This window comes from Somniosus microcephalus, chromosome 25 (genome assembly GCF_052327205.1).
Source record: "Somniosus microcephalus isolate GS21.2 chromosome 25, FLI_Smic_1.0, whole genome shotgun sequence".
NCBI classification, from domain to species: Eukaryota; Metazoa; Chordata; class Chondrichthyes; order Squaliformes; family Somniosidae; genus Somniosus; species Somniosus microcephalus.
Window position 1 is genome coordinate 24,046,852 of NC_141011.1, and position 121,896 is coordinate 24,168,747.

At 45.9% G+C, this 121,896-nt stretch overlaps 2 protein-coding genes across 7 annotated transcripts; one reads left to right on the plus strand and one right to left on the minus strand.

Annotated features, from left to right (window-relative positions):
- Nucleotides 1-37,241: 37,241 nt before the first annotated feature.
- On the plus strand, nucleotides 37,242-93,650 carry LOC147100541 (N-acetyllactosaminide alpha-1,3-galactosyltransferase-like). 6 transcript variants are annotated; one of them, XM_085966895.1, is made up of 5 exons: nucleotides 37,242-37,273; nucleotides 65,644-65,724; nucleotides 83,055-83,150; nucleotides 88,684-88,821; nucleotides 91,342-93,650. In XM_085966895.1, exons 1-5 carry the CDS (start codon nucleotides 37,257-37,259, stop codon nucleotides 92,036-92,038), a joined length of 1,029 nt encoding a protein of 342 aa, XP_085823021.1. In that variant the 5' UTR covers nucleotides 37,242-37,256; the 3' UTR covers nucleotides 92,039-93,650. The 6 variants fall into 6 exon arrangements, with proteins under 6 accessions (XP_085823021.1, XP_085823019.1, XP_085823018.1 ...); XM_085966893.1 differs by lacking the exon at nucleotides 37,242-37,273 and adding an exon at nucleotides 38,124-38,202; XM_085966892.1 differs by lacking the exon at nucleotides 37,242-37,273 and adding an exon at nucleotides 40,284-40,478.
- Nucleotides 93,651-99,510: 5,860 nt separating this feature from the next.
- Nucleotides 99,511-118,740, minus strand: LOC147100542 (chymotrypsin-like elastase family member 2A). Its single transcript, XM_085966898.1, has 6 exons — nucleotides 118,645-118,740; nucleotides 117,804-117,932; nucleotides 114,551-114,687; nucleotides 102,903-103,048; nucleotides 102,659-102,808; nucleotides 99,511-99,590 (listed from the first exon to the last, which is right to left on the minus strand). The coding sequence occupies exons 1-6, from the start codon at nucleotides 118,665-118,667 to the stop codon at nucleotides 99,573-99,575; spliced, it is 603 nt and encodes a 200-aa protein (XP_085823024.1). The 5' UTR covers nucleotides 118,668-118,740; the 3' UTR covers nucleotides 99,511-99,572.
- Nucleotides 118,741-121,896: the final 3,156 nt, after the last annotated feature.

Sequence of the window (121,896 nt, forward strand, 5' to 3'; positions counted from 1 at the left end):
TATGAATTTCCCCATGTAGTTGATCATTCCATTAAACCTCTGCACGTCCTTTTTGCATTGTGGCTTTGGCATATTCTCAATGGCGGACACCTTTCTGGGATCTGGTCTGATGCCCTCACTGCTAAGGATATCTCCCACGAATGTCAGTTCTGTCACCCCGAGCTGGCATTTCTCTCTATTCAGCTTCAGGTTTGTTTTCCTTGTTGCTTCCAGCACTTTTTTCAGTCTCTCGTCATGCTCAGTTCTCGTGGTTCCCCATACTATGATGTCATCCATTGATGTATCAACTCCCTCCAGGTGCTCATAGGTCATATGGATAGTCTTGTGATACACTTCAGGAGCTGAGGCAATGCCAAATGGTAACCTTAGGAATCTGTATCTGCCAAATGGACTGTTGAACGTGCACAGTCTTGAACTTGCTTCGTCCAGCTTCATCTGCCAAAATCCTGATGATGCATCTAACTTGCTGAAATATTTTGCATTTGCAAACTGTGCCATGATTTCCTCACGTGTAGGAAGCTTGAAGTGCTCTCTCTTTATTGCTCTGTTTAGATCTCTTGGATCCAGGCAAATTCTGAGCTTTCCATTCTTTTTGTCCACTACGACGAGGGAACTCACCCACTCAGTTGGCTCATCTATCTTCTGAATCACATTCAGGCTTTCCATCCTGTCCAACTCTGCCTTCAGTTGCTTTTGAAGAGCAAACGGAACTTTTCTGCATGGATGTATGACCGGTGTCATACTTTTATCTACTCTGATCGTGTGTTCTCCTGGAATGCAGCCTAAACCCTTGAATAGGTCGTTGTACTCTTTCATGAGTTCATCATAGACTGTCTCTCCTTCGCTTTCCACAACGAGGACTCTCTTTACCAGGTTCAGTCTCTCACAGGCTTTTAAACCTAGTATGGCTTGCACATCCTTTGGCACCACAATTAATGCTAGCGTGTGCTCTCTGTCCTTGTGTGTTACTTTGACAATGCATCTTCCTTTCACTGGTATATCAGTACCTGAGTATCCTGTCACTTTCACTTTTATTCCATGTATCTTTGGTCTGGGTCTAATTTTCTTAAAATCAGTCTCTGATATCACATTAACTTGCGCTCCAGTATCCAATTTAAATGGAATGTGTATGTCATTCACTTTTAGTGTCAACATCCAGTCTCTTTCTTCTTTTTTGTTTTCAGACACAACATCTACATAGAACTCCTCTATCTCGCTTTCATCTACTGTATGGACCTTGCTTTGTTGCGCTTGGTTCTTACAGCAACGGGCATAATGGTTGTTCTTGTTGCAACTATTGCATGTTTTACCATATGCTGGACACTTTTTTGGTGGATGCTGTGTACCGCATCGACTACATGACTTTCGATTGTCCCTTTCATTTTTGTTCGCTGGCCACGCCTCTTTTTTCACATTGGCGCTCTTTTTGATAAACGGTTTGTGTCCATTCATTCTCACTGCATCCACGTTGCAGCTTTTGTCACTGAACAGCTCCTTTGCCTGCAACTTCACAGTCTCTGTAGCCCTACACAGTGCTATGGCTTTTCCCAGGTCTAGATCTTGCTCTCTTAGCAGTCTTTCCCTTAGACCATTATCTGGAATACCACACACCAGTCTGTCTTTTATCAGCGAGTCTGTCAGTCCCCCAAATTCACATGATTTGCTTCTGTTTCTCAGTTCAGTCACATACTGATCAATAGTCTCACCCGTTTTCTGTACACATGTGAAAAATCTGTGCCTCTCAAACGTCACGTTATGTTTAGGTATGCAGTAGGCCTCAAACTTTTCCATTATTTTATCTAGTTTCATTTCGTCTCCATTAGCAGCGAATGTGAAGTTATTATACACCTCCAGCACTTCATCACCCACGACATGTAAGAACAGTGACGATTTCCTTATATTACTTTTCTCGTCAGCTCCGATTGCCGCTAAATACAACTCCACACGTTGTTTGAATCTCCTCCAATTTTCAGCCACATTACCTGTCAACTGAAGCGTCGCCGGTGGGAGTAAACCTTCCATTTTTCACTTCGTTAGCTATTCTCCAATGGTAAGCAACGATGTTCTCTTTTGGCTTGCTAATTTGTGGAGAGCTGATTTAACTTCAAATTTTTTCTCTTCATCTCTTTCAGCCACTTCTGACACCATGTATTGATTTCTTTGTGGGTTCAATGATGAGACATTTATGAAAGAGAATGAGTTTTAATCTAAAGTCTGTTCAACTTTTTTATACAGCATTCAGGAGACACCATTATGCTAGTGATGCATCTAGAACGAAACCGAAACTAAACTGATTGCCTTGCTTCTCTCGGTCACATGCCCTCTGCTGGTCAGGCACAAGCAATCAATACATGCAATCATGCTATTAAGGCATCATAATCGAACAGGCAAATACCATCTCTATTTGCTGATATCATTACATTCACAACCTCCGGACTTCCCAAAGTGCTTTACAGCCAATGAAGTACAGTCAACGAAAGGGCCAGTGTGGTGCACGTAAGCCACTCTCCTAAGGCAAAAATAAAAACAAGCTGTAAATCTTTTACTATATATATAGCCAGGCGAGCCATAAGGTGTAACAGAATTCCTTGCATTTCTTTCACCCCACCTTTTTTCCCCTCTCTCATGATGTCTCTGAGAATTGTATTTGCATACCAGGGAATTACAGGCCAGTGAGCCTGTAGGGAAATTATTAGAAAAAATTCTGAGGGACAGAATTAGTCTCCACTTGGAGAGGCAAGGATTAATCAAGGATAGTCTGCATGGCTTTGTCAGGGGGAGATCATGTCTAACCAATTTGATTGAATTTTTCGAGGGGGTGACTAGGTGTGTGGATGAGGGTAGTGCAGTTGATGTGGTCTACATGGACTTCAGTAAGGCTTTTGGCAAAGTCGTGCATGGGAGACTGGTCAAGAAGATAAGAGCCCATGGGATCCAGGGCAATTTGGCACATTGGATCCAAAATTGGCTTAGTGGCAGGAGGCAGAGGGTGATGGTCGAAGGTTGTTTTTGTGACTGGAAGCCTGTGTCCAGTGGTGTACCGCAGGGATCGGTGCTGGGTCCTTTGCTGTTTGTAGTGTACATTAATGATTTAGATATGAATGTAGGAGGTATGATCAGTAAGTGCGCAGATGACACGAAAATTGGTGGAGTGGTAAATAGCGAAGAGGGAAGCCTCAGGCTACAGGACGATATAGACAGGTTGGTCAGATGGGCAGAACAGAGGCAAGTGGAATTTAACCCTGAAAAGTGTGAGGTGATGCATTTTTGGAGGACTAACAAGGCAAGGGAATACACAATGAATGGCAGGACCCTAGAAAGGACAGAGGATCAGAGGGACCTTGGTGTGCATGTAGATAGATCCCTGAAGGCAGCAGGACAGGTAGATAAGGGGGATGGGATACAGAGTGGAGCTATAGTAGGGGGTGATTTACAGCCAAATACAGAGGAAGAAACAAGTCAGCTGGGAAGGCAGAGAAAATATGTGAGGGCAAAAGGGAATATGGCAGGGCTGGAAGGCATTTATTTTAGTGCAAGGAGTCTTGCAAATAAGGTGGATGAACTGAAGTTGTTGTTGAACACATGGGAGTACGATATTGTTGCTATCACGGAGACATGGCTGAGGGAGGGTCAGGACTGGTGGCTCAATATTCCGGGGTATAGAATCTTCAGGAGAGACAGAGGGGGGTGTAAAAGGGGAGGGGGTGTTGCAATATTAATTAAGGAGTTGATTACTGCTGTAAGGAGGGATGATATATTAGCGGGTTCCTCTAATGAGGCCATATGGGTAGAACTTAAAAACAAAAAGGGGGCAAGCACTTTGCTGGGAGTGTACTATAGGCCCCCAAACAGTCAGGGGGAGATAGAGGAACAGATATGTAGGCAAATCTCAGAGAAGTGCGAAAATAATAGGGTAATAATAGTGGGGGATTTCAACTTCCCCAATATTAATTGGGATAGTCAGAGTGTGAAAGGCTTAGAGGGTGCAGAATTCTTAAAGTGCATCCAGGAGAGCTTTTTGAGCCAACATGTAGAAAGTCCTACAAGAGAGGGGGCGGTACTGGACCTAATTCTAGGGAATGTAGCCGGGCAAGTGGTGGAAGTGTTAGTAGGAGAGCATTTTGGCGACAGTGACCATAATTCGGTGAGATTTAAGGTGGTCATGGAAAAAGACAATGATGGCCCGGAAATAAGGGTTCTAAATTGGGGGATGGCCGATTTTAATATGATAAGGCAGGATCTGGCCAAAGTGGACTGGGAGCAGCTACTTATAGGAAAATCCACATCAAAGCAGTGGGAGGCTTTCAGAAGGGAAATAGAGAGAGTACAACGCCAACATGTTCCTGTAAAGGTCAAGGGTGGGACCAACAAGCAAAGGGAACCTTGGATGACAAGGGATATACAAAAATGCATTGGGGAAAAAAGGGGGGCTTTTGGCAGTTACAAAAGACTAAAGACGGAGGAAGCCCTAGAGGAGTATAAAAAGTGCAGGGGCATACTTAAAAAAGAAATTAGGAGGGCGAGGAGGGGCCATGAAATAACACTGGCGAGCAAAATAAAGGAAAATCCTAAGATGTTTTATAAGTATATTAAGGGCAAGAGGATAACCAGGGAAAGTGTAGGGCCCATTAGGGACCAAAGTGGCAATCTGTGTGTAGAGCCAGATGATGTAGGCGGGGTTTTAAATGAATTTTTTGCATCTGTGTTCACTATGGAGAAAGATGATGTAGACATAGAAATCGGGCAAGGGGTCTGTGACATACTTGAACATATTAGCATTGAGAGGGAGGAGGTACTAGCAGTTTTAGCAGGCCAAAAAGTGGATAAATCCCCAGGCCCGGACGAGATGTATCCCAGGCTGTTGTGCGAGGCAGGGGAGGAGATTGCAGGGGCTCTGACACAAATTTTCAGAACCTCTCTGGCCACAGGGGATGTACCAGAGGACTGGAGAACAGCTAACGTAGTACCATTATTCAAGAAGGGTAGCAGGGATAAACCAGGGAATTACAGGCCAGTGAGCCTAACATCTGTGGTAGGGAAATTATTGGAAAAAATTCTGAGGGACAAAATTAGTCTCCACTTGGAGAGGCAAGGATTAATCGGGGATAGTCAGCATGGCTTTGTCAAGGGTAAATCATGTCTGACAAATCTGATTGAATTTTTCGAGGGGGTGACTAGGTGTGTGGATGAGGGAAATGCTGTGGATGTGGTTTACATGGACTTCAGTAAAGCTTTTGACAAAGTCCCGCACAGGAGGCTGGTCAAGAAGGTAAGAGCCCATGGGATCCAGGGTGCCTTGGCGCGTTGGATCCTAAACTGGCTGAGTGGCAGGAGGCAGAGGGTGATGGTCGAAGGTTGCTTTTGTGACTGGAAGCCTGTGTCTAGTGGGGTACCTCAGGGATCGGTGCTGGGTCCCTTGCTGTTTGTGATCTACATAAATGATTTGGATGAGAATGTAAAAGGTATGATCAGCAAGTTTGCAGATGACACGAAAATTGGTGGGGTGGTAAATTGTGAGGAGGAAAGCCTCAGGCTACAGGAAGATATAAACGAGTTGGTCAGATGGGCAGAAAAGTGGCAAATGGAATTTAACACTGAAAAGTGCGAGGTGATGCATTTTGGACGGACAAATAGGGCAAGGGAGTACACAATGAGTGGTAGGACCCTAGGAACTACAGAGGGTCAGAGGGACCTTGGTGTGCATGTACATAGATCCCTGAAGGCAGTGGAACAGGTAGATAAGGTGGTTAAAAAGGCATATGGGATATTTGCCTTCATTAGCCGAGGCATAGAATATAAGAGCAGGGAGGTTATGATGGAGCTGTACAAAACGCTGGTGAGGCCACAGCTGGAGTACTGTGTGCAGTTCTGGTCGCCTCACTATAGGAAGGATGTGATTGCTTTAGAGAGGGTGCAGAGAAGATTCACCAGGATGTTACCTGGGATGGAGCGCCTCAGCTATGAAGAAAGACTAAACAGGCTGGGGTTGTTTTTGTAAAGTCTGTGGGTTGTGCAGTAAATAAATACACAGACTTTTGAAGTACAAACAAACAGGTCTTTACTATTCAGAGGTCAGGGTGAATCTGCCCCAGTTATCCTGTCACAACACTTATATACTGGTGTGGTCACTGTCGGTATTACAGTATACCGAAGCCAAACAAGTAGTGCCACACTTAAAGTAGTTCCCTTAAAGGTGAACGGTTACATACAATAATTTCCTTAAGGGTAGACGGGTACATACACTACAGTTTTCATTGGAGCAAAGAAGGCTGAGGGGGGACCTGATTGAGGTGTACAAAATGATGAGGGGCATAGATAGGGTAGATAAAGAGGAACTTTTCCCCTTAGTAGGGGGGTCAATAACAAGGGGGCATAGATTCAAGGTAAGGGGCAGGAGATTTAGAGGGGATTTGAGGAGGAACTTTTTCACCCAGAGGGTGGTTGGAATCTGGAACTCTCTGCCTGAAAGGGTGGTAGAGGCAGGAACCCTCACAACATTCAAGAAGCATTTGGATGAGCACTTGAAATGCCATTGCATACAAGGCTATGGACCAAATGCTGGAAAATGGGATTAGACTGGGCAGGGATTGATGGACGGCGCAGACACGATGGGCCGAAGGGCCTCTTTCTGTGCTGTAAAACTCTATCGGCTGAAAATTCAGTAGCCTTAGCGCCTCATTTGAGGCGCTAGAGGGCCTTGCGCCGGAGTTATGGCCAGTAGTGAAATTCCCTGGGGCCCTAAATCGGCGTTGCTCCGGTAGCGCTGCGCCGGCACCGATGACGTCATCGGTGTGCGCAGTGTCCCGGTTGCCGTGGTAACCCGCCCGAACTCCGAAATTGAGTTGCGGCCGCCTCGCCCGTGGCAGCCGCAACCAGCGTTTTGTCAGAGGTGCCTTACTGCAGTTAGCGCCGGCGCATTAAAGGCCCCGCGGCGGCCGGCCGCTTTCCCGCCGGCCGCCTGCCCGCAGCTCCCTCCCCGGACTTCTCTCCCCCCCCCCCCCCGGAACAAATGCAAGCCCGGCACTTGTCCGAGGTGCCGGGCTCATTTTTAAGCAGATTTGCGCGGGCCGCGGCCGGGTGCAGGCAGCTCCTCCTTAATGGAAGGAGGAGGCCTGCACTTCCCCAGCCTGCCGCACCGCATCGGGTGCCGCAGCGCCGGAATTGCGGCGCGAAATGGCAGTTAGCGCCCTTTTCCAGGCGCTAAGACCCTTCAGTAGCGCCGGCAGCCGTTTGGGCGCGGCGCCATTGAATTTTTGGCGCGCGCAGGGGACTTAGCACCGGCACTAATTTCCGGCGCTAAAGCCCTGGCTAAGCCAAAACCCAATTTCTAGGCCTATGACTCTATGACTCTATGATAAGGTGGTTAAAAAGGCATATAGGATACTTGCCTTCATTAGCCGAGGCATAGAATATAAGAGCAGGGAGATTATGATGGAGCTGTACAAAGCGCTAGTTAGGCCACAGCTGGAATACTGCGTGCAATTCTGGTCGCCACACTATAGGAAGGATGTGATTGCATTGGAGAGGGTGCAGAGGAGATTCACCAGGATGTTACCTGGGCTGGAGCGCTTCAGCTATGAAGAGAGACTGGACAGGCTGATGTTGTTTTCCTTAGAGCAGAGAAGGCTGAGGGGGGACCTGATTGAGGTGTACAAAATTATGAGGGGCATAGATAGGGTAGATAGAAAGGAACTTTTCCTCTTAGTAGAGGGGTCAATAACCAGGGGGCATAGTTTCAAGGTAAGGGGCAGGAGGTTTAGAGGGGATTTGAGGAAAAACTTTTTCACCCAGAGGATGGTTGGAATCTGGAACTCACTGCCTGAAAGGGTGGTAGAGGCAGGAACCCTCACAACATTCAAGAAGCATTTAGATGAGCACTTGAAACACCATAGCATACAAGGCTACGGGCCAAGTGCTGGAAAATGGGATTAGAATAGACAGGGCTTGATGGCCGGCATGGACATGATGGGCCAAAGGGCCTCTTTCTGTGCTGTATAAATCTATGACTCTATCTATGACTCTATGACCACACCTACATGACAAACATTTTTTTGAAAAAGAAAGACTTGCATTTATACAGCGCCTTTCACATCCTCAGGTGTCTCAAAGTGCTTCACAGCCAATGAAGTACTTTTGATATGTTTAAGAGAATTTGACTTAATAAAGGTTACTCCCTGCACAAAGGTATTTGGCAATTCTTTTACTTGAGGAGGGAATAAGAAGCAGAGAAAACAAATAGGCCAACTGACAAAAGCTGACCAACACCTTCAGAGATGGCTAATCTGGTCATTATCACATTGCTGTTTGTGGGAGCTTACTGTGCACAAACTGGCTGCTGTGTTTTCTACATTACAGCAGTGACTACAATTTAAAAGTACTTCATTGGCTGTAAAGCGCTTTGGGACGTCCTGAGGTCGTGAAAGGCGCTATCTCAATGCAAGTCTTTCTTTTTTTATTTCTAATCCTTGAACTTGCCTGCCAATCTCTCCATACCCACGCACCTTCCTACCTCTACCACCTTCTCCATTGCCTCCCGTACCCTTTGATCCTCCAGCTCTGGTCTCCCGTGCTTGCTGGAATGAACGTGTCCCTGGCTGCTACATGTTATGGGCAGGAATTCCTGTTCTCACAAGAATTCTTGCCTACAGTATTCAGCGGCTGGGTCACTTCTATTTGTAGCTCGTCTCCAGGAGAAACAGTAATCCACAGCTACTTTTGTAAGCAAATAATGACACACAGGCTGGGCCTCCAAAACACTGCTGTCAGCAGAAAATGCTGCTGGTTGACATGCAAAGCACCTCACATTTCTGAAGTGCACATCTCGAGAAGAATAAATGAATTAAAACACCCAGGCCTAGAAATTTAGTTGTTTGCGCCAGCCGCTAGCGCCTTAGGAGGAGGAGATGTTGGGCGCTAGGCGGCTAGCGGCCGGGCGCAGCGCGATCTGCGCCTCTCCCCAACTTCAATAAAGATTTAGCGGCGGCGCAAAGCCTTTGCGCGCGCTCCGCTGCGCGCGCAGATCCTGACGTCATTTCATCGTGCAACGCCCTTTGTGCGCCCCAAACCGGAAATTCAGTGGCGCCGGCCTATTGTGCGCCTGGCACCCCTAGCGACTGGTAGAGGGGAACGGTTCTCAGTCGCTGCGGGGCGCGGGGTGCGCAAATTAAAGGGTACTCCTCCTGCAGTAGAAAAGGCAGCCATTTTGCAACACTCCTTCTTTGTGAGAGACGGATCTTTGCAGAGAGACAAAGGTAGAGAGCTTTCTGCTTTGGCTCAACACTCACACAGGTACTTGTGGCTTCAGGCCACAGCTTTCCACTTGTCTTTAACTTCAGTGTCATATCATTGATTGCAAACATATAATGGGGGCTGCAATGGGTGCAAACGTTGGCCTTCTCCATTGCATTCAAAGGGCTCACAGACGCCGTGAGAGAGTGGCAGTCATGGCCAGACGGAGAGGGGGCAACAGGCGTCGGCAAAGGAGGCCTTACCCACCCAGGGTATACCGCCAGCAGTTCTCATATCTGAACATGTCTGACGAGCAGTGTGTTCGGAGGCTGCGATTCCAAAGGGCGGTGGTCACTGAGATCTGCCACCTGCTTCGCGGAGATCTGCAGCCACATCTGAGGAGCAGGACGTCTCTGTCGGTGGCAGTGAAGGTGATGGTGTCTCTCAACTTCTATGCCACCGGCTCCTTCCAATCCGCTACTGGGGACATTTCCAACATCTCCCAGTTTGCCGTGCATTGCTGCATCCGCCAGGTGACCAATGCCCTTTTCAGAAGGAGACGTCAGTTCATCTCCTTCTCCATGGCCCTTGTCAAGCAGCAACAGCGTGCAATGGGCTTTGCAGCATTAGCGGGCTTCCCCATGGTGCAGGGCGCCATTGACTGCACGCATGTGGCTTTGCGGGCACCTCTGGAGAATGCCGAGGATTACCGCAACCGGAAGGGCTACCATTCGCTCAATGTGCAGTTGGTGTGTGACCACAGGCAGCTCATCCTAGCTGTCAATGCCCGCTTTCCAGGCAGCAGCCACGATGCCTTCATCCTGCGCCAGACTTCTGTGGCAGACATGTTCCAGGCCCAGCCTCACCCACGAGGATGGCTTCTCGGGGACAAAGGCTATCCTTTGTGCACCTGGCTGATGACCCCGCTCCGTGCGCCCAGCACCTGTAAGGGGTCGTTTTAACGAGCTTATGGTGTGCTAAATCGGTTTTGATTTTCGCACTACTCGTGAGCGGTTTCGAAGCGCTCCCCCCTCACGGTTCTAGACACTGGGCTTATTGCCAGACAACCTTTGTGTGTTGGCCCAACTCGTGACTCGGAAGACAAATGGTCAGATGAGACAGATTGAGTTTTAAATCAAAACGATCTTTATTTTGGAAAGAGAATGTACACAGAGAAAATGGCAAGAATAAATGCAGACGAAAAATAACGTTTCTCACAGAGGACTAAATTATACACTGAGAAAAAATAACTTTAAAGCATATAAACAGTTCTAAAATAGCGATAAGCTAAAAGCGGGGGTGAGGGAAGCACACAGACACATCGAGGGATAAATCACACTCCTGACTTACAAATACCCTTAACGTTACAAACCCTCCCGTTACTGAATATACCTCAATTATGTCAGTTAGGTAGAGTTGGGCCTTTATGCTCACCAGAATTTCAAAACCCTTCTGGACCTTGGTACTTCTTGTTACGTCTGGAATTTCCGATCTTCCTTATGGGACCGGCTCCTGGACCCTGTTACTTGGTGTCGTCCGGGACCTCCGACCTTCCTTATGGGACCGGCTCCTGGACTCACTCTCCTGTACAAACTTTGGAAGTCCTCCGAAATCCTCGAGCCGTTTTCTGTTCCGCACGGTCCTCGAACTCCTGATAGTAACTGGACTTGGACTTCACGGTGTGAACCGTCTCCGGAGGAGTCTTCCTTACTCTGGTCGAATCTTAGACTGCCTTGCTGACGATTTACCTGAACGGTTATACTCTTTTCTGGCCCTAATCTTGGCGCCAAATCAACCGCTTTCCTTTGTTAAGGTTGCTTTAACAAAAGCAAGCACATTAATTTTAACTGCTCGCAAATCGAACTAATGGGAATCCGATTAGTGTCCCTTCGTTTGTGTGTGCTCAGCAGTTTCTGAGATCGGTTACCGCTTTGCCATAATGGGAATCCGTTTAGTGTCCCTCCGTTTGTGTGTGCTCAGCGGTTTCTGAGATCGGTTACCGCTCTGCCAGCGATTAGCGCACCTCCAGGTGCTAATAGTTTTGTTTACTGCTATAACCACATTACAATATCAAAAACAGTAAGGTTCTGAATTCTTCTAATCGATGATGACTCAGACTGCTGTTAGGTACTGTGTGTGTGTCCTTTTGAACTGGGCCATGAGAACTGCCAACTCCATTCTGTGTTCTCACAATGTGGCCACTTCAGGGGCCCTACCCGTATACTGTATTTCATGGATTTTTGCGAATCCTACACACCCCTGCTGAAGAGGGATACAATGACAGCCATCAAGCAACCAGGAACATCATTGAGCAAACAATCGGCGTCCTGAAGCAACGGTTCCGCTGTCTGGATCGTTCCGGAGGAGCCCTACAATATTCGCCTGAGCGAGTCTCCCATTTCGTGGTCGTGTGCTGCATGTTGCACAACCTGGCTATCCGCAGGACTCAGCCACTGCCATCAGAGGTTGGAGGACCACCTGAGGAGGAGGAGGAGGAGCAGCACAGGAGGGAGGCAGAAAGTGCAAGGGCCGCCCGTCGGCGGCTTATTGAACGTCGGTTCTAGGCCCCCTCTCAGGGAATGGCTTGTGCCAATGTCACCAGATGAATGTAGCCGCTCCACAAGCCCTCAGCCGAGCAGGGCAACCAGGACTTGCAAAATAAAGCATGGACAGTGCGATTTAAGAACATTTATTACTTGGAAACCTCTGCCCTTCCCACATTACAAACTAATGGAGAGAAGCCCCCTCAAAAAACACAAATCGACCAGTCTCGGCCTTTCAAAAAACACAAATCGACCAGTCTCGGCCTTTCAAAAAACACAAAACGAACAGTCTTGGCCTTTCAAAAAACACAAAACGAACAGTCTCGGCCTTTGCATGTGAAACAAAACATTTGGCCACACTTTCTACTTTTTGGCCTGCGAGGGTGATGCCTTTCGCATCCATGACTGGCCCCTGCCCGCCCTGCAGCTCCTCCTCAATGGGACCCCAGTGGCTGCAGCAAGGCTGGGGGAAGGCTTCTGAGGGTCACATGGCGAGACGGCAGATGCCCTTGGGGGTCGGCCTGGACCAGGTCTGGCCCTGGAGGGGCCGGCTGCTGACTGGTGCAACTCTGCTTGTGCAGCAGCACTCTGTCCAGCGGCTGGTGGCAGCTGCAACGGAGGAGTGGCAGTGTCGGCTGCAGGAATGCTGCCAACCTGACAGATCACAGGTACTCCCTGGTCGCCTGAGACAGTGGCACTCGCACGGGCCAGCACTGCAGCATGCGCAGCAATCTGCTGAAGCACAGACTGCTGGGCTGCTGCGGCGTGGCGAGTGCCCTGGCGATGCCTGGCCGATCCAGCGAGGGTGGCAGCAGTTAGTGCCCGTGTGGCCCTGGTCTGTGTCCGCATGACACCAGCCAGTGAATGGACGGCACGACTGAGCACTTGGCTAGAAGCCGCCTGTGCTGCCCCGAATTCCTGCACACTCCTTGACAGTGACTCTATGGAGTCAGGCATCCTTGCCACTGCAGCCATGAGCTCAGTGTGCCTGCACTCAGCCTGGGCGGCCATTTCCTCTGGGAGCCGCACCTCCTCTGCGCTCACCGTCGCAGGACTGGAGGCCGCACTCACCCTCCGGGGAGAAGTCTGCCGAGCTTCCCCACCCCTCCCGCGTTGCTGCAGGCCGCTGGGCCCCGGAGCTTCACTCTCCTCCGACCCTTCCCCCCGGCTCCCCTCCAGGGAAGACGTGTCCCCATCATCGCCATGGGCTGCCTTGGCTGAGGGTGGCACTGATGGGCCGGCTTCCTCTTCCTCCTCCTCGAATTCTGAATCACTGACAGTGGCAGCTTGAGGGCCCGCCTCCTCATCTGGCGATTCACCATCTGAAAGCAGAGAGGCACAAGAGTTGCTTTAGAGTGAGGACAGGGCGGCAGCGAGGGAGGCATGAGTGCTGCCATGCTCTGCATTGGTCGGACAGTGGCAAAGGATGCTGTTCTGAGGCGCAAGTGGAAAGAGAGAGGTCAAAAAGGTGATGCCCTTACCATTGGGACCCAGAACAGGGTCGGCATCTCCACTGGCGACGGGGCCAATCAGCCGGCCTGCCATAATGCGCTCCACACGCTGGTCGAGGTTGGAGAGCTCTTTGAGGTCAGGACGGCCTCCCCCGGTCTCACGCTGCTTCCTCCGGTTGTGCGCCACCTTGGCCTGCAAGAGAAAGGACGGCCTCTAAGTACAGTGTGAAGCCCTGATCTTGTCTGCACTGCCTCCCATGGTGGACTAGCCCTGACTGTGTGAAGCCCTGATCTTGGCTGTACTGCCTCCCATGGTCGAATAGCTTGTACAGTGTGTAAAGTGCTGAATGTGCAAGTGATTTTCCTGACAGTCCCATAGCTGCTGGATGAGGGCTGGCCATTAGGGCTTTCAGGTCCCTTTGCCCATAAACTGAGGTGCACATGCAGGGATGAGGAGGACACTGGAAAGGGTACTCACCCTGACAACCCGAGTGAGGTCGTTGAACTTTTTCCGGCATTGCACAGGGGTCCTGGCAACCACGCTGTTGGAGGTCACCCTGTTTGACACCTCCCTCCAGGCTTTCCGATAGGCGCTGGGCAGCAGCCTCCTGCCACCTTCAGGGAACAGAACATGGTGCCTGCACTCCACTGCGCCAACCAGCACCCTCAGGTCACCGTCGCTGAAGCGCTGCGCTCTCTCCCTGGCCTTCTCCATAGTCCTGGGCGTTGCACAGATGAAGCAGAAGTGGTCAGGCCTTGCTTCAGGGCTGCAGTGTGCAGGGCGTGGCAGGCAAACAAATCCACCCTCCCCCTTTAAGAGCTGACCGGCGCCAGAGTGTCTGCCGTCAATCAGCAACTCGCCGCACCTGCGCTGCGCCCGCCCTCGGGGTATCGCCCCGGGCCGCCGGCTTAGCGCCTAATGATAGTCGTGCATCGCCTGTTTTAGCGCAGCAGCAACCTCTTGGGGCGATGCCACTGAATATCGGCGAAGGTGGCGCGAACTTGCGCCGGGCGCAAACTTTAGCGGCCGCCCGGCTGTAGCGCCCCAAACGTGGCTATACTGAATTTCTAGGCCCCAAACTCTTCTGACTCAGAGACAAGACTGCTACTCGTGTGCCGAGGCTGACGCCCGAGAAAGTGACGTAGCCCAGCTCCAATGAAACCCAAGGTACTTCCACAGGCTAGGAAATAGCTGTGTGAAATTATAGCTATGCTGTGTGCATATTTCTGGGTTTTTTTATGTAACGGGTTATGAAAAAAAACTAAAACTGGGGATTCATCATCATGAATGAATTCATCATGTTACAGCTCAGCTACAGCCCTGTTGACCTGACTCAAGAATGCAGCAAAAATGTGAAATGGTACATTTGGGGGAAAATGGGAGTGAGAGGAAATAAACTCCAAATTGGAAGGCTCTTAACAGAGTGTGAGAACCGAGTGAGAGCTAGGGATGCAGATACATAGAGCTTCAAAGATTGGAGTGCAGGTAGATAAAGCTTCTGGATTTTACACAAAGGGGCTCTGAATATAAAAGTTACCAACTGATGTTGAATTTGTACGAACTAGTGGTAACCTAGATTATGTGCTTAAGTCTCTGGGGTGGGGCTTTTCAGTTCCATTCGCAATTCCTAAAATAATGAAGCATTCCGTGCTCACATGCAGCAAGACCTGGACGACATTCAAGCTTGGGCTGATAAGTGGCAAGTAACAACTGTGCCACACAAGTGCCAGGCAATGACCATCTCCAACAAGAGAGCACCTAACCACCTCCCCTTGACATTCAATGGCATTACCATCGCCGAATCCCCCACCATCAATAACCTGGGAGTCACCATTGACCAGAAACTTAACTGGACCAGCCACATAAATACTGTGGCCACAAGAGCCGGTCAGAGGCTGGGTATTCTGCGGCGAGTGACTCACCACCTGACTCACCAAAGTCTTCCACCAGCTAAGAAGCGTAAGTCAGGAGTGTGTTGGAATACTCTCCACTTGCCTGGATGAGTGCAGCTCCAACAACACTCAGGAAGCTCGACACCATCCAGGTCAAAGCAGTCCACTTGATTGGCACCTCATCCACCACCTTAAACATTCACTCCCTCCACCACCGGCGTACCGTGGCTGCAGCGTGTACCATCTACGAGATGCACTGCAGCAACTTGCCAAGACTTCTTCGGCAGCACCTCCCAAACCCGCGACCTCTACCACCTAGAAGGGCAAGGGCAGCAGGTGCATGGGAACACCATCACCTCCAGGTTCCTCTCAAAGTGACACACCATCCTGACTTGGAAATATATCGTCATTCCTTCATCGGCGGCGCTGGGTCAAAATCCTGGCACTGCCTCCCTAACAGCACTGTGGGGGCACCTTCACCACACGGACTGCAGCAGTTCAAGAAGGCGGCTCACCACCACCTTCTCAAGGGCAACTAGGGATGAGCAATCAATACTGGCCTTGCCAGCGATGCCCACATCCCGAGAATGAATAAATAAATTTAAAAACCTCAACCTTCTGACTCAGAGGAATGCTACTCTAGTGCCAAGGCCGACACCAAAGAGAGTGACGTAGTCCAGATCGAGTGAAACCAAAGGTACTTCCATGGGAATAGGCAATAGCTGTGTGGAATTACAGCTATGCTGTGTGCATAATTCTGTTAATTTTTTTTAATGTAATGGGTTATGAAAAAGAACCAATACTGGGGACTCATCATCATGAATGAATTCATCATGTTACAGCTCAGCTACAGCCCTGCTGACCTGGCTCAAGAATGCAGCAAAAATGTGAAATGGTACATTTTGGGGAAAATGGGAGTGAGAGGAAGTAAACTCCAAATTGTGAGGCTCTTAACAGAGTGTGAGAACCGAGTGAGAGCCAGGGATGCAGAACTTCAAAGATGGGAGTGCAGGTAGATAAAACTTCTGGGTTTTACACAAAGGGGCTCTGAATATAAAAGTTACCAAGTGATGTTGAACTTGTACAAAATATTAGTTAGGCCACAGTTGGAGTATTGCAGTTCTAGGCATCCCATTATAGGAAGGATATTAAAGAGCCATGGAAAGGATACAGTAACGATATACTCAGTTGATACTAGAAATGAGAGCTTACATTGATAAAGAAAGGCTCAAATGTTTTGGGTAAGAGAGGACCACATAGATGTTTTTAAAATTATGAAAGGTTTGGAGAGGGCAAAAGGGTAATAATGAAAGACTGTTTCCGCTCGTTGGTATGCCTGGTGAGAGGGAATAGGATGATTGCCTAGGAGTGAAAGAGACTAAAATGACATGATCAGAGATGGAACATTCTAGTTGCTCTGTGCATAAGTTATTCCTAGATCATAAGAACATAAGAAATAGGAGCAGGAATAGGCCACTTGGCCCCTCGAGCCTGCTCCGCCATTCAATAAGATCATGGCCGATCTTGGGCTCAAAGCCACTTCCCTGCCCGCTCCCCATAACCCTTCACTCCCTTATCTTGCAAAAATCTGTCTATCTCCACCTTAAATGTATTTAATGACCCAGCCTCCACGGCGCTCTGGGGCAGAGAATTCCACAGATTTACGACCCTCTGAGAGAAGAAATTCCTCCTCATCTCAGTTCTAAAAGGGCGACCCTTTATTTTGAAACTGTGCCCCCGAGTTCTAGATTTCCCCACAAGAGGAAACATCCTTTCTGCATCTACCTTGTCGAGCCCCCTCAGTATCTTATATGTTTCAATAAGATCACCTGAGTGAAATATACTCTAAAACTGGCCCTTTAAGTGGTAAATCCCTCCTGTTAGAATGTATACAGATTACTTGTGTTTTACCTGAGCTTTGCTGGCATTTCTTGGTGGCCTCTCCCCTGCTTTTCCTGTGCCACCGAGCCCTGGAAACCATATGACGAGACAATGGATGCCCATGAGAATCTGACTCAGGACATGGGGAAGCTCAAGCAGAGACAGGACTCGTCGAGTTAGAATGGGGGAACCTCGATGCTGATGTTCGACGGCAATTGTAGGCAAAGCAAACATTAGGCCCAAACACTGACAGTTCGCAGAACATAAGAACATAAGAAATAGGAGCAGGAGTTGGCCATTTGGCCCCTCGAGCCTGCTCCGCCATTCAATAAGATCATGGCTGATCTTCTACCCCATCTCCACTTTCCTGCCCGATCCCCATATCCATTGATTCCCTTAATATTCAAAAATCTATCGATCTCTGTCCTGAATATACTCAACGACTGAGCCTCGACAGCCCTCTGGGGCAGAGAATTCCAAAGATTCACCACCCTCTGAAGAAATTTCTCCTCATCTCAGTCCTAAATGGACGACCCCTTATTCTGAGACTGCGACCCCTGGTTCTAGACTCCCCAGCCAGGGGAAACATCCTCCTTGCATCTACGCTGTCAAGCCCTGTAAGAATTTTGTATGTTTGTTTATGGTGGACAATGGCCCATATGAAAGAGCGCTTCATTATCTGGCGACCCTGAGCCGGAAAGTGTTTAAGTGTGGATGCTGGGCAAAGCCCCTAGCGCCCGGGCGTGGCGCTGCTAACGCCTCCCGCGAAATTCAGCGGGAGGTTAGTGGCGGCAGTAACCGGTAGCGCCCCACGGCGCCGCGCCTCCAGCGATGACGTCATTGCCGTGCGCAGCGCCCCGCTCGCAAACTTCGGCTGCGCCCCCTGACCTATCGCTGGACAATATGTCCGACAGAATCAGGGTGGCATTTGTGCAGTCGCGGTGGTGGTATTTAAAGGAACAGGTGTCGGGCAGCCATTTTTTTCCTGGCCACCTGCCAGCACATGCCACCTTTCCCTCTTTCATTCGGGGTGCCGGCCGCGATCGCTCAGCCCGGCGCTCCTCTTGAGTGCCGGGCTGCTTTCCCGACACCCCGCTCCCCGGCGGTCCAGCAGGACCGCAGTGCACGCAGCGCTTGGCCCCTCCTCTTTAATCAGGGAAGGGAGGCCTGCAATACCGCGGTGCTACGTGCTGACGCGCGTGGCACTTGTAGTGTATGTACCTTTAAGAGAGAACTACTTTTACAGCTCCTGTATACTGTAGAACCGGCAGTGACCACACCTGTATATAAGCCTTGAGCATGCCTCTGTACCCCCAGTCTTGAGACTACCCTACTCCAGTAAACACCTGTTGATTGTTAAGTTACAGCATCCGTGTAGTTATTGGAAAACATCATACTCTCAGAATCACGGATCTAACAGCACTGTTGCACGTAGCACCGCGATATTCACTGGTAGCGTCCCAGGAAGGAGGGGGAGCGCTTCCAGTAGCGCCCCACCTTCTGCTTGGGGCGCTACCACTGAATTTACAGCAGAGGGGTGAAGTTAGCATTCCAAAGGGGCGCCACCGAATTTTTCCCCTAGAGATTTATCAAAGCTTCAACTTTGAAGAAGAGCTGGTGCTGGATGTAACAATTAATACGTTTGCAGCCCTAACAGAACGATTTATCATGGGAGAAGCCACTGATAAATCTATAACTGAATTACAACAACAACAAGTTGTATTTATTTGGCATCTTCAACGTAGTAAAGCGTCCCAAGGTGCTTCACAGGAGCGATTATCAGACAAAATTTGACACCGAGCCACATAAGGAGATATTAGGACAGGTGACTTGGTCAAGGAGGTAGGTTTTAAGGAGCGTCTTCAAGGAGGAGAGAGAGGTAGAGAGGCAGAGAGGTTTAGGGAGGGAATTCCAGAGCTTGGGGCCCAGGCAGCTGAAGGCACGACCGTCACTGGTGGAGCAATTAAAATTTGGAATGCACAAGAGGCCAGAATTAGAGGAGTGCAGAGATCTCGGAGGGTTGTAGGGCTGGAGGAGATTACAGAGATAGGGAGGGGCGAGGATTTGAAAACAAGGATGAGAATTTTTAAATCAAAACCTTATTAACAATGTTGTATCACCCAAAGCTTATTAACCCTATGTTTGCTCCAAGCTGCTTTCTAAAATGTAGTTCTACCATTTACCTGACTTCCTTATAGCGATCTTGATTAACCGCTCATCTGAAAGGAGGCAACTCCAACAGTGCAGCACTTCCTCAATACTGCACTGAAGTGTCAGCCTGGATTATCTGCTTAAGTCTCTGAAGTGGGGCTTGAACCCACAACCTTCTAACTCAGAGGTGAGAGTGTTACTGCTGAGACAAGGCCGACGCCTAAAAGATAACGTGCATGCTGTGATCACACATTGGAAAATTGTGGCCTTCAATATTCTACGGCAAGTTTGTGGTATGCGTGGAATCCCACCAAAACAAGGACTAAGAAAATCTACCCAATGAGATAGAAAGACTTAGAGATGTAAGGCTAAGGCTTTCAAATACAACTATATAGAGATTATTAGTTACACGAGAGAACGGATGTGAATGACAAAGTAAGGCATTAAAGAGCAATGAATAAAATGTAAAATTCTGAAATATACAGGGAAGAAACAGGATAGGAAGAACTCCAGAATCGATCAGAAGAACACCAAGAAATGGATCTGAGATTCAAAGAGGGAGCTTAAGAGGAATGTAGCAACAACTATAAAGGACAATTACAAAAGACTGATACCTGGGATAGCAGGAATGACGTATGAGGAGAGATTGGGTCGATTGGGCTTACACTCGCTGGAGTTTAGAAGAATGAGAGGGGATCTCATTGAAACTTATAAAATTCTAACAAGACTGGACAGACTAGATGCAGGAAGGATGTTCCCAATGGCGGGGGAGTCCAGAACCAGGGGTCACAGTCTAAGGATAAGGGGTAGGCCATTTAGGACAGAGATGAGGAGGAATTTCTTCACCCAGAGAGTGGTGAACCTGTGGAATTCTCTACCACAGAAGGCAGTTGAGGCCAATTCATTAAATATATTCAAAAAGGAGTTAGATATATTTCTTAAGGCTAAAGGGATCAAGTGATATGGGGAGAAAGCAGGGACAGGGTACTGAATTTGGATAATCAGCCATGATCTCATTGAATGGCGGAGCAGGCTCGAGGGGCCGAATGGCCTACTCCTGCTCCTATCTTCTATCTATGTTTCTATGTTTCTAAAATATCATTTCCATATATAAGAGCAAAAGAATTGTGTGGTGGGGTTTTTGGATACTGGTGGTATCTGAGGACAAGGAAATGCCAGAATTGCTAAGTGATCATTTTGTAACTATTCCTAACACTGAAAGGGAGAATAATTTAAGAAGCCCGTTTAAGAAAGAGCAGACAGGAGAACCTTCGTATCACCAGGGAAGGTAATTACAACATTAAGAAAACTTACCGTAAACAAGACTCCAAGCTCTGACAATTTCCAGCCAAGGGTACTGGTGGGGTTGGCTGAGGAGATTGGAAATTCCTTCATTGCTGGAAGGAAAACCTGATTTACATAATTCATGTATTAGAACATGGAAGAAACCATAGCAGCTCACCCAGATATCTTGTGGTTACTCCCATAAGACCCTTAACTAGGGCACAAAGGAGAACAACACCCCACCCGAAAAAATTATAAAATGAAAAACTACTGGATCTCCTGTGACATGGCACATGGTAAGTCCGAGAATATCGTCTCTTTTCCCCCGCTTTTATCTTTGTGTTGCTGTCTTTCATTTCATCTGCTTTTGCTTCTTTTTCTATGTTTCTCTTCTCTTTGCCTAATTCTTCCTTTTTGCTTTTCTCTTTGTCTTCTATTGTTTATTTTTCTCTTTTCCTTTTCTTTTGTGTGGACAGCATGGTGCGGTGCGATGTGATGTGGTGCGATGTGATGTGCTGGGGAATGGAACTATCGACGACTGCAGGCGACATTTTCTGATTGGTTATGCAGGGATCTGCCCTCAGCAGTTACCTCCCATCTCCTTCAAATTTGTTTCTTCCACCCTTTGCTCCCATCATGACCTTTACCCGTTGATTTGCAAATACCTGCTCCACTTCATTCCATCCATCACACCCATCACTATCCCTATCTCTTCTCCTCTGAATTCCCTGCTTAAACTCTACCTGCACCCCTCCCCCTCATTCCACTTTCACTAACCTCATCCATAACTCTCCATTCATTGCCCTCACTCCCACTTTTTCCCATCATGGAAGGTGACAAGAACCCAAAGGCTCCCTCTCCCTGTTTCTTCCTACCCTCCCATCCCCTCTTATACATTTCCCTCAAATAAGTTTTATTGGCTTTCAAAGTTCAACTTACTTTTTTTTAATAATTCAAATTAGGATAAGGAAAGACGCTCTTTCTGTCTTTTTCTATCTACCACTCTCTTCTGAGTGTGTTTTTCTCTCTCTCTCAGGTATTAGTAAGTAGATTGTTTATTTTGTCTAACTGTCAACAAAATACAAGCAACAGAGACTTTAGGCTGAATTTTGCTGGCACTCAAAGGGCGGGTTTGGGGGCAGGTCAGTTGTCAAAATAGCAAAGATTGACAGTGGGTAGGGGACCCACTGTCACCCCGCCTCCATGTGAGTCTCCCAGGTGTTGGGCCTGTCGGTGTTGGATAGACCCGATACCAAGCGGTGGGGGAGGCAATTCACATCATTAAATGGGTCATTAACATCCAATTAACTGTTATTTTAAGCCTACATTTCAATTTTACGTGCTCCCCCACGGGTTACCCGCTGCTCGGGGAACACGTCAGCTCAGCATGTCGTGAGTGACTTCAACATTGAATTATCTCATGAGCTGACAGCTGCCAAAGTTATATAAAAGATCCCATGTTACAGCTGTTCACTTTCAAAGCTCAGAAACTGTTGGTTATTGCATTTGGAAGACATATTGAGCTTTCTGCAGCTTGCAAGTGTTTGAAGCCAACTCTCTATCCAGTGCCACCCGATTGGAACAACTTCTCTCACCATTGACAGATCGCTTCTGTCATCTCAACCTCACCTGCCATTTATTCCATCAGCATTGTTGCCCTTGAAAATATCTCACCTTGGCCCACAGAATCCCACCACGATCAGCCCCAACACCAGCATCACCAAGCACACAAGCAGCACCAACAACAACACCAGCCTTCTCCGCAATCAACTGATGCTGCACAGGACACAGGGCATCAGCACCCGACCACATTGCTGCCCGTGAGGCCAGGGATGGCCTTACCATGGCCAGATTTACTTCACTTGACGCTGTACACCCTGGATGCCTCATGATGCACCAGGTTGGCACCACCCCACACCAACACCATAAAGCATCCCTACAATGCCCAAGCCACTCCTTTCACACTCGTCACCATTGCAGGTTGGGGCAGGGGAGGGGTTACCCTTATGTCTCACCATTCACTAGAACTCACTTTTCTTCTTCTTAAGCAGTCCCTTGGAACCGAGGATGACTTGCTTCCACACTAAAAATTAGTTCTCAGGTGAGTGATGAGTCCAATGTGGGACCTACAGTCTCTGTCACAGGTGGGGCAGATGGTGGTTGAAGGGGTGGGTGGGTGGGGTGCTTGCATTGATATGCACTCCTTCCGCTGTTAAAACTCACTAAGCCACTTCCAAAGGTGCACACAAATCTATCCAAGAGTGCAAAGTGCTGAAAATAAAGATTTCAATGTTTGACAGGACATTACTAGAAACTTCACATGAACATTGGCTAAATCACCCAAGTGCCTACCCTTGTGTGTTGTTAGTTGGTATGCTTGCAGTAGATGAGGGTGAGTGTGAGGGGTGGCTAGTGAAATGGGGAAGTGATAATGTAGATAGCGAGGGATCGGTGGAGGCGCAAGGTAAGTTGGTGTGAGTAAGGATGTGCAGAAGTAGGGTAAGGAAGGCAGAGTGATGTGGATGTGATGAGTGGCACATGTGATGAGGTTGAGTGTGGCTTGGCAGTAACGTTTCGTGATCGACTGAGATCATTGAAAGGTTTGCACCACTGCAGCCTGGTCCTCCTGACAACATCCCTGCTCCTGCCCTCCTGTGCAATGTGCAATCAGGCTGCGTTGATCTCCTGGGGAGGTCTCTTCCGCCCATGGGAAGGGAAGAGAACCTCCCTGCATGCTGTGACATATGCTTATGGAGGGAGTCATGGGAGAGCCTGGGTGCAGCCATGCGCCTTTGTGCAGTGTCAGTATTTGCAGCACCTGAATGCTGTAGAACACTCACTGCACAACTGTCAAGATCAATTTGGACATGGCCCCTTTAAGGAAACCGGCTGATGACTTGTCATCAGAACACTCACAGCACACCTGTCAAGATCAATTTGGACATGGCCCCTTTAAGGAAACCGGCTGATGACGTGTCATCAGACCCGCTTCCTATTAATTGGCCGGGAACCTCGCAGGGCGGGCTTAACAAGCCCTATTAATGTAAAATCACTTGGAGAGTGTGGGCTGCAGTAGGCAGCGGGCTAGGACCGCAACACTGACCCCGGCCGCCCCGGTCAGCGAAATTGCGGCCCTTCTGTTTCCTTCAAAATTCAGCTAAATTTTTAATTAACTCAAATTAGGATATGGAAAGGCACTTTCTCTCAGCATAATATGCTTTCTGAAGTTTATAGAACATAAAACAAAAGTTGTGTGTGGTTTCAGCATAGAACATAAAGCAAAGGCTATACACAAGTTTCAGCTACCGTAAAAATGGCAGCCGACAATATTTTGGAAAGCATTTTGAATGATTTTCTGGGAAAAGATAATACAGCACCATATGATGGTGTTACAGGGAGTGTTAACAGGTAAATATAGCAGGTAAGTGTGAACATTTTTAGATTGGATTTCCCACAGGAAATGTTTTAAAAGGTTTCTAAAGGATTGCATGACTCATGTAAGAAGTTTAATAGGTATCTTTATAATATATTACAATTCTTACATGGGCAGTAAGCTGCAGTGAAGAATGTTAAATAAACATTTTCTACAGAATTCCAATGTAAAAATGTGCGCACATGTTTTACATTCCCATGTGCAGTCTGAGTACGTGCAGCAAGTCAATTTTCCAGGATGCATCAGTACTGTTCAGTCAGCTGACCCGCTGAAACACTTTACTTTACACTGCCAGCATTTTATAAGTTGCTTTTCACCATTATTTGAAGAAAAACGAAAAGACAAATTTCAAAACGTCATTGAGGTAATGTTTACATTGAGTGTTTCTCTGAACAGAGAAGTTGTGTATGTGGGTGGATGGAAAATGACAGAGTGTATTGAACATACCTGCTGCAGCTTTTACTTTGTGTTGTTTAACCTTCAGGAAACACTGTACCCAACAAATAAGTAGGGAAATTAGGGATGGGCAATAAATGCTGGCCTTGCCAGCGATGTCTACATCCCATAAACTAATTTTTAAAAAGTTAGTCTTTAAGCATGCATGAATAGTGAGAAAGTTCACATCTATCAGTGTTATAATCAGTGTTTAACTTCTGTGAAAACTGCCTTGCCAGCAAAGTTCTGCAAGCTTTTAACCTTTGGGGCTTAATACAAAATGGATTCCACTCTTACAAAATGGATTCCTCACTTGCTCTCAATCCCGTTACACCTCCTCTCACCTGAAAGCAAAGAAGGAAAAAAAAAGCAAAGAGAGAAGCAAAAACGGTTTTGGAGAGAGAAGCAGAAGGGATGAGAAGGTAGAAAGTCAGGCGCAGAAGACAAGAGACGGTGAGAAATCATATTCTCGGTCTTACTGTGTGAAATGCCATGTGAGTTTCACTTGTATGCATAGAAACATCTTATATAGAATTACAAAGAATGTACAACACAGAAACAGGCCATTTGGCCCAACCGGTCCAAGCTGGCGTTTATGCTCCACTCGAACCTTCTCCCATCCTTCCTCATCTAACTCTATCAGCATAACCCTTTTGCATCCTTTTTTTTATTCCTTGATGGGATGTGGGCATCGCTGGCAAGGCCAGCATTTATTGCCCATCCCTAGTTGCCCTTGAGCATGTGTCAATCACAATCCAGGCCTCACACTTTTGTACGGAGGGAAAACAATCTTACAAAAAAGCAAGCCAGTCTTTGGAGCCTGAAATTTTACAAGCAGTTACAACTGCCCTCAGATTTACCTCAGCAGTTTCTAAGTTGCTACCATCACATTATTTGGCCTTAAAAGCACAAGCAGGTTAGCAGCCAAACAGAACAGTGCTGCAGATCTGAGTCTTTCTGTGAGCAATGCCATGGAAACTCCAATTCGTTTTTTATCTCGCCATTTATTGATGGAGCGCTGGCTGGTTTTTCCTCTACTCATCTCAGGGCCACTGTGGCCAATTGTAACAGCTCTACTGCCATTGCAGCTGAGGTCAGCTAATTCAGTAGATTTGGTTAGAGCTAAGGAACAAAAAAGGAACTGTTACATTGCTGGTGTTTACTATAGATGCCCAAATAGTGAGATGGAGATAGAGGAGCAAATCTCTAGGCAAATTTCAGGGAAATGTAAAAATAATAAAGCGGTAATAGTAGGGGACTTCAATTACCCTAATATAGACTGGGGGAAAGAAAGAGTTAAGGGCAAGGAGGGTGAAGAATTCTTAAAATGTGTACAGGAGAACTTTCTTAATCAGTATGTTTCTAGCCAAACAAGAAAGGAAGCAGTGCTGGATCTAGTTCTGGGGGATGAAGTAGGGCAAGAGGAGTGTGATTCAGTGGGAGAGCATCTCGGTAATAGTGATCATAATATAAAAAGGTTAAAAGTAGTTATGGAAAAGGACAAAGAAAAATCAAAGGTGAAAATACTTAATTGGAAGAAAGCCAATTTCAGTGATTTGAGAAGGGATCTAGCTACGGGTGAACTGGAAACAAAGATTGGCCAGAAAAACAGTAAATGAGCAATGGCTGGCCTTCAAGGTGGAGATAGTTCGGGTACAAACCAAGCATATTCCCAGAAGGAGGAAAGATTGGGCATCCAAAGCTCGATCTCCCTGGATGACAAAGGAAATAGAGGTTAAAATAGGAAAAGGAAGTTTATGACAAATGTCAGGTACAGAATGAAAAACAGGCAGAATACAGAGTGTGCAGGGGGAAACTGAAAAAGGATATAAGAAGGGCAAAGAGAGAGTATGAGAAAAGATTAGTGGGTAAGACTAAAGGGAACCCAAAAATCTTTTATAAACATATAAAAAGTAAAAGGATAGTTAAAGGAATGGTGGAGCCGATTAGGGACAAAAAGGGAAATCTTCTTGTGGAGGCAGAGGACATGACTGAGGTCCTGAATGAGTATTTTTCATCTATCTTCACAAAAGGAGAGGGTGAAGTTAATGTCGCAGTAGAGGAGGGGGAGTAGAGATATTGTATAGGATAAAAATAGATAGAAAGGAGGTGTTAAATAGGTTGGCATCACTCAAAGTTAACAGGACACATGGTCCAGATGAGATGTATCCTAGGTTGCTGAGGGAAGCTAGTGTGGAGATAGCAGAAGCTCTGACCACAATCTTTCAATCCTCCTTGGATACGGGAGTGGTGCCAAAGGACTGGAGGATTGCAAGTGTTAAACCCTTGTTCAAAAAAAGGGAGGGATAAATCTGGTAACTATAGGCCAATCAGTCTAACATCGGTGGTAGGAAAACTACTAGAGACCATTGTCAAAGACAAAATTAATTCTCACTTGGAGAAGCATGGATTAATAGGAACAGCCAGCACGGATTTGCTAAAGGAAAATTGTGTCTGACTGACCTGATTAAGTTCTTTGATGAAGTAACAGACAGGGCTGGTGAAGGTAGTGTAGTCGTGTTGTATATTGGACTTTCAAAATTAATTTGATAAAGTAACACATAACACACTTATTAAGAACATAGAATTAAAGGGACGATGGTAACTTGGGTACGTAATTGACTCAGGGATTGGAGGCAGAGAGTAGTGGTGAACAGATGTTTTTCTGACTGTAAAGAAGTATGCAGTGGGGTCCCCCAGGGGTCGGTGTTAGGACCATTGCTTTTCTTGTTATATATAAATGACCTAGACTTGGGTATAGGGAGTACAATTTCAAAGTTTGCGGATGATACAAAAATTGGCAACGTAGTAAATAGTGAACAGGGTAATAGCAGACTTCAGGAGGACAAAGACAGACTGGTGGAATGGGCAGACACATGGCAGATGCAATTTAATGCGATAAGTATGAAGTGATGCATTTTTGGAGGAAAAACATGGAGAGGCAGTATCATCTAAATGGTATTATTTTGAGGGGGGTGCAAGAGCAGAGGGACCTGGGGGTGCATAGTCACAAATCTTTGAAGGTGCCAGGGCAAGTTGATAAGGTGGTTAAGAAATCATATGGGATACTAGGCTTTGTAAATAAGAGCATTGAATACAGAAATAAAGAATTCATGCTAAACCTTTACAAATCTCTGGTTAGCCCTTAGCTGGAGTATTGTGTACAATTCTGGGCACCACACTTTAGGAAGGATTTCAAGGTCCTGGAGAGGGTACAAAGGAGGTTTACCAGGATGATACCAGGGATGAGGGAGTTCAGTTATGTGGAGAGATTGGAGAAGCTGGGATTGTTCTCCTTAGTTCAGAGAAGGTTAAGGGGAGACCTAATAGCGGTATTCAAAATTATGAGGGGTTTTGATAGAGCAAGTAGGGAGAATCTGTTTCCTCTGGCAAGTGGGTCGGTAACCAAAGGTCATAGACTTAAAACAATTGACAAAAGAACTAGAGGGAAAATGAGGAGATTTTTTTTTAAACAGTGGGTTGTTAAGATCTGGAACACATTATCTGAAAGGGCAGTGGCAGCAGATTCCATAGGAATTTTCAAAAGGCAATTGGACATGCACTTGAAGAAGACTGGATTTGCAGCATTATGGTGTTGTGGAGTACTTTTAAATACTCAACACAAGTCTGATATCGAGAGTTCAAGCAGTCTTTATTCGCACACATGGGGAGACAGCCTGCTTCTGTCTTAGCCAAGCTTCTCCCAATTGTTACAGTTGTTGTCGGATAGTTATACATCCAAATGGTGCGTTATACATTGCTCCCACCTCTTTTCTAAAACATTCTATGTTACATCGTTTGTCCCAGTTCCTGTTAATACCAGGTGGCTATCAGTGCACCCGTGCCCTAATTCTGAGAATAGTTAACTCCATGTCTATTGTGGGCCGAATCATCATCAACTGCCTAATTCATGTGGTTCCTATTGCAGTTATCTGTCTGCATAGATATGTTATCTTGCAACATCAGCTCTTTTGCCACGCCTGTTGTCCAGAACATTTTTTGTTTTTTTGCAGCGTTTGCAGCCCTATGGTTACATCCAGTGATTATGTCTGGTAATGTTGCACCCTGCTCTCCTTGTCTCTATAGAACCAAGGCTCCATCATGCAACACTACTCTACATTAATTTTCCGATATTCTTTACTTTTCCCCTTTCAGTCCCCCCTTTTGGCCCTTGGCCATGCCGGCCCAAGGTGGCCATACTGCTTACTTACAACTGGTATAGATTTGTGAGTTCCCTATCTTTTGTCATGTTCATAGCTCTCTTCCTTTTGCTTCCTGCATTTGAGGCAACAGCTTGACATCAGGTACATCATGACTATCACTTGTAGGCATACCAGTATGTGAGATGCTATTCTTATCCAAGGGTGTATTTGTACACTTAGGCCCCAATTCCAGACTGTTTCATACCATGGGGAATCTCCCAAGTTTTCGATTACCCTCCCAGTTTTCTCAATTTCCTCCTGTAACTTGTGGTACAGTTTGGCCATTTTGTCCAGTTTCTCGGCCATCTTAGTTAGGTGCTCTGGGAGTTTGGGGATTTTGGGTCCTTCGGTGCGAGGTTAGTTATACAGTGTTTCTGTGGGATATACTCGGGTTAGACCTCGTAATTGACATGCCGTCATGTTGCCTGAGCTACTGGCCAAGTCTTTCAGCTTTTTGTTACTTATTCAACTGGGGACCTCCCCCTGATGTAGCTGGTTCATGTTGGCACGAACTTGGCCTGTTATTCATGACCCATAAGTGTGACACAACATTTCTGCCTCAGTTGTCCTTCATTTTACTCAGTGACATTTATTAGGCGGTTGGTTGTCTTTGCATGTGCTTCTAGGATATGGGTAATTCCCAATAGGGTTTCCACTGTGTGTGTCCCCAGCTGTAGAGTTGGGTTTGGACTGCAGATCACTCAGTGTTCTCTGGAATTGCCAGGTAGTGAGTCGCAAGTTGCTTCGGTTGAGCTAGGTGACGATGTTGGGCGGTTGTTATTTGAGGACGTCATGTTGCATTGTATTATTCTGCATCTCAGCTCGTTGGTGTTGTTGGTGCATAGCCTTGCTCCGTCAGTCCACGATTTCCATCTGGTGGTGAGGGTATGTCACCGCCCTGGTATGTTGTGTTATGGTGGGTACCATAAATTATCTGGTGGTTATCCCCGACCTGCTATGCAAGCACTAGTCTTGCGAGGATCCAGTATAGCAGCATCATGGTGGCGGTCTACCTGCAGGGATATAATATGGTCTTGGTCGTCACCAAGGGTTAGCGGCCATCTACTAAAGCAGTTTCTTATGCACTATATTTTTTAAGCTGGGACCAGTGTTTCCACCGTCCTTTACCATTCATATCCACACATGCACACGTATCACTGGTCATTATTACTTCATAAGGTCCGGTCCACCGCGGGGCGAACCCGGGTCGCCCTGGCAGTGCCTGGACCATTACGGAGTCCCCTACCTTTGGTAGAGGTGCCGTTGGCTTGGCCAATTTGTTCTCCTGGTCTCTAATGGCCTGTTATTCCCTTACCTCCTTCCGTAAGGCCTTGAGCTGTTCATCTAGAATTTTAACATAGTTTTTAATTCGATCCCTGACTAGCCCTAACTCTGCACTTCCCGTAGAGAGTCTTTCGGGCAGGCGCATGGCGCTTCTGGTCATTAGTTCGTATGGGGTCAGGCCAGTTGTCCGGTTTTCAGAATGGCTTGGTGAGCGGGGCTTAACCCTTCTTTAAACATTTTTAGAAAGGCTATATTGTCTCGGGTAAGGCCTGCCACTATTCCTGAATGTGCTTGGAAGCTCTGGAATTTCCTTTCCCCATATTCACCAGCCGATTCTCCTTTGTTCTGTGTTACCCCCATTATTATTCCCCAATTTATGGGGACTACACCCAACACAAGGGACACGGCGTCTTTAAAGGCTGTGTAATCTGCCTCACACTGTGCCGGGGTGGGTGACTCCTCCAGGCACCAGGTGCCATCTTTGTAATTCTGTGGTAATAGTTCCCATTTATCTTCTGGCATTTTTCTCGTACTAGTCCTTCGACATCCTTATTATGTAAGAGATGGCATATATGCATTTCTCTCATCTTTTGCCAAAATTCGGCATTGCTCTGTCTTGCTCTTAATTCGGGGAGTCGGTCCAGTAATTTTCGTTTTTCACTTGGGGAAAAGGGTACGTAGGTGGTCCTGATTCTATCTTGTCCCGCTGCTATGGGTGGGTTAGCATTGGGCTGCCCGGGCAATCCGGGTATAAATTCTACCTTTATAGGGGCCATTGGTCTAGGGCTTTTTGGGAGGGTGGTTGCTGATGCCCTGGTGTCATCGTCCCTGTATGGGGGGGGGTATTTCACCCGCCTTCTCTTTCTCTTTCGTATTTGGCTGCTTTCTGTCATAAGTCTCCCCAGTCTATAGATCGGTCGTCGTCATTAGCTGCCATTACTGGCGCTGTTGGTGTCGTCGCATTTGCGCATTTTTCCTTTTCCTGGGCTGTTATGAATTACTTCGCTTTCTTACTTTATTCACAATACGATCGGGTTATTATTATCACTGCCTTCTCTTCTTTGTTTTTCTTTTCACCTTCCCACCATTCTTTTTGTTTGGCGGGGACAGCATGGGGATCCCATTTATCTGCTAGCATGTTGGTTATTATTTTCTTATTCTTTTTGGCCACATATTCAGTCAAGGACCCTTCTGGTCCCCAATCCATCTCTCTATCCCCCATGGTAATTTGTTGTCAGAGGTATCTCTCTTTTTCCCAGACTCCTCCCGAGTGAGGCAGATATGTGCAACTTATACCGTTAATTTGTTGTCAGAGGTATCTTTCTTTTTCCCAGACTTCTCCCGAGTGAGACGGATACGTGCAACCTATACCGTTAATTTGTTGTCAGAGGTATCTCTCTTTTTCCCAGACTTCTCCTGAGTGAGACGGATACTTGCAACTTATACCGTTAATTTGTTGTCAGAGGTATCTCTCTTTTTCCCAGACTCCTCCTGAGTGAGACAGATACGTGCAACTTATACCATTAATTTGTTGTCAGAGGCATCTCTCTTTTTCCCAGACTCCTCCCGAGTGAGACGGATACGTGCAACTTATACCGTTAATTTGTTGTCAGAGGTATCTCTCTTTTTCCAAGACTCTCCCGAGTGAGACGGATACTTGCAACTTATACCGACCTCGCACCGTTACGCTACGTTACCGATTCAATCTAGATAACACAGTATTAGTAAGAGTCATTTCACCTGGGGTTGTTATCCGTAGACTGCGTGGAGTCTCGTTCAGACCTGCAGATTCGGATCTCTCGGGCAGCCGACACGTAGCAGCCTTCTACTTTGTCCTAACTATGTGCGGTAATTGTAAACGTACTCACAGGGTTGACATGTTTCCGTCTGCTGGTGTCTGCCGTTCGCTTGAGATCCTGCCGACTATGCCAATTGTTGTGGAGTAATTTTAAATACTCAACACAAGTCTGATATCGAGAGTTCAAGCAGCCTTTATTTGCACGCGTGGGGAGACACGCCTTAGTCAAGCTTCTCCCAATTGTTACATCGGTTGTCGGATATTTATACATCCAAATGGTGCATTATACATTGCTCCTGCCTCTTTTCCAAAACATTCCATGATACATCGTTTGTCCCAGTTCCTGTTAATACCAGGTGGTTATCAGTGCACCCGTGCCCTAATTTTGAGAATTGTTAACTCCATGTCTATTGTTGCTGACTTATTATCAGCTGCCTAAGTCACGTGGTTCCTATTGCGGTTCTCCGTCTGCACAGATACGCTATCTTGCAACATCAGCTCTTTTGCCACGCCTGTTGACCAGAACATTTTTAGTTTCTTGCAGTGTTTGCAACCCTGTTGTTACGTCCTGTGATTATGTCTGGTAATGTTGCTCCCTGCTCTCCTTGACCATTGTCTGTATTGAATCAAGCCCCCATCATGCAACACTACTCTACACTAACTTTCCCGATATTCTTTACTTTTCCCTTTTCAATGGGGAGAAAGCTGGGATGTGGAACTAAACTGGAGAGCTCTTTCAAAGAGCCGACACAGGCATGACGGGCCGAAAGGCCTCCTTCTATGCTGTAAGCTTCAATGATTCTATCAGATGTGAGGCCTGATTGCCCCAGTTTCACACTGGGTGGAGCATTTACTTACTGAGTGGGGAATCCCTTTTTTTTTAACATTCAAAAGCTAGCTCAGAGTGGCATTGACAGATGCCCGAGAGTAGGATCCCTGCTCACCATCGCAAACCAAAAATGTTTCTAAGTGCATGAATACTGAAGGATGTTGTTCTGAGCCCATTAATACTGAGTTCTTTCCTAAGGGCATTATTATTAATGTAAATTCTGCTAAGTGCATAAGACCTGATGTGAATTCCATTGAGCGCATCATTACTGATGTTGGCTGTGGTGCATTTTGCTGATATTAAATTAAAAGTGGCCACATGTCCAATTCAATTGCTGCAGTCACAACTTCGACTAAAATCTTGCTGTCCAGACAAACCTGGTTAGGGCCATTTCACAATTACCTTCCTATTCCGTGTGCCCTTATATTTTGCTCTGTCAGCAGGTTACAGCTGCATTATGAAGTGTTAAAGATATACCTCCAACACATAATAGGCTATTTAAACTTTAAATAGCTGTGTCATGTCTCCCAAACCCTGCTGGTCCGAACAACCAACATCAGTCTGCTTGGAAACACAGTGATTACATTGTAATATTCCAGAGACTGAAGCGTTAAACAATCAATATTTCAGGTCTTAGGCAAAGAACTAGTTGCTCTGTACTTGATGGACTGATTCCTATAAGGTTTTTGAGTTTTAGTCTCCCACTGGATCAGTTAAAAAGTAAATTGCCCTGTGTGGAACTGAGCCTTTTCGACCAGAAAGGGTCCCAGATTCGATCCCCAGTTAGTGCTGATTAGCTGAGCTCAGCTGGGATAATGGTGAAGAAAAAAAAATCAGCAAGTGTTCCTATTTCAGATCGTAAATCACTTAACATGTGAGGATTAGTATGAGGTCAGGATCGAAATTGGCTGCAATGCCTTCCATTGCCAAACTGGCAATTAATGTGGAATAGCCACTTCAGCGATATACCAGACAGCACTCACACCATAGAATACCACAAAGAGAATTTCAGGAGGTGGGAAAAGATTATAAAAAAGAACTTACAGGGTAGTAATCTCAGAAATAGTCCTCATGTGCTGAACTTAGTAGAGAGACAGATTAGACAAGTCAATGAATGGTTCAACACATGGTGTTGAGGGACTGATTCAAAATTCTTGTCTCTCTGGAACCACATCAGGAGAAGATGGTATATTGGAATGGCAGTATAATTCAGGCATCCTTCAGTTAAGGAGAGGAGGCACAGTCAATGTGGCTGACAGTTGGGAAGGGTTGGGAGAGGAGATAACCCTGTACATCAGCTATTGAGAAGGAGTCAGATTGATATAGCAAGGAAAACAGAGAAAGATCTAAATTACATATATGAATGCCAGCAGCATAAGAAATAGTATGGATAGATGGGAAGTAATGGTAAATTGGGAGCAAATAGATATAATGGTTACGGAAACCTAGATAAAGGAAGAAGATGAATGGGGAACACTTCTGCAGAGCTATGTGTGTTTCAGGAAGGAAAGATACAGAAGAAAAGGGTGGGGAGCCTACTTCCACCTCCATAACATCGCCCACCTTGACCCCTGTCTCAGCCCATCTTCTGCTGAAAACCTTATCAATACTTTGGTTACCTCCAGATTCGACTATTCCAATGCTCTCCCGGCTGGACTCCCATCTTCCCCCATCCATAAACTTGAGCTCATACTGCCCGTATCCTGAGCCGCACTGTTCACCCATCACCCCTGTGCTCAATGACCTACATTGGCTCGCTGTTTGGAGACGCAAAACCCAGAAGTCAAAATTAATTGGTACAAGCCTTTCCACCATCTACAAGGCACAAGTAAGGAGTGTGATGGAATACTCTCCACTTGCCTGGATGAGTGCAGCTCCAACAACACTCAAGAAGCTCGACACCATCCAGGACAAAGCAGCCCACTTGATTGGCACCCCATCCACCACCTTAAACATTCACTCCCTCCACCACCAGCACACCGTGGCTGCAGTGTGTACCATCTACAAGATGCACTGCAGCAACTCGCCAAGGCTTCTTCGGCAGCACCTCCCAAACTCGCGACCTCTTCCACCTAGAAGGACAAGGGTGGCAGGCGCATGGGAACACCGCCACCTCCAAGTTCCCCTCCAAGTCACACACCATCCTGACTTGGAAGTATATCGCCGTTCCTTCATCATCGCTAGGTCAAAATCCTGGAACTCCCTCCCTAACAGCACTGTGGGAGTACCTTCACCAGATGAACTGCAGCGGTTCAAGAAGGCGGCTCACCACCACCTTTTCAAGGGCAATTAGTGATGGGCAATAAAGGCTGGCCTTGTCAGCGACCCCCAGATCGCATAAATTCAGTTGAGATTGCGGATTCCAACCCACTCAGTTGACTTCTGGGTTTCGCCCATGCAATTCCACCCCAGCTGAGAAGCCATCTTCATATTAATATCAGGGCCTCTAAATCTACAATTACATCACTCCTGGGAGCAGCACAGATGTGGGACACAACTCCCTGCTCATGCTGTGAGCTCTGGATTGCTGCCCAGATTCACTTTCCTCTCGGAACCTCTCGCATTCGTCACTTTATTTTGTTGTCACGCAGCAGCCTGGTCAAAGGCCCAGAGCCTGCTTGTTGCCATGGTAGGGTTGCCAACCCTCCAGGAATTAAAGATTAATCTCCACGACACTGCTGCGAGCAACACCAGGGAGAAAAATCACAGGGGGCGATAAAAATGGTGTTATTTAAAAATGTTGTTTGAACACTTTTGTTTATTAGTTATAAAATTATTGGACATGGGACAAAAGGCTGTTTGAGTGATGGTCAACAATCATCCAATCAGGTAATGAAGAATCTGTTCACTTTCCAATTGGCGCAGGAGGGCGGGGCACCGTGAGGAAGGACACATCGGGCGACCAATGGTGGGAATGTGGGGGCGGGGCAGTTGGAGGCAGGCGCTCACATGATGAATCCTTCAGGAATATGTCCAACCACGATTGGCAACACTTAACACCAAATCAGGGGACTTGGCCTGGAGGGTGTTGCACGGAGCAGTCCCGTGCAATATATTTTTAAGTAGGTTTACGGACTCCCAGACCGCCTGTTTGTTTTGCGGTCTGGAGGAGTCCGTCTTTCACGTTTACACGGGGTGTGAGAGGTTGCAGCCCCTCTTCCATTTTTTGAGGGGGCTGCTCCTCAAATTTTGGTTGCACTTCAGTCCCACGCTCCTGATCTACGGTCACCCCGTGCGGAGGGGAGCGGGCGGGTCGGAGGACCTCCTCGTGGGCCTGCTCCTGGGCCTGGCCAAGAAAGCCATCAATTGGTCCTGGCAGCGGGCGAGCGAGGGGGTCGTCCGACCGGATTGCCTCCCCCTCTTCCGTGGTCATGTTCGCGCCCGGGTGGCCCTAGAGATGGAGCACGCGGTGTCCGCCGGCACGCTCGAGCTCTTTCGTGACCGGTGGGCGCCGCGGGGACTGGAGTGCATTGTTAATCGGGACAACCAAATTTTAATTTGATTGGTGGAGGGTTATTTAAAAGGGTAATTGGGTTGTTGTCACCTTATTTGTGAAATTGTTTCTTTTTTATTTGGGTCCAATGAAAAGAAAGGAGGGTGTTGCACGGAGCAGTCCCGTGCAATATATTTTTAAGTAGGTTCACGGACTCCCAGGCCGCCTGTTTGTTCTGCGGCCTGGAGGAGTCCGTTTTTCACATTTATACGGAGTGTGAGAGGTTGCAGCCCCTCTTCCATTATTTGAAGGGGCTGCTCCTCGATTTTTGGTTGCACTTCAGTCCCACGCTCTTGATCTACAGTCACCCGGTGCGGAGGGGAGCGGGCAGGTTGGAGGACCTCCTCGTGGGTCTGCTCCTGGGCCTGGCTAAGAAAGCCATCAATTGGTCCAGGCAGCGGGCGGTCGAGGGGGTCGTCCAGCCAGATTGCCTCACTCTCTTCCGCGGCCATATTCGCGCCCGGGTGGCCTTGGAGATGGAGCACGCGGTGTCCACCGGCACGCTCGAGGACTTCCGTGACCGGTGGGCGCCGCGGGGACTGGAGTGCATAATTGATTTGGATAACCAAATTCTAATTTGATTTGTTAACGTTTATTTAAAGTTCTATTAGTTACAGTTTATTGTTTATTTTTGATTGGTCCTACCAAAAGAGGAACACCAAATCAGAGCGTACTTGGAATCAAAAATTATTCACCTAGTCTTGCCAGCCCCTTTGCAGAGATACGTGTTCAGAAAAATATGTATTTCCAAAACGTGACCCATTTCGCCAAATGTATCGTTCTGTAGATAGTGACAGGGACAAACTTTACCTGTAAATATTGCAGTGGTTTCCTTTCTTCATCCATTTTATTAGGTCGCCCATACGAAATGCATTTTTCGTGTGATTCATTTTTACAGTTCACCTAAGTTAACAAGTTTTGAGAATGGCATGGCCATGAACAGGTCTGGACAGCGCGCAGTCAATGGAGTGGTTCGCTCCAGCTGCCTGCCTCTCTTGCACAGATACATCTCGGGTGTCCCTGAAAAGGGAGCACGCGGTGTCCAGGAGTACGGTTGAGCCTTTCTGTGACCGCAGGGACTGCAGTGCTTAGTAGATAAAGGGAATAAAATTATAATTTGAAAAGTTTTATTAAAATTTGGAATTCGTTGTTTGTGCTCCCTTTAAAAAGGGGGCTATTATGGATTAAGGGCTTAAGTGCTTCCAATTAAGGATTAATCATCCTGATTAATGAACTAAAAGAGTTGTACTCAACTCCCAAAGCAATTGACCTCACTGTTGACGTCTCGCTCCGTCAAAGGGACATCAGCCCGTTTGCTGTGCACGCAACCATCTGGCAAGCAGGTCACAAGATGTCAACAATTCTGAGGTCAACTTTCTGCAGGCAGGACTTGCAGGTGCAGGCAATGGTAGTAAGCAGACAGGTTCCTACTGCCTCTTTGTGAAGTACCTCCTTTATCTATTTTTATTATCCTATCCAATTTCTCTACCCTGCCCTCCCCCCATCTCCATTATTGTGACATTCCCTGTTCTTTTTTGAGGACAAATGCAAAGTACTCATCTAGTACCTTGAGGCCCTCTGTCTCCACTGTAAGATTTCCTTCTCCAGAACACTTAATTTATTTCTGATACTGCCTGAATGTTGGTCTATGACACCAGATCTTTTTCCAAAGAGTGTCATGGGATCACAAGGTGCCAATGGGTGAGGAAGACCATTTGGCCCATCGAAATTCATCCATCCAGAATAACCCCAAGACTCTCTATAGCTGCATCTAATTGTTTATAAATTATTCTAGTGTTTTCACCTGCATCACTTTGTCCATTACAATTGGTGATGACTGTGTGAAGAAGGACTTCCTGGCATCAGTCCCAAAGTTCATAGTTTGATCTGTAACCCTTTATCCGACTCCCACTGTTTAATTTATAGTTTTTGTTTTATTTGTCTATGGGATGTGGGTGTCGCTGGCAGGGCCAGCATTTATTGGCCATCCCTAATTGTCCTTGAGAAGGTGGTGGTGAGCCATTTTCTTGGGTGGGCGCCGCGGGGACTGGAGTGCGTAGTTGGTTTAAACCACCAGATTTTAATTTAAGGGGTTAAGTTTTGTTTCGGGGTTTATTGGATTGGGTGTATTTGTTTAATGTTTTTGTTTTATTGGTTTAAAAAAAAAGAGGAGCCATTTTCTTGAACAGCTGCAGTCCATGTGGTGAAGGAACTCCCACAGTGCTGTTAGGGAGGGAGTTCCAGGATTTTGATCCAGCGACGATGAAGGATCAGCGATATACTTCTAAGTCAAGATGGTGTGTGACTTGGAGGGGAACTTGAAGGTGGTGGTGTTCCCATGCGTCTGCTGCCCTTGTCCTTCTATGTGGAAGAGGTCATGTGTTTAGGAGGTGCTGCCGAAGGAGCCTTGGCGAGTTACTGCAGTGCATCTTGTAGATGGTGCACACTGCAGCCGCGGTACGCCGGTGGTGGAGGGAGTGAATGTTTAAGGTGGTAGATGGGGTGTCAATCAAGCGGGTGCTTTGTTCTGGATGGTGTTGAGCTTCTTGAGTGTTGTTGGAGCTGCACTCATCCAGGAAAGTGGAGAGTATTCCATCACACCCCTGACTTGTGCCTTGTAGATGGTGGAAAGGGAGTCCGGAGGTGAAACACTCACCACAGAATACCTATTCTCTACCCTGCTCTTGTTGCCACAATATTTATGTGGTTGGTCCAGTTAAGTTTCTGGTCAATGGTGACCCCCCAGGATGTTGATGGTGGGGGATTCGGCGATGGTAATGCCATTGAATGTCAAGGGGCGGTGGTTAAACTCCCGCTTGTTGGAGATAGTCATTGCCTGGCACTTCTGTGGCGCAAATGTTGCCTGGCACTTCTGTGGCGCAAATGTTACCTGCCACTTATCAGCCCAAGCCTGAAGGTCGTTCAGGTCTTGTTGCATGCGGACATGGACTGCTTCATTATCTGTGGAGTTGTGAATGGCGCTGAACACTGTGCAGTCATCAGCGAACATCCCCATTTCTGACTTTATGTTGGAGGGAAGATTATTGATGAAGCAGCTGAAGATGGTTTATATACCTATATGATCACATTTTCATAGAATGGTTACAGCACAGAAGGAGGCCATTGAGCCCGTGCTAGCTCTCTGCAAAAATAGTTCAGCTAGTCCTGTCCCACCCTTTCCCTGTGGCCCTGCAGATTTTTTTCCTTCAGTTACTTATCCCATTCCCTTTTGAAAGCTGTGATTGAGTCTGCCTCCACCACCTTTCAGGCAGTGCATTCCAAATCCTAACCACTTGCTGTGTAAAATTCTTTTCCTCATGTCACCTTTGGTTCTTTTGCCAATCACCTTAAATCTGTGTCCTATGGTTCTTGACCCTTCTGCCAATGGGAACAGCTTCTCTCTATCTATCTAGTTTGTCCAGACCCATCGTGATTTTGAACACCTATCTCAAATCTCCTCTCAACCTTCTCTGCTCTAAGGAGAACAACCCCAGCTTCTCCAGTCCATCCACGTAACTGAAGTCCATCATCTCTGGAACCATTCCCGTAAATCTTTTCTGCACCCTCTCAAAGGCCTTCACATCCTTCCAAAAGTGCGGTGCCCAGAATCGGACACACTACTCCAGTTGAGGCCGAACCAGTGTTTTATAAAGGTTGTTAATCATTTCCTTGCTTTTGTACTCGATGCCTCTATTTATGAAGCCCAGGATCCCAGAAGCCTTTTTCAACCTGCCCTGCCACCTTCAATGATTTGTGCACACATACCCCCAGGTCTCTCTGTTCATGCACCCCCTTTAGGATTGTACCCTTTAGTTTATATTGCCTCTCCAAACATAGAAACATAGAAGATAGGAGCAGGAGTAGGTCATTCGACCCCTCGAGCCTACTCCACCATTCAATGAGATCATGGCTGATCATCCAAACTCAGTACCCTGTCCCTGCCTTCTCCCCATATCCCTTGATCCCTTTAGCCTTAAGAAATATATCCAACTCCTTCTTGAATATATTTAATGAATTGGCCTCAGCTGCCTTCTGTGGTAGAGAATTCCACAGGTTCACCACTCTCTGGGTGAAGAAATTCCTCCTCATCTCTGTCCTAAATGGCTTACCCCTTATCCTTAGACTGTGACCCCTGGTTCTGGACTCCCCTGCCATCCAGAACATCCTTCCTGCATCTAGTCTGTAGTTTTGTTAGAATTTTATAAGTTTCAATGACCGTTTTTCCTACCAAAATATATCACTTTCCAGATACCTCCTTCCAGGCTGAGAAGGCCAAGCCTTTTCTCATAACTCAAATAATCCCCGAAGGATCTTTAAACATCCACGCGAAATAGGCAAACGGGTCCTTGATGCAACATCTCATTCCTGAGGTCAACTACTTAAGCGCCTCTTCAAGCCTGGCCTGGGCTTGGTGTGTAAACGATGTGCACAAGCCCTGGAGTGAAGCTTAAACCCTCAGCGTGGAGGCAGAAAGAAATGTGCTACAAACTGAGCCAGTTGGTAGCCGTGAAATTTGAAACAAGCGAGGATGTATCTGAATGCAGCTTAGCGCTTTACATGTTGTAAAGAAAAGGTGGGGAGGTTTGTCAAACTTTTACTTTCAGACTAGGTCGGCGCTCTTTTTAAACAAAAAACACCTCCCTGCGTAGCAATACCTTAAAAGGCCAAACCTGGAACAATAAACACTTGCTTGTTCTGTCAACCCCTGACATCAGTTTCGGGTTTCTATTCGCTATTGCAGTTCCTTCAATACCCTTGCATGCCCCTCTCTCTCTCTCTCTCTCTGACCGTGAGATTCTTCGTCATCCTCTGCTTAAGAATGTATGAGAGCAGCAGTGCCACCCAGACTTGAACAGTGCGTCCAACAAGTCTGTGCAGTCGCATCCAGCCTTCTGAAAGACGTGAGGTCGCTGTGGAATTGCCAGATCCGCCTCGCTGAAAGCAACAGGTCAGAAAGAGGAGCAGCAAGCAAAGCTTTTCCTATTTCAACAAGAATCTCAATCAATTTATTTAAAAAAATATCTCTCTTAAAATGGCACCAAGATGGATCTCCTACGTGAAGTGAGTAGCTATCCCTTTTAATTCCACCTTTTGAGTTGTGCAGCTATGTAGACATTCGCATTAAGTTTCTCGCTGCTCTGGTTTCTCTGTCACTGTTTTAAAGATTACTCTTAAAATGTGGCTTTAAGACGGGGGACGACTTCTGAACCTATTTTAATTGATCCAGTATTGTAGGAGAAATTATTTTAAGTATGTTGGCTATTTTCTGCAGGATTTTAATTAAATTTCCTTTTTATTAAATGTGTTGCGTAGCTTGTCTTTTTTTGGCTTTGAGGGATCGTCAGTAACACACACACACACACACACACACAAACTCCCACTGTGGCTAAATCTACTGAACCCAAAGGCAAATGTTACGAGGCTCAAAGTCCCATCGACCCGGGCTCGGATTCGGCTTGACTTCCCCGGCCAGCGTTGGGTTGGGAGAACCTCTTTTGGTTTTGATGGGGAACAAACTTAAGCAACGAGATAAATGTGAGTGGTGTTTATACTCTGGCGCCGCCTTTACTCGCGGCAATAGAACACTTCTCTAAATCGCACCACTTTGAGAGTCATGGATTATCGATCACATTTATCAATTTTTTTGCCGAGAAAAATTCCTTTTGGAAAAACAGTTCTGGTTAATTTGGATTACTAACTCCTCCTCATATTTTCAATAAGCTGCAAACAGGAGTTGTTTTAAGTTACAGTCCAATGGCCCCAGCAGCCTTCCAGTACCACACCCAAGTATTTATTCCATTTCTTTTGTCCGGCCGAGCAGTGTGCCGTGCAGCAGGTTGTTTGTGGGGCAACAATGTCTGAGCACCTAATCTCGTCCTCGCCATTCAAGTGCGCTCACCTGGATCGGTCACTGTAATAAAGAGTTAGGAACTTGTTCTCGCCTCCCTTCTCCGGGGCACTGCGGCTCAGTCGAAGTGTCCCTCCTCCAGCTAAGAGAGTATGGACCAAATGTCAAACCTGGGCCCGTTTTCTGATCTTGATGGCTTTGCAAGTGGACTTGAGTATTGCATTTACCCACCTGTGCTTTTAGGGTGCTGCATTTTTGAGTCTTTGATGCACTTCTGCTAGATTCAATTTAGCATTTGTAATTTGGATCACTCGTAGGTGAGTCCCAATGTGTCTTTATACCCACGTTACTTTTATGCAAAAACATTTTTTTATTCGTTGATGGGATGTGTGCGTCGCTGGCTAGGCCTGCATTTAGTGCCCATCCCTAATTGCCCTTGGGAAGATGGTGGTGAGCCGCCTTCTTGAACCGCTGCAGTCCATATGGTGTAGGTACACCCACAATGCTGTTGGGGAAGGGAGTTCCAGGCCAGTGACAGTGAAGGAACGGCGATACAGGTCCAAGTCAGGATGGTGTGTGGCTTGGAGGGGAACTTGTAGGTGGTGATGTTCCCATGCGTCTGCTGCCCTTGTCCTTCTAAGTGGTAGAGGTCGCGGGTTTGGAAGGTGCTGTTGAAGGAGCTTTGGCGAGTTGCTGCGGTGCATCTTGTAGATGGTACACACTGCAGCCACAGTGCGCCAGTGGTGGAGGGAGTGAATGTTGAAGGTGGTGGATGGAGTGCCAATCAAGCGGGCTGCTTTATCCTGAATGGTGTCGAGCTTCTTGAGTGTTGTTGGAGCTGCACTCATCCAGGCAAGTGGAGAGTATTCCATCACACTCCTTACTTGTGCCTTGTAGATGGTGGAAAGGCTTTGGGGAGTCAGGAGGTGAGACACTCGCCGCAGAATTCCCAGCCTCTGGCCTGCTCTTGTAGCCACAGTATTTATATGGCTGGTCCAGTTCAGTTTCTGATCAATGGTAACCCCCAGGATGTTGATAGTGGGGGATTCAGCGATGGTAATGCCATTGAATGTCAAGGGGAGATGGTTAGAGTTTCCATTTCAAGATTTTTAGCTACTGGGTCAATCCTACACCTCGTTTTCGATGAGCAAATTGAGCATCACATCTTATTTTAAGTTTAAAAGCTATTAAGCAAACATGATTAGAAAATAAGATATGGTCAGATAATTATTTGCAGTAGAAATCTTTTCCACCTAACTCAGCAAGAAAATAAAAGGATTATACTTAATTTAAAGTTTCTTAGCTTAATATTATGTAGTGTTTCTTTTCATATCACTGCAGAAGCCTGTAGTAATAGAGAATATCTCTTGGGAGCTTTAAATTGTTCTTGCTCTCGCGCTCTCTCTCTCTCTCTCCCTCTTTTGAGTTTCAATCTAATTGGTTCCTTCTCTCAGAATCAAATTGAATAGGTGTTTTGAATATCCCAGAAAGGATTTACCAGTAAACACTGGATTTTGAATATCTGACTTCAAATTTAAAATCAGGGAACTTAGAAAATCATAACATGATTAGGCACAGTCAACATGGTTTTATGAAAGGGAAATCATGCTTGACAAATTTATTTGAGTTTTTTGAGGATGTAACTAGCAGGGTAGATAAAAGAGAACCAGTGGATGTAGTATATTTGGATTTCCAAAAGGCATTCGATAAGGTGCCATATAAAAAGTCATTACACAAGATAAGGGCTCATGGGGTTGGGGATAATATAGTAGCATGGATAAAGGATTGTTTAACTGACAGAAAAGAGAGTAGGGATAAATGGGTCGCTTTCAGGTTGGAAGGCTGTAACTAGTGGGGTGCCACAAGAATCAATGCTGGGGCCTCAGCTATTTACAATCTATATTAATGACCTAGATTAAGGTACTGAGTGATGATGCAAAGCTAGGTGGGACAGTAAGCTGTGAGGAGAACCGAGTCTGCAACGGGATATAGATAGACTAAGTGAGTGGGCAGTAAGGTTGCAGATGGAGTATAATGTCGGGAAATGTGAGATTATTCACTTTGGTAGAAAGAATAGAAAACCAGAATATTTTTTAAATGGTAAGAAACTTTTTTAAATGTTGATGTTCGGAGAGATTTGGGTGTCCTCATGCAAGAAACACAAAGCTAGCATGCAGGTACAGCAAGCAATAAGGAAGACAAATGGCATGTTGACCTTTATTGCAAGGGGGTTGGAGTATAAGAGTAAGGAAGTCTTGCTACAATTGTACAGGGCCTTGGTGAGACCACACCTGGAGTACTGTGCACAGTTTTGGTCTCCTTATCTAAGGAAGGATATACTTGCCTTGGAGGCAGTGCAACGAAGGTTCACTAGATTGATTCCTGGGATGAGAGGGCTGTCCTATGATGAGAGATTGTGTAGAATGGGCCTATACTTTCTGGAGTTTAGAAGAATGAGAGGTGATCTCATTGAAACATACAAGATTCTGAAGGGGATTGACAGGGTAGATGCTGAGAGGTTGTTTCCCCTGGCTGGAGTGTCTAGAACTGGGAGGGCATAGTCTCAGCATGACCGAGATGAGGAGGAATTTCTTCACTCAGAGGGTTGTGAATCTTTGGAATTCTCTGCCCCAGAGGGATGTGAATGTTCAGTCGTTGAGTATGTTCAAGGCTGCGATAGATAGATTTTTGGACTCTAGGGGAATCAAGGGATATGGAGAGAGTGCAGGAAAGTGGAGTTGAGGTCGATGATCAGTCATGGTCTTATTGAATGGCGGAGCAGGCTCGAGGAGCCATATGGCCTACTCCGGCTCCTATTCTGTTATGTTTTTAATAAATACTGAGGCATGTACAAACTGAAACAATTGCACAACTTTGCTTCAGTTAGGATTATTTCCTCTCAAATCTATAACTGGTCAAGTTTGCAATGTTGTGCTGTTGTGAAGAATTGAAACACCGATTGATTTTTTAAAACTACTTTTATATACATGAAAACATTTAAAGGAGCAGTCACCAAACAAAGACCCTGGTCCAAACATGGATAGAAGAGCTGAATTCCAGAGGTGAGGTGAGAGTGACTGCCCTTGACGGCAAGGCAGCATTTGAACAAGTGTTAAATCAAGGAGCCCTGAAATTGAAGTCAATGGGAATCAGGGAAAACTCTTCACTGGCTGGTGTCATACTTAGAAGATGGATGTGGTTGTTGGAGGCCAGGTCATTTGCTGCAGGACTTCCTCAAGGCAGTGTCCTTGGCCCAATCATCTTCAACTGCTTCATCAATGACCTTCCCTCCATCATAAGGTCAGAAGTGGGGATGTTCGCTGATGATTGCACAGTGTTCACTTCTTTCACAACTCCTCAGATAAGGAAGCAGTTTGTGCCCGCATGCAGCAAGACCTGGACAACATTCAGGCTTGGGCTGATAAGTGGCAAGTAACATTTGTGCCAGGCAATGACCATCTCCAACAAGAGAAAGTCTAACCACCTCCCCTTGACATTCAATGGCATTACCATCATTGAATTCCCCACCATCAACATCCTGAGGGTCACCAGTGACCAGAAACTTAACTGGACCGGCCACATAAATACCGTGGCTAAAAGAGCCGGTTAGAGCTTGGGTATCCTGTGGTGGTTGACTCACCTCCTGACTCCCCAAAGCCAATCCACCATCTACAATGTACAAGTCAGGAGTGTGATCGAATGCTCTCCACTTGCCTGGATGAGTGTAGCTCGACACTCTCTCTCCAGGACAATACAGCCCACTTGATTGGCACCCCATCCATCACCTTATACATCCACTCCCTCCACCACAGGCACACACTGTCTGCAGTGTGTGCCATCTACAAGATGCACTGCAGCAACTTGCTAAGGCTTCTTCGACAGCACCTCCCAAACCCACGACCTCTTCCACCTAGAAGGATGAGGGCCGCAGACACATGGGAACACCACCCCCTCAAGTCACACACCATTCTGACCTGGAAATATATCGCTGTTCATTCATTGTCAAAATCCTGGAATTCCCTACCTAACAATACTGTGAGTACCTTCACCACATGGACTGCAGCGGTTCAAGGCGGCTCGCCACCACCTCGGGGACAATTGGGGTTGGGCAATAAATGCTAGCCTGGACTGCGACGCCCACATCCTGTGTTGCTATCCCAAATCTAAAACAAAATTATCTTTTTTCCTATTGCAACAGCTGTGACCTCATAGGAGAAACTTGATTTACCAGAAAATCCAAGTAAATCACATATTTGATTATTGCAATATTTTGAGTTTTACCAGCACCGCCAGAGCAGAAATTTTTCTTCCTCCTTTGTGCTTCCGCTCCCACTCTCGGCCCCTTCCGTGCTCTCTCTTTCCCCTCTTCCCTGCCATATGCAGACTCCAGGCTGGCATGCAAAATGCCTGTAACAGAAGAACCTACAATCAGCTAGCTTGAAAGCTAGTTTTTTGCATAGAATACTGGCAGAGTTGTGTATTTTTTATTTGATGGTAGATAATAGATGGCTCAAACCAGTTTTTATAGAAGAAAGACAGACTTGCATTTGCATAGCACCTGAAGGACCGTTTACAGGCAAAGGCCTAAATAAACTTGGACCAACCTTTTTTTTGCTCTTCAAGGTCAAACCTAAATATGTGTATATTCAATCACCCCCGGCCCCTTGCATCAAGACAAAGGATATCTTGTCAGAAAGCGTGACCATGGCTTCCATTTTAAATATACCAATGCCTAGGCCTGTAATTCAAATTAACAGCAATAATATGAAAGAAAGACTTGCACTTATAGCCCTTTGCAACCAATGAAGTACTTTTTGAAGTGTAGTCACTGTTGTAATGTAGGAAACGTGGCAGCCAATTTAAATAGTCTCTGTTGTCATAGCCTGCTTGACATGCTCTTCATTTCTCAAGATGCTCAGAATCTGATTTGTGGCTCATCGTAACCACCAATGTTTTCTTTTTTTGGTGCGCGATGCCTTTGAATTTGCCGCGCGTGCACGCTATCTTTTCCAACGGCAGGAGCTGGTGAGCATCCTACCCGGGACCTCCCGACTGGCACCTTAGGGGGGAACATTGATGACCACCTTCGCAGCTTGACTGTCTCTGACCAGAGCTGGACAGTGTCTGACCACAGCACTATACAGTTTAAACATAACCACCTTCTGACTTGAACTTTGCTCTTTTTTGACTTTCTAGTTCAGGTTCGATTTGGCTTTTTTGATTGCTGCTCTGCGGTAATCGTGTTGAGTATCCAGTCTACTCAAACCTCTAGATCTCTTTCCACTGCACTTTAGCCTAATGCAACACTCTTCTCTTTGTACGTTCCTATGTTAAAACTTATGGCAGCTGCACATTTCCTTGCTTTACTGAAATGGCTGCAAGCCACATTCCACAACAATGTGTAACTCGGCATAACCGTTCTTGTCCGGAGTGGAAGTTTCTGTGGAAAATTTTGGTATCACTTAAAATTCAGAGGGATGCTGAAATGCATTGTCAACTACCATTTAAAAAAAATAAAAAAAATAATGTAAAAGCACTCGAATGTGAGAATCCTTTAGGAATTAGTAAATGAAAAGTTTATGCAAGGGTTAATCAACATTAGACTCCCGCAATCACTAAGTCATAGGATATACAGCACAGCCATTCAGCCCAACCAGTCTATGCCAGTGTTTATGCTCCACTTGAGCTTCCTCCCATCCTTGCTCATCTAACTCTTATCACATTAACTCTATTTTCCCTTCTCCCTCATTTGCTCCCCTTAAATGCATCTACACGATTCGCTTCAACCACTCCCTGTGGTAGCGAGTTCTACATTCTCACCACTCTCTGGGTAAAGAAGTTTCTTCTGAATTCCCTATTTGATTTCTTGGTGACTATCTTCTCTCGATGGCCCCTAGTTTTGATCTTCCCCACAAGTGGAAACACTCTCTGTATTTACTCTATCAAGGCCTTTCATAATTTTAAAAACCTTTTTTATTAGGTCACCCCTCAGCTTTCTCTTTTCAAGAGAAAAGAGACCCAGCCTGTTCATCATTTCCTGTTGAGTATAACCTCGCACGCATTTCTGGTATCATCCTTGTAAATCTTTTTTGCACCCTCTCCAGTGCCTCTCTCATTTTTATAATATGGCGACCAGAACTACGCAGTACTCCGTGGTCTAACCAAGGTTCGATACAAGTTTAGCATAACTTCACTACTTTTCAATTCTATCCCTCTAGAAATAAACACTCATGCTGGTTTGCTTTTTTATGGCCTTGTTGACCTGTGTCGCTACTTTGAGTGATTTGTGTATTTGTACTCCGAGATCCCTTTGCTCTTCTACTCCATTTAGATTCCTCTTTTCCAAGTAATATGTGAGCTCCCTGTTTTTCTTACCAAAATGTAATACCTCACATTTATCTGTGTTGAATTTTATTTGTCTATTCTGCACGTTTATTAATGTCGTCTTGTAATTTGTTGCAGTCCTCCTCGGTATTGACTATCGCCCCCCCCCCCCCCCCCCAAAAAGAAATGTTGCCGCCCTCTGCAAATTTAGAAAATGTGTTTTTGATTCCAAAGTCTAAATCGTTAATATAAATTGTGAACAGTGGTCCCAGCACTGATCCTTGTGGAACACCACTACCCACCTTCTGCCACTGTGAATAGCTACCCTTTACCCTGACTCTCTGCTTTCTGTCTTTAAGCCAGCCAGCAATCCATTCTGCTACTTGTCCCCTGACTTCGCATTCTCTGACTTAGTTCATCAGTCTATTATGTGGTACCTTATCGAAGGCCTTTTGAAAATTTAGATAAATTCCATCTACTGCATTACTCATGTCTATGCTCTCTGTTATGGAAGAAATACAGGCCTCGATTTTAATTCCGCCCACCCCCTAGCCTGGCAGAAACCAGGTAAGGGGGACACAGTTAAATTGGAGTGAGGGCAATGTTCCCGCTAAGCTGCACAGCCATCTGCAAGGTCCCGCGCAGGCTGCTCACTGGCTTTTACATTGTAGATACCGCGCACGCGCAAAAATTTGAGTGGGCCGCGCAGTGGGGGAGGCAGGCCGCACAGGAGGCAGTACAGCTTACGGGGGACATTGCGCGAGGGTCTTGTCCACTCCTTTCCCACCCTGAACTGACTGCAAGTTTAAATTACAGGCAGTTAGGGCACCCGCCCCAAGCCAGCGGGGCAATATGTAGATTGTGTTCTGATGATGTCTTCGGTCCTGATTTTTGCCATTTTAACCTGAGGCCTGAGTGGGGAGCAGTAGTGGCTCCCCGCCAGGCCAAACCTCTGCTGGAGCTGGACTGAGGGCCAGAAGAGGCCCAGTAAACTTCGGGCACCACAGGGAAACCATGGGCCTCCCTTGCCCAGGCTTGAAACCCCCCCCCCCCATAATACCTGACTGCCGCATGACCATTCTCGAAGGCCCTCAACGGCTGCCTCCTCCCTCCCGAATCCCACTCCCGCTGGCTAGGCAATGATTTCTGCCGGGTTCGGGTGGGAGTCGGAGCCCGAATATGGAAATGAAGACCGGAGTTAAAATCTCTCCTGGTCTCGCCACGGTTTTGTCATTCGCTCCGGCCCACCGCGTGCACTGATCCCACCCCAAGTTAAGATCAAGACCATAGGTTAACATTATGTAGTCCTTTAGGAATGTCTCAAAGCACTTCAAGCGCAACAAATTACTTTAAAATGCAGTTACTGTTGTTCCGTGAGCAAATGAGGCCGGGGTTTTGATTTGAAGGAGGAATATTGGCCAGGACACTGGGAGAATTCTTTACTCGTCTTCAAGCAATTCCATGGGCTCGTGAATGGCCAGAACAGGCAGATGGAGCTCAGTTTAACATCTGATCTAAAGAACAGCATCTCTAACACTTCAGCCACACTCTTTTCAGCACTGCTCTGAAAGTGTTAGGCTGGCTTATGAACTCATGTTGTGGCTTGCAACCTTTTGACTTGGAGGTGGGAGTGGTACCAACTAAGCCATGTTGACAATGGATGCTGTTGAGTAGAAATTGTGAGGGTCCACTATCGGCGTGGAGCCCCCACGATGCAAGTGTGAGTTGGATAGGGTCACCACATTGCAGTCCCAGTTCTGTGCTCCCAGGTTTGTGTTTAGGGAGGCCTTTGTTTCAGCTTGCAATTCCTGTCTTTGTGTTTTCTTAAACTGTCTTGAATCTTCCTGTAATTCATCTTGACCGTACTGGAGCCAGCCAGTCCCTGAGGGTCATCATCTCTGGTCACTGTGTGCAGTGCCTCCATAAACAAATGGGAGAAGTTTTCCTCTGGTTGGAATTTCTAGTGCAATCATAAAGAGGTTGAAAAGGAACACATTTAATATTTCGCTAGAACCACTGATCAAACTATTACGCACTGTGAGCAGTGGAGATCATTCTCTGGTGCTTAACTATGATTGACTGACCATATTCTGTAGCCTTGCTTTCTTTCTGTTCGATCCACAGATGTGCTGTTGGGTTATCAACCAGTCTTGACATGTATATCTGCTGGTGCGCGCACTGTTGTAGTTAGTGGCAAAGGCAGCAGTGGAGGAGGAGTCCTGCTTGCCAAGTCATCGTGTATTTATTAATCAACAATTGGCTTGTCAACTTTGGCGATGGAATGGTCTTTTTTGAAATAAACCCTTCAACTAGTTTCTATATGGTGGTGTGGGGAGGGGAAGAAAAGCTACTTTACTGGTGAAAAGCAAAAGCCCTCGTGACGTGGTTCAATCTTTCTTGGGAGGGTAGATATTGGAGTTAGTTGAATGTTGAAAACAGATTTTGACTATCTTTCCACTTGTCCTTTGAACCTGTCTGAAAGCCCTCCAATTTAGCAGATCTTGGAGTTTTATCCTTTTAATTCAATGACTGAGTTTGCCATACAAATTTATTCAATACATAGGGAGGGAGTGAAACTGCTCTGCCAGAGTATTCTGAAATACAACATGCAAAAATATATATCTGGATTAAAAAGGGCAGAAGACTCAAACACAGGCCTAGAAATTTGGGGATTTAGTGCAGGACATAAGAAAAAATGGCGGCTGACTCGCTTCCGGCTGGTTCTGTGGCGGCCGCCATTTTGGGAAGGTTAGCAGCGCTGACGCTGCCTGCGTTCGCTGCAGAAATGGAAATGAGGCAGATTGTGACGCTCACATGACGTATGAACTGCCATTTTCGCCATCGCCACTCCACTTAGCGCCCGCTCTTAATCAGGACCAGCTGACCAAGTGTTTGGCATCAGGACGGCGCCTCCAGCAGTGATATGTAAAGGCATCATCATCAACAACTTGCAGTTGACATGGTTTCTCAGTTTGACTGGCTCTGTAACTTTCTGCAACTCTTGCAGCTTTCTAAACTTGTTTAAAGTTCCTAAGGTGACTGGGAGTGTTGGTGCAAGTGGAGAAAGCTTTCATTTTCATTTAAAGGCTTCTGCTCACACCACTTAGTCATGGGGATTCTATTTGCAGTCCCACTCGCACTTGGGTATCATCGGGAGAGGGAGCAGAGGCAGCGAGGGAAGAGGAGGTGGGGCAGGAGGGCTCTCAACAGAAGGCCTTGCCCACCTGGGGTCCTCCGAGAGCACTTCTGTTACAATGCTCCCCGCTTAAGTGGAGGTATTAGGAGGCTCCGCTTCACCAAGGAGGTGGTCACAGCACTCTGCCTCCTGCAACGTGACCTGCAGCCTCAGAGCAGGGTGACCATGGCTCTCCCAGTGGCCCTCAAGGTCACCATGGCCCTCAATTTCTTCACCTTTTTGGATCCTTCCAGTCTGCAGCAGGAGACATAGCTAACATCTCAAAGTTCGCTATCTATCGCTGCATCCAGGAGGTCACAGAGGGTCTCTACTCCAGGAGAAGGGACTACATTGTCTTTTCATTGAACAGAGACGAGCAGGACAAGCGTGCATGTGGCTTTGCCAGGATAGCGGGCTTCCCCATGACGCAGGGCAACATTGAATGCACACACGTGGCTTTACAGACATCATATAACAATCCTGAGATGTTCCATAACTGCAGAGGCTACCACTCACTTAATGTGTAGTAGTTGTTGTGTGACCACTCTTAGCACATCAGCAGTCATGATGCCTTCATCCTGCGCCAGTCCATTGTGCCAGTAATCTTCCAGCCAACACGTCAAACCCAAGGGTGGCTGCTCGGAGGTGAGGGCTATCCGCTCTGCACCTGGCTGATGACTCCCCTCCGCAACCCCACCACTCGTATAATGACAGCCATGCTGCCACCAGGAACATCAGCGAGCAGAGACCATTGAGGTGCTCAAGCAGCCGTTCTGTTGCCTTGACAGCCCGGGAGGAGTCCTCCGGTACTTGCCAGAGCGGGTGTCCCATTTCGTGGTGGTCTGCTGCGTGCTCCACAGCTTGGCCACCATGAGGGCGCAGCCCTTGCCACCAGGGATTGTGGGACCACCTCGGGAGGAGGACGAGGAGGCAGGCAGCAAATCCCCATTCTAGATGGGCTGTCTGTGAACGGCTCATCAGACTCCGATTCCAGTGAATTAAACCACAGATCCCTGTTGCTCATCACTTCCCCATCATACCATCGCTCTGTCACAGAACATCACAGTATCCTCCTGGGCACAAAGCTGAAATGAGAGCCACCACAAAACACACGTTGCAAGCAAAAATAATACATTTATCTGATCCGCATCCATATAAACATTACAATATCAACTAATCACCCTTGTGCATTCCCTTGGTGCCTGTCGTTTGTGTGCCTTTACCTACTCTAGTGTTCCTACGCAGTGCTCCCCCAGTGGTTGCAGCATGGCTGGTGGAAGGCTGCTTCCTTTCAGTGGGGGAGACTGCAGATGGCCTTACACGATGACCTCGACCAGCTGTGGACCTAGGAGGCCCAACTATAGACTGCACTACCTCTGCATGGACGGCAGCAGTGTGGGCTGGCTGGCTGATGGGCAGCGGCAAGGGCATTGGTGGGAGTAGGAATGCTGTCATCCTGAGAGGACGGCAGGTTCTTGCTCCACAGACCCACTGCCACTCCCCCGGGGCAGCACCTCGGCATCCCTACCAGCCTGTTGGATGACAGATTGCTGGCCTTCTGCGACACCCTGCAAGCCCCTTTTTGAGACTCGTAAATCGAGCAATGATGGCAGCAGTCTGAGCTTCCACTACAGCAGTGAGACGTTTGGTCGCTTCCGCTTGTGCTGCAATGGAAGCTGCGACATCGCCCATCACATGTAGCATCATCTGTGGGTCCACAAGTTCTCTCCTGGATTTGTCCATTTCCATCCTGTAAATCATGGGCTCCAAGCTCTGCCCAAAGCCCCGACCAATGTTGGAGCCGGACTCCTCGATGCTCCTTGACACTGACGGGCACTCTGCCAGGCTTGCCATTGTACCTAGAATTTCTGTGTGCATGCCCTTCACCCTTCTTCTGAAGGCCACCCCATTGAGGTCATCATCAGAGTCCTGTGCAGCAGAACTTGTGCGCAAACTCGCCCTCCGGGGAATGGGCACCTGAGCTACCCTTTTCCTCTGGTCTTGCTGCAACCCACTCATGCCTGGTGCCTCACCTTGTGCAGGTCCCACCTCTATACTACCCTCTAAATGTCGCGCAGTGCCATTTTCTGAGCTGATGTCTGCGAGTGTCAGATGCAGTGACTGTGTGGCGTCGTCTTCTCCTCCATCACTCTCCTGCACAAGTTCAGTGACAGGCTGACTTGCTGGCAGTTCTTGGGTATCTGAAAGGCGCAGGGGTCGGGGGGGGGGGGGGTGGAGGGAAGCTAGATATTCATGCATACACCATCAGCAGCTTTAAGTGAGAAGAGATTGTGGGATGAGGGAGAAGTGGGATGTGAGAAGGATTAGGTATGATCATCCCGTCATTATCAGCAACGGCTTCAACTTCTCCCGTGGCCACGGACTCCATCACTGCCCCTCCGATGATGTTGAGGATGGATTCCTCCAGGTTGGTGAGGTTCTGTGTAGCAGCTTGGCTGCCTCCTGTCTGCCACTGCTCCCTTCTGTTCTGTGCCACCTTTTGCTTGCAAGAGAAAGGGAAGTATGTCAGTGAGCGTAGTGCATTGTGTTTGGGTGATGCTTGCCATAGTTAAATAGCTGTCAGTGTGTGCAAAGTGTGAGATGTGGGTGTGAATATTGAAGCTGTACTAAGGTTGTGAGGGTGAAGTGAAGCCATGAATGTGAGGTATGAGCGGTGATAGTTAGGTGAGTGATGGGGGTCTGGTGCATTGAGCAGTGCGTGAGGCTTGTGGTGCAGATGGTGGGATATGGCATTTGCTGAAGCCTTCACTCACCTTGACCTGCCATGTGAGGTCATTAAACTTTTGTCGGCACTGGTTTACCCGGGCCAGATCCATTCTCATTCCACTGAAATTGCCCCCCCCCCCCCCCCCCCAGTTAAACATTTTTACTCTAGATTGCTCCCTGTCCTTTTCCATAGCTAATCTAAACCATATATGATCACTATTCCTTAAATGTTTGCCTGACACTTGCTCCACTTGACCTATTTCATTCCCCAGAACCAGATCCAGCAATGCCTCCTCCCTCGTCTGGCTGGAAACATACTGATCAAGAAAGTTCTCCTGAACACACTTCAGAAATTTTTCCCCTTCTCTATCCTTAACGCTTACTATTCCCATCTATTTTAGGATAGTTGAAGTCCCCCATTATTACTGCTCTATAGTTCTTGCACCTCTCTGTAATTTTTTTGCAAATTTGCTCCTCCATATCTTTCCCACTAGTTGGTGATCTATAAAATACACCTAGTAGTGTAATGGCACCTCTATTATTTCTTAACTCTAGCCATATAGATTCTGTCCTCGACCCCTCCAGGACATCCTCTCTCTCCAGCACTGTAACATTCTCCTTGACCAATACTGCCACACCACCTCCTACCTTTCCTGCACACTTTATAACCAGGAATATTTAATACCCAATCCTGCCCTTTGATGCCACATCAGCTGGTTTCCTTAAAGGGACTATGGCCAACTTTATTTTGACGGTTATGCTGTCAGTGTTCTACAGCATTTGAGGTGCTGCAAACACTGATAATCACTGCACAGAGGTGCACGGCTGCACCCAGGCTCTCCCATGACACCCTCCATATGCTTATGGAGGGAGTCACAGCATGCAGGGAGGTTCTCTTCCCTTCCCGTGGGCGGAAGAAACCTCCCCAGGAGAACAACACAGGCTGATTGCACATTTCAGAGGAGGGCACAAGCAGGGATGTGGTCAAGAGAACCTGGGATCAGTGACGCAAATGTTTGAATGATCTCCGTAGATCATGAAACGTTAGTACAAAGCCACACTCAACTGTAAGATGTTTCCTTTCGGGGCGTCACAGGTTTAAGATTCTGACCCGAGAATTATAAGTAAGTAATTGACACAAACGCGGATTCCGACTTAACTCCACTTTATTGAGATGTCGGAGATCAAAGGGTACAATACAATGTCAAAACTAAACTTGTTGCAATACAATGCCCGTCACCACTAACATGTTGCGGATAGGATATACATACGATCACCCACAGATGGTCAGTTCGTATTGGTTGTAGGTTCTTTGGTTGGCCGACCAAGTCACCTCTCTTCCGACTGCAGCCCTATTCTCACAGGCGAGATGACTGGCCAAACCACCACCTTCTGACTGCAGTGAAGAGATATTTTTGGTCGTTGTCTTTTATTCTTCTCAGTAAATCAGTCTGGGTGCTGCAAAGGGGCGTTCCCTTCTTTCTGCGGTATGTGGGAGGAGTTGGTCAAGTTGGCATTCTTCCATTGTGTCCTGAGTCCACTGGCTATTGTCAGTTATTTATGGGCCCGAAATTAGGATCGGGGGCTTGCCGCGCGTGCAAGCCCCCGATGTGCACTCACCCGGCGCACCGACATCTGAAGCCTGGGCCTGCTTGGAATTCCTGTCACTGGCCCGGTTCAGATGTCGGCGCGATGTGCTTGCCTGATCCAGCGGCGTAGTTAGTGCGATGTGCCGGCTGGGATCAGGTGAGCACTGTGCAGCCAATCTGGGGAGGGGAAAACTTCATTCATGAGTTTGATAGTAAGAACTGTCAAACTCATGAAAAGTACGGGTGCCCAAAAGACTAGTTTAACTTTAAATAAAATTTTAAAAAACATCCCAATAACTAAATAAACTATAAATAACTTTAAAAAACTATTTTAAACAATTAATCAAAGTTTTGAAAAAAATAATTTTTTAAGAAATCGGGTCTAAAAATAAACTTACCTTACTGTAAAGTCCTTAAAAACAATAAAGCTGTAGAAAAAATGTTATAATTTTAAATAATAGACCACTTACCTTCAAGAATCAAGTCCTTACGCCTCCTTTTATATGTCTAAAAAGTTCAGGCCCTTGCACACGGGCAAACCTGTCAAAAAGAAGGAAGTTCAACGCATGCGCGCAGAGTTCAACGCATGCGCGCAGAGTCCTGCGTGCACGCGTTGGACCTCTGAACCCCTTGGAGGAAATGCCGGTTTCCCGCGCATGCGCTGTGCATGCTGAAATCCGGCACTTCCAACGGGCCCACGCGTGAGTACCCCGTCCGTACTCACGCGTTGGGACCGGAATTACTGGCCCAATGTCTTTATCTCCTTATCTCCATATCAGACTTGAGGCCACTTAAACAATGTCTGAGGGTTGCAAAGTTTGCACAGGTGATGAGCAACTCAGTGTGCATTGTGGAAAGCTCGTTGACTTGTGTTCTGCCTTGCAGGCCTCCTTTCAGGATGTCTTGATTGTAGCTTCATAACACCTCATTGCCTACTTCCTTATCTGAAAATAGCTTGTTTGCAAAAGCTCGATTGTTGATTACAGAATTTGCCCAGCAACACGGTGTTCGGTCAAGCATAATGGCAGCTTGATTGTAGCTTCATAACACCGCATTGTCGTCTTCCTTATCTGTAAATAGATTGTTGATTACGGAATTTGCCCAGCAACATGGCCTTCGGTTAAGCATAATGACAGCCAATTTTAATCGGCAAAATACTTTTTGCTACACAACCTCATCCTGCTGTGCCTCTCATCACATCCCCATCACTCTGCCTTCCCTACCCTACTCCTGCACATCTTTACACCAACTTACCTTGCACCTCCACCCATCCTCTCTATCTACATTATCACTTCCCCATCTCACTAGCCACCCCTCACACTCACCCTCATCCTAGTGCAATCATACCAACTAATAACACACAAGGGTAGGCACTTGGGTGTTTTATGCAATGTTCATGTAAAGTTTCTGTTAATGTGGTGTCAAACATTGAAACCTTTATTTTGAACACTTTGCATTCTTGGACAGATTTGTGTGCACCTTTGGAAGTCGCTTAGTGAGTTGCAGTGAACGATGAGATATAATTGTACACCCCGCAATAGTCATGAGTGTGAAATGAATGGCTTGGACATTGTACAGATGCTTTATGTTGTTGGTGTGGGGTGGTGCCAACCTGGTGCATCGTGTGGCAGCTAGGGTGTACAGCGTCAAGTGAAGTAAATCTGGCCATGGTGAGGCCATCCCGGGCAGCAATGTTCTTGGGTGCTGATGTCCTGTGTAACTTCAGTTGATTGCGGAGAAGGTTGGTGGTGTTGGTGCTGCTGGTGTAGGGGCTGATTGTGGTGAAATTCTGAGGACCAAGGTGAGAGAGTATAAAGGGCACCCATGCTGATGGCATAGATGGCAGGTGAAGTAGAGATGACAGAAGCGATCTGTCAATGGTGAGAGGTAAAGAGGTCAGACTGGGTGGAGACTTGTGTAAAGACTTGCAATGTTTTGAATCTGTTGTGGAAATGCAGTGAGGAAGAGCTTGTGGCTGAGGGAAGATATCTTTGTAAGGTGGGAGTTTTTACTTCACATTTGAAGCTGTCAACTCCACAACGGATTCAATGGCCACTGAACTCCCGCCTCAACTTAACACGTGATCCCCGAGCAGCGAGGACACCGTGGGCGAGCTCATAAAATCAAAAGCTGAGGTTAAATGTGTTAATCATTTCTAAACAAGGTCATAATGACCTGAATTGGGTCCCCCGCCGCTGTGTGTCGGGCCTGTTCAGTGCTGACAGACCCGACATCGGGGAAAGGCACGTGGCGGCGGGGTCCCGATCTACTGGGGGGGGAAAAAGCACTTTCTCACCTGACCTGCCGCCGCTCACGCACGCTGATCCACCCCTGCAAAATCCAGCCCTGTGACTTCAAATTCCATCATGGCAAGTTGTGAAATTGAATTCAATAAATCTGATAATTTGTGGTATAGCAACAGGAAAAATTCCAAATTGTTGTAAAAACCCAATGTCACTAATGTCCTTCAGGAACCTGTCACCTTTACCTGGTCTGGCCTATATGTGACTAGTCCCCCAGCAAGGATGATTCTTAATGCCCTCAGGAATCCAGCTAGGGATGGGCAATAAATTCTGCCCTGTCAGTGTTGCCCTATCCCAAGAAGGAATACTTTTAAATAAAAAAGAAAATGCCACTGATGGGTGAGTGTCTGATATTCTGCTCCTATGATGGCTTCAGAAAGTGAAGGAAAAATCTCCCAATGCCCTGGGAAACATTCATCCCTCAACCACCCTCCATAGAAAAATGGATTAACTGGTCATTCATCTCACTGCTGTATGTAGCACCTTGCTGTGTGCAAATTGGCTGCCATAATTGACTACAAAACAACAGTGACTACACATAAAAGGTAATTCTTTGGCTATGAAACTCTTTGGGATGTCCCAACGACGTGAAAGATGTTATAAACTGTAAGTTCGTTTGAAATTTAACCACCATTTGGACACCACTGAGCAGAGAGCTCCATTTTCCATAGCCGGAAAGCAGCACAGTGTAACGGGGATCTGCTAGCCCATTCTCACCTGCAGTGTAATGACATCTTTATGAATCACAGTGTTAAAGCATAAATGCAATTGCCTTGTGATTTAATCATACTTTGAATGGAGGATTGGATGTATTTCACCTCTGGGTCCATTCTGCACATCCAGCCCAGATTAATGGAATGAAAGTCCCCTCCATCTGTTGCCTGTAAGAATGCTATTTGAAATGAATTTTGGCAGGTCGAAGCTCTACAGCCCGGCTGCATCCAGTCGTGAATGGTGGTGGTCAACTAATGGGAGGAGGTGGCGCCATGAATATCCTCATCTTCATTGATGGCAGCGCCCAGCATATTTGCAAAAGACAAGGGGCTGGATTTTCATTGAGGAGGCGGGTAGGAGGCGGGACTACAACTTTCAGTGTTGTAGTCCCGCCTTCATCGAGTTCTAGCCAACCCACGCGATTTTGACTTGATTGACCTTGTTGAGCCCACCCAGCGGGCTCAGCAGGCCAATCAAGGGCCACCCAGCAACAGGTGACGTCACAGATTGATATTTCATCTGTCAAGGCCTTTTGACAGATGAAATATCAGCGTTCGACAGCTGTTTGAAGCTGTCAATCACTGACAATCTGTACTCTCATCCTGAGAGGAAGGAATTGGAGATCTCCCCGGAACAGAAAGCTGAATGCTGCAATTTTTGACAGATCGCGGCCATTCTGCTTTTTGTGCCGGTGAGATGAGGTTCTCCCGAGACCTGAAGGAAGGAAGGCTGTAAAGGTAAGTAAAACTTCTTTAAACACACCAAATACACTTACCTCTTCACTCATGCACCCATCACTCACCTGAACACCGGACATCTCGAACCCTCCAAGCCCTTCATCCCGACGGCCTGCCTCGCTAACTTGGTGTAGTTTGGAGCCGTCGGGAATCCCACATTTCACCAATGAAAATGGGGATTAGGCTAAAAACTGCCTGTTAACTACCTGTTAACAGGCACTAATCCCCTTCCCGCTCGGGAAGGCGGGTCCCAGTGTGGGTCAGGTATCCGCCTCCTTTGAAACTGGCATGGAGGCGGGTTGGGGGCGGGATGGGTTCGTGCCCCCCCCCCCCCCCCCCCCCCCGATTTTGGGATTTTAACCCCCCACACGCCTCCAATCCCGCCTCCACGGCCTAATGAAAATGCTGCCCAAGGTGTTTGCAGCCATCTTCAGCCGGGCGTGCCGAGTGGAGGACCCTTCTGCCTCCTCCTGAGGTCCCGACCATCACTGATGCAAGTCTTTAGCCAATTCATTTCACTCCATGTGACGTCAAGAAACAGCTGAGTGCACTGAATGCAACAAAGACTATGGGTCCTGACAACATCCTGACTGTAGTGCTGAAGACCTGTGCTGCAGAACTAGTTGCACCCCTAGCCAAACTGTTCAGTACAGCTGCAACCAATGTTCCCTGCAATTTATTTTTCGTGTGCGATCCCTTTAACTGGCTGCGTGGCCCATTCAAATTTTGTGCATGCGTGGTTATTTCCACTGAAAAGCCGGTGAGCAGCCTGCGTGGGACCTTCAGACCGCTGCGTGGCCGTGCAGCTTAGCGGGAGTGTTGGCTACAACACTGGCATCTACTCGCAATGTGGAAATTGCTCTGGTATGTTCTGTTCACAAAAAAACAGGGCAAATCCAACCCGGCCAGTTACCATCATATCCGTCTACTCTCGATCATCAGAAGAGTGATGGAAGGTGTTGTCAACAGTGCTACCAAGCGACACTTCGTGACCAATAACCTGCTCGCCGATGCTCCGTATGAGTTCTGCCAGGACCCCTCGGTTCCAGACGTTGTTACAGCCTTGGTCCAAACATAGACACGAGTTGAATGCCAGAGGTGAGCAGAGCGTGTCTGCCCTTGACATCAAGGCAACATTCGACAGTGTGTGGCACCGAGGAGCCCTAGTATAACTGAAGTCAAGGGGGAAAAGGGGGAAAACTCTCCAGTAGCTAGAGTCACGCCTGGCACAAAGGAAGATGGTTGTGATTGTTGGAGGCCAATCATCTCCACCCCAGGACATTGTTAAAGGCGTTCGTCAGGGCAGCATCCTAGGCCCAACTATCTTCAGCTGCTTCCTAAGTGAACTTTCCTCCATAGTAATGTTAGAAATGGGGCTGTTCACTGATGATTGCAGAGTGTTCAGCTCCATTCACAATTTCTCAAAATTAAGTAGTCCAAGACATGGATAAACACCCTATGCTTGGGCTGATAAGTGGCAAGTAGCATTTGCACCATACAAGTGTTGGGCAATAACCATCTCCCCATGACATGCAATGGCATTATCATCGTCGAATCCCCCACCATTGACCGGAAACCCAACTGAACCGGCCACATAAATGGCGTGGCTACTAAAGCAGGTCAGAGGCTGGGTATTCTGTGGCGAGTGACTCAAAGCCTCTCCATCACCTACAAAGCACTAGTCAGGAATGTGATAGAATATTCTCCCCTTTCCTGGATGGGTCCATCCAGGACAAAGCAGTCCACTTGATCAGCACCCCATTCACTGGCTTAAAGCATCCACTTCCTCACCAGTGGCTGCAGTATTTATTATCTACAGGATGCACTGCAGCAACCCGCCAAGACTACTTCAGCAGCACTTTTCAAACCCGCAACCTCCACCACCTAGAAGGACAAAGGCAGCAGGTACACGGGAACACCCACCACCTCCAGGCAACCCTCCCAAATCTCACACCCTCCTGTTCCTTCATCATCATTGTTCCTTCATCACTGGATCCGAATCCGGTGTTGTTTTACCTAACAGCATCGTGGGAGCACCTTCACCATATAGTGCAGTGGTTCAAGAAGGTGGCCCACAATCACCTCAATGGTTTAAAAAAAAAAAATACCAGTGTGGCTGCTTTGAGGTTTGGACTGAACACATTGCTATGGCAAAATGAACTTTAAGCTGCTTCGACATTGTGAAAGCTCATAGAATCATAGAATGGTTACAACTAGGCTTGCAAAATTCTGGGAATTTTTAAGAGGAAACTTTCCATGGGAATTTTTGGGAATTTTGAGTTTTTTTGCACACTGATGGTTTTTGTCTCTGACCCTTATTATCTTTGTCGTCAAAATAGACATACTGTTCCATACAAATAAAAACAGGCTTTCAAAACTTTATTTAGGTTATAATTTTGAACTTTATTGAACCCCCACAAAAAAGACCCATCTAAAATAAAATAAAAAGAGCATCAGCTTATTTAGCCTGTAATTTGTCCTTATTTTGCCCCTTTGAGTCTTCTACTCATGAGTCTTCTGAGTCTTCTACTCCTCATTGCTCCTCCTGATTCTCTGACTCTGGATCTGACGTGTCCATTTCCTCCTCTGTGTCAGTGTCTAGCTGTGTGGTGGACACTTCTGTATCTGGCTCAATAAGTTGTAGGTTCGCCCGGATAGCCACCAGTTTCTCCACTCTCTTGTTAGTCAGCCTGTTGCGCACCTTTGTATGCGTATTCCCAAAAAGTGACCAGTTTCATTCAGAGGCCGCTGATGAAGGTGGGATTTGGAGTATCACCGATGCAATAGGTGACAGGGCCTCAGATGCACAAAGTCCCTTCCACCAGGTATGTGCACTGATATGCTTGCATGATTCCCATATCCCATCCCCATTCCAAAGACCTTGCTTGGTAGAGAACTTTGCCAGACTTCCCAGAACTTTGCCCACATCCAGATTGAGATGGTGTGAGAGGGTAGAAATCACACTAAGCGCTGTTGATCTGTTCTCCAGAAAGTATTGGTCTCCCAACATGCTTTGGCTCCAGCATGTATGCTGCAGCATGAATCGGCTTGACACAAAATTCTTGCCACGTCTGTATGAATTGAACAATTGCCTTCTCCTCTGCTTTGAGCAGCAGGGATGTGGGTAGGGCAATGCTGATTTGTTCTTTTAAATCAGTAAAAAGCCTGAGAACATCTGACAAGACAGCGTCATCTCCTTCAATCTGAGCAATTGCAGATGCTACTGGTGAGAGTATTTTAAGGCTGCTAACCGCTCTCTCCCAAAACACATCATCCAGCAGTATTTTCTTGATGGTGGTTTCCATATCCCCAGACTGGGATATTGCCAATTCTTGCAGCGACTCCTTACCCTCCAGAAGGCTGTTGTACATTATGACAACACCACCCCATCTAGTGTTGTTGGGCAGCTTCAGTGTGGTGTTCTTGTTCTTTGTCATTTGCTTGGAGTTGTAGGTTGCTGCAACTACCTGTTTTCCCCTGACATACTTAACAACTTGCTTGGCTCTCTTGTACAGTGCTTCCATGGTTCTCAAACCCATGATGTCCTTGAGGAGCAGGTTAAGCCCATGAGCTGCGCACCCAATAGATGTAATATGAGGGTAGGCCTCCTCCACTTGAGCCCAAGCAGCCTTCATATTCGCAGCATTGTCAGTAACTACTGCAAAGACCTTTTGTGATCCAAGATCGTTGATGACCGCTTTCAGCTCATCAGCAATGTATGTGCCTGTGTGTCTGTTGTCCTTCGTGTCTGTGCTCTTGAAGAACACTGGGAGAGGAGTGGAGACGATGTAGTTTATGATGCCCTCCCCTCGTACATTTGACCACCCATCTGAGATAACTGCAACACAGTCTGCCATCGCTATCGTTTCTTTGAGCTTTCCTTGGACTCTGTTATACTCAGCCTCCAGCAAATAAGTAGACAAAGCATGTCTGGTGGGAGGACAGTATGCAGGGCGAATAACATTGAAAAATCTCTTCCAGTACACATTGGCTGTGAGCATGAGGGGTGAGCTTGTTGCATATACAGCTCGAGCAAGGCACTCATCTGCATTCTTCTGGCTATGGTTATCCATTGTATCAAAGAACCTTCCAAGTGGGCCAGGAGTTGCTGATGATAAGGAGCCTGATGCTGAATGAGAACCATCATCTTGAATGGAAGCAGAGGAACTCTGGACTGACTGCTGTGAGCTTTGAGTGAAGTTATTGCATTTGGATAAATGCTGCTGCATCTTTGTGACATTCTTTACATATGGCTTTATACAGTGTTTGCACATGTACACAGTCTTTCCATCTTTAATGCCTGGGGTAAAATGCTTCCACACATCCGATGGTAAACGTGGCATTGTTCTATGCAGAGAAATAAAGGGCATTCATCTCTGTCAAACCGCGGTCGATCAGCACGATTGCAACAGGGTGAGTACATTTTTGCTGATGCTCCATGTGATGGAAGCATGACCTGTACACACACGACGCTACATCACCAATAGTGTATTATTTTGTATATTTTAAATTGAAGGACAACAGAGTTCAACAAGTAACTGGTTTATTTGGTATAAAGTCTGATTTACTTACTGCATCATCACAACATCAGCAGAAAATAAAATGACTTCCCTCAGGACCCCTAACCTGGATCTTAAAAAAACTATAGCAGTCTTACAGATGCCTGCAGGCCAATCACAATTCGATATGCAAATATTACAAATAGAGGGAGCTAATCGCTCATCCAACCAATCAGGACACATTTGTTCACAGTCACACACAAAACTTGTAATTATTAAAACAAGCCAAGTAAGAAGATAAACATATATTGATTAAGAAATTCCTTAATAATTAAGATTCCATCTCTGTTAGTAATTTTAAGAGAGGACCTGTTGGGGAGAAAAAAAAGAAAGAAATACAAAAAACACAATATTATGCTAGCATGTGCTTTTTTGGGCAAAATTCCCAAGCTAAACTTCCCGTGGAAAATTTCCGGAAATTTACCGGAAACTTTCCATCCCTTTGCAACCCTAGTTACAACACAGAAGGAGGCCATTCGGCCCGTCGAGCCCGTGCCGGCTCTCTACAAAAGCACTTCAGCTAGTCCCACTCCCCTGCCCTTTCCCTGTAGCCCTGCAAATTAATTTTCCTTCAGGTACGTATCCAATTCCCTATTGAAAGCCACAATTGAATCTGCCTCCACCACCCTCTTAGGCAGTGCATTCCAGATCCTAACCACTCGCTGTGTAAAAAAGTTTTTCCTCATGTCGCCTTTGGTTCTTCCAATCCCCCTAAATCTGTGTCCTCTGGTTCTCGACCCTTCCGCCAATGGGAACAGTTTCCCTCTATCTACTCTGTCCAGACCCCTCATGATTTTGAACACCTCTATCAAATCTCCTCTCAATCTTCTCTGCTCTAAGGAGAACAACCCCAGCTTCTCCAGTCTATCCATGTAACTGAAGTCCCTCATCCCTGGAAGATACGCTAGCGCTGCCTGTTCCCAAAACTCTCATTTTAAAAACAAGTCTGCCTAGCAGCCCCTTTTGGAAAGTCCTGGCTTGTAGCTGAGTTGCATGAGATTAATATTTTCGGGAATGCAAATGGCAATGTAAAAGCAGCTTTAACTCTGCAATCTAACCTGTTCTATACCTAACCTGGGTGTGCTTGATGCTGACAGAGTGCCGGAGGTGGACCATGTTCCGTTCCCCACCGTTAACTATCCCTCGCCTTGAGCACAAAATTAGAAACTCTTGAGGAAACCAGTTTCCCCACACAGACAGGGTTTCTGTCGCACACCTGGTAAAGTTACATCAGAAGAGCAGGAGCAGCTCTGAGGAAATTCCTGCCCGTTAACCTATTGGGAGGGGTTCTGTTTCTTCTTCTCCAGTAGAGGAAAGATTTAAAACCAATGGAAAAGGTGCAGTGATGGATGTTACCAGGCTTTGAATTATGAAGAGAGGCTTTAGAACTTTCTGATAAGCCTTCAATATTATGATGGGTTCAGGAATGGATTGTTTCCAATGTCAGATGGTAATGAAAGGAGAAAAAAATTAAAATAATCACAAAAAAAATATATTTACTGTACATGGAGACTGGTTAAAAATTGGAATTCTTTACCACAAAAGAGTTGTTGAAGCCGAATTTGTAAATTCTTTTAAGACTGCCTTGAGTAGTTGCTTATAAAGGAGGAATATTGAAGGATATGTGGATTTAAACTGGATGGTTCGTGGGGGAAAAAAACAGCAGTGAAGATTGGATGGGCTGAAGGACCAGTTTCTGTGCTGTAACATTCTATAATTCATCTAGATGTCTGACTCTGGTGGTTTGATTTTTTTTATTCAGGTACCTGGTGATGAAACACAAATGCATCTTGTTGCTTCTCATGTTGATCCTCTATTCAGTGGTGAACCCTGCTTTCTTCAGGTAGGGTATTCCTCTTTCTGTGCCCTAGGGGTGGCTGTGACAATGAATTGTCTCTCTGTTGTTGAAGGTAACTTTGGTTTTCAGCCTGGCTGGTAGTAGGTAGAGCTCCTCTTTTTTGGTTAGAACCACTTAACTGTAAATTAAATAGAACTTAAAATAAAACTAATCAAATTAAAATTACATTGCCCGGGGTGACGATGCACTCCAGTCCCCACGGCGCCCACCGGTCTCGGAAGGCCTCAAGCGTGCTGGCGGACACCGCGTGCTCCATCTCCAGGGCCACTCGGGCGCGAACATAGCCGTGGAAGAGAGGCATAGTAGGTAGAGCTGCTGCACTTAAGTCTCCACATTCCTGGGGTTAGGGTGAAAATCAGTGGGAGTTCCTTTTCCTAATCACTGTTCAGTGATGTCTCCTGTAAAGTGCTCATGTGTGGATATCAGATTGGTGTCAGCTGTGATGCTCTCCACAGCCAAATAGGCCATTGATACTCCCTGTGTATGAATAATGGTCAGTCAGGTAAGGGGGCAAATGGCTGTTGGGGCTTGTGGAAATGTACCCCAGCAGTTGAATCTGCTCTGATTCTAGTGTTGGGTGAATTCTAGAGTTCTAGCCGCCACAGATGGATGGCACCATTCCTCTCCCAAATTCATGTAACGATCTCAAAATCCATTACGTGACACATCCAGCCAGGGCCATAGGGAATGAAGGGATGCAACCAGTGAGTGGCAACTCCCTAATCCGTAGGATCCCTCTCAAATGCGGGATGAGGTTTAATGACCTCAAGGTTAGGAAAGGCAAGTGTGAGAGCTCTAAGCTGCTGTTAATGTATATTTCAAAAAGTAGACGTATATTTACCCTAAATACCTGTAACGAGGAAAATAGCAGGCGCTTAGCACTGCTGAAATAGCACTGTGGGCATTTAGTAGTCACCGAGACCTAACGTCAGCGTGCTGATATCACAACTGGAGCTGTTGACAGTAGGAGAGCTGTGATGAAGTGGCATTGATTCAGGATGTTTTTCAGAAAGACCAGAGTGCAGTGGAGTACCATATATGCGGCACAGACCATTTGCAATGGAAGCAATTATGTAATATTACTAGGTTCCTTTGCTGTTGATCCTGCCTGTTTATACTGCAGGGTTGATTCCACAGTAATGGATGAGAGAATCCTGCATGTACATTAGTGTATTTAGGGTAAATATACCTCTACTGTCTGAAATATACACTAACAGCAGCTTAGAGCTCTCACACTTGCCTTTCCTAACCTTGTGAGGTCGTTAAACCTCATCCCACATTTGAGAGGGATCCTACGGATTAGGGAGTTGCCACTCACTGGTTGCATCCCTTCATTCCATATGGCCCTGGCTGGATGTGTCATGTAATGGATTCTGAGATCTTCCTGTACCATTGAGTTAAACTTTGTATCAAATGAGCCTTTCAGTGACCTCCAAACTAAACTCTATTTCTTTCGCTTTGTATGAGAATGTGAGTGGTTCTGAGAGCGTGATGATTAGGCATATTAACCTTGTTATGATGTATCTAAACTGCGCCCTCTCATAATGTTCCCTCGAGGCTGAACAAAGCTGCCATGACAGATTTAGAAACTGCTACTTCCTGCTGAAACTGTGAAACTGTTAATTGACTCTGCGATGGAAAACATATGAATATGGAACAAATATGTTCTCTGACTGATCAGATTTTACACCTGATAATGGACTGACCACGTTGAAGCGTGTTTTCTGAGTAACGGATGAATGGGAGTGCAGGCTACATTGGAGCTTGTGGGGTATAGAAGTTATGGAAACAACCCTAAGTGAAGATTTACCATTGGGTAATTGAGCAAATTTAATATGGTAATTGCATTGTGGGATATGATGGGACATAGCTGTGAAGGCACTTGGGAGTTAACCCCACATCTGAGGCAGTTTGGGCTGATGAAGCCTCTTGACTGTGTCAGATGACGTCGAGTCGACTCGACTCGACTCGACTGTATCATTGGGGATAAGCTGGAATGCATGTGGCCATATTACTGTTCTATTGTATGCCTGTCGATGCTGAATTATATGTCTGTCTGCTGAATTAAGACACCTGAAGCGAAATTTGTGTATGTGAGGAAACTTGATGCTAAATAAATCAATTTTTTAAACAAATCTATTTATTGGTATGTTAACTGTATTCAAGCTTAAGGCACACTCTGGCTAGTGAACAGCAGTCTGGTTTGCCAGAGATGGCCATCAGGAGGGAAATACTTGAGATGGAGGTTCTTGAGATCCCGACCCTATTTGTCACATTTTGCACCCAATGTGAGGCTCGAGTAAAATTAAAACCATGAGATGATATAATACTTGAGGATTAGAAGGAATTACTTATCCCTTAGTAAAGTGCTCGTCTCACCTAGGAGATAAGAGAGTGCTCTAAATTCAGACAGAGTAACAAGGGTAGCCCCCCCCTGTCAGAAAGGACTGAGCCATCACCCCAAGAAAAAGCGTACAGTTTTGGTCTCCTTATTTAAGCAAGGATATACTTGCATTGGAGGCAGTTCAGAGAAGGTTCACGAGGTTGATTCCTGAGATGAAGGGGTTATCTTGTGAAGAAAGGTTGAGCAGGTTGGGCCTATACTCATTGGAGTTTAGAAGAATGAGGGGATCTTATTGAAACATGTAAGATTCTGAAGGGGCTTGACAGGGTAGATGCAGAGAGGGTGTTTCCCCTTGTGGGGGAATCTAGAACTAGGGGGCATAATTTCAGAATAAGGGGGCACCCATTTAAAACGGAAATGAGGAATTTCTTCTCTGAGGGTCATGAATCTTTGGAATTCTCCTCCCCAGAGAGCTGTGGAGGCTGGTGTAATGATCAATAACATGTCATTCTATAGTGGACACTAGGTGGAGCTGTAGAGCTGTATATATATAAGACTACACTACCCAGCTGTATGTATATTAAGACTACATTACCCATGAGGCACTAGGCTACCCACAAGGCAGCAGTCAAGATGGCTGCCTCTACAGATACTGTACCTAGTCCACATGGGCTCAATAAAAGTGTCTAGCAAAAGCTAGCTGTGTTCATAATAAGAATGTCTATTTATTAATAAACATAAGAGCTGGGTCATTGAATATTTTGAAGGTGGAAATAGACAGATTTTTGAACGATAAAGGAGTCAATGGTTATGGGGAGTGGGCAGGGAAGTTGAGCCAAGATTCAATCAGCCATGATCTTATTGAATGGTGATGGTGTGGAGATGCCGGTGTTGGACTGGGGTGGACAAATGTAAGAAATCACACAACACCAGGTTATAGTCCAACAGCTGAAAGCTTGTGATTTCAAATAAAGCTGTTGGACTATAACCTGGTGTTGTGTGATTTCTTATTATTGAATGGTGTGTTACTCCCCATTTGGGGGCGGTAACCGAATTAGCACCAGACATTTAGTGCCCGGGGCGGGAATACCACCCTAGCCGCTAAGTTGGGCTTATTGCCCCGGCAGGGAAGCAGAGCGCTATCTCGGGCACTCCACTTCCTCTCGGGGCGGTGTCTGGGGTGCAAAGCGCGGTTGCGCCGGAGCGTTATGTGGCTGCTACGCGTAGAGCTGACACGTTTCAGTGTCCCCTTCCGTTAAAGGGGAGGGACGCTGCACACTCTGCATACCGTTTGATGGCCTCCACTAGCCCACCAGGATGGCATGGTGCTGGACGGCGCGATGGCGGCCACGGACCATGCCAAGGGCCGCCAAGAGGGGCTGACCTGGAGGTTGGCCAAAATAATAAAATGGTGGAGCGGGGCGCAGCTGGACTGCCCCTTTAATTACTGCCCCGCCAGCGATGTGCGGCCCGGGTCGCAACCCGTGAGGCTGTCGCTAACGTCGCCCGTGGCAGCCTCACTGGCTGCAGCCGGATTTCTGTCACGGGGCACTAGGGGGTCACGTCGCTCGGTGAGGACGTTATAGCCGCAGCGGCCTGGGGCACTACCGGTGAGGGCATGGCGCTATCAGCTAGCGCCTCAGCATTCTGCCAAATTTCTAGGCAGGCGCTGCCCCCGTGCGGGCGATAAGCCCTTTGCCCCGTTAGCGCCCCCCAGAGGCGCCAACAGGCATAAAGGAGGCGTATTTCGCCTCCCCCCTTTAAGTGAGATTCATGTATGTGAGGCAACTTGATGCTAAATAAAAAATTTTAAACAAATCTGTTTATTGGTGTGGTTAATTGTACTTGAGCCGACTCCCACTATACATCGCTCCCTGTGCCTAATCTCAGTAAGAAACATATTTATATCGTTCTCGAAGAAGTTTGCTGCTGGTGCGTGTTGGAGCCATGTCTTATCGGCTCATTTTCCCGGCCTGCCAGTGCAGTACATCAGTTGGTGCTGACACTTGCACCTTTGTCCCACCCAACCATATTCCAAAGTGCTGGGACCATAGGATGGGCAAAAGCCCTCTCCCATCCTGCCACACTTCTAGCATCAGATCGGGAGAGTGTCTCAAGGCCCCCGTCTGCCATGTTCCCTGTATTTAGGGGATTTTTCCTCAGTCATTTATTTTTATTTGGCATTATCTGCCAAAATGATGTAAGAAGCTTCTGTAACAGTGTATGATACCCACAGCTTCAGTCACATTGATGGAGGGGATGCCTTGACTAATTTGATAGCAACTAAAAAGCCTACTTCAATAGAATGTCATTGCAAATGCAGGTTGGTTAGTGGAGCAGGATGGCATTCATGTTATTCTATGAGATTACAAGTACTATAAGCGTCTGTATTCTGTTCATAGTCCAAATGGGACCTCCCTAAATTATTAAAACGTTCTCAATTGAATTGAAACCGGAGAGTTTTGACAAGTGAGAACTTTGGATTTTATTAACTGTAAAATGCCAGAATGACGATGACAATCAGATAGTGGATGGACAATAAAAGCTGCCTTGTTAGCAATGCCCAAAAAGCAAGAACAATTTTTTTGTTTTAAAAATCAAATAAACACCAAACCTTTGAGTCAGGTAGTAATTTAATTTCTACCTGCTCACTGCTCAACTCAACGCCCCAACTGCTAATTGTTTGGATTGCATTTGTTAAGGGGAAAAAAATTGACGTGGGGGAATTTGTTTTTTGGTCAGTGTTGTCTCTTTCTTTCCTGAGGGTGCTGGCTCTTACTGGGGTACAGTTCCGTGGGAATTGGTAACTCAGTCGAGTTACAGTGCGTCAACAGAACAGAAACGGGCCATTCGGCCCAACTGGTCTATGCCGGCGTTTATGCTCCATGTGAGCCTCATCTAACCCTTCTATTCCTTTCTCCCTCGTGTGTTTATCTAACTTACCCGTAAATGCATCTCTGCTATTCGCCTCAACCACTCCCTGTGGTAGCGAGTTCCACATTCTCACCACTCTCTGGGTGAAGAAGTTTCTCCTGAATTCTCTATTGGATTTATTAATGACTCTCTTATATTTTTGCCCTCCAGTTTTGGTCTCCCCCTTCTGCCCTATCATACCCTTTCATTATCTTAAAGATCTCTATCCGTTCACCCCTCCGCATTCTCTTTTCCTAGAGAAAAGATCCCCAGCCTGTGCAGTCTTTCATGATAGTTATAACCTCTCAGTTCTGGTGTCATCCTTGTGAATCTTTCTTGCTCCTGTGCCTCTTATCCTTTTTATCATAGGGAGATCAGAACGCTGCAGAGTACTGCAAGTGTGGTCTAACCAAAGTTCTATACAAGTTTAATATAACTTCTCTGCTATTCAATTCTATCCCTCTAAAAATGAGCCCCAGTGTTGGGTTTGCTTTTTTTTAATGGCATTTTTCCCCTGCGTTGCCACTTTTAGTGATTTGTGTATCTGTACCCCTCGATCCTTTTGCTCCTCTAGCCTATTTGGACTCTTATTATCCAAGCAGCATGTGGCCTCCTTATCCTTCCTAGCAAAATGCACCACATCACACTTATTGAAGTGAATTTGCCAGTTACACACCCATTCTGCAAGTTATTTAATATCCTCCTGTATTTTGTCGCATTCTTCCTTTGCAGTAACTGCACCCGCCAATTTGGTGTCGTCTGCAAATTTTGAAAGTGTATTCCCAATTCTCGCGTCCAAATCGTTGATGTAAATTGTGAACAACAGTGGTCCCAGCACGGATCCCTGTGGTACACCACTTCCCACCTTCTGCCAGTCTGAGCCTACCCTTATCGCCTACTTTGTAGCCAGCTTGCTATCCCTTCCACTATCTGTCCCCTGAATCCACATTCTCTGACCTTAGTCATGAGTCTACTATGCGATACCTTATTGAAGGCCTTTTGAAAATCCATATATACTGCATTACGCTTGTCTACACTTTCTGTTAATTCAAAGAATTCAGTAAGGTTGGTCAAGCAAGACGTTCCCTTTTGAAATCTGTGCTGACTATTCTTTATTATATTTTTGGTTTCTAAATGTTTTTCTATTACATCTTTAAGTAAAGATTCCATGATCATTTCTACCACCAACATTACGTTAACTGGTCTAGACTTGTCCTATCTTTTTTTAAATATAGGATTAACATTAAGCTGCCTTCCAGCCCTCTGGCATAAAAGTGTCTCTGCTATCTCTTCCCTAACTTTTAATATGTGCAGATGCAATCCCTCCAGACCAGTGGTTTTATCCTCTCGTTTATCAATTATCTCCCCACTTTCTATCTTCAACAACAACAACAACTTGTATTTATATAGCACCTTTAACAAGGTGCTTCACAGGAGTGTTCTAAGACAAAAAATTGACACTGAGCCCCATAAAAAAATTAGGGCAGATGACCAAAAGCTTGGTCAAAGAGGTAGGTTTTAAGGAGTGTCTTAAAGGAGGAAAGAGAGGTTTAGGGGGGGAATTCCAGAGCATAGGGCCTAGGCAGCTGAAGGCACAGCAACCAGTGGTTGAGTGATTATAATCGTGGATGCTCAAGAGGGCAGAATTTGAGGGGTGGTGGGGGGCAGGTTGTGGGGCTGGAGGAGGTTACAGAGGTGGGCAGGGGCAAGGCCATGGAGGGATTTGAAAACAAGGATGAGAATTTTGAAACCGGGAGCCAGTGTAGGTCAGCGAGCACAGGGGTGATGGGTGAGTGGGACTTGGTGCAAATTAGGACACGGGCAGCCGAGTTTTGGGTGACCTCAAATTTACGTAGGGTAGAATGTGGGAGGCCAGCCAGGAGTGCGTTGGAATAGTCAAGTCTAGAGGCAACAAAGGCATGGTTGAGGGTTTCAACAGCAGATGAGCTGTGGCAGGGGCGGAGACGGGTGATGTTACAGAGGTCTTAGTTATGCCACAGATATGTGGTCTGAAGCTCATTTCAGGGTCAAATATGACACCAAGGTTGCGAACAGTCTGGTTCAGCCTCAGGCGGATGCTAGGGAGAGGGATGGAGTCAGTGGCTGGGGAACGGAGTTTGTGGCAGGGCCTGAAGACAATGGCTTCGGTCTTGCCAATGTGTCATTGTATCTTTTTTGATCTCTTCTAATATCATATCCACCATATCGGTCTCCCTGGAAAATTCTGAGGCAAAGTAATTATTAGTATTTCTGACATTTCACTGTCATTACCTGTGAATTTAACTTGTGCATCCCTTAATTGTCCTATTCCCTAGCCTAATTTTTTTACTTGTTATTTCTGTGTCTGTAGAATACTTTAATATTGTTATATTCCTTGACAACTTTAATTTTGTAGTTCCTCCTTGCTTTCCATTTTTTAAACTTCTTTCCTAACCTCTTCATATTCCCTTTTGTCATCATCTCCTTTATCTTCTATGTAATTAGTTTGTGCCCTTTTTCTTAGTTTCAATTTTTGCCCTTATCTCTTTATTCATCTGTGGTATTTTGCCGATGCCTAGTTCTTGTTCTTAGAGGAATGTATTTCTCCTGAACTCTCTTGATCACCATTTTAAATATTATCCACTGCTGTACCATCTCTGTCAATTTTTTTTCCAGCTTACCTTCCCTAGTTCCATTCTAATCCCCTCAAATGTAGATTTATTTTCTAGTCTATTACTTTAGTCTTTGTCTGTCTTGTGTCTTTCACAATCATCATTTTAAAACTTATGTTATGATTGCTATTGCCTAGCTGTTCCCTGACACTTCTCTTAGTTGCTCTGGTTCATTTCCCATTACTTGATCAGGCAGCAAGAAAGTTGTCTTGAACAAACTGTAAAAACTCCATTCCCTTTTCTCCTTTCCCTACCTCTTACCAGTTTATTTTGGGTAGTTGAAATCTCCCATGATGATTATTCAATTTTTTTACTCATATCATAGATTGCTTACATAGTACACTTCCCTTCCACTATTGGGTGGTCTGTAGACTACCACTATTAACATGATCTATCCCTTATCTTTTATTTCAATCCATATGGATTCTGTTTCTATCTTAATGTTAGTTATGTCCCTTTTTATCTATTGTCTTTATGTTGTCTCTGATTAGTACAGCTGCCCCACCACCCCTTCTTCCTTCTCTGTCCTTTCTAAATACATTCTAACCTACAATATTTAACTGCCGGCTCTATTCTTTTATGTAGTCATGTTTCAGTTATCACTACTACATCTGGCTCCTCGCTACGAATTATTGCCTCCAGTTCCCGTGTTTTGTTTCTGATGCTGTGCACATCGCTGTACAGGCAATGTAATTTGTTTTTATTAATTGTTTCCCTCATTTTATTTTAAGCCATTTTATACTTGTGTTCTTTAACTGTATTTGTTACCCTTATTCCTTACCTTGGTCTGACCTTTACCCTCCTTCCCACACCAGCCCTTAAACCACATATTTACCTTCCTGATCTGTCTGTCCCTATGCCAGTTAACACATGGCTCGGGTAGTAATCCTGAGATTACCGCTCGTGAGGTCCTGTTTTTTAATTTAGTTCCTAACTTCTGATATTCCCTTAGCAGGACCTCATCCCTCTTCCCTATGCCATTGGTCCCAACATGGACCATGACAACTGGATTTTCCACTTCCCTTTCCAAGTTACTCTCTAGTTGCTCAGAGACATCCTTTACCCTTGCACCAGGTAGGCAACACACCCTCCTGGGCTCTCTGTACCGACTGCAGAGATACACTAGCTTTCACTCTAATTATCGAATCCGCTATGACTACAAACTTTCTAATCTGCTCCTCCCCCGCTCCGCCCCACCCCTTGGACTGTCTCATGCTCCACGGTGCCGTGGTTCGCATTCTGGCCATCCTCCCTGCAGCCTTGATCCTTATCCTCACAGGTAGCAGGTATCTCGTACCTGTTGGATAGGAACAGTGTCTGCGGGACTTCCTTCTGTATCTCCCTTTGGTTCCCCCTCCCCTGCTGACTGACAGTCACACGCTCCCCTTCCTGCACCTGTGCTTTCCTCTGGGGTGTGACTGTACTCTGGCGAAAACTATCCAGATATTCCTCCCCCCTCCCTTGCGTGCCGGAGTGTCTCTAACTCGCACTCCAGCTCAAGGGCTCTGAGCTGGAGTGACTCGAAGCAGAGACATCCCCTGCAGATGTGGTCATCCGGGACAATCCTGCACTCCACAGACTCCCATACATCACAGTCCCGACACATTGCCATTTCTAGTTCTAATTTATTTGTTAGAATTTAATTTTAGAATAATAGAAGCACTCGAGGGCGAGATTATATTCAGTAGATGGATTTTAGCTTGATATTAAAATCAATTAGTTACTAATCTGAATATTTTTATTTATTTAACTATTTAAAATGATGGTTAAAAATAGTGTGTGTATTGTCAATTAAATACTTGGCTTAATTTCCCCGGGATCCACTGTTCCTAACTTGTGCTGACTAAGATGTCACTTTGAAATATTTCTCCGGGATTGTTTAGCGGCTGAGTTGGGCGCCTCTGCTCCCGTTTCCCGCTCTTTTTAATGGCTGGGCTGGCATTTAACCGCCGAGTTATTGGGTAGCTCTTGGCAATGACAGGTGACACCAGTAGCCTACATGAGCTCCACTCATAAGATTATTATGTCATCGTAACCCCCCCCTCACTATGTTACTGCCATGCACAGGTATCTATTATCATATCATTTATTCTGATACATGACCTGTAGTGCCTCTCGTGTGTTTGTTTTGTGGGTGGGATGGGAGTGTGCCTTCATTCTAAGTGATGACCATATTTCAAATATTTTATAACAAACCGCCTCTGTTTACTGAAGCCCAGCTTAAGCGCTGTCTTTGAAATCTAGCTGGCTGGTCATTATTTCATGGCTTCCAAAGGATGCTGCCAAATTCTATTGTGAGGGTCACTGATTTTTATTTAGCCTGTTCTGATGTAAAATCATTGAGGTAGATCTTGACCTTGTGTGGCAGTGTAAGTCAATGGAAATAAAAATTAGGGAGCGATATAAAACAGGCTGCCGCCATCGCTATCGCCTGTTTTACACTGTCGCACAAAGTCAAGATCTACCCCACTGAGCATTGTAAACCCATGCTTTCCTTCAATTCAGTCCTGTAGTGTAAACCAACCCCTCTGAAGTCTTTGCATACAGCTGAACATCCAGACATTGGGGGCCGAGGTGGGTATGGAGGTGGGACTGCTGGGAAAATGGCAGAATCTGGGAGTGGGTACCCATCCTGCCCCCAACCCGCCTCCAAGGAGACTAGACCCGGGGTGGTACGGCTTCCTGCCTCCTGGCAAGAGGGTATGGGGGCGGGTTTGCCACTCGCCCCCAAATTCTACCACTTTCCCTGCAGACCCGCCTCAGGACTGAGAAAATCCAGCCCAAAGTGTGGGCTTCCTGACGGCTCCGAACCTCGCCAGGGTCAGCGAGGCGAGCCGTGAGTCTGCGGGGGTTGGAGGTGTCAATGTCCAGTGTGCAGGTGAGTGATGGGCGCATGTGTGCGGAGATAATTGTGTGAGGTGAGTGTAGTGTTTTAATAAGATTACTTACCGTTGCTTCTTCCTTTAGGCTGCGGAGCTGCCTCATCTCACCAGCAGCGAATGCAGAATGGCCGCTACATTCTTAAATGCAGCTGCTTTCTGCTCAGGAAAGCTTTCTAAGTGAGTCTTCAGTACAAGGACTCAACTTAGAAGTTAGATTGTCAGTGTTTGAGTGACAGCTTCACAGAGCTATCAAACGCTGACAATTCACCTGTCAAAAAATCTTGACAGATGCAATGTCATTCACTGACGTCATCTGTCACCAGCTTTCCCTTAATTGGCCAGCTAAGCCCGCTGGGCAGGCTTAACACGGTCAATCAAGGGAAAATAGTGTGGGTTGGCCAGACGTCAATGGAGGCGGGACTAAAACTCGACAAGTGGGAGTCCCGCCTCCGTCACGTCCCCATTGATAAAATCACCCCCAGTGAGTGAGAACACCGAGGGGCTGTGTAAAAGCTTCTTTTGTGACGTGTAGTTTTAACAAAAAACCTGGATTATTTTGACACGAGCTACTAGTTGCTGTGGATTTGCTTGCCCCTGTGCTCTGATTTGCACAACTGTACTTGGGGTGGTGCACAACTTGGACACTGGTCACATGAGAAGACATGGTGCAGACGCCAGAGAATTAAGGGTAAAGCTCAGATTCCAGGGACATGAGGACATACAAAACAGGATCCAGTGACGCTCCTTGGTGTCGTTAAGCTCTCGCTGGGTCTCCACTTCTTGGTGCGACTGAGCTCTTTCTCAGACTCCTTTTCCTTAATGCTGAATCACAGTGCATGTGAAAATGCATGAAATAAAGTCACAAATCAAAACTTCTTGCAGGGGGACAGGTGCTGAGAACCCCGTTGGAAATAAACTTTGCACCATCAGAGCTCACTTTCCACATCAAAAAGGTTCTAAATTCACCACTGAATAAATTTGGGTTTTTTTTGGCTTTCATTTTTGCCTAGAAAAGCACTGGATAAAGCTGCACTTAGGTTATGATAAGCTCATTGTCCCACTGCATGCCCATTATAACTACTTGTGTGTCATTATGTTTCAGCTTGGATAGAAAATCAGCCTGAGTTGTGGAATTCTCAAACCACAAAGAAAAACCCCTCAAATCCAATGTAATTAAAAGAAATGTAACTTATACAGTTGCCTTGAAGCAGTGGCCTTGATTGTGGGTCATAATTCAGGCCGTTTTTCAGTTGTATGTTGTTTTTGCATTGTCAGTTTCTCTGGGGCTATGTCGGGGGTTTTTTTTAAGCTGTTACTTTCCATGTTTTGCAGGTCTTTATTAGGCATTGATTGGACAGCTTGCACTAGTGTGGTCCTGAAAAGATGTGGGCAGTGAGACCACATGGTAGAATAGCTGAGTAATCCTTATGAAATCATGGAAAATTAATGTTGCCCTACAAACGCACACAGATGTCTGGTTATATTGTGGTTTAAAGTACAGTACTGCTTTCTGGCACTGTAGTGCTGGGTTACGAATAACATCCTAAAGCCTGCCTCATCTGTATTTCATTTGAATGTATAAGTAATGTAAAAATTATTCCTTTTTAGTAGATGAGGGCATCACTGGGGGTTCTATAATTCCACATCAAGTTTGAGTCCTCTGCCTTTCCTGCCAGTAGAATCTGCTGATCTGATCTGGTGGGAATTAATAAAAATAAATCACAGGCAGCATTACTGGCCATATCAATGGGATGTCATTGCAAATGCAGGTTGGTTGGTGGAGCAGGATAGCATTTATAATAGAGTACGTAGTCTCCTTATTCTTCCTACCCAAATGCACCACCTCACTTACCTATATTGAAATTCATTTGCCAATTGTGCGCCCATTCTGCAGGTTTATTAATGTTGTCTTGTATTTTGTCGTAATCTTCCTTTGTAGTAACTACATCTCCCAATATTGTGTCTTTTGCAAATTTTGAAATTGTACTTCCGACTCCTGAGTCCAAATCATTTATGTAAATTGTGAACAACATTGGTCCCAGCACCAATCCCTGTGGAACACCACTTCCCACCTTTTGCCAATCCGAGTAACTACCTTTAACCCCTACTGTTTTCTGTTTTGTAGCGAACTTGCTATCCAATCTGCAACTGTCTACTGACTCCACATTCTTTGACCTTAGTCATGAGTCTGCTATGTGGTACCTTTATTGAAGACCTTTTGAAAATCCATATATATTATATCTGCTGCATTACGCTTGTCTACACTTCCTGTTACATATTCAAAGAATTCAAAGTCCCTTTTGAGCATCTGCATTCCCCAATCTTTCACCATTTAGGAAATACTCTGCCTTTCTGTTTTTTCTACCAAAGTGGATAACTTCACATTTATCCACATTATATTCCATCTGCCATGTTCTCGCCCACTCGAGATCCCCTTGAAGCCTCTTAACATCCTCTACACAACTGACACTGCCACCTAGCTTTGTATCATCAGCAAATTTGGAAATATTACATTTAGTCCCCTCATCCAAATCATTGATATAGATTGTGAATAGCTGGGGCCCAAGCACTGATCCTTGTGGTACCCCACTAGTCACAGCCTGCCATCCTGAAAAAGACCCATTTATCCCTACTCTTTGTTTTCTGTCTGTTAACCAATTCTCAATCCATGCTAGTATATTACCCCCAATTCCATGTGCCCTAATTTTGTTCACCAACCTCTTGTGTGGGACCTTATCGAAGGCCTTCTGAAAATCCAAATACACCGCATCTACCGGTTCCCCTTTGTCTGCTCCACTAGTTACATCCTCAAAGAACTCCCAATAGGTTTATCAAACAGGACTTCCCTTCATAAATCCACGTTGACTCTGCCCAATCTTACTATTAGTTTCGAAGTGTCCAGTTATTGCATCCTTTATAATAGATTCTAGCATTTTCCCAACTGCTGATGTGAGGCTAACAGGTCTGTAGTTCCCTGTTTTCTCTCCCTCCTTTCTTAAATAGCGGGGTTACATTTGCTATCCTCCAATCTGCAGGAACTGTTCCAGAATCTATAGAATTTTGGAAGATGACAACCAATGCGTCCACTATCCCAATGGCCACCTCTTTCAAAACCCTAGGATGTAGGTCATCCAGTCCTTGGGATTTATCAACTTTTAGTCCCATTAATTTTGCTAGTACTGTTTTTTTTTACTAAGTTCCTCATTCTCGCCACATCCTTGGTTTTCTCGTATTTCTGGGAGGCTTTTTGTGTCTTCCTCCGTGAAGACAGAAACAAAGTATTTAATTTCTCTGCCATTTCCTCATTCCCCATTATAAATTCTCCCGTCTCTGACTGTAAAGGACCTACCTTTAGCTTCGCCAGTCTTTTTCTTTTCACATACCTAATAGAAGCTTTTACAATCCGTTTTTATATTTTTCACTTGTTTTTGCTCACATTCCATTTTCCCTTTCTCTATCAATTTCTTGGTCCCCCTTTGCTGATTTCTAAAAAGATCCCAATCCTCAGGCTGACTGCTTTTTCTGGCAACTTTATAAGCTTCCTCCTTTGACTTAATACTAGCTTTAATTTCTTTTGTTAGCAATGGTTGGATCACTTTTCCTTTTGGGTTTTTATGCCCTAGAGGTGTATATGTTTGTTGCACTAAAGTCACTTACGTGAGCCACTGAAAGTGAATGTGCAGGTGCAGCAAGCCATTAGGAAGGCAAATGGTATGCTGGCCTTCATTACAAGAGGATTTGAGTACAGGAGTAAAGTCTTCAATTATATAGGATCTTGGTGAGATCACACCTGGAGCACTGTGTACAATGTTGGTCTCCTTACCTAAGGAAGGATATACTTGCCATAGAGGGAGTGCAACAAAGGTTCACAAGATTGATTCCTGAGATGGTGGGACTGTCGTATGAGAAGAGATTGAGTAAACTAGGCCTGTATTCTCTTGAATTCAGAAGAATGAGAGGGGATCTCATTGAAGCATACAAAATTATTGCAGGGCTTGAAGTGGATGCTGCGAGAATGTTCCCCTTGGCTGGGGAGTCTAGAACCAGGGGCCACAGCCTCAGGATAAAGGGTAGGCCATTCAGGACTGAGATGAGAAGAAATTTCTTCACACAGAGGGTGGTGAATCTTTGGAATTCTCTACCCCAGTGGGCTGTGGAGGCTCAGTTATTGGGTATATTCAAAACAGAAGTAAATAGATTTCTGACTAGTAAGGGCATCAAGGGATATGGCGATAGGGCTGGTGAACGGAGTTGAGGCAGAAGATCAGCCATGATCTCATTGAATGGCGGAGCAGGCTCGAAGGGCCAAATTACCTACTCCTGCTCCTATTTCTTATGTTCAATAAGGTTGGTGAAGCATCACCTTCCCTTTTGAAATCCGTACTCCTATTACTTTCGGTTTCTAGGTGCTTTTCTATTCCATCTTTGAGTAAAGATTTCATGATCTTTCCTACCACTGACACTGTTAACTGGTCTATAGTTCCCTGGACTTGTTCCAGCTCCCTTTTTTTAAATATAGGAATAAAATTAGCTGCTTTCTGGCACAATTCCCTTTTCTAATGAATTTTCATACCTATGTAATCGTGCCCCTGCTATCTCTTCCCTAACTTATTTTAATATGCGCGGATGCAGTCCATCTGGACCAGAGGTTTTATCATCTTCAAGTTGATTAGTTTATCAATTATCTCTCACTGGGTTCTTTAATTCCACATCAAGTTTGAGTCCGTTGTATTTCCTGCCAGCAGAAACTGCTGATCTGATCTGATCTGGTGGGAAGTAATAAAAAATAAATCACAGGCAGCATTTCCAGCCTTCCTGTAGGGATAAGTGGGTTCACTGGTACTTTCTGCTCCCAGCAGAGTTGTTCCCCTCCTTGAGTCCAGCTGAAGGAGGAGAGCAGTCTGCTGGGAGTGGAAGTGCATGTTCAGCTCATGTCCTCCTGCTGACAAGGCTGTAGCATTTCCCACGGTTCTGCTGGCTGATCAGTTTCTGCCAGTGTGTGTGGGGTTTTTTAGCCTGAGCACCTCGCCTTAATAGTATTCGTGTCACCTCGCTTATCTTGGACTCGCTACTTGGATGTGGGAACAGAAATGAGGATGACCCACCCTGAAGCAGCAAGCTCGCAGCAACTTGCATTTATTTAATGCCTTTTAACTTAGTAAAACGTTCCAAGGTGCTTCACAGGAGTGTTATCAAAACATATTTGACCATGAGCCGCATAAGGAGAAATTAGGACCGGCGACCTAAAGCTTAGTCAAAATGGTAGGTTTTAAAGGAGGGGAGAGGGGCGGCGAGGTTTCTGTATGGAATTTCAGAGCTTGGGGCTGAGATAGCTGAAGGCACGGCCACCAATGGTGGAGCAATGAAAATCGGGGATGCACAAGAGGCCAGAATTGGAGGAGTGAAGAGATCTTGGAGGGTTGAAGGGCTGGAGGAGATTACAGAGATCGGTTGGGGGGGGGGCGGGGGGCGAGGCCATGGAGGGATTGGAAAACCAGGATGAGAGTTTTTAACTCGAAGTGTTGTCGGACCGGAAGCCAATGTAGGTCAGCGAGCAAAAGTTGAACCTGAAGATACCAACACTTCCTGCCCTCCCAATAGACCATGCATGCAGGCAGTTCCCAACCTAGGGACTTTCCAAACCCCAGCAACAGCAAAAGGCAGCACCATTAACATCCCATGTCACTGCACCAAATGCAGTGGCCACCAGTGCTGCTGTCTCTACCTGCAAACAGAGTCCCTGACTGCTAATGTTTCTAACTTGACAACTCGCCCAAGTCCCGAGACTGCTGGCTCTCAGTACCCTCAGTTGCAGAAGGAAAGTGAGAGAGAGAGAAGTTAAAACAAAGCAAGAAAGGGATAGAGAAGAAAACTGTAAGAACCGAAAGAGAGGAGGAGCGAAACTGAATTGAAGAGGGGAGGATACAAGTGAAGGGACAGAAAGAGTCTGAAGGAAAGGAGAGATAGACACACAGGTAAGGGAGTGAGAGAGAAATTGAAATAGGGAGCTATTTAAGGTGCATTATTAGTACAACTTTGGCATTGATGCGAAGCTTCTGTGCACTCACGCTAACGTTGTATAGTTCGGTGGCAACTCACTAGTTGCATCCCAAGGATCTAGCCCACTGGCCCAGAAGGTTGGACGGTGCTTTCATCAGCTGCCCTATGAGTAGTCCATGGACTGAAATTCATTCTCTAATGTATTGAGAATGTTGGAAAAGATTGGCTAATTTAATCATTCATCCGGAATTTCCTGGAACCAATTTGCAGATGATTGGGAGGAAGCTAATGGAGCCAGAGTTAGTCCGGTTAGATTTTTCCTACATTTTGTGAATAGGACATACTTGGGCACGCTTCCACATTGTCAGATTGATGGCACTGTTATTAGTTGCACTGCAGTAGCTCAGCTAGGGGAGCGCCTAGTCTGCCACTTTTGGCTGAAGTTGCTTTCAAACATTTTGGCCATGTCAAATGATCAATTACGGTAATTCAATTCTAACTGTGTATTCTATAATCTGCTTCCAGGTTTATGGAAGGGCTTATTCCCATGGATGAGTGCCATTTGCCCAAAGGATTTCGATTTAAATCTGGAAACCATGTGGATAATAGCCTGGCTTATTGGTACATACTTTTCCCAAACTCTTGTTAATAGTTAACAAATGTTATTTTGTTTGCTGTTTCATATTCTATTAAATAGAAATGTTCTCATGTAAGCACTTTTTTTCTCCCCTCTTTTGAAGGCACCAACTCTCACTGGGGTATAGCTCAATGGGTGCTAGCAGTTCCTCAAGTAATTGGTCCTTATTCATGTTTCAGTCTAGTTAGTGAGATATTCCACTATATGGATGGGGAAGAGTGGGGTGGTGTTCAGCATCTTGATTGAGATTGATCTTGTTCTTACCTGATGTTCAAACACACCACTGGATAGGAGAAGGAGCCCTAATGGATTTTTCCTCACTCTCCACTCCAGTTGGTTGCTTAGTCTTGATAGCTTTGTAGAGCCTTTCAACTAACAAGTCAAGTAAAACCTAATTTATTAATTTTAATTTCCCTCTGCTGGAATCGAGATTCTTTGTGAATAAAGTATACACCATCAGAATGGCACCCATTCTCCACTGTTGCCGATCAGGCCAGTCTAATGCCATGTCCTTTTGAAACAATTCATTAATCAGCATATCTGCATTCCTGATCATCCCAGTAATTTAGTTAATCTCTTAGGATTGGAGGTGAGGGTATCTGTATCCTTGCCAATGGGCTTTTGTGACCATTGGCACTGTCTAAGGTTTTTGAAATTATGGTTAACGCTCAAATTATTCATTGCTTTGAAAGTTCAGGCCTAATCCATGATCATTGGGGTATGATTTTCAGTGTGGCTGTTCCTCTGGTAATTCTGTTGCCTATAATACCAACTCTAGAACTTTAACACTTTTTGGTGAATTACCTATCATTGCTTTGGACATCTTAAACCTTTGCCAAAGACTGGTTCTGTGCATTTCTAACCCAGTTATTGCCATATGGTCTCCCACAAAAGCTATTTTGATGGCTCTCTAGTTTCATCTCAAATCACTCTATGTTGTAGTTGTTGGCTCTTCCTCTGACCCCCCCTCAACGCAAGGGTACCCCAAAACTCTGATCTCTCCCTCCCTGTTCCTTGATTTCAATGACCTCTTCCACTCATTCAACTTTTTCCAATCTCTTGCTGATCATCCCACTCTACATTCATCAACTTCCTTCAGATTGTATAAACCATAAGAACATAAGAATTAGGAGCAGAGTTAGGCCATACAGCCCCTTGAGCCTGCTCCGCCATTTAATAAGATCAGGCTGATCTTCGACCTCAACTCTACTCTCCTGCCCTATCCCCATATCCCTTAACTCCTCTGGAGTCCAAAAATCTCTCTATCTCAGCCTTGAATATATTCAATGACTGAGCATCCACAGCACTTTGGGGTAGAGAATTCCAAAGACACTCAACCCTCTTAGTGAAGAAATTCTTCCTCATCTCAGTCTTAAAAGGTCGGCCCCTTATCCTGAGACTATGTCCCCTAGTTCTAGACTCTCCAGCCAGGGGAAACAACCTCTCAGCATTTACCCTGTCATTCCACTTCAGAATCTTGCATGTTTCAATAAGATCACCTCTCATTCTTCTAAACTCGAGAGAGTATAGGCTCAATCTTTCCTCATAGGTCAACCCTCTCATCCCAGGGATCAGTCTAGTGAACCTTTGTTGCACCGCCTCTAAGGCAAGTAGTGGGTGGCATAGTGGTTAGCACTGTTGCCTCACAGCGCCAGGGACCCGGGTTCAAATCCGGCCTCGGGTGACTGTGCAAACTCCACACAGACATTCTCCCCGTGTTTGCGTGGGTTTTCTCCAGGTGCTCCGGTTTCCTCCCACAGTCCAAAGATGTGCGGGTTAGGTTGATTAGCCATGATAAAAATTGGCCCTTAGTGTTAGGGGGGATTAAATACGTGGGGTTACGGGGATAGGGCTTGTGTGGGATGGCTGTCAGTGTAGGGACCGGGTGCTAGGGTGTGGATGATCAGCCATGATCTCGCTGAATGGCGGAGCAGGCTCGAAGGGCCGAATGGCCTACTCCTGCTCCTACCTTCTATGTTTCTATGTATGTCCTTCCTTAAATACGGAGACCAAAGCTGTGCACAGTACTCCAGGTGTGGTCTCGCCAGAGCCCTGTACAATTGTAGTAAGACTTCCTTTACTCTTATACTCCAACCCCCTTGCAATAAGGCCAACATGCCATTTGCCTTCCTCATTGCTTGCTGTACCTGCATGCTAACTCTCTGTTCCTGCACAAGGACACCCAAATCTCTCTGAACACCAACGTTTAATAGTTTCTCACCATTTAAAAACATTCTGTTTCTATTCTTCCTACCAAAGTGAATAACCTCACATTTTACTCCATCTGCCACTTTATTGCTTACTCACTTAACCTGTCTATAATCCCTTTGCAGGCTCTTTGCGTCCTCCTCACATCTTACTTTTCCACCTAGCTTTGTATCGTCAGCAAATTTGGATACATTGCACTTGGTCCCTTCATCTAAGTCATTAATATAGATTGTAAACAGCGGAGACCCAAGCACTGATCCTTGCGGCACCCCACTAGTTACAGCCTGTCAATCTGAAAATGACCCGTTTATCCTTACTCTCTGTTTTCTGTCTGTTAACCAATGCTTTATCCATGCTAATACCTTACCCCCAACCCCATGTGACCTTATTTTCCTTAACAACCTTTTATGTGGCACCTTATCGAAGGCCTTTGGGAAATCCAAATACAGGAAACTTTCGATTAACCGGCCCTAAATAACCGGAAATCTCGGTTAACCGGCAAAATTCAGGAGTAGGTTCAGGTAACTTTTATTACTTGCCTTGCTCCATGTGTTGCTGTGTAAGGGTGTGGCTGCAGCTGTTGCTAAGGTACAGAGACGCTTGCAACTTGTGGCCATTGTTTTGAACCTGTTGCTAAGCAACAGGGTTTGTTGCTTTATACGGCGCTCTCAGCTCCGTATCTTTTACTATAGCGTTCGGTTATCTGGAATTTTTGATGAACCGGCACCACATCGGTCCCGTCCGTGCCGGATAAAAGAAAGTTTCCTGTACACTACATCCACTGGTTCCCCTTTACCTACCCTGCTAGTTACATCCTCAAAAACTCTAATAAATTTGTCAAACACGATTTACTTTTCATAAAAACCATGTTGACTCTGCCTAATCATATTAGGATTTTCTAAGTGCCCTGTTACCACTTCCTTTTATAATGGATTCCAGCATTTTCCCGATGACTAATACCAGGCTAACTAACCTGTAATTCCCTGTTTTCTTTCCCTCCTTTCTTGAATAGCAAGGTTACATTTGCTACCTTCCAATCCACTGGGACCGTTACTGAATCTAGGGAATTTTGGAAGATCACAACCAATGCATCCACTATCTTTGCAGCCAGCTCTTTTACAACCCTAGGATGTAGGCCATCAGGTCCAGGGGATTTGTCGGCTTTTAGTCCCATTCGTTTCTCAAGTACTTTTTCTCTACTCATATTAATTACTTTAAGTTCCTCGCTCGCATTAGCCCCTTGGTTTCCCACTATTTTTGGTATACTATTTGTGTCTTCTACTGTGAAGACGGATACAAAATATTTGTTTGAAGCCTCTGCCATTTTCTTGTTCCCCCCAATATAATTTCTCCTGTCTCAGCCTCTAAGGGACCAATGTTTACTTTTGCTACTCTCTTCCTTTTTACATACTTGTAGAAGCTCTTACAATCTGTTTTTATATTTCTTGCTAATTTACTCATATTCATTTTTCTTCCTTTTTATTAATGTTTTGGTCATCCTTTGCTGGTTTCTAAAGCTCTCCCAATCCTCAGGCTTACTACTATTCTTTGCAACATTATAAGCCTCTTTTAATCTAATACTATCCTTAACTTCTTTAGTTAGCCATGGCTGGATCACTTTTCTCGTGGAAAAGACCTCTGCGTGAATAAATCTGGACACCTTGATCTCTTCCATGCCTTTCGGGGACGAGGCAGAGAAAATCTTTGGTTCTTTCAATTCTTCAAAGATAGTTTCTTTATGTCTCTTTGAAATCTAACCTACAGCTCTTGCCTTTTAATGGCTTCATCCTTGGCCCTTCCTTTTATCTGTTGCTATTCTTGAACTCATTATCTCCTCTGATTTCCAATGGTACTCCCATATCGCCATTGCTAATGCTGCCTCTCAGAAGCTTAATGTCCTCTTTAATGCCAAGTACTTGTTCCCCTCCTTCAAAAACTCATTTCTATAAAGGCCAAGTATGCCCAATACTTAAATCAAATTTGAATAGCTACTGAGGCTCTTCCAATCTCTCTCTCGCACTCTTGGACAAGAGAGCAGACAAGGCACCTGCAGTAGTTTTCTTTTTAGCTGGGTTGATAGGTAATTCTGCCCTTTTGCTCCTCTGGGTCCCACGCTATAGGCCTTGGTTTCCCTTAAGAATAAAAAATAACTGATGCCAGTTGTTGCAATGTCCCCACAGCTGAGCTGAGGTCCGCTTTCTCAGACCAGAACTCAAAGCTAGGAACTTGTGTTTGGATGACTCCGACATGCACTCTCTTTAGTAACTCTTAAACTTTGTAAAAAATTTCTTTATTTACTTCAGAAAATAATTGGAATAGAATCCTAGAAACTTGTGCCTGTGCCGGCTCTTAGAAAGAGCAGTCGTGCTTAGTCCCACACCCCTATTGACGTACTAAAACTCACTACGCACTTGGTTTGAGTATAAAGCAAGGCTTTAATCAACTTGTTTCAGAACATGGAGGTCTAATTGTACTTCACTAGTTCCTTGTCTTACAAAATGTCCCTGGAAAGCTGGGCTCACACCCGAGTATTTATACTCCTTGGACAGCGCCACCAGCTGGTCGTCCAGTGTTATTTCATGAGTAGTTTTTTATAATGATGAGATTTATAACACCTTTTTGTCCGTAGCCCTGTAAGTTCGTCATTCTCAAGTACATGTCCCACTCTCTTAAATTATTTATGGAACCGGCTTCCACCACCTTTTCAGGTCCAGCGTTCCAGATGCCGACAACTGAGTGAAAAACTTTCTCCTCATCTCCCCTTAGATCTTTTGCCAATGATTTTAAATCGATGACCTCTGGTTATTGACCACTCGCCAGAGGGAATAAAATGTTGGAACATGACTGCTTCAAAAGGAAACTAGATAAATACATGGGAGAAAAGGGAATAGAAAGATATGCTGACAGGCTGAGATGGGGTAGATGGAATGGGAGGCGACTTGTGTGGAGTATAGCCCCCAGCATAGACTAATTGGGCCAAATGGCCTGTGCTGTATATTCTATGTAATCTAATTCTATGCAATGACGCAAGTAGGATCGTGCCTCAGAAATTTGGAATGGTTCCTGCTGCTGATGGCTATCCAGTTAGCCCTGCCAGAAAGTGCAGATATGTGAACATTGGGCACGGCTCTGATATCTTTCACAGTCAAATACCCTGCCAACACTCATTGACTGAGACGAATATGGGACAGTTGGGGGAGATACCCGAGGGCAGCCATACTCCAGCATGCCTGCAAAAGAAGGGAGAACATTGGAGGCAAGAAGTGGGGCAGGAGAATGCACTTTTTCATGGTTATTTTTTTTTTTTAGGAACAGGACTGATGTGCAGACTTGTACAAATTGGAAAGCTCCAATCATTTGGAATGGAATCTTCAATCCCAAGTATTATGATGAGGTGTACAAGAAACAGAAGATTGTTATTGGTCTCACAGTCTTTGCAGTTGGCAAGTATGTTGCTGTACTTTGTGCTGTGTAGAGTGCCATTGTTAAACTCTCAAAGCCTACTGTAAGATATTACACAGTTGCCTCCCCTTTTATATTGCAAAAGCACTGCTAGTAGAAGGAAGTCTGAGGTATACCAGAGCTTCTGGTGCATGTCAAACCCACCCCACCCCAGGCTGGGCAGGCTCTGCAGCACCTGTTTCACAGCAGAGAAACAGTTGCACATAAGTTTCAACTTTCAGTTTTAGTTACTTACCGAATGTTTGAAAAAGTTTTGTGCATGCCAGTGAGGTGCAAACCATATCACTAGGCTGTACTGACCAAACCAAGTGCCTTGCCTGCCCGTGAGGAGGCTGGAAGCTCCCCAAAGCAGTGGCGTTGTCCCACAGTCTGTGTTGCCAACTGCTCTCTGCTGGGGCAGCAATTAAGGCTTGAATTGGGTTTCTGCCTGAGCTCAGTGGTAGCATTACTCACTTTCTCCGTCACGCCCCTTTTCCTATCTTTGCCTAAATCTGGAAAAGGAAATTGGACAAGTATTTGAAAATGAAGAATATGAAAGGCAGATGTGATTATAGTAGATAGATTCAAAATCAAATTTGGGACCTTGCAGATCCGTATGATTTTTAGTATCGCTCCACAAGTTGGATTACTTACTGGTCTATTAATTGAAGACCTAGCACTGGCACAGATCTGGTGCGTCAAATAGCAGCCTCCTGTGCTGTAATTTTTATAGTTCTCATTTTTAACTCTGTCATAAGGTAAGGTTTAGAACCGTTTTGTATTCCTAGCAAAACAAATTCACAGGACATTGAAGGCAGCAATGAAATATGTTGAGTTTCTGCGTAACACACATTTTTCAGGACTCCTTTTGTGCGAGAATGAATTTAAAGTGAGTACAGTTATAAATCTGCCTGATCCTTTGCCAAGAGCTTGCAGTATTGTGAAAGAGTCAAGTTGATAAGGCCGTTAAAAGCTAATCTGATGAAACATAGAATTCCAGGAGGTTTAGAATATGAAAGCTAAGAGGTAATGATGAGCCTATATAAAGCCTTAATGATACCTCAGTTAGAGTACTGTGTGCAGTATTGGGCTCCACACTATGGGAAGGATATTGTGGCTTTAGAGAGCTGTTATAATGCATATTCACTAGGATACGCCTTGTACATGGAAATACAAATATGGAGCCATTCCCAGTGTAGGCACTGACTTGCTTGATGTATTGGGAGAGCAAGGCTGAAATGCAATCCGTAAGCAAGTCACACACTCCCTGAATCCAGTCATAGAGTAACAGGTCAGAACTGTAACCTCAAAATAATAAGCTAGAGAAAAAACCAACTTGCATTTATATGGTGCCTTTCACATTCCTCAGGATGAATCAAAGCCAACAGATTTCTTGAAATGTAGTATAACAGATCTTGGTTTTCTGATTTTAGGCGTTGGCCATCAATATGAGCACTAAGAACAGCTCTTTCCAAACATTTCAGAGCAAACTGGCGAGCAACAAATAAGACTACGCCTGGGTCGGATTGCCACGATTCAGGGGGAGGGTTCACGTGTGGTCCACGGACCATAATTTGGATACTCCTGCTTTAGAATGCCAGAGTATGAGGATGCGTACGGTGGGTTTAAGATTCACTTTCGGTGGCCATTTCTCCTTGGTAGCATGGCAATTGATAGTAAACACTGAGTATTGAGTGCCGGCCTCCACTGGCCGCAAGTGAGTGCATTAAAATCTATTCACTCAAATGTCCCGTTCTCTAAGTGGCTGATGGCTGGGCTCCCTGGAGCGTTGGAAAACTTGAACACACTGATTTAACTGAAAATGTGCTTGTACAAGTGGACTTCTGGCTGGTAATTCTACTCTCGGATAGGCACCCATTGCGCCCCCAATATAAAAATCTCCAGTGCCGGTGGGGGTTGGGGGGAGCGATGTGGTGATTGTTGCATTGCACCCAAGCATTAACATAGAAACATAGAAGATAGAAGCAGGAGTAGGCCATTCGGCCCCTCGAGCCTGCTCCGCCATTTAATGAGATCATGGCTGATCATCCAAATTCAGTACCCTGTCCCTGCTTTCTCTCCATACCCCTTGATCCCTTTAGCCTTAAGAAATATATCTAACTCCTTCTTGAATATATTTAATGAATTGGCCTCAGCTGCCTTCTGCGGTAGAGAATTCCACAGGTTCACCACTCTCTGGGTGAAGAAATTCCTCCTAATTTCTGTCCTAAATGGCTTACCCCTTATCCTTAGACTGTGACCCCTGGTTCTGGACTCCCCCGCCATCAGGAACATCCTTCCTGCATCAAGTCTCTCCGGTCCTGTCAGAATTTTATATTTTAACACTAGTAGAACAGCTGGTACGCCAAGATCAGGGGCTATGTATTCCAAAAATGAGTCAAAATCGTCAGGAAAGATTGGGATAAAACGAGGGGGAGTTGGGGGTGGGGTTGGAAGAGTATGTGGGTGTGTTTGTCTGCATGTGACTACTGCTTCTAAGAGAAGGTTCACTTTTCCATATTTCAGGTATCTGGACTTGTACTTGAAGGATTTCCTGGTGTCAGCCGATGAATATTTCATGCCGGGATTCTCTGTCATCTACTATGTGTTTGTAGATAATCTGCTGAAGCTGGAAGAGATGAATCTGAGGCTGAGTGGAAGGCGGAAAGTCAAGAGCTTTAAATTTGAAATGCACAAGCGGTGGCAAGATATTTCCATGGCCCGCATGAAGATGATCAGCAGGTTGATTGAGGACCACATCAAGCACGAGGCCAGCTACGTGTTCTGCTTCGATGTGGATCAGAGATTCCAAGGCCGCTTCGGCACGGAGGCGCTGAGCGAGTCGGTGGCGCTCCTGCACGCTTGGTACTACAGACGGCCGAGGTTCTTGTACACCTATGACAATAACCCCCACTCCACGGCTTACTTAAGCGGCAGGGGCGATTTCTACTATCACGCCGCCGTGTTTGGCGGGACTTGGCAGAGCGTCAAGAACCTGACGGAGAGCTGCCACCGGGGGATCATGCAGGACAAACAGAAGAATGTGGAGGCTCTTTGGCAAGACGAGAGCCACCTCAACAAATACTTCTGGGTGCACAAACCCACCAAAGTTCTTTCGCCAGAATACTGCTGGGATCAAAAGATCGGATGGCGAAGAGACATCCATGTGGTCAGACTGTTGTGGGCTAAGAAAGAGTATGACATCAGTCGACAAATTGACTAAGCCTTTAGAAAGGAATTTCTATTAATTTTAATACTTTGCCCCTTAAGGTGAGGGGAAATGTGCCTTCTCTCTCCCAGTTTAGTATAGATGACTCTCCTGAGAGGCACAACATGTGATGGGTGCATGGTGAAGCTGCCTATACTCTGCCCCAAGAATGTACCTTAATCCTCCAAACTATTGCACCAGTGCGACGCCTCCCATTGCCCCCACCAGCTGTTCAAGAAAGAGATGGGGAATTTAGCGATGTATGCACGTTATCACTCAGCTGAGGCTGCCTAAACTCTCCATGTACAAGCTGGAGAATTTCATCCGTTCTGGGCTGTATTTGATGTCTGGTCCCAAAGGTGAAAAGACAGTTTGGGGCGGGGGGGGAGCAATTTTCCCTGGAAACTTTCAGCGCTAAAGAGCCTCTGAGGTGGCCAAGATGGGGTCTTAAGCTGAAACGGCGGTTTAGCGCAAGACGCTATCTTGGTAGAGGAGTTGTAGCTTGCGCTAGGAACCGCCAGCCCAGAGGATTGTTAAGCTGATGATTTCCACTTAAATTGCCTGCCAGCACTCACTAAGGAGGCTGCACAACATTTTGGTGGCTAGCACTTTGACCTAACACCCTCTCTTAACAGCGACCAGCTGATTGGGAGTAAACTAGTCGTTGCTGAGGATTTTGAGCGCTACTTAAAGTACATGTACTTTGATGTAGGTGATGTATCACCTTTTCAATGTTCACTTGCTGCTTGAGGTCTGAAGAGGGCTTTTAAAACACATCGGGAAACATTCTGGGACACTTTAATCAAGACTTGACCAACACACTATCGATGTTTATTCTGAAAATTCTCTGAGGAATTCCTAAAGAATAGTGAGCGACGTGTTACTCTACCTTTTGAGGCCAGGCAGAGCAGCAGCAGCTTCTGCAGGAGGGCAAAGTGGAGGCCTCCCACTTGGTGGGGTGGGGGGTAAGTAAAGGACATCTCTCCTCCTCTGGGCCTCCTCCACCAGGACCTCCAGGGCTGCGTCAGAGAACCCGTGCGACCTCTCACTCGGTCCCTGATCCATCCTGCAATGTGTGCCGCTCGCTGTGTGTCAGCCAGAGCACACCACACCTTCAGTGGAAGTGGGTGCGGGGAGCCCCACATATTCTGCTCCAGGAAAATTGTATCTAATCAGCGCTTGAGTGCTAAACCTCTTTTTTGGTACCTGGTAATCGGCAATTCGGACCAAAATTGCGTGCTTAAAAACACACTTTCAAACAGGCGTGTCTTTTTAGCACTGAACCCATTTCGGGCCTGTTTTCTCCCTTTCACCAGAATTACCCACTGCCCCAACCCATGCCGCATAGAAGAATGTTTTTTAAACTCAGGATTTGGACCAAGCTGATTTAATATAGATAAACTGTATACATTAAAAGTGAAGGGCTTTAATGAAGCACTGCTGCTTTTTTAAAAAACTGAATTTGTGAATTATGTTTACACAGGCCCGTTGGGGCCAGCACTGACCTTGGATTAAAAACTGCCGACTCTTTCAGTATCATTGACCGTGATGTATAAAAAAACCTTCCTTATTTGGATAATGAGAAAATCTGTATATTGGGCATGAGATTAATAAATTTATAATTCTGTCCAAGAAGTTTGTTTTTGAATAATATACATTTTCTCGAGTTGCGTGTGTTTCCCCCCACCTCAGCTGAAGAGTAGCTGAGTTATAGGCCCCAATCTTTACTGAGCAGGATTTCGATACGGGGGTGGGAGTGGAGGAGTTCTGGTCGGGAAACCCGGGAGGCCGGGATTCCCTGAATGCCGTGCGTTAACTCCACCGCGTGCATGTTTTCCCCCACCTCCCCCCCCCCCCCCCCCCCCCCCCCCCAAACAGATTCCCTGCCCGGAAGCCAGCCTGATTGATGGGCTTGGCTCGCTGTCGGGCGGGGTACGTTGCACGAGGCCGCAGCCCAGGAGCAGGTAGGCTTGGAGGGTCAGGGGTGATCGCGGGGTCGGAGAGAGATCGGGGGGCAGAGATGGGGCAGAGATGGGGAAGTGGTGGGGTCGGTGGTCATTGGCGGCCATGCTTTCATCTGCCTAGACCCCTAAGCTCTGGAATTCTGCCTTAAACCTCTGCTCGACTTCTCTGTCCTCCTTTTAAGACACTCCTTAAAACTTAACTTTGACCAAGTTGTTGGTCGTCTGTTCTGATATCTCCTTCTCTGGCTCAGTGTCAAATTTTGATTGGTAACACTCCTGTGAAGCGCCTTGGGACTTTTTGCTGCTACATAAATGCAAGTTGTTGGAGGGGATTTGATCACGGGGAGGAAGCAGGTTTGCTTGGGAGGCTGGAGGAAACACTCCTGCTCCTCCAGGCCCACAAGCAGTGCTGGAAAAGCACTTGCCTCTTCCATGCAGCAGTCCTCGCCTCCCTTTAGCTGCCGGGTTTCCCGAGGCCTGGGAAACCTGGCCAGTTGGCATCAAAGCTGGAAGAGAGAGATAAAATCTGAGGCATGTAGCCTCACTGGAAATATGTTAATGTGCGACCCGCCTCCTGGGAGCGGGTTGGTTGTCCACCCCTCATCTTGCCTCTGTTAAAGCCGGAAGTGGGTGGGTTTGAGGTGGCTTGGGTTTGGGTTTGACATTAAAAAAAAATTTTTAACATCCCACCCAACCAAAACCCAACTGTTATTTGGGGATTAATATTATCCCATATAGACCAGAAGGTACACGGAGTAAGGAGATGTAGTTTAGCCAAGTTTCCCACATCTGATTACGACTCTAACCCCTGCTCGAATTGCATGTGTGCACACATCAGATGAGAATTGGGTTCGACTGTGGAGCCCAGTCAGTTCAGGGATGATGTCAGGAAGCACTTAAAGATTGATAGAGTTTTATTAGGTAAGGGTATTAAGGGTTATGGAACCAAGGCGGGTAAATTGAGTTTGGATACAGATCAGTCATGATCTAATTGAATGGCGGGACAGACTCTAAGGGGTGAATGGCCTACTTTTGTTCCTATGTCAACACTTGTTATCTAGTCTCCATGTGGAGAAATGCCACTTTGTTGAAGGTTGGTGGCATTTATGGAACCCTACACCAGCAGAGGTGAGCTCTCAGAGGAGGGAGGACACATGATGGAGAAAAATCTAGCACACCCAAATCTGTTCGTAGAATCATAGAATGGTTACAGCACAGAAGGAAGCTTTTGCTAGAGCACTTCAGCTAGTCCCACTCCCCCACCTTTCCCACAGCCCTGCAATTTATTTTCCTTCAGGTACTTATCCAATTCCCTTTTGAAAGCCATGATTGAATCTGCCTCCACCACCCTTTCAGACAGTGTACCCCAGATCCTAACCACTCGCTGCGTAAAAAAGTTTTTCCTCATTGGTTGAAATATACCAAAATTCCCTGGACTCTGGAGAGGTCCCAGCGGATTGGAAAACCACATAGAAACATAGAAGATAGGAGCAGGAGTAGGCCATTCGGCCCCTCGAGCCTGCTCTGCCATTCGATGAGATCATGGCTGATCATCCAAATTCAGTACCCCATACCTGCCTTCTCCCCATATACCTTGATACCTTTAGCTCTAAGAAATATATCTAACTCCTTCTTGAATATATTTAAAGACTTGGCCTCAACTGCCTTCTGTGGTAGAGAATTCCACAGGTTCACCACTCTCTGGGTGAAGAAATTCTTCCTCATCTATGTCCTAAATGGCTTACCCCTTATCCTTAGACTATGACCCCTGGTTCTGGACTCTCCGACCATCGGGAACATTCTACCTGCATCTAGTTTGTCCAGACCTGTCAGAATTTTATAAGTTTCGATGAGATCTCCTCTCATTCTTCTAAACTCCAGCGAGTATAAGCCCAATTGACCCAATCTCTCCTCATACGTCATTCCTGCCATCCCAGGGATCAGCCTTGTGAATCTTTGCTGAACTCCTTCCATGGCAAGAACATCCTTCCTCAGATAAGGCAACCAAAACTGCACACAGTACTCAAGGTGTGGTCTCACCAAGGCCCTGTACAACTGCAGCAGGACATCCTTGCTCCTGTACTCAAACCCTTTCGCTATGAATGCCAACATACCATTTGCCTTCTTCACCGCCTGCTGCATCTGCATGCTTACCTTCAGCGACTGGTGCACAAGGACACTCGGGTCTCGTTGCACTTCCCCTTCTCCCAATCTATTGCCATTCAGATAATAGTCTGCCTTTCTGTTTTTGACACCAAAGTGGATAACCTCGCATTTATCCACGTTATATTGCATCTGCCACGCTTCTGCCCAATCACCCAACCTGTCCAAATCATCCTGGAGTTTCTCGGTATCCTCCTCGCAGCACACACGCCCACCCAGCTTTGTGTCGTCTGCAAACTTGGAGATATTACATCTAGTTCCCTTATCTAGATCATTAATGTATATTGTCAATAGCTGGGGTCCAAGGACCGATCCCTGCGGTACCCCACTATTTAAGAAAGGAGGGAGACAGAATGCAGGAAACTGTAGACCAGTTAGCCTAACATCTGTCATTGGGAAAATGCTGGAATCCTTCATTAAGGAAGCAGCAGCAGGGCATTTGGAAAATCATAATGCAGTCATGCAGAGTCAGCATGGTTTTATGAAAGGGAAATCATGTTTAACAAATTTGCTGGAGTTCTTTGAGGATGTAACGAGCAGGGTAGATAAAGGTGAGCCAGTGGATGTGGTGTATTTGGATTTCCAGAAAGCTTTTGATAAGGTGCCACATAAAAGGTTACTGCATAAGAAAAGCATGGATAGAGAATTGGCTAACAGAAAGCAGAGAGTCGGGATAAATGGGTCATTTTCTGGTTGGCAAACGGTAACTAGTGGGGTGCCACAGGGATCGGTGCTGGGGCCTCAACTATTTACAATCTACATTAATGACTTGGATGAAGGGACTGAGTGTAATGTAGCCAAGTTTGCAGATGATACAAAGATGGGTGGGAAAGCAAGTTGTGCAGAGGACTCAAAGAATCTGCAAAGGGATATAGATAGGCTAAGTGAGTGGGCAAACATTTGGCAGATGGAGTATAATGTGGGAAAGTGAGAGGTTATGCACTTTTGACAGGAAAAATAAAAAAGCAAATTATTATTTAAATGGAGAGAGATTACAAAATGCTACAGTTCAGAGGGACCTGGGGGTCCTTGTGCATGAAATAAAAAAGTTAGCATGCTATTACAGCAAGTAATCAAAAAGGCAAATTGAATGTTGGCCTTTATTGCAAGGGGGTTGGAGGATAAAAGCAGGGAAGTCCTGTTACAACTGTATAGGATATTGGTGAGACCGCACCTCGAGTACTGCGTACAGTTTTGGTCTCCTTATTTAAGGAAGGATATATTTGCATTGGAGGCAGTTCAGAGACGAAAGGTTGAGCAGGTTGGGCCTATACTCATTGGAATTTAGAAGAATGAGAGGTGATCTTATTGAAACATACAAGATACTGAGGGGGCTCAACAAGGTAGATGCAGAGAGGATGTTTCCCCTCGTGGGGAAATCTAGAACTCGGGGGCATAGTTTCAGAATAAAGGGTCGCTCTTTTAGAACTGAGATGAGGAGGAATTTCTTCTCTGAGGGTCGTAAATCTGTGGAATTTTCTGCCCCAGAGAGCCGTGGCGGCTGGGTCATTAAATACATTTAAAGTGGAGATAGACAGATTTTTGCAAGATAAAGGAGTGAAGGGTTATGGGGAGCGGGCATTGAAGTAGCTTTGAGCCCAAGGTCAGCCATGATCTTATTAAATGGCGGAGCAGGCCCAAGGGGCCAAGTGGCCTATTCCTGCTCCTATTTCTTATGTTCTTATGATCTACTGAGATCATTAAAAGGTTGGCGCCACTGCAGCCAGGCACTCCTGACGACATCCCTGCTTGTGTCCTCCTGTGCAATGTGCAACCAGGCTGTGTTGATCTCCTGGGGAGGTCTCTTCCACCCATGGGAAGGGAAGAGAATCTCCCTGCGTGCTGTGACTCCCTCCATAAGCATACCTTTGTGCAGTGCTTGTCAGTGTTTGCAGCACCTCAATTCTGGAGAACACTGACGGAACACCTGTCAAAATCAATATGGGCGTGGTCCCTTTAAGGAAACCGATGGATGACACATCATCAAATGACGTCATCAGACCCGCTTCCTAGTAATTGGCCAGGAAACCTGCAGGACGGGCTTAAGGTCAATCTACGGAAAGTCATTTTCAGAGAGCGGCTGCAGACAGGTGCAGAACCAGAACCCGCCAACCAGCTCTCCCGCCACCATCCCACCTCCGCAGGCAACATCCAGCCCAGAGAGAGTGTTTTTACTTGTGGGAAAGAGCTTAAACTAGAGGTCATCAATATAAGATAGTCACTAAGAAACCAAATAGGGAATTCAGAAGAAACTTCTTTACCCAGAGAGTGGTGAGAATGTGGAACTCGCTACCACAGGGAGTGGTTGAGGCGAATATTATAGATGCATTTAAGGGGAAGCTAGATAAACACATGAGGGAGAAGGGAATAGAGATTTCTGCTGAGGGAGTTACAGTTAGATAAGGAAGTATGGGATTGGCTCAAGTGGAGCTTAAACGCCGGCATAGACTGGTTGGGCCGAATGGCCTGTTTCTGCACCATATATTCTATGTAAGAATAATCCTAGTGTAGAAGAACTGAGTTTTAAGGATAGACTGGAGAAGCTTGGGTTTTTCAGCCTTGAGGTGCGGCAACTGATTGGGGACCTCCAATGTTAGCGTAAATGATATAGCAAAGGTAAATCTGCAACGTTACTTCAACTTAAATCATGACAGTAGGACGAGGGCTGCTGGTTAGAATTGGTGAAAGGCAAGCTTAGAAACGATGGCAGGAGGTTCTTCAGGGAAAGAATAGTCACCACGTGGAATAGACTTCAGGGTGAGGCAAAATTCCTGCAATTGTTTAGGGAACAGTTGGATGCATTATTAAAAATTAGTTCTCTGGAGGTCAGCATCGCTGGCAAGACCAGTATTTATTGCCCATTCTTCGTTGCCCTGTGAAGGTGGAGGTGTGCCGCTGCCTTGAACTGCTGCAGTTGTTATTCTTTGATACCACTGAATGCTTAGGTCACTTCTGAGGGCAGCTAAGAGTCAAGAACACAAGTGTGGGACTGGAGTCACGTATAGGCCAGATCATGCAAGGACAGCAGATTTCCTTCCTTAAAAGATATTAGTGAACTGGATGGGCTTTTATGACAATGTTGGTTTCAGGGTCACTTTTACTGATTCCAGCCTTTTTTATTTCCAGAATTGTACTGGTCCAGTAATAAAGCCTCTGCACTATTGTACCTCAATTGTGATGGGGACATTGTGCAGTCTTTCTGGATTAATGGCCTTTCTCATCCATATCTATCTTGTGAACTCCATGTACGTCAAAGGGTTCAGTAGCGCTGGAGAGTCACTGACTATAAAGGCAGACTATTGCAATGAAGAATTTCACCATTAAGAGCCACAAGACAACATAATTTTTAGGAATACATTTATTTTATTTTGTGAATTGTAGGTGTTTGCAATCCTCTGAAGCTTCAAAGTGGGTCACTCACTTCAGTTGTTCATCATTTTCTGTAAAGTAACAGCATTGCCATTAGAATAACACTTTTAGAATAAATTATCTATTAAAAGATTGACCACAATATACTATAGTAAAATAATGTAATTCTTAGGTTAGAGGTCGGAAGACACTTTCCTTGGCAGAGTTGTGGATGTGACTAATAGATTATCAACAGGCTGAATAAAACTATCTCCTTCAGTAAGGAACTGGATAGATATCTAGTTCTAATGAAGTTCAAGAGAAGCTGGAGGAACAGCACCTCATCTTTTGATTAGATACATTACAGCCTCCCAGACTCAACATTGCTTGCAACAATTTCAGATCATAACCACTGCACCCATTTTTTCGCACAACAGTTGTTTGGAATGATTCTGCTTTCGACATTTTCAGCTCCTCTAGGCCCATCTTTTGTTTCTTTCATTGTTCATTACCACCCCTTTTTGCCTTGCACCATCGTCCCCTTTGTCATTTAATCTCTCCTGCCTATCACAGAATCTTCCCTTTTGTCCTTTTCTCTCCTCCCCCCACCCCCCCCCACCCCCTTTCCCTGCCTCTGTACTTGCTTAAAACTTGTTACATCTCTTAACTTTTTCCAGATCTGATATAAGGTCATCGACCTGAAACGTTAACTCTTGTTTCTCTCGCCACAGATGCTGCCTGACCTGCTGAGAATTTCCAGCATTTTCTCTCTTTATTTCAGATTTCCAGCATCCGCAGTATTTTGCTTTCGGATAAATATCTGGTTGGAAACCTGACGAGAGGCTGTAATGGTAGTTATAGACTGAGGCGATCAAATACTTCATAATACACAGTGGTTGCTGTGCTGCGGCTGAGGGAAGGAGAAGAATCGTTGTCTATGGAGAGTAGCAGGCCACAATCGGACAGGATGGGGCATTTTTCTAATGGTTTTACTTTCAGAAATAAGAATGCCTGCTTATGAGATTGTGTAAACGCTGCGTGCAACAAGAAGATACATTATCCCTGCCCCCACCCGTGTCACAGTGTAGCCTCACAACCAACGTATGTGAAATATATGTCAGTTGCAGGTACGGTAGCACGAGTGGTTATGTTACTGGACTAGTAATCCTGAGGCCTGGACTAACGATCTGGAGATATGAGTTCAAATCTAAATTCAGTCAATTAATCAAATCTGGAATAAAAACCTAGTATCAGTAATGGTGACCATGAAACTGATTGTTGTAAAAACTCATCTGGTTTCACTAATGTCCTTTAGGGAAGGAAATCTGCCACCCTTACCCGGTCTGGCCTATATGTGACTCGACCCAAAGCAATGTGGTTGACTCTTAACTGCCCTCTGAAATGGCCTAGCGAGCCACTCGCTTGTACCAAAGCCGCTACGGGGAGAAAAAAAACACAGACTGCAGCGGTTCAAGAAGGTGGCTCACAACCACTTCCTCAAGGCCAGTTAGGGAGGGGCAATTAATGCTGGCATTGCCAGCGACGTCCACATCCCAGGAACAAAAGAAAATGGGTAATGTACAGACTCCATCTACAAAGTAGTCTGGAGCCCTTTTCTTGGAAGCTTACGTAATCCCAGAGATGGTCAGTACAGCCACAACATCGCCTAACCGGCAAGAATGAGCCCAAGAGCTAGAAACCCCCCTTAAGCCGACATTGGCAATGACTTAATCCTGCAGGATCTCCCTCTGTACAGCTAGGACCTTTGCTATACACCTGTCTTAACCAAACTTCAGGGCCAAATCACCTTGTGTCCCAACAGCACACCTGCACAGACTGCCTCAATGCGGCAATGTATTCTGTAAATACTGTGGGACAAATCCACTCCACTTGCGATTCAGCACCAGAGTGAGGGGATGTATTATGTACAGCCCTCTCGTACTCCTGCTGCTAGTCAATTTGGCCCACGTGGCGGTGATTAGCATCCGAATGATGATATAGTACTGCAGCTCTCGATTGCCATTTTCCCTGACTACACGGAGCTTGCCTGCGCAGATTTTCCCGTTGCCAACCTGTACAGCCCTTCCCGCGACATCAGCGAAGGCCCATAGCCAGGAAAAAAGAACCTCAATCGTTACAGTTGTTTCCCACTAGCTGCCAGCCCCCTCAACAACAACAACAACCTGTATTTATATAGCACCTTTAATGTAGTAAAACCCCTCAAGGTGCTTCACGGGAGCGATATCAAACAAAATTTGACACCGAGCCACATAAGGAGTCATAGAGTCATAATGGCACAGAAGGAGGCCATTCTCCCCATCGAGTCCGTGCCGGCTCTCTGCAGAGCAATCCAGTCAGTCCCATTCCCCCGCTCTATCCCCGTAGCCCTGCAAGTTTATTTCCCTCAAGTGCCTATCCCGTCTCCCCTTGAAAACATTGAGTGTCTCCGCTTCCACCACTTCCGTCAGCAGCGAGTTCCAGGTCCTATCCAAACCCATCATAATCTTATACACCTCTATCAAATCACCCCTCAACCTCCTTTGCTCTAATGAAAACAAATCCAGCTTCTCCAACCTGTTCTTGTAGCTAAGACCCCCCATCCCCGAAACCATTCTGGTAAATCTCCTTTGCAACCTCTCAAGTGCCTTCACATCCTTCCTAAAGTGTGGTGACCAGAACTGGACGCAATACTCCAGTTGTGGCCTAACTGGAGATATTAGGACACATGACCAAAAGTTTGGTCAAAGAGGTAGGTTTTAAGGAGCGACATAAGAGAAGAGTGTGGTAGAGAGGCGGAGAGGTTTAGGGAGGGAATGCAAGAGCTTAGGGTCTAGGCAACTGAAGGCATAGCCATCAATTGTGGAGCAAAGGAAATCGGGGATGCGCAAGAGGCCAGAATTGGAGGAACACAGAGATCGTGGCACATTGTAGGGCTGGAGGAGGTCATAAAGATAGGAGGGGGAGAGCGAAGCCATGGAGGAATTTGAACACAAGGATGAACATTTTAAAATCGAGACGTTGCCGGACTCTCAAACCTGCCAGCAGTGTAAAATGGACAGATTTCACAGGAGCCACAGAAGAGAGGGAGCAGTTCTGCAATGTAAAGTGATGTCATTGTTCGTTATTACTTTAGTAACCACCAATATTTCTGACCATGTACCTCAGTAATCCAGTCATTGTAGGCAGACACACGGGTGAAGACGGTTGGCTTCTTCTTGTGGCTGCAGAAAGAGGACCCAAAGCTGACGATACCGTGCACTTCCCAGATGCCGTCAGCGTTCTGACAGTTCAAGGGACCGCCAGAATCGCCCTGAGCGGGGAACAGAAACACAGTTTAGTTGTTGCGGAGGGGCGGAAAGCCTCAAATGACACAACTTGTGGACAGTTTCCGTTGGTCAACTAACATTGCATCCTGAGACGACTCCGTCACCGCCGGCACACACCATCGACTGCTTTACTATCCCCCCCCACCAATCAGGCTGGGAGCAAATGGTGTGATCTACGACAGGTAGAAGCGCTTGTTGCAGGACGTCGGAAACGGTACCACCAGCTGAAAGGGAAGAAACTCGATTGTTACTGAGACGTGTAGGTGAGAATTGGACAATTATTTCCCGATTGCACTCAGAGTGTTCAGAGTGCCTGCGGCCAGATCCCATTCGCACTCCCCAAGCTATCCTGTGGATTTGGGCACATATGCTCTCAACATGGAGAGGAGCACCTCATAATTCTGTTGGGACATTCTTTTAGTTAAAGCCACCGCAGGGAGGTCCTACAGCCAGTCACTAATCTGTACCGAGTTAGCTGATGTCAGCTCAGGTGGTGGGGGAAGAGGCTTCAACTGGCCTCTGTGTTCCCAGGTTAGGGAGGGGAGAAAATCAGCTGAAGTTACTGCATCTGACCACTGTTCAATGCCATCTGCTGGAAAAAGCATGTGTGTGGACACCACATGAAGACCTGATCAGACTTGGCCATGATGCGCCACCGTGCCCGAAGAATCTGCTGACACTCATTGTCTAGGCTCACGCGTGGCTTGGGTGAGTTTCTGTAGGGTGACCAGAACCCATGGAACTGTAACCCAGCAAAAGCCGTGGCATTCCGAGAGAAGGGGCAGCAGAACAAATTGGAGGAGGCAAAGAATGAAAGTAATGGGAAATATAGAATGAGGGATGTCAATGGAATGAAAATTGGACGGGTTCTCTAAAGGTTGGGCAAACCACTCGGCCAGATTACCGTCCAGGCAGTGAAGGTGACAATCTACCCCCTCAGCTTTAAGTTCCTCGGAGTCCACATCACGGAAGACCTCTCCTGGTCCCTCAATACCTCCTCTCTGGTGAAGAAGGTCCAGCAGTGCCTATATTTCCTAAGGAGGCTGAAGGGATGTAACCTGTCACCCCTGATCCTCTCTAACTTTTACCGCTGCACAATAGAGAGCATCCTGACAAACTGTATCACAGTATGGTATGGCAGCTGTAGCTACTATGACCGGAAAGCCCTGCAGCGGGTAGTCAAAACTGCCCAACGCATTACCGGCACCCGGCTACCGACCATAGAGCACATATACCAGAAACGCTGTCTACGGAGGTCACGGTCCATCATCAAAGACCCTACCCACCCCAGCCACAGTCTGTTCGCCCTCCTGCCATCTGGGAGACGCTACAGATGCATTCGCACCCGAACGACCAGATTTAGGAACAGCTTCTTTCCCAGGGCTGTCATCCTACTGAACTCCACAAATAAACTCTAAAGCCTGCACATCTGCCAATGCACTTTATTATGGTTATGTTTATGTTAATGTATTACAAGCCAAATGAATGTTGAATGTTTAAATGTCTTAATCTAAATGTACACTCTCGGGAGCCGCAAGCCTACATTTCGTTGTACTGCACTTGTGCACTAACAATGACAATAAAGTTGATTATGATTATGATTACAGCAGACCTAAAGTCTGTAACAGTAATCAAATGTGTAAAAGCTAAAATGACTCGAGAATGGAAGTGAAGCACATTGATCACATCAGCTTCCTGTGTACAAGGCCTTTTGATAGATCCCTATCCATATCAGGTAAGCTATTTTTGTTTTCTAGCTGATAACTATTAAGCCTAGGTTCCATTAATGTTCAAATGACATAGTAATCATTATTGTCGAGGATGATGTGGCATGAATGGGCTCTGACAAGGTTAGGCTTAAAGAAATCGCTAAAAACAAAATATCATTTTGCACCAGAATTTCAAGATTTCACTCCAATAAAATTTGTTGTGTACAACCCTCAGTGTCTTGATGAACTGGCTCTCCTCCCGTCCCCACCAATCAGAACTGTCCAATCACTGGCCAATCACTTCCTGACCACAAATTGGATGCCTCAACATGAGACTCCCAGCATTGGGCCAAATGGAGTAAGTCTTACGCAGTTGCATCCGGTCCGGTAAACAACCTTCCCTGTCCTTGCTAGATCAGTTCTCACATCTGAGTGCTGAAAGGACAGTGCCCTAACCCAGACATGTCAAGCTTTCCATCTTCGTAGGTGTCTTAGCTGCCTTGTGGGTCATGAAGTTTAAGTCGATGTTCCCATCAATTTGCATAAATCTCAAGTTGCTGATCTTAACAAATCTTAGTGAGTTAATTTAGGATTTATTAACCAATGTGGCAGCAGTGCTAAAAACAGCCCTTTTGAAACTCTAGGTTCACAGAATTCAACTTGTTTTTTGACTTCTTTCCTAACCTTTTCGCGTTCTCTTTCGTCATCCTCTTTGTTGTCTGTGTACTTAGTGTCTGTCTTTTAATTTCATTTTCTTTAATTTCAATTTTGCCCTTATTTCTTTATTCATCCGTGGTGTGTCATTACTGGCTAGTTTGCTCTTGCTTTTTAGCGGGATATATTTCTCCTGAACTCTGTAAATAGACTTTGTTTGCTTTGCTGTTTGCTTTGTTTGCTGTAAAATACACTGATTTGGCCGTAAGTCCCGCCTACCTCCAACTTGTTGACTAGCACAATGGTGTCAATAGACACTCTCGCAAAAAAATGTTTTATTCGTTCCTAGGATGGCGTCGCTGGCAAGGCCAGCATTTATTGCCTGTTATGTTAGTGAAAAACTCTGTGCTACAGTTAACCAATAATATATTTATGGGCTAAAGCAACACAGCGGCAGCGGCGAGAGGATAAAGAGCGGCCCAAGAGCGGACCTGAATTAAAGCAGCGGCAGCGGTGAGAGGATAAAGAGCAGCCCGAGAGCGACCCTGAATTAAAGCAGCAGAGAGAGGATAAAGAGCGGCCCGAGAGCGACCCTGAATTAAAGCAGCAGAGAGAGGATAAAGAGCGGCCTGAGAGCGGACCTGAATTAAAGCAGCGGCAGCGGTGAGAGGATAAAGAGCGGCCCGAGAGCGACCCTGAATTAAAGCAGCGGCAGCGGTGAGAGGATAAAGAGCGGCCCAAGGGCGACCCTGAATTAAAGCAGCGGCAGCGGAGAGAGGATAAAGAGCGGCCCGAGAGCGACCCTGAATTAAAGCAGCGGCAGCGGTGAGAGGATAAAGAGCGGCCCGAGAGTGGACCTGAATTAAAGCAGCGGCAGCGGAGAGAGGATAAAGAGCGGCCCGAGAGTGGACCTGAATTAAAGCAGCGGCAGTGGCGAGAGGATAAAGAGCGGCCCGAGACTGGACCCCAGTTAAAGCAGCGGCAGCGGCAAGAGGATAAAGAGCGGCCCGAGAGCGACCCTGAATTAAAGGAGCGGAGAGAGGATAAAGAGCGGCCCGAGACTGGACCCCAATTAAAGCAGCGGAGAGAGGATAAAGAGCGGCCCGAGAGCGGACCTGAATTAAAGCAGCGGCAGCGGCAAGAGGATAAAGAGCGGCCCGAGAGCGGACCTGAATTAAAGCAGCGGCAGCGGCAAGAGGATAAAGAGCGGCCCGAGAGCGGACCTGAATTAAAGCAGCGGCAGCGGTGAGAGGATAAAGAGCGGCCTGAGAGCGGACCTGAATTAAAGCAGCGGCAGCGGCGAGAAGATAAAGAGCGGCCCGAGAGCGGACCTGAATTAAAGCAGCGGCAGCGGCAGCGGCGAGAAGATAAAGAGCGGCCTGAGAGCGGACCTGAATTAAAGCAGCGGCAGCGGTGAGAGGATAAAGAGCGGCCCGAGAGCGGACCTGAATTAAAGCAGCAGAGAGAGGATAAAGAGCAGCCCGAGAGCGGACCTGAATTAAAGCAGCGGCAGCGGTGAGAGGATAAAGAGCGGCCCGAGAGCGGACCTGAATTAAAGCAGCAGCAGCGGCGAGAGGATAAAGAGCGGCCCGAGAGCGGACCTGAATTAAAGCAACGGCAGCGGCGAGAGGATAAAGAGCGGCCCGAGAGCGGACCTGAATTAAAGCAGCAGCAGCGGCGAGATTCCGATTCAAAAACAACAACAACAATAAAAAAATCAAAGAGTAACATCACAGGAGAGCAGGTAGGTGATTGGTTGGTGAGTATTATAGCTTTTTTTTGCTCTATTAGTTAGGGAAGGGGGTTAAATTAAGAGCTGAGAAACTGTAACTTGCTAAGAAATTCGGGTCTCCACGGGTGAGTACACACGGGGTACTCACCCATAAGCCCAATAGAAGTGCCGGTTTCGTGCATGCACTGCGCATGTGCAGGAAACCGGAACTTCCGTTCCCTTAAAGGAAAGGGTCAGAGGTCAAACGCGTGCGCCGGAGAGGCAGCGCGTGCGCATGGAACTTACGTTTTTTTTCCAGGTTTCTCCGGGAGGGTAAGTCTCCAGGAGTTACGCTTGTAAAAAGCAGGCGCGAGGCCTGCTTTTAACAAGGTAAGTGGTGAATTAATTAAAATTAAAACATTTTTTCCACAGGTTTATTATTTTTAAATACTTTAAAGAAAGGTAAGTTTATTTTTAGCCCCGCTAGAAAATGTAAATAATTTTTTCAAAAATTTAAATTATTGTTTAAAATAGTTATTTTATGTAATTTATAGTTATTTTAAAAATGTGATTTAAAAAAAAAAATTATTTGAGGTTTTAGTGATGTTTTGGGGCTTATAGTATTTATAGGTTTGATAGCTCTTCCTGTCAAACTTATGAATGAAGCATTCCCTGCTGCCATTGGCGCTCCATGGCCCACGTGATCCCAGGGGACGCATCGAACTAACTGCGCCCCTGGGATACGCAAGCACTGCGCGCCGGCAGTTGGAGGAGGCCCAGGATTGGAATCCCACGCGGGCCCACCGCTCAACGGCCGGCGCGCTAGGTAAGCGTAGGTCGGGGGCTTGCACCCGCGGGAAGCCCCCAACCCGAATTTCTGGGCCAATAACTTAAACCAGATAAAATAATCAAACAATAAAACTAAAATATTGATTAAATAAAAGCTTAAACTAACTAATTAATTAATAAATAAAACAAGGTTAGAGATGGCAGGGCAGGTGGTGTATCGTAACTGCAGCATGTGGGAGTTTGTGGAGAGCATTGCGATCCCGAGCAACCACATCTGCAGTAAATGTCTGCAACTCGAGGAACTTCGGCTCAGAGTTGTTGAGCTGGAGTCCGAGCTGCAGACATTGCGATGCATCAGGGAGGGGGAGAGTTACCTGGACACTTTGTTCCAGGAGCCAGTCACACCCTTTAGGCTAAGTAGTACTTTAGAGTTCATCAGTGGTCAGGGACAGGAGGGTGTGACTGCGGGTCAGGAAGGCATGGGGACCCAGGATGTAGTGATGGGGGAGCATCAGCCCTTGATCTTGTCCAATAGGTACAAGGTACTTGTTACCTGTATGGATGAAGAAAAGGACTGCAGGGAGGATGGGCAAACTGACCATGGCATTGTGATACAGGTGGCCATCCAAGTGGGGGGGGGGGGAGAAGGAAAGAATGTGGTAGTGGTGGGGGACAGTATAGTCAGGGGGATAGATACTGTTCTCTGCAGCTGCGAAAAAGAGTCTCGAAGGCTGTGTTGCCTGCCAGGGTTAAGAATATCTCCTTGCTGCTGGAGAAGAACTTGGAGTGGGAGGGGGAGGATCCAGTTGTCGTGGTCCACGTAGGAACCAACGACATAGGTAGAACTAGGAATGAGGTTCTGTTGAGGGAGTTTGAGGAGGTAGGGTCTAAATTAATAAGCAGAACCTCAGGTAGTAATCCAGAGATTATTACCCTTGAGCCACACGCAAATTGGCATAGGGTCAAGCAGATCAGAGAGTTAAATGCGTGGCTCAAAGGGTGGTGTGGGAAGAAGGGGTTTCAATTCATGGGGCACTGACACCAGTACTGGGGAAAGAGGGAGCTGTTCCGTTGGAGTGGGCTCCACTTAAACCGGGCTGGGACCAGTGTCCTGGTGAATTGAATAACTAGGGCTGTAGCTAGGGCTTTAAGGCAAAAAATGGGGTGGGGGGGGAGGGTTCATGTGAGGGGAAATTTAGAAATCTAAAGAGAAAGATCAAGGCAATAGAGCAGTGTAGCGATTTGGGTAAAAATAAGCAGATTGTGACAGGAAGGGACAGAGAGTTTAATGGTAGCAGTGCAGCAGAGAATAAGGTCAAAGCAGGGAATAATGCTAACAAATTTTAATTAAAGGCTCTTTATATGAATGCACAAAGCATTCGTAACAAGATAGATGAACTAGTGGCAAAAATAGAGGTAAATGGGTTTGATGTAATAGCCATTACAGAGACCTGGTTGCAAGGTGACCAAGGTTGGGAACTAAATGTTCCAGGGTACTTGACATTTCGAAAAGACAGGCAGAATGAAAAAGGAAGGCCGTAGCCTGATAATAAAGAATGACATAAGGACAATAGAGAAAAAGGATCTCGGCTTGGAAGATCAGGAAGTAGAATCAGTATGGGTGGAAATAAGTAATAGCAAGGGGCAGAAAACACTGGTGGGAGTAGTATATAAGTCCCCTAACAGTAGCTATACTGTTGGACAGGATATTAATCAACAAATGGAAGGAGCTTGTAACAAAAGGTCATGCAATAATCGTGGGAGACTTTAATCTTCATATAGACTGGACAAATCAAATTGGCAAAGGTAGTCTGGAGGACGAGTTCATGGAATGCATTCCAGTCAGTTTCCTAGAGCAATACGTCATGGAACCAACCAGGGAACAGGCTATTTTAGATCTTGTATTGTGTAATGAGACAGGGTTAATTAGCAATCTCATAGAAAAGGATCCTCTGGGGAAGAGTGATCATAATATGATAGAATTTGACATTAAGTTTGAGAGTGACTTGCTGAAGTCCGAAACTAAAGTCTTAAAACTTAAATAAAGCCAATTACATAGGTATGAGGGGCGAGTTGGCTAAGGTAGATTGTAAAAATAGATTAAAAGGTATGGCAGTAGATAAGCAGTGGCTAGCATTTAAAGAAATATTTCATAATTCTCAACAAAAATACATTTCATTGAGAAACAAAAACTCCACGGAAAAAGTGATCCATCCATGGCTAACTAAAGAATTTAAGGATAGCATTTAATTGAAAGAAGAAGCTTATAATGTTGTGAAGAATAGTAGTAAGCCTGAGGATTGGGAGAATTTCAGCAAAGGATGACTAAAAAATTGATAAAAAGGGAAAAAATAGAATATGAGAGAAAACTAGCAAGAAATATAAAAACAGATTGTAAGAGCTTCTACAAGTATGTAAAAAGGAAGAGAGTAGCAAAAGTAAACTTTGGTCCCTTAGAGGCTGAGACAGGAGAAATTATTATGTGGAATAAGGAAATGGCAGAAACGCTAAACAAATATTTTATATCTGTCTTCACAGAAGAAGACACAAAAAGCATACCAAAAATGGTGGGGAACCATGGGTCTAATGAGGGTGAGGAACTTAACATAATTAATATAAGTATAGAAAAAGTAATTAATATAAGTAGAGAAAAAGTACTAGAGAAAGTAATGGGACTAAAAGCCGACAAATCCCCTGGACCTGACGGCCTACATCCTAGGGTTCTAGAAGAGGTGGCTGCAGAGATAGTGGATGCATTAATTTTGATCTTCCAAAATTCCCTAGATTCTAGAACATTCCCAGTGGATTGGAAGGTAGAAAATGTAACACTGCTATTCAAGAAAGGAGGGAGAGAGAAAACAGGGAACAACAGGCCAGTTAGCCTGACATCAGTTGTCGGAAAAATGCTGGAATCCATTGTTAAGGAAGTGGTATCAGGGCACTTAGAAAATCATAACATGATTAGGCAGAGTCAACATGGTTTTATGAAAGGGAAATCGTGCTTGACCAATTTATTAGAGTTTTTTGAGGATGTAACTAGCAGGGTAGATAAAGGGGAAATGTTGGATGTAGTATATTTGGATTTCCAAAAGGCATTCGATAAGGTGCCACATAAAAGGTTATTACACAAGAGAAGGGCTCATGGGGTTGGGGGTAATATAGTAGCATGGATAGAGGATTGGTTAACAGACAGAAAACAGAGAGTAGGGATAAACGGGTCTTTTTCAGGTTGGCAGGCTATAACTAGTGGGGTGCTGCAGCTATTTACAATCTATATTAACGACCTAGATTAAGGGACCGAGTGCAATGTATCCAAGTTTGCTGACGATACAAAGCGAGGTGGGACAGTAAGCTGTGATGAGAACACACAGAGTCTGCAAAGGGTTATAGATAGACTAAGTGAGTGGGCAGTAAGGTGGCAGATGGAGTATAATGTAGGGAAATGTGAGGTTATTCACTTTGGTAGGAAGAATAGAAAAACAATATTTTTTAAATGGTGAGAGACTTTTAAATGTTGGTGTTCAGAGAGATGTGGGTGTCCTCGTGCAAGAAACACAGAAAGCTAGCATACAGGTACAGCAAGCAGTAAGGAAGGCAAATGGCATGTTGGCCTTTATTGCAAGGGGATTGGAGTATAAGAATAAGGAAGTCTTGCTACAATTGTACAGGGCCTTGGTGAGGCCACACCTGGAGTACTGTGCACAGTTTTGGTCTCCTTATCTAAGGAAGGATATACTTGCCTTGGAGGCAGTGCAACAAAGATTCACTAGACTGATTCCTGGGATGAGAGGGCTGTCCTATGAGGAGAGATTGGGCCAGAAATTCCAGAACGGGGCTTGCAGCGCGTGCAAGCCCCGTATTTGCACTTACCCCGCGCTCCTGCCGATCAGCTTCTGGGACGCCTGAACTTGGAGAAATAGAAAGCACATTCCCGGGCAGCGTATGACGTCACGCCGCCCAGGAGTGCAGCCAGCGCGGACCCAGGAGCGTGCAGTGTAAGTGAGACACGCCCCTTGAGGTCTCAGTTTCACTGGACACGCCCCCAATGTTTCTGTCAAGCTGCTTTGCTTTTTTACATGCAAAGCAGCAGTTTAAATAGGTTTTTGGAAGTTTTTTGAAGATTTTGGTAACTTTTATAAACTTTTTAAAATGTTTACATTATTTTGAGTAATCTGAAGCAGTTTTAAAGAGAATTAAAGCAATTTAAAGACTTTTAAAAGCCCTAAAAGAATTTTTTTAATTCCATTTATTTATTTAGCAATGTCATCGTCATACGTGTCTTCACACTGTTCCCTTTGGGGAACTGTATGAAGTGGTGGAAGGATTTATGGCCGTGATTAACGCTCATTCCGTGACCGTAACCATCTTTGAACCAGCCATTAGGGCGGTTAGTCCTATGGCGGGAGGGTTTTACGGGCTCCCACAAGCTATACAAGGAGGGGGGGCCACCCACACCCACGGACGCAAATATCCCACTGGATGTCAACCCAGAATTTAGAGCCGGAGCTCCGACTCCACTTGCCGGGACTGTCTGGAGCGGGGTTCGAAACCCTACCCTGATCTGGCCCAGCGGCGGGGATCCTACCGCTATGACAAACGCCCAATCCGATTAGCAACGTGAAATGGCAGCATAGGGCTCCAGTCACGGGGAGGGAAAAGGCGCAGGAAACGTATGGGTGTCACCTTTTGTGCGGAGTGGGCCTTTTGCGTAGCAGTAAGCATCCCCGCCGCTGGGCCAGAAGGAGTAGGGTTTTGAACCCCACTCCAGACAGTCCCGGCAAGTGGAGTCGGAGCTCCAACTTTAAATTCTGGGTGGACATCCAGCGGGATACTTGCGTCCGTGGGTGTTGGTGGCCCCCCCCCCCTCAGATGGGTTGTGGGAGCCCGTAAAACCCTCCCGCCATAGGACTAACCACCCTAATGGCTGGTTCAAAGATGGTTACGGTCACGGAATGAGCGTTAATCACGGCCATAAATCCTTCCACCACTTCATACAGTTCCCCAAAGGGAACAGTGTGAGGATACGTCCGATGATGACCTCTTGCGCAATGCACCTCCTTGGACCCTCAGTCGCAGACGCGAGGGCGCAAGTCGTGCAAGTGTTAAATTTTTTATTTTATTGACATGTAAAATGTTGGCCCAATAATTCCCTCCCAAATGCGCTAGTACGGTCGGGGTACTTACGCATCTGGCCGGATGAAATGCCGGTTTTCAGCATGCACAGTGCATGTGGGGAAAACCGGCATTTCCTGTCCTCTGAACGAAGGGGTTCAGAGGCAGAACGCGTGCGACTGCACATGCAGCGCGTGCGCAGTATAATTCGCCGCTTTCATTAATGCTTTCAGTGAGGTCCAGTCATTACAACTTACACATGAAAAAAGCATGGGTGCAGTTGCTACAGAGGCTGCGGAGGAAGATATTTCTTATCGTGGAGCTTCTGAAAGTATGTATGTCTGTATATATTCCTTTGCGTGTTATGTATATATTCCTTTACTTATGTGTATGAATGTATTATTTAATTATGACTTTCAGAGAAAGTAACTTATTGGAAAATCATAATTAAAAACATACATTCATAGTAAAGGAATATAAAACATACATACATATACGTAAAGGAATATATGTGGACATACATACATAACTCATTCTCACATTCCATTCACACAGCCACAATTGCTCCTTCTACCTACCGTTCTGAAAACCCTTTTTAAAAAAAAAAAAAAAAAAAATTTTAACTTTAAAACTTACTTAAAATTTCTTAAAATAACTTCCCTCCCTTTCCCAAACAAAAATATTGCATTTCAAAAGCTCCACGATAAAATATATCTTCCTCCGCAGCCAATGAACCACTTTACACTTGCTTTTTTTCAGTGTAACTTCTAAGGACTTAACCTCACGGATTTCATGAATGAAATCCACGAAGTTCACTGCGCAAGCGCTGCCTGTGCAGTCGCACGCGCTCGAGGTCTGGAAATGCCGGCGTTCCCCGCATGCGCTGTTCATGCTGAACGCCGGCATTTCCAACGGCCAGAAGCGTGAGTAAGCCGACCGTACTCACGCTTCTGGCCTGGAATTTCTGGCCCACTGTGTAGAATGGGCCTATACTCTCTGAAGTTTAGAAGAATGCGAGGTGATCTCATTGAAACATACAAGATTCTAAAGGGGATGACAAAGTAAATGCTGAGAGGTTGTTTCCCCTGGCTGGAGTGTCTAGAACTAGGGGGCAAAGTCTCAGGATAAGGGGTCGGCCATTTAAGACTGAGATGAGGAGGAATTTCTTCACTCAGAGGGTTATGAATCTTTGGAATTCTCTGCTCCAGAGGGCTGTGAATGCTGAGTCTTTGAGTATATTCAAGGCTGAGATCGATAGATTTTTGGACTCTAGGGGAATCAAGGGATATGGAGATCGGGCGAGAAAGTGGAGTTGAGGCTGACGATCAGTCATGATCTTATTGAATGGCGGAGCAGGCTCGAGGGGCCGTATGGCCTACTCCTGCTCCTATTTCATATGTTGTTAAATGAAGCCCTCACTAATTTATTGATGCAGCCTAGCGTGTAAAAAGCACAATGAGGTGTGGTACTAAGCTAACCAGGCACAAGTTTGATCCCTAGTCCCTGCTGAGTTGGAGTATAACAATTGACCTCAGTGCCCCACAAAATTCAAACGGGGCAAACCGGTGAGTGGGAAATATAAGTGCAAATAGAACTGTGTTGTGTGGGCTTTGCCAGATGGCCAAGACTTGTGGGACACATGTGGCCATACAGCCTTAGTTTGGATACTCCTGCTCTAATGCTGTGAAGCACTGAATCATTAAACAGTTCTTTGTTTAAATATGTCTCCAGACATTGACTGATCAACTCACCCTTCAGGAGGCCCCAGCCAGTGATATAACAACTGTAGTTATTGGGAAGAAGCGTGCCCGGGGCAGGGATGCATCCCAACTCAATTTTGTTGGTTAAGACCACAGGTGCCGCGAGTTTGACCAGAGCAATATCGTAACTAGGAAAAGAAAGGAAAAACAGTGGTGAGTTGTGCTCTCCCAGCACACAATTATTAGCAGTCAGGGAGGTGGGTGTACAAGGCGGCATTGTTGAATGAACGGGGTGAGCTCTGATGGGTTTGATTGACTTTTCTCATCCCACTATGTTTGCAATTAATTTGGTGATATGTTTTCCTCGATCTTATCTTAAAACAAAAATCACTGTGCGCTCTAAAGCGGCTGAAAAATGCTACAGGTCACCTGGGGCCTGCTTCCCTTTCATCTAAATACCTTGAGGAATTCTTGCTCTTTGTGCCTCCATTTATGTCCTGCCCCATTTACTGGATGTTGCCACACCTGGGATTTAGAAGTGTTCCTTCTACTGATCGTGCAAAGGAATGTTAATAAGAGGTCCCAGCATCCATAGAGCTCCATTCACAATATCGGGCATACCATTTTTCATGCAATAACACGTCCTATGGAATATTTTCTCTCCATTTTGAGTGGGGAAGGGCCGGAGCTGAACTTGACATTTGGTCATAGTGGTATGCAGTATTCCAGGTGTGGCCTCACCAGTACCCTATATAACTGCAGCAAGACTTCCCTGCTTTTATACTCCATCCCCCTTGCAATAAAAGCCAAGATTCCATTGGCCTTCTTGATGTGTGTGTGTGTGTGTGTCTGTGTGTGTGTGAGTGTGTGTCTGTGTGTGTCTGTGTGTGTGTGAGTGTGTGTGAGTGTGTGTATGTACGCCTTTAAATCTGTTGCGGGTTTGGGAGGTGCTGCCGAAGAAGCCTTGAAGACTTCTATCAGGTCACCCCTCAGTCTTCTCTTTTCTAGAGAAAAGAGCCCCAGCCTATTTAATCTTTCCTGATAGGTAGAACCTCTCAATTCTGGTATTATTCTAGTAATTCTTTTTTGCACCTTCTCCAGTGCCTCTATATCCTTTTTATAATATGGAGACCAGAACTGTTCACTGAACTCCAAGTGTGATCTAACTAAGGTTCTATACAAGTTTAACACAACTTCTCTGCTTTTCAATTCTATCCCTCTAGAAATCAACCTCAGTGCTTTGTTTGCTTTTTTTATGGCCTTATTAACCTGAGCCGTTACTTTTAGTGATCTGTGTATCTGTACCCCCAGATCCCTTTGTTTCTGTACCCCATTTAGACACTTATTTTCCAAGGAGTATGTGGCCTCCTTAATCTTCCTACTAAAATGTATTACCTCACACTTATCTATATTAAAGTTCATTTGCTAATTACACACCCATTCTGCAAGCTTATTAATGTCTTCCTGTATTTTGCCGCAGTCCTCCTCTGTATTAATTACGCCCCCAATTTGGTGTCATCTGCAAATTTTTAAACTGTACTTCCGATTTCCGCGTCCAAATTGTTTACAATCGAACAACAGTGGTCCCAGCACCGATCCCTGTGGAACACCACTTCCCACCATTTGCCAATCTGAGTAACTACCTTTAACCCCTACTCTCTCTTTTCTGTTTTGTAGCCAACTTGGTCTCCATTCTGCTACTTGTCCCCTGACTCCACATGTTCTGACCTCAGTCATGAGTCTACTATGTGGTACCTTATCGAAGGCTTTTTGGAAATCCAATATATTACTTCTACTACATTACCTTTATCTATACTTTATGTTACTTCTTCAAAGAATTCAGTAAGGTTGGTCAAGCATGACCTTCCCTTTTGAAATCTGTGCTGACTTCTTTATTATTTTCAGTTTCTAGATCGTTTTCTATTACATCTTTGATTAAGGACTCCATTATCTTTCCAACCACCATCTATAGTTCTCTGGACTTCTTCTATCTCCCTTTTCATATATAGGAATCACGTCAGCTGTCCAACAGTTATCTGGCACTATTCCCTTTTCTAGTGACTTTTCATCTATATGTAATAGTGCCTCTGCTATCTCTACCCTAACATTTTTTACCATGCACGGATGCAATCCATCCGGACCGGAGGTTTTATCCTCTCGAAGTTTGATTCGTTTATCAATTATCTCCCCCTTTCTATCTTGAATGTCTTTATATCCTTTTTGATCTCTTCTTCTAATGTCATATCCACCATGTTAATTTCCCTGGTAAATACCGGTGCAAAATAATGATTTAATATATCTGCCATTTTGCTGTCATTATCTGAGTTTAGTGGCCCTCTCCCTATCCTGATTTTTGTTATTGATGTGTCTGTAGAATATTTTACTATTTATTTTCATATTCCTTGATAGTTTAATTTCATAGTATCTCTTTGCTTTCCTTTTTTTTTACTCATTTCCTAAGTTTCTCGTATTCCCTTTTTTCATCCTTTCCTTTGTTGTCTGTGTAATTAGTGTCTGTCTTTTACTTTAGTTTCTATTTTGCCCTTATTTCTTTATCCATCTGTGGTGTGTCATTACTGGCTAGTTTGCTCTTGTTTTTTTAGCGGGATATATTTCTCCTGAACTCTGTAAATAGGCTTTGATTGCTTTTCTGTTTGCTTTGTTTGCTGTAAAATACACTGGTTTGGCCGCAAGTCCCGCCTACCTCCAACTCATTGACTGACACAATGGTGTCAATAGACAATGTTAGTGAAATACTCTGCTACATTTAACCAATAATATCTCTGTGGCCTCAAGCAACACAACTTGATTTACAGAAGCAGCCTAGCGAGCAATGGGGTGCGGTTCGAAGCTAACCAGGCACAAAGTTTGATTCCTAGTCCCTGTTGAGTTGGCTGATTTCTGCAGAGTAGCAGTTGAGTTCTGACGAAGGGTTTCGACCTGAAACGTTGACTCTATTTCTCTCTCCACGGATGTTGCCTGGCCTGCTGAGTTTTTCCAGCATTTTCTGTTGTTATAGTTGGAGTATAACAAATGATTTCAGTGCCCCTCAGCTAGAAGAAAGTCAGCCAAAATTCCCACTGTTGGAAAGTGTAAATGTGGGGACGGTGGGCGAGGACAGTATCGGCCTTAGTTGTGGTGCCTTCTAAGTTCAAAAAGAATGCAAATACTCATTGTCTCAGCACAAAAAGAAAGTATGGTGAGGTGAGGCAACGCCTTTGGAACTGTACCCTTACAAGAGCGAGCTGCTTCAGCAGAAGGGGGGGGGAACTTTTTTTAATCCAAGTCTCTTTCTTATACTGACCCATTGGCAGCAAAGATCATGCTGAACTTTTCATGGCGGATGGTCTTCTCAACTGCAGCGAAAGTGGACCCTGCTTCATTGGCTGAAAGGACCTGTTTGCCGAGAGCCACTCTGTAGGTATTCTTTTTGCTGTGAGTAGAAACCAAAACTTGTTAAATTAGTGAAAGGCTTCAGAGCGTGATTCCAACATGTTATACAGTGAAATAGAAACTCACTCACGTTTGTTAATTGACTTGAAGTGGGGTCTGGATGGGACTATGGGCAAGAGACCACCTTTCATCACTAGCACTGAACTAAACAATTCGGCTCAGGCTAATGGGATGAGAGCCTCCTCTGGAACCTGGAATTGTGGCTGCGGCCTAGAAAAGGATGTGGACTGGGCCCTTGACTGGGATTGAGAGTGGGGGACTGGGAATGGTACAGGGGTTGGACCTGGAACTATGTGACTGGGGTTTGTGACAGGGACTGGTCATAACGGTCCTAATGTGAAGTGATTTTGGGCCCGTCTCAACCAGTTGCTCGTGGGCATGCACCCACTAGCACAAAATGGCTAATGATCTTGCGGTCTTGCTCAGGCAGGATAGCTACCGCAGAAAATGGAAAAATGTCACACTGGTACAATAGAGTGGAGTTGGGTCACATTGTTGGAGCAGGCTAAGGAGAGCTTTATTCTGTATGTGCTATAACTGACTTGGGGAGTGCTTGATGCTGACACTGGGCAGCCTAAATGGGACAATGTTGCAACAATCCCATCCCTCACTTTAAACGGCACTAACTTCACCAAAGATAAAATCAGCTTAAAATGTATTAATATTCATTTTTAAGTAAACCAGTCACTTACTTAACGCAATGTGCAGCGGTCATAACCCATTGCTGATCAATGAAGGTTCCACCACAAGTGTGAAACCATTCACCTCTCTTTTCTACTTGGAGAGAGATCTGCAAGAAATTCAAATGTTTAGTTTCAGGTTCATTGTCTTCATTTGAATGTTTTTCCAGAAAACGCTTTTCCAAATTCTCTCCCATTTTTTTCTTGGCATCATGCCGGAGTACGGTTCACAGATGGTGGTACCTCACTAAAGTGTCAAGACAAGAACATCCCTGCCGACCCAGATCTGTTCCCCGCTAATGGTCACACAATAACAACTTGCATTTATACAGGGCCTTTAACGTAGTAAAACTTCCCAAGGCGCTTCACAGGAGCGTTATCAGACAAAATTTGACACCGTGCCACATGAGGAGATATTAGGACAGGTGACTGGCAGCTTGGTCAAAGGTAGGTTTTAAGGAGTGTACTTTGCAGCAGGGGTCAATGAATAACGATCAGTGCCAATGGAGTGGCTGGACATGAAATCATGTTGACAGCTCCCTCCCCGCTCTCCACTCCTGCAATTTCCCTCATAGACAACAGAGTTCCACATTTCGAAAATAATTTCGGAGCCCCAAAACTGCCCACAGCTCTGGCAGAAGCAATTGGACTCTCTCAAGTGGGGGAGCAGGGGTGGGGGATAGTGGGGACGGGTACGGGAAGTATACATGGACTGGGTGCACCCACTTGAATGGCACTTTCCTCATTGACCACATGGCTAGAGTTATAGTGATGGTAATTCATCACTCCACGTGATATCAAGAAATGGCTGAGCGCACTGGATACAGCAAAGGCTATGGGCCCCGACAACATCCCAGCTGTCGTGCTGAAGACTTGTGCTCCAGAATCTCTAGTCAAGCTGTTCCAGTACAGCTACAACACTGGCATCTATCCGACAGTGTGGAAAACTGCCCAGGTATGTCCTGTCCACAAAAAACAGGACAAATCCAATCCAGCTAATTACTGTCCATCAGTCTACTCTCAATCATCAGTCTACTCTCAATCATCAGCAAAGCGATGGAAGGTGTCGTCGACAGTGCTATCAAGAGGCATTTACTCACCAATAACCTGCTCACTGATGCCCAGTTTGGGTTCCGCCAAGACCACTCGGCTGCAGACCTCATTAATTCAATTCAATTCAATTTTATTTATCATATATGCAGCAGACGTGTGTACTGCACAATGAAATGTTGATTTTTACGAGTCCTCCCAACATTGGAATAAATATGGCATAGCAATTATAAAAATACTAATAGAAATACAGTAATAATAAATAAAACAACAGTAATAAATAATAATAAATTATTCGTTCATGAGTCTTATGGCCTGGGGGTAGAAGCTGTTTCGAAACCTGCTGGTACAAGACCGTATGCTTCGGTATCTCTTACCGGATGGGAGCAGGGCGAAGAGGTTGTGGCTGGGGTGGCTCGCGTCTTTGATGATTCTCGGGGCCTTCTCCCGGCACCTCTCGGGGTAGATATCCTGCACAGCAGGTAGTTTAATTCCTATAGTGTGTTGTGCAGCTTTCACCACCATCTGTAGAGCCTTGCGGTCTACGGCGGTGCAGTTGCCATACCAGGTAGTGATGCAGCCGGACAGGATACTCTCGATGGTGCACCGGTAGAAGTTGGTGAGAATCTGGGGGGCCATTCCAAATTTCTTCAGTCTCCTGAGGAAGAACAGCCTTGGTCCAAACATGGACAAAAGAGCTGAATTCCAATGGTGAGGTGAGAGTGACTGCCCTTGACATCAAGGCAGCATTTGACCGAGTGTGGCATCAAGGAGCCCTAGTAAAACTGAAGTCAATGAGAATCGGGGGGAAAACTTTCCACTGGCTGGAGTCATACCTAGCACAAAGGAAGATGGTTGGAGGTCAATCATCACAGCTCCAGAACATCGCTGCAGGATTTCCTCAGGGCAGTGTCTTAGACCCAACCCTCTTCAGCTGCTTCCTCAATGACCTTCCCTCCATCATAAGGTCAGAAGTGGGGATGTTCGCTGATGACTGCACAGTGTTCAGTGACATTTGCAACTCCTCAGATAATGAAGCAGTCGATGCCCACATGCAGTAAGACCTGGATGACATTCAGGGTTGGGCTGATAAGTGGCAGGTAACATTCGTGCCACACAAGTGCCAGGCAATGACTATCTCCAACAAGCGAGCGTCTAACCACCACCCCTTGACATTCAACAGCATTACCATCACCGAATCCCTAACCATCAACATCCTGGGTGTCACCATTGACCAGAAACTTAACTGGACCAGTCACATAAATACTGTGGCAACAAGAGCAGGTCGGAGGCTGGGTATTCTGCGGTGAATGTCTCACCTCCTGACTCCCCAAAGCCTTTCCACCATCTACAAGGCACAAGTCAGGAGTGTGATGGAATACTCTCCACTTGACTGGATGAGTGCAGCTCCAACAACACTCAAGAAGCTCGACACCATCCAGGACAAAGCAGCCCACTTGATTGGCACCCCATCCACCACCTTAAACATTCACTCCCTCCACCACCGGCGTATCATGGCTGCAGTGTGTACCATCTACAAGGTGCACTGCAGCAATTCACCAAGGCTTCTTCGGCAGCACCTCCCAAACATGCAATCTCTTCCACCTAGAAGGACAAGGGCAGCAGGCGCATGGGAACACCACCACCTTCAAGTTCCCCTTCAAGTCACACACCATCCTGACTTGGAAATATTTTGCAGTTCCTTCATCGTCGCTGGGTCAAAATCTTGGAACTCCCTCCCTAACAGCACTGTGGGAGTACCTTCACCACACGGACTGCAGTGGTTCAAGAAGGCGGCTCACCACCACCTTCTCAAGGGCAACTAGGGATGGGCAATAAATGCCGGCCTTGCCAGCTACGCCCACATCCCTTGAACAAATTTTAAAAATTATGCAGAAGCCTACGGAGCATGCTGTGCCGGAGAGGATGTGAAAATGGAAAGGAACAATAATTCTTCAAATGCATTTTGGATAATTTTTTTAGCCAGAAAGTAGCAAGCCCAACAAGAGAGGGGGCGGTTCTGGACCTAGTTTTAGGGAATGAAGCTGGGCAGGTGGAAAGGCATATTGGTGGTAGTGATCATAATTCAGTTAGATTTAGGGTAGTTATGGAAAAGGACAAGGATAGACCAGGAATAATAGTTCACAATTGGAGAAAAGCAAATTTTACTAAGCTGAGAAGTGATTTAGCCAAAGTGGACTGGAGACAGAAACT

Coding starts and splice junctions, on each gene's coding strand:
- LOC147100541 (XM_085966893.1), top strand. CDS start 38,168: ATGAAGGATCAGCGATATACTTCTAAGTCAAGATG. Junction 83,151..88,683: donor GATAATAGCCTGGCTTATTG/GTACATACTTTT, acceptor TTTTTTTTTTAG/GAACAGGACTGATGTGCAGA. Junction 88,822..91,341: donor ACAGTCTTTGCAGTTGGCAA/GTATGTTGCTGT, acceptor TCCATATTTCAG/GTATCTGGACTTGTACTTGA.
- LOC147100542 (XM_085966898.1), bottom strand. CDS start 118,667: ATGACCGCTGCACATTGCGTTAA. Junction 117,933..118,644: donor ACCGCTGCACATTGCGTTAA/GTAAGTGACTGG, acceptor TTCTACTCACAG/CAAAAAGAATACCTACAGAG. Junction 103,049..114,550: donor TGGCTGGGGCCTCCTGAAGG/GTGAGTTGATCA, acceptor CTTCCCTTTCAG/CTGGTGGTACCGTTTCCGAC.